The sequence below is a fragment of the Cotesia glomerata genome, linkage group LG6, assembly GCF_020080835.1.
Source record: "Cotesia glomerata isolate CgM1 linkage group LG6, MPM_Cglom_v2.3, whole genome shotgun sequence".
NCBI lineage: Eukaryota > Metazoa > Arthropoda > Insecta > Hymenoptera > Braconidae > Cotesia > Cotesia glomerata.
Window position 1 is genome coordinate 92686 of NC_058163.1, and position 117134 is coordinate 209819.

The 117134-nt window shown below is 25.6% G+C and overlaps 2 protein-coding genes across 13 annotated transcripts in view; one reads left to right on the plus strand and one right to left on the minus strand.

The window, feature by feature from the left end:
* The window catches only part of LOC123267793 (dipeptidyl aminopeptidase-like protein 6), a 20969-nt gene extending 14314 nt beyond the window's left edge, over nucleotides 1-6655 (minus strand). Inside the window, exons 1-6 of the mRNA XM_044732643.1 lie at nucleotides 6599-6655; nucleotides 6442-6529; nucleotides 2879-3040; nucleotides 2663-2815; nucleotides 2461-2588; nucleotides 2165-2376 (exon numbers count right to left, since the gene is read on the minus strand). Coding sequence (XP_044588578.1) covers nucleotides 2165-2376; nucleotides 2461-2588; nucleotides 2663-2815; nucleotides 2879-3040; nucleotides 6442-6474 — 688 coding nt within the window. The 5' untranslated portion in view covers nucleotides 6475-6529; nucleotides 6599-6655. The remainder of the gene's footprint in view (nucleotides 1-2164; nucleotides 2377-2460; nucleotides 2589-2662; nucleotides 2816-2878; nucleotides 3041-6441; nucleotides 6530-6598) is intronic.
* Nucleotides 6656-14841: 8186 nt separating this feature from the next.
* LOC123267792 (bromodomain adjacent to zinc finger domain protein 2B) lies at nucleotides 14842-112666 on the plus strand. Of its 12 annotated transcripts, XM_044732631.1 has the most exons (26): nucleotides 14843-15264; nucleotides 18029-18329; nucleotides 51567-51583; nucleotides 53644-53703; nucleotides 56907-57062; nucleotides 74289-74522; nucleotides 74609-74791; nucleotides 74879-75074; nucleotides 77494-77517; nucleotides 77597-77852; nucleotides 77930-78188; nucleotides 79747-80123; nucleotides 80426-80737; nucleotides 81045-81319; nucleotides 86239-86320; nucleotides 88766-89194; nucleotides 96894-96959; nucleotides 97037-97081; nucleotides 98667-98720; nucleotides 100326-103018; nucleotides 105571-105913; nucleotides 106165-106286; nucleotides 106819-106960; nucleotides 108807-108940; nucleotides 109714-110001; nucleotides 112372-112666. In XM_044732631.1, the coding sequence occupies exons 5-26, from the start codon at nucleotides 56915-56917 to the stop codon at nucleotides 112559-112561; spliced, it is 6852 nt and encodes a 2283-aa protein (XP_044588566.1). In that variant the 5' UTR covers nucleotides 14843-15264; nucleotides 18029-18329; nucleotides 51567-51583; nucleotides 53644-53703; nucleotides 56907-56914; the 3' UTR covers nucleotides 112562-112666. The 12 variants fall into 12 exon arrangements, with proteins under 12 accessions (XP_044588570.1, XP_044588566.1, XP_044588565.1 ...); XM_044732635.1 differs by lacking the exon at nucleotides 51567-51583 and having other exon boundaries at nucleotides 14842-15264; nucleotides 18029-18344; nucleotides 53645-53703; nucleotides 80438-80737; XM_044732630.1 differs by lacking the exon at nucleotides 51567-51583 and having other exon boundaries at nucleotides 18029-18344; nucleotides 53645-53703.
* Nucleotides 112667-117134: the final 4468 nt, after the last annotated feature.

Consider the following 117134-nt stretch of genomic DNA (forward strand, 5'->3'; position numbering starts at 1 on the left):
AATTAAATTAGCCGACATTTAAAAATTTTTAGAAATTTTTTTTGTTGAAAAAAATAGAAAAAAAAAATTTTCATTCATAATAAACTTGAAAAACTATAAATGCAATTTTAAAAAAAAAATTTTTTAGTTTTAATTTAATTAATTAAAAAATATCAAAAATTAAGATTATTACATTTTAAGTATTTCTTCAAAAATATGTAAAAAATCTATAAGAATTAATATGAAATATTTCTTACATAAATAATATAAAAAAAATTATGAAAAATTATAAAAGGCAATAATATAATTAAAAATGAATAAAAATTTTCACATTTATTTTTTTAGAGAGTAGAACCTATTGCAAGTTATATTTTTAGGTTGTAATAACGCTTACTTCATAGAATAGAGGCTGTGAAGAACCCTAAGCAAGTGAAAACAAAAAAAAAAAAAACAAGGAACTCAAGATACGTCAGATCTTTTGAAAAGATGTTCTATTTACTTTCTTGCTCTAATTAATTTTTATGAAATGAGTACTATAAGAATACCTATATCTGTTTACTATAATATCTTGTGATTTATAAGTATGCTTCTAACACTTTTTTGACTATTTATCGCTGTTCTTGAAAAGAAAAAATAGAATTGTTTGTAACTTAAAAAAAATTAATTTTTTAATTTAACTAAATTTTGCTTTATTAAATAATGACTATTGTTAAATTGCACTGTACTTTCTTAAATATTGACATTTTTAAAGATATCAGCTCATCTCGATGCTACACTCATCAAGAGCTTTCATTTGAGTACCCACATGCATTTTTGATATATTTTCCATATATACATATATATAATATATATAAATATATGAAAAATTGATGTGGGTACTCAAATGAAAGGTCTTGATGAGTGTATTGTCGGGGTGAGCTTATATCTTTAAAAATGTCAATAGTTCACAAGATACAAGGTCATTTTTTAATCATTGATATTTGTTAAGATATAAACTCATTTTGATGTTACACTCATCGAAACCTTTCATTTGAGTACATACATGGCATTTTTTATATAATTTATACATATGGTATCTGTGAAATATATAAATATATGAAATATATGACAAATTGATGTCGGTACTCAAATGGAAGGTCTTGACGAGTGTAATGCCGGGATGAGCTTATATCTTTAAAAATGTCAATATTTGACGAGATACAAGGTCATTTCTTAATTATTGACATTTTTAAAGATATAAGCTCATTCCGATGTTACACTCATCAAGACCTTTCATTTAAGTACCCACATGGCATTTTTCATATATTTTATATATATAGTATTTGTGAAATATATAAATATATAAAATATATGAAAAATGCCATGTGGGTACTTAAATGACAGGTCTTGATGAGTATAACATCGGGGTGAGCTTATATCTTTAAAAATGTCAATATTTCACGAGATACAAGGTCATTTCTTAATTATTGACATTTTTTAAGATATAAACTCATTTCGATGTTACACTCATCGAGACCTTTCATTTGAGTACCTATATGGCATTTTTGATATATTTTTCATATATACATATATAATATATCAAATATACGAATAATTGATGTGGGTACTCAAATGAAAGGTCTTGATGAGTGTAACATCGGGATGAGCTTATATCTTAAAAAATGTCAATAGTTCTCAAGATACAATGTCATTTCTTAATTATGTATCTAGAGACAGTATTTTCGAATGCAGCCTAAATATCATCACAAATTGACTATTGGTGGGAATAATATGAAACCTTTAAGAAGTACAACTCCAGATCAAAACCTTTCTAATGATTCCAAATTTAACCATAAAAACCCATTTTATCATCTAAATACACCAGTCACAAAATTTTGCTTAGTCTCTTAATAATATAGATTACAAAATTGGTCAATTTTTATTTCAATTCTAAACAAACTAACTTTTTATGTAAATTAAATGCTTATTTTTTTTTAAATGAATTTTTTCTTTAAACATTGGTTTTATCTTATACAAAAAAAAATTAATTTAACAAAAAGTGACTAATTTTGTAATAAAGAATTAATTTGTTTAAAATTTTTAATAATTTTATTTCTTCAGCTGAAGAAATAAAAAAATTTCTTCTTAAAAATTTTCTAATTTTTTTTTCTCAGCATGTAAAAATGGAAAAATCAACAACAATTACCTTCATAAAGCCAATCCGGTAATCCATTAGATAAAATACCAGGTAGAGCAGTATTAGTCACTCGATATTCCAGATTAGACGTAGGACTTGTTTTGTAATAAATATCATAGTTGTGAACCATTATCAGCCCATGGCCTCGAGGAGTCCATTGTGCGTGTAACAAATAAGGGTGGATGTATTTCTCTGGATTTGGCGTTAGATGAATGACGTCCCTAGACGTGAGTATAAAAAACCAATCATTAATTAAATGAAGAAATCAATCGATGAGGATAAAAGTTAATTAGCGCTTTACTAACCGAGTATTGATGTCGTATATAAGGTACTGTGCAAGGTATGTAAATCTAAAGAGTTTTTCAACATTCTGAGCTAGAAGAATATATCGATGATCTGACGAAAGGGAAAATGTTGTTGGATTTAGTCGACGCTAAAAAATATCCGTAAATTAATTAATTAATTTTGCAATAAAATTTTTAATAAATTAATTAAATAAAAACTCACGAAAGTTTCATTTGGCATGAGACTGCGGGCTGTTGCGTTAGGATTAGATGCATCTAATAATGAAATACCGCCCCATGCATCACGATAGCAGATATGACGATTACTTACCCAGGTGCCATTAAACGGAAGTGGAGATAACTCTCCAGATAGTATCTAAAATAGAACGAATCGATATGTTAAGCATTGAATTTTTCAGGTTGTAATAAATATTCTTACTTCTGATAGGCGTAATCGCGCACCGCGAACACGAGGTCCTTCATCAGGAGGCGTTAATACTACCACTGATGTTACTATTAATGCAAGGACTGCTATTATTACTAGTAATGCAATTAATATCCCTCGCCAATTTCGTTGGTTTGGATTTGTTGACACCAATTCCTATTAATACATTTTTTTTTATTTTTTTCTGCACTGAGAAGAAATTTGTTTTTTAAGAATTTAGCTATTTATTATAATTTTATTTCCTAGCTGAAGAAATAAAATTTTTTTTTTTACAGTAAATTAAATTGTTTAAAATTCTTAATAAATTAATTTTTAACTACAAAATTGCTAATTTTTATTTAATTAAATTTATTTTTTTTTTAAATTAACAATTTTTTATAATTTTATTTCTTAGAAGAAATAAAAATTTTTCTCACAGCAAATTAAATTATTTAAAATTCTTAACAAATTAATTTTTAAATACAAAATTGCTAATTTTTTTAAAAATAATTTATTTTCTTGAAACTTTGGTTTTATCTTACACTGTAAAAATGTATTTAAAAAAAATTAGCAATTTTTTAATTAGAAATTAATTTGTTTAAAATTTTTTATAATTTTATTTCTTAGTTGAAGAAATAAAAATTTTTCTCACAGAAAATTAATTCGTTTAAAATTCTTAATAAATTAATTTTCAATTACAAAATTGCTAATTTTTATTTAATTAAATTTATTTTTTTTTTAAATTAACAATTTTTTATAATTTTATTTCCTAGAAGAAATAAAAATTTTTCTCACAGCAAATTAAATTATTTAAAATTCTTAACAAATTAATTTTTAATTACAAAATTGCTAATTTTTTTAAAAATAATTTATTTTCTTGAAACTTTGGTTTTATCTTACACTGTAAAAATGTATTAAAAAAAAATTAGCAATTTTTTAATTACAAATTAATTTGTTTAAAATTTTTTATAATTTTATTTCTTAGTTGAAGAAATAAAAATTTTACTCACAGAAAATTAATTTGCTTAAAATTCTTAATAAATTAATTTTTAATTAAAAAATTGATCATTTTTTTGAAAATAAATTTTTTCCAGCGTTGGTTTTATCTTAAACAGAAAAGAAATTTATTTCTGAAAAAGTTACTAATTTTTTAATGAAAAATTAATTTGTTTAGAATTTTAAATAATTTTATTTCTTCGGTGAAGATATGAACGGTTTTCTTACATTAACTATCTTGTTGAAAAAAATCTTGATAAATTTGGAAAAAAATAATTTTGAAAATGAATATTCGCAAGTTATTTATCTAGAATTTTTTTTTTTAATGAAAAAAAATTTTTTTCAGCAAAAAAGTTGCTGTGAGAAAAATTTTTATTTCTTTTTTGAAAAAATAAAATTATTTAAAATTCTAAACAAATGAATTTTTAATAAAAAAATTGCTAATTTAAAAAAAAATACATTTCTTCTCTGTGCAAGATACAACAAATGTTTGAAAAAAATTTATTTAAAAAAAAATAAGCAACTTTTTTATATAAAAAATTAATTTGCTTAAAATTTTTAATAATTTTATTTCTTCAGCTGAAAAATAAATTAAAATTTTCAACAAATTAATTTTTTTTAAAAATAACTTTCTTCTTTCAGTGTAACAAAAAAAGTCAATGTTTGATCATATATGGACAGAAATGATTAATTATCACATATGTGATACACATATGACCATATATGATCTTCATTTAATCATGTATAACTTTTAAACATATATAATCCAATTAAAAATATATATGATCATATATAGCTTAAAAATGTTCACATATGATAAAAGAAGATCATGTAAGGTCATATAATAATTTTGGGTAAATTTTAAATAGAGCCATATACGATCACATATGATCATGTGATCATATAAGCCATATATGGCTTAAAAATGGTCGAATATGACAAAAGAAGATCATATAAGGTCATATAATAATTTTGGTTCAATTTAAAATACAGCCATATACGATCATATATAATTATATGATCATATGATGAGCTATATAAGATTATATAGGGCTGACATTTGATCATATATAACTTTTACACATATATGATCCAATTAAAATTATATATGACCATATATGGCATAAAAATAGTCACATATGACAAAAGAAGATCATATAAGGTCATATAATAATTTTGGGTCAATTTTAAATACAGCCATATGCGATCATATTATCATATAAGCCATATATGACGATATATAGCTTAAAAATGATCACAATTACAAAGTAAGACCATATAAGGTCATATAATAATTTTGGTTCAATTTTAAATACAGCCATATACAATTATATATGATCATATAATGAGCCATATAAGATCATATAGGGCTAACATTCGATCATATGTAACTTTTACACATATATGATCCGATTAAAATTATATATGACCATATATGGCTTCAAAATGTTCACATATAATAAAAGAAAATCATATAAGGTCATATATTAATTTTGGGTCAATTTTAAATATTGCCCGATATGATCATATGATCATATATGGTTTAAAATGGTCACATATAATAAAAGAAGATCATATAAAGTCATATAACAATTTTCGGCCAATTTTATAATACAGCCCTATATGATTATATGATCATATGATGAGCCATATATGATCATCTATGGTTAAAAATGGTCACATATATTAAAAGAAGATCATATAAAGTCATATAACAATTTTCGGCCAATTTTAAATATTGCCCGATATAATCATATGATCATATGAAGAGCCATATATGATCATATGATTTTATGATGAGTCATATATGATCATATAATGAGCCATATATGATCATATATAGTTTAAAAAAATTTTCAAAAATTATTGTCTTAAAAATTAAATCATAAATCGACATGTGCACATCAGTATTGAAGTTATTTAAAACGGTCAAACATAAAAAATGAAAAATATAATCTGTGATATTAATAAGCTGTCTTTAAATAGAACAATATGACCTTTCTTACAGTTTATTTAATTTTTTTTCTATATAGCCTTTAAAAAAATCATTATTAATAATCAATAAAAATAGTTTAATTTTTTTCATAATTCTATTCAAAATATCTAAGAAGAAATATAAAAATTCAGGATTTTGCAAGCTTTAAAATCTAGCTTTTAATTAAAATTAAATTGACATTAAATCAGATCAAAAAATGAGCAAATAAAAATATTTAAAAAATTTTTTGCAAGCTTTAGAGTTAATGGCATTTATACAATAGCTATTGCTTCAGTAGCTGTACACTCTCATGCAATCGATAGAGAAAAAATCAGTGGGGTGCTCAGTTAAACTGTGGAACCTTGTTGCTCTATTTATTACCGAGTTCAAACACGCGCTTTTTCGGATCTAAGCGATTTTGCTAATTAAATCACAAAACAATTAAGTAAAATAATTCTAAACTCTGCACATTAATATTCTTTTATATTAAATTTATAATTTTCTTGTGAATTATATGTAATTTAAAATTAAAATGGCTACTCATTGATTTTAATGAGCTTCAGGTAAAATTAAAAATAAAAAATTTTTAAAAATTAAAAACAAATACCTCGTCATCATACATATTGTCATGATCGGCCATCTAGAACAACTTGTTTGCAAATAATTTATTTATTTAAATACTTCACTTCTTCTTCCTGTTACCCCATTCGTAAATTAAAAAATGAAATATTAACAAAGATACTAAAAGTAATAATTAAACTTACAGGAACTCCGCTTTCACTCGAAAGAGTTTTGGTACTGAGTAGAAGGATCCCTAGTGATGCTGTAGAGTCTGCGCGAACTGTTACTTGCGCAGAATTATAGAGTTTTAATAAACAACCGGGGTGAATAATAAATATTTTAAGGAGAATAATATTGTAGTTGTTTAATAATAAACAGAAAATCCTTAGATAGTTCCTGTATTTAATTTTAATAAAGATTTAATACCTCTCAATTGATATTTTTTATATTTAATTTAATTTTAAACTTTTGGAAACTGTTTTCTTCTTTTAGAAGATGATATTTTAGGAAAATTTGTTAATTAAAATTATTTGGCATTACCTGGATAGAAATTTATAGAATTTTATGTCTGTTCAGTAAAATTTATCAAACGGTAGATCAATAAGCAATAAAAATAAATGATTAATTGATTTCTTCTTCACAAAGAATAAAGGATAATTTTAATTCAAGTTTAATTAAGCTCAGAAGAATATAATATTGATAAATTTAGTTTAAAAGAGCTCAATAAGTTTATTTTATAACTCATAATAATAATTCTTTGAGCTCAGGTGTTCCGCTTATGACCTATTTTTTTTTTTAATAAAAAGAATTGAGCTGAAAAAATTAGAATTTCGCTTAAAAAACTAATTTAAAACTTACTGTGTCTTATTGTAACCTTATTATTGGCCTTAAAAGGCTGTTAGGTTTTTATCAATAAAGAAATAAATAAATAAATAAATACTTGATATGAATGCATAAACTTCAACATCACTATTAAGATTATTATGAAAATTAAATTAGCCGACATTAGAAAATTTTTATAATTTTTTCTTATTTAAAAATAATTATTATTAAAAATATATTGTTATTGCACGGAAAAAAGTAAACTGTAATATTCACTCGGATTCCGATTAATTTTTATAGTTTCAAACAGTAAAGCGGACATCGGGGTGCCAAAAATATAAATATTACAGAACAATGTAGAAACTATAAAAGCCACAATTTATAATTTAATATCCAAAATAAGTGATTAGTAGCTGTCACTATAGTGAATAACGACTCTTTCATCTTAAAAAATTACAGTTTCAAACAGTAAAAATTGCCATTTTAATATATAGTCGATATTATGAGGAGAAGGGGAACTCAGATGAAAGAGAAGGAGGTCTCACTCTGGGAGAATTTAACATTTGAAACAGTAAAAATTATACTTTTAAAATATCCGAACAAAAACAGTTTCACTGTAAAAAAAAACCATTCGGCAGCCGAAATGGAAGTAGATTTCTTTTTCATAAAATAAATTTAAGAAAAAATAAAATTTCATTAAAATAGATCCCAAAATAGATGTTTTTTGGCCTAGAAATACATGTAAATATGTAAATTGAAGCTTATTTTTTCAGCAATAAGATGCATTTTACAGAATTCAAATATCTCGACGCGTTTAAAAGTTATTTGAAGAAAAAGCGAGAAAAATATGGAATTTTCGTATTTTTCAAAATTTAAAAATGCTGTAATTTCTAAACTTATTGACCGATTTGGCTCAAATTTGAACTCGACCTTCATAATCGTCTGTAGAATAAGTATGTAGAGTTTCATTGAGATCAATAGAGAATTGTAGACGTTATCATGCTGACAAGCCCCGCGTTATATCGTATATATATATATATATATATACATATATAAATTTTTGAACCATATGTATTTTCTGACTCAGCTCATCGAGTTAGGTCGAAATACACCAAAATTTTTCAAAAGTTGCGTTATGAGGACAATTACAATAGTTAGATTTTTATGAAATCTACTAAAAAATCACGCCAAGTCCACGTTCATAAAACTATTAAGAAAAAAAAATTTTATTTCTTTACAAAAAGATATAAAATAAAAAATTAAAAAATCCAAATAACCGATATGTATATGATTTTCGGAAATTAAAAAAAATTTTGTTACAAATTTAAAAATTAAAAAAAAAGTTTGGAACGTATTTAGTGTGCGCGGTTGCAAAATTAAAAAAAATTGAAATACACAATGACGCACACCAAGTACGTTTCAAAATTTTTTTCAAAAAAAAATCACGCCAAGTCCACGTTCATAAGACTATTAAGAAAAAAAAATTTTATTTCTTTACAAAAAGATATAAAATAAAAAATTAAAAAATCCAAGTAACCGATATGGTTGTATATGATTTTCGGAAATTAAAAAAAATTTTGTTGTAAATTTAAAAATTAAATGGTGTGCGTCATTGTGTACTTCAATTTTTTTTAAAAGTCCTAGTAGATAGATTTTAGGAATTTCATAAAAAGTGAAATTTTTCGTAACCACGCACACTAAATACGTTCCAAAATTGTTTCTTTTAATTTTTAAATTTACAACAAAATTTTTTTTAATTTCCGAAAATCATATACATATCGGTTATTTGGATTTTTTAATTTTTCATTTTATATCTTTTTGTAAAGAAATAAAATTTTTTTTTCTTAATAGTTTTATGAACGTGGACTTGGCGTGATTTTTTTACAGTGAAACTGTTTTTGTTCGGATTTATATATTCTGCGTCTGATTTTACTTAATTATGTACATTATTCTCATTACTTCTTTACTTAACACTGTTTAATATTGTATTTTATGTATTGTTAAACATATATATTTAAATTTGCCATTCGGCTAATTATAGGCCATGGTATAAATAAATGAATCTAATCTAATTTAAAAAATTAAAAAAAAAAATTTGACATGCAGAAAATTTGAAAAATTTAAAGTGCAATTTTTTAAAAATATTTTTTTTTTTTATTTAAAAAATCAAAAATCGTCAAATGTCTGCTAATTTCAGTCATAATCATTAAAATATTTACGAGATTCGCTATTCTGTCCTTGTAATTAAATTGTTTACTTTGATTCGCTTTAGAACTCATATATATATATATATATAAAAAAATTTATTTTGTTGAGGAAATTTTTTATGAAAATTATTTTTATTCTGAGTAATTTTTTTTTTCTGAAATTATAATTATAAATATTATTATTATTATTATTATTATATGTATATATATATAATCCCTTTAAACTCGAGTAAGCTTATTGAGCTTAATTTTTTTTAGAACGTCTTGTTGCAATTTTAGGATCAATCTTACTGCGACTTCAAAGCAAGTCCTGTGATTGTCATTTCTTTTGACAATTTATCTTTAAGCTGCAACAAGTTCCGAAAATTTTAATTAAAGTTCAATCAGGTATTGGCCGCTTTTTCTACAAAAAATAGCTATGGTGCGGAAAATTGATAAGCAAACATTTTAAAATTATTGTGAAGAGTTTTTTTGAACTCCAGATTTGAACAACAAAAATTTACTTTATTCCGGCTACAACAATTTTTTTACTCAAAAACATTTCAAAAATTTTTTTATGATACAATTTTTCAAATATTGTAAATTTATCTTACCGTAATGCGGTTTAAAGGTTTATAAGTTAAAAGATCCTTATTGACACATGATGGTAAAGCAAACTTCAAAATTTTCTAGTAAATTGTCGACTGTTGTTAAGTTACTGATTGTTGTTATTATATTATCTATCAACAATTAAAAAAAAAAAATTGATTTTATCAGAAATTTTAAATAATTATTTTTTTTTTCACCTCTAATTAATTCTCCAATTTTTTTAGATCAAAAATTTATTACTGATTTTTAAACAGTAATAAAATCATTTTGTTTATTAAAAAAAAACTTTTTTTTCAGCAGAAAAAAAATTTCTCTGTTACTTATCATGCTCTAAAATTTTTAACACCTTAAATTATTGCATTAAATTAATAGTCAGAATCACGAAGAATTTTAAATAGCAATTAAAATAAATTTAAATGCCCTCTAACATGTAAGGCAAAAAATAAATATAAAATTTCATATACTGAGATAAAAAAAAAATAAAAAAAAATTTGGTATTTAATAACTTAATTATTTTCTAAAAATATAAGTATTAAATAATATAATAACGTGATGTACATAATAATATGATGTGTATTTTTTTTTTTTTTTTAATGCAATCTGTTTTATATATTTTAATAATACTCCAAAATTTACTGTACTTATTTGAACATTATCTAATTATATACAATTTGTAAATCGAATTAACGCCTTAGCATTGAAACTAAATAAATAAATAATTAAATCAATAAATAAGTTAATTAATTAATTAATTCATAAGTTAATTAATTAATTAATTAATTCATTCATTCATAAGTAAATAAACAAATTAATTAATTAATTAATTAATTAATATATAAATAAATAAATTAATTAATTAATTCATAAGTAAATTAACTAATTAATTCATTCATAAGTAAATAAACAAATTAATTAATTAATAAACAAATTAATTAATTAATAATTAAATTAATTAATTAATTAATTAATTAATTCATAAGTAAATAAATTAATTCATTCATTCATTCATTCATAAGTAAATAAACAAATTAATTAATTAATTCATAAGTAAATAAATAAATTAATTAATTAATTCATAAGTAAATAAATAATTAAATTAATTAATTAATTAATTCATAAGTAAATAAATAATTAAATTAATTAATTAATTAATTAATTAATTAATAAGTAAATAAATAAATAAATTAATTAATTAATTAATCCATAAGTAAATAAATAAATTAATTCATTCATTCATAAGTAAATAAATAAATAAATAAATAAATTAATTAATTCATAAGTAAATAAATAAATTAATTAATTAATTAATTAATTCATAAGTAAATAAATAATTAAATTAATTAATTAATTAATTCATAAGTAAATAAATAATTAAATTAATTAATTATTTAATTAATTAATTAATTAATTAATTAATAAGTAAATAAATAAATAAATAAATTAATTAATTAATCCATAAGTAAATAAATAAATTAATTCATTCATTCATAAGTAAATAAATAAATAAATTAATTAATTAATTAATTCATAAGTAAATAAATAAATAAATTAATTAATTAATAAGTAAATAAATAAATAAAATTATGAAATACTTAAAAAATTGTATCATTTAAAGGTGAGTCAGTTACAACAAATAATTTTATACCTATGAGAATAAAAGAATGAAATCCTATTAAATTTCTCTCAGCCCCGTACTGATGTCATACAGCATACAGCTGGCATGAGTTCTAAACTTTGGGATAACATATAACATATAATAAGTGCATAGCATCTATCAGAGCTTCTCAAACATATCGTACCTACTTTGAGCGACGTATTTTATTTTAGCATACAGATATTCGTCTCTCCTCTCCTCTTATCCAATGGCTACCGAGCAAAACTACAACTATGTTCGCAGTAGGACTCTTTTTTTGTCTGGCTCATTCCTCTCTGCATATTCCTTCACTCCATTATTTTCTATCCTCTTTTATATACTCTTATTCTATCCACGGTGTCGTTCATTGGTCTCGTCATACAACTATTTCTCTCTCTCTTTCTATTATCATTACTTATCTTTATCTTTTCTTCGCGCATGCCTGAATTTTGCAGATTTTTTTCTTCTCTTATTAATACTTTTTTTTCATCAAAAGTATCACTGAAAGAAATTTAGAAATATGGACATTTATTTATTTTTATTCTTTGTTAAAATAATTACTTACGCATTAATTTTTTTAATTATTAAATTACTATTAATTTTTAATTAAAATAAATCAATATTAAAAAAATTGAGAAGAAATTTATGAAATTTTTTTTTAGTTTAATAAATAATTATCAGATTTTTATTTTTGGGGTCATAAAAATTTTATTGGTTGTCTATGGCCAGGAACTAAAATTTTTGTACCTGAAAAGATAACCAAAATAAATCATTAAAATGACAATGAAGTTGACAGACGTTAGAAATTTTTTTAACAAATAAAATAGAGTAAGAAATATTTTTTTTTCAATTTTTAGAGGCTCTAAAAAATTATAAATGTAATCTTTAAGGAAAAATTTGTGATTCTAAAATTAGGCGTTCAACAATTATTCATTTTTTTTTTATAAAATTAAATTACAAGTAAAATAATATTTAGAAAAAAATTGCACTGATAATTTTTCAAATTTTGTAATAATTTTTTTAATAAAATAAATTATAAAAATTTTCAAATGGCTAATTTGATTTTTATAAAAATTTGTTTGTTATTAAAATGAAATTGTCACTTAGCAATTTTATAATTTTTTTTATCGATAAAATTTGTTCCAAGAAATTATTTTTTAAAAAATTGTATTTTTAATTTTTTTTTAATTTTTATGTCAATTTTTTTTTCGATAATTTGTTAAAAAAATTAAAAAAATTATCAAATATCTCCTCATTTAATTTTCATTAAATTTAGCTGTCACTTGACAATTTTTTAATTTTTTATAACAAGAAAATTATTTTTAAAAAATTGTATTTTTAATTTTTTAAAATTTCTACGTCAATTTTTTTCCAAAATTTGTTACAAAAATTTTTTAAATTATTAAATATCTGCTAAATTAATTTGCATTAAATTTAGCTGACAATTTTTTAATTTTTTTTAACAACCAAATTTGTTAAAAAAAAATTATTTTTAAAGAATTGGATTTTTTATGTTTAAAAATTTCTGCATGTTAATTTTTTTTGTCATAATTTGTTACAAAAATTTTTAAAACTATCAAATTTCTTCAAAATTAATTTTCATTAAATTTAGTCACTTGACAATTTTTTCATTTTATTCACCAAATTTGTTCAAAAAAATTATTTAAAAAAAATTGCATTTTTAATTTCTACATGTCAATTATTTTTGCCATAATTTGTTAAAAAAAAATAATCAAATATCTTCAAAATAAATTTATGACATTAAAGTTAGCAGTCACTTAACCATTTTTTAATATTTTTTAACAAATAGATTTTTTCCAAAAAATTATTTTTAAAAAAATTGTATTTTTAATTTTTAAAAATTTTTTAAATTATTAAATATCTGCTAAATTAATTTTCATCAAATTTTAATCACGACAATTTAACAATAAAATTAAAAAAAAAAAATTATTTTTAAAAAATTGTATTTTTAAAATTTCTACATCTATTTTTAGAACTATTTCACGACACTTTTGAAAAAATATTTAAAAAAATATTTAAAAAATATTAAAAAAATGTTCCGAAAATTTCCTAAAATTGTCCTAAAGTTGTCTTAAAATTGTCCCAAAAATGTCCTAAAATTTTTCATCTATTAATTTTAGTACAAATCTATAAGCGTGCAAAAATAAATTATCTTTCTTGAAATCGGTCAAAAGTGTCGTGAAATAGTTCTAAAAATGTTCAAAGTTTGTTGTAGAAACATTACAGAATTGTCCCAAAAATGTCCTAAAGTTGTCCCAAAAATGTCCTCAAGTTGTCCCAAAAATGTCCTCAAGTTGTCCCAAAAATGTCCTAAATTGGTCCCAAAAATGTCCTAAAGTTGTCCCAAAAATGTCCTCAAGTTGTCCCAAAAATGTCCTAAAATTTTTCATCTATTAATTTTAGGACAAATCTACAACCGTGCAAAAATAAATTGTTTTTTTTTTTTTAATTATTTGAAAAACGTTCAAAATTGTCCTAAAAATATTAAAAAAATGTTCCAAAAATGTCCTAAAATTGTCCTAAAATTGTCCCAAAAATGTTCAATAAATGTTTCATCCATTAATTTCTAGACAAATCTACAGCTGTGCAAAAATAAATTATCTTCTTCAAAATCATTTAAAAGCCGTTTAAAATTGTAGTAAAATTGTCATGAAATTGTGAAGTCTTCTGAAAATCTTCAAAAAAATACCTAAAATCGACGAAAAATTACTTAAACGCACTATTTAAAAATTTTTAATTTTTTTTTGAAATGTCCCAAAATTGTCCCAAATTGTGTCACGTTTGGATGTCCCACGCTTGGGACATTTTTGGGACAATTTTTTTTTACACGGGTAAGATAAAAATTATTTACCATCCAATAATGAGTATCCCAGGTACAATATATATACAATACTTTCGAGACATGGAAGCATTAATGCCTGGGATAACAGATTTCAATAAAAAAAAAAAAATGTCTCAGCCGTTTCAGTACAGGCATTACTCCTCTGTACACAGTTATACACACACACACACACACACACAGTGACACATAACAAAAAAAAAAAATCTAACACTGAACACGGGTACGACTGTTGCATGATAGTTTAAACGTACTAGAGATGGCTCTCTATGGCTCGGTCATAAAGAGCAAAGAAAGAAAGATGTAGCAATAATTGTGAGGTCGCTACAAGCATTTCAGTCCGCAGCGTCATTCAGCCATCGGCAACCGCGATGTATAGATGTAATCTTAACTTTTTACCGGTTTAATAATCAATTAATTAAAAATTAACGTTAATATTTGTAATTTGCATTAATTAGTGTGGTTAAGTGTTGTGTTAAAGGTATTATTATTGATATTAAGGTTAAAATAGTGCTCTAAAAAACGTTCCTATGAGCGACAAGGTGCATCAGTTCGGTTTACACCATTTAGATGAGATACTTGCGCATTTCTGCTATTGCAAGAGATAGGTAGCGCCGTTGAAGATAAGTTTTTAAATAAATTACAAAAGGAAAGAAATAATTAGTGTGTTTAATTTATTAATTTATTATTTGTCAAGTTTTTTTTTTTTTTTCGTTTAAAAAACTGAGACAATGATTATAGCTGTTAATTATCGATTAGGTAAGGTTGTTTTGATTAGTTATTAAAATAATAATGATAATAATTATCATAATTATAGTTGTAATAAATGTTAAATCATGTGTTGTGATATTAATGTGGGTGACGGAGTGAGAAGTTACTTTTGTGAATGTAAATGTTTAACATTTACCGTTAACGACCTGAATTTTAACCCCGGTTTTAATTTAAGAAATTTTCTGTCAATTTAAAAAAAAAAATTTTTTTAATTAATCTTGAAGAATTTTTTAATTAAAAAAAAATTTTTATTAAAGAATTAATATAAAAAAAATTTTTATTTGTTAAAAATTTTAAGTGCAATTTTTTAAGTATAATTTAATAAATAAAAAAATAAAAAATGTCGGCTAACTTTGTTATTATTTTTAAAAAAATCCGGGGTTAATTTTTGATGCATTAAAATGGAAGCAATCTATTTTATAAGACAATGGCGATGAGTATAGTTATTTATTAATTTTTATTGTGTTTTTATTATTGAAATTAATAATTGTTTTTTTGTATGTTGGTTTGCAAATGGTGAATGTTGGATTAGTACGAATTAGAGAGAGAGAGACTATCTATCTATCCTGAGGCGCGTTTATTTTATACATGACCAGTTTACGAAGTATACGAGGCAACGGTTTCTTTGTCGGAGAAGCCATAGCTAGACGTATTTTTTTGTTTTGCCGCAAGGGATCGATCGAGATCTCGTACTTCTAACCGAGTGAACTAAGCCTTGCGAAACAAATTCTTCGGGCTGTGTATATTATATAAATTTATAAAATATATATTATGTAGGATTTGATTATGACATTAGTTTGTAAAAAAAAAAACAGCAAGTAGATACTGTTTATTTTTTTTTTAAGACAAATTTAAAAATATTTGATTGTTTTTTTTTTTATTTTTGGACAAATTGAAAAAAAGATTTTTAATTGATTCAAAATATTTTTTAATTGCTTTAAGTAAATTTAAAAATTTTCTAGTTAAAAAAAAAATTTTTTTATAATTATTACACTTAAAAAAATTTTTTAATTTTTTCAAGTGAAACAAATTTTTATTCTATTAATTAAAAAAAATTTTTTTAATTGCTAAAAAATTCTAAAATGAAAAAAAAAAAATTTTTACAATAATTAATTTGTTAAAAAAATTTTTTTGATTGCTTCAAAAAATTCCAGAATTATTTTCAAGTAAAAAAAAAATTTTTTTACGATAATTAACTTGTTTAAAAAAAGTTTTTTAATTATTTACAGTAATTAACTTGTTAAAAAAAAATTTTTAACTACAAAAAATTCTAAAATTTTTTACAATAATTAACTTTTTAAAAATATTTTTAATCACTCCAAAAAATACTAAAATTTCTCTCAAGTGAAAAACAAAATTTTTACAATAATTAACTTGTTAAAATTATTTACAATGATTAACTTGTTAAAAAGTTTTTTAATTACTCCAAAAAATTCTATAATTTTTCTAAAGTAAAAAAAAAATTTTGCAATAATTAACTTTTTAAAAAAATAAAAAAAATTTTTTTTAATTGTTAAAAAAAACTTTTTAACATTTTTCTCAGTGTGAAAAAAAATTTTTTATAATAATTAACTTGTTAACAAAATTGAAATAAATTTATTAATGACTCCAAAAAAACTCTAAAATTTTTTTCAAGTGAAAAAAAATTTTTTCTGCAATTAATTTATTAAAAAAATTAAAAAAATTTTTCACAATAATTAACTTGTTAAAGAAATTTTTTTAATTGCTCCAAAAAATTCTAAAGTGAAAAAAAAAACTTTTTTTGCAATAATTAATTTGTTAAAAAAATTGAAAAAAATTTTTTTACAATAATTAACTTATTAAAAAAATTAAAAACAATTTTTTTAATTGCTCCCAAAAAATTCTAAAATTTTCAAGTAAAAAAAAAAAATTTACAATGATTAAATTGTTAAAAAAATTAAAAATTTCTTTTTATTGGTCCAAAAAGTTCTAAAATTTTTCTAAAGTAAAAAAAAAATTTTTTTTACAACTTAAAAAAATTGAAAAAATTTTTACAATAATTAACTTGTTAAAAAAATAAAAAAAAAAATTTTTTTACAATAATTAAATTGTTAAAAAATTTTTTTTACAATTAATTTATTAAAAAAATGATCAAATATTTAAATTTTATTAGAATAATTATTTTAAAAATTTTTTTTAGTCAGTAAAATGCATTAACATCAATAACAGCCAAGATTTATTTGTTACTTAGTTATTATTCAGCCATTGAATCGTTTTATAATATATAAATATAAATATATATATATATAAAAGCAGTTGGACGGTAGGGCTTGGGCGTCGATAGATATATCGATTATATGTAGCTCGTGAGTCGGCTTGAAAAATACGTCGTTGCGTTTCGTATTCGGGGGGTTAGGTTTGGTTCTATTCCTCGAAATGGCTCGTCGAAGCGTCGCAGTCGTGCTTGGGATTCTCTTTCTCACTCTGTCATTCCCGGGGGGATGAAAAGGGTCTCCATCGTCGGGGGACGAGCCGGTATGCTCCCGAAATAATCGTCGTGCGTATCGATCGTAACCATCGTAACCGTGCCGAGTATAAATTTCTCTCACAACAGAATATAATACAATACAATATATCTACAATAGAGCTCCTTAATATCTTTACATATTTTTACTTTTATTATTACTATAATTATCATTATTATTATTGTTATTGTTATTTTATTTTATTTTATACTGATAACAAACTATTTATCATTACATATTTTAACACGTGATTATGATGTTAACAGGTGACATAAACAATCAAGTGCTAAGCTCTAAGGTCTATTGTCTAACTCCAAATCAAGAAGTATTATTTTAATAATAATAATAATAAATTGGTTAAAAAAAAGTAATTGTGTAAACAATGCGCATTTTTTAAAAATTATTTTGTGCAACGTGGCATTTAACAAGGTGAAAATTTTAAAGTTTATTTTATGCCAAACAAAAAAGTATTTATGTGTATATATATATATATATATATGTACAAACATATACATATATATTGAAAAGTGTAAGTGACTCAAAACAGTGAATTGACTTGACGGCGATTTAAAAGTTACTTAGGTAAATTTTTATTTTTTTTTTCTTTAATAATTTTTGTAGAAGTTGATTTATTTTTATTAAAATAATTTTTAGAATTTTTTTTAACAAATAAATTATGGCAAAAAAAAATAGATATGAAAATTTGAAAGAATAATAAATGCAATTTTTTGATAATAATTTTTTTGAACAAGTTTATTAAAAAAAATTCAAAAATTCTATAATGACTGCTAACTTTAGTGTAATTTATATTTTTAATATTAATCTTATTTATAATTTAATTATATATATTATTGAGAGAATAAGCAAAATTTTGTGATATTTATATGATGGGTTTTTATGGTTAAATTTTTAGTAATTAGAAAAGTCAAATTTGTGCCTTTTCAAGGTTTCATATAATTCTTACAAATAGTCAATTTATGATATTTAGGCAGCATTCGAAAATGCTGTCTCTAGAAACATAAGAAATGAACTTGTATCTTTTGAACTATTGACATTTTTTAAGATATAAGCTCATTTTGATTACACTCATCAAGACCTTTCATTTGAGTACCCACATCAATTTTTCATATATTTATATATATTATATATATGTATATGTGAAAAATATATAAAAGTGCATGTGGGTACTCAAATGAAAGCTCTTGATGAGTGTAACATCGAAATGAGTTTATATCTTAAAAAATGTCAATAATTAAGAAATTACATTGTATCTTGACAACTAATGACATTTTTAAAGATATAAGCTCATCCCGACATTATACTCATCAAGACCATTCATATGAGTACCCACATCATTTTTTCATATATTTTATATATTTATATATTTCGTAAATACCATATATATAAAATATATAAAAATTGCCTTGTGGGTACTCAAATGAAAGGTCTCGATGAGTGTAACATCGAAATGAGTTTATATCTTGAAAAATGTCAATAATTAAGAAATTACATTGTATCTTGACAACTAATGACATTTTTAAAGATATAAGCTCATCCCGGCGTTACACTCATCAAGACTTTTCATTTAAGTACCCACATCAATTTTTCATACATTTATATATATCATATATATGTATATATGAAAAATATATCAAAAATGCATGTGGGTACTCAAATGAAAGCTCTTGATGAGTATAACATTAGAATGAGCTTATATCTTTAAAAATGTCGTTCGTTGACAAAATACAACATAATTTTTTAAATATTGACATTTTTAAAGATATAAGTTCATTCTGATATTGCACTCATCAAGACCTTTCATTTGAATACCCACATCAATTTTTCATATATTTATATATGTTATATATATATATATATATATATATATATATATATATATATATATATATATATATATATATATATATGAAAAATATATCACAAATGCATGTGGGTACTCAAATGAAAGCTCTTGATGATTGTAACATCAATGTGAGTTTATATCTTCAAAAACATCAATATTTAAGAGAGTACAGTGCAATTTAACAAAAGTCGTAATTTAATAAAACAAAATTTTGCTTATTTATAGTTCACAAGTCACCGCAGTCACATAGTGACTGCAAGGTTGCGAGTAAATAATTATTTGCTTTTGATATATGTGAATTTATTTATAAATTTCTTAACCATAATTTTAATTCTTAATATTTATAATTTTTATCAATTAAAAAAAAAACAACTCATCTGTTAAATTAAATAAAAAAATAGTGAATTTTTTTTATATTATAGTTGCTACGTTATTACGTATTAATATTTAATTAATTAATTAATCAATTTTACTATTAATGAAACGCAAAGATAATTAGAAAAAAAAAATTGATAAATTAAAATAATTATAAATATTAATCCATAATAATGTATCATTTGATTGAAAACATATTATAGTTCAGCCGATGATAGTATAGTAACATTGAGGATTATTTCCAATTAGCGATGTCTACAGTGACGTTGTCTTAACGCACTTTGTAGTCGGGAGATCTTCCGTTTTCTCAGTTTCCGCAATTGGAAGTTTAATGGTAACTGCATGTATGTATATAAATGTATATACATACATGAGGGCAATTGGACATTAAGTAGGAGGGGAATTGAGGAGAGAGGAGAGAGTGGGCAAGAAGAGTGAGCTTCTCGTTCACGTTTTGCAGAAGCGGAGGAGAATCGCAGAGCAGAGGATTGGAGAGGAGAGGAAATGAGGTAAAGAGAGAAGAGACGGAAGAGGACGCGATTCACGCTCGGGGGTGCGGTAACCCTGGAAGGGAAAGGAGGAGGCCGAGTGTTACCGTCGCATTTCAAAGAGGACTTTAGCGTTGTGCCATGGGATAGGAGTAGAGTAGAGGTAGAGGTATACTCACCGGATGGCCGAGTAGGAAGCAAGAGGGATATATAGTCGACACGTTTCTCTCAAACAGTGGTGTGGTGTATGCCAGCGGGCTGCCACCCTCTTGCGTCTCTCTCTTTGGCGTTCTCTCGTTTTCTCCTGTTTCAACACACTTCGACCTCGTCTTTCTCACCCGCCACCGGTCCTATTGCTGTCTCGGTTTTTCTCTTCCCCTCACTCTTTCACTCCAAAGCTCGTTCGTTCAATACTTGGTGAGAGAACGCGAGAACTGAGTTGAGAAGAGAAAGAGGAGACCGACGCTTACGTTGCTCAGGTCCATAACGATGAGTCAACCATTCGAAGAAAAGGGCCACTTGCATTTCTGATATTACCTTATAAACTATCATCTAGTTCATCTTCATCGCTTAGTTACAATATTATCTTCACGTTTTTCTCCAAATGTCTAAATAATTTATGTCTACTCATTATTTGGCTGTTTGATTGATTTTACCCAATGGAGATTTAGATTTGTCATTTTTACAATCAAACTTCTATTGAAAGAGTTTGGACGTTAATTCAAGAAAATTTGAGAAAATCAGATGGTTCTTTTAAATATATCCTAGTTATCAATATTAAATACATGTGATTTTATTTTTTGAGCAAGATCTGAATACTTTTGGAAGAATCAAGTTTTAAAAGCTGAATATTTAATGTGTACAGAGTTGGGAACAGTGCATGGAAAAAAGTTAACTATTATAAATAATAGTCGATTTATAATAAGTAATGATAAACTGCTAAAAATTACCATTTCAAACAGTAAAATTGTGATTTTACTATTCACTTTGTAATATTTACCATTTAAACGTTACAATTTACTCTTTACATGGAAAAAAATTCTATTTCAAACTGTAATATTCGCTATGTAAATGTCGAAAATGTTAAAGTATAATAATTAAGAATTCAGACTTTGATATTTATCATTTCGTACCTAAAAAATAATCTTATGATATGTAAAAAGTATAAAATAAAGTTAGTAAATTTCTAATACAAGCAACGTCAATATTTACAAAGTAAAATGGTAAATTTTAAACGCAACGCTAAAAATTAAACTGTAATTATTGACTTGCTTGGACTGGTAAAATGTATATTTTAAAAGTATAATTTTTACTGTTTCAAATGTTAAATTCTCCCAGAGTGAGCTCCCCTTCTCCTCATAATATCGACTATATATTGAAATGGCAATTTTTACTGTTTGAAACTGTAATTTTTTAAGATAAAAGAGTCGTTATTTACTATAGTGACAGCTACTAATTACTTATTTTGGATATTAAATTATAAATTGTGGCTTTTATACTTTTTATATTAAGTTCTGTAATATTTATATTTTTGCCACCCCAATGTCCGCTTTACTGTTTGAAACTATAAAAATTAACCGGAATCCGAGTGAATATTACAGTTTACTGTTTTCCGTGTATTAAATACATGTGATTTTATTTTTTGAGCAAGATCTGACTAGTTTTGGAAGAATCAAGTTTCAAAAGCTGAATATTTAACGTGTACAGAGTTGGGAACAGTTTTTAAAACACACATTTTTCATATTATTTAACCACCACTGCTGTAGATTAAAATCTAGAAAATACTGACGTTTGTATCACTAAATTCATGAAGACTACATAAAAATAAACAATAAAAGTACTCTGACATGTAAATTTGGAGATATTTTAATTGTAATAATAAAAATTAACTAATTTATCTGTCAGGCATGATTAAAAATAAGTTATAAAAATAGGTAGTAATAGTTTGGCAACGTTGAACGAAAAATTACGCGGATTTTTAAATTAAAAGATTTTTAATTTAGTTTATGTAATAAAATTCTATTGCATATAGTTTTTAAAACATACATTGATAATTTGGAGATTTAATAAAGTATTCTTATAATTTTTTTAATGTATTGATCAATAACTCAGGTTCATAATGATGAGCCAACCATTTGAAGAAAAGGGCCACTTGCATTTCTGATATTACCTTATAAACTATCATCTAGTTCATCTTCATCGCTTAGTTACAATATTATCTTCACGTTTTTCTCCCAATGTCTAAATAATTTATCTCTACTCATTATTTGGCTGTTTGATTGATTTTACCCAATGAGGATTTAGATTTGTCCTTTTTACAATCAAACTTCTATTGACAGAGTTTGGACGTTAATTCAAGCAAATTTGAGAAAATCAGATGGATTTTTTAAATATATCCTATTTATCAATATTAAATACATGTGATTTTATTTTTTGAGCAAGATCTGAATAGTTTTGGAAGAATCAAGTTTCAAAAGCTGAATATTTAACGTGTACAGAGTTGGGAACAGTTTTTAAAACACACATTTTTCATATTATTTAACCACCACTGCTGTAGATTAAAATCTAGAAAATACTGACGTTTATATCACTAAATTCATGAAGACTACATAAAAATAAACAATAAAAGTACTCTGACATGTAAATTTGGAGATATTTTAATTGTAATAATAAAAATTAACTAATTTATCTGTCAGGCATGTTTAAAAATAAGTTATAAAAATAGGTAGTAATAGTTTAGCAACGTTGATCGAAAAATTACGCGGACTTTTAAATTAAAAGATTTTTTATTTGGTTTATGCAATAAAATATTATTGTTTTTAATTTTTAAAACATACATTTATAATTTGGACACTTGCATTTCTGATATTACCTTATAAACTATCATCTAGTTCATCTTCATCGCTTAGTTGCAATATTATCTTCACATTTTTCTCCGAATGTCTAAATAATTTATCTCTACTCATTATTTGGCTGTTTGATTGATTTTACCCAATGAGGATTTAGATTTGTCCTTTTTACAATCAAACTTCTATTGACAGAGTTTGGACGTTAATTCAAGCAAATTTGAGAAAATCAGATGGATTTTTTAAATACATCCTATTTATCAATATTAAATACATGTGATTTTATTTTTTGAGCAAGATCTGACTAGTTTTGGAAGAATCAAGTTTCAAAAGCTGAATATTTAACGTGTACAGAGTTGGGAACAGTTTTTAAAACACACATTTTTCATATTATTTAACCACCACTGCTGTAGATTAAAATCTAGAAAATACTGACGTTTATATCACTAAATTCATGAAGACTACATAAAAATAAACAATAAAAGTACTCTGACATGTAAATTTGGAGATATTTTAATTGTAATAATAAAAATTAACTAATTTATCTGTCAGGCATGATTAAAAATAAGTTATAAAAATAGGTAGTAATAGTTTAGCAATGTTGAACGAAAAATTACGCGGATTTTTAAATTAAAAGATTTTTAATTTGGTATATGTAATAAAATATTATTGCATATAATTTTTTTCAATAACAATAATAAATTTTATTTGGTAGAGAAACATAAATTTTATTTAAAATTAAAAGCATAATATAACAGTATAAATTAGTGTAAATAAAAGGTTAATAAATGGACAAGCGGTCCATTTTCTTAAATTTCCTCTGGTTCACTTTCTATTGGATTAATACGAGGGTTATAACCAAATACTGCATAACGACATACACACAGCTGTTAGATGCGCTGTTGCCAGATTTATTTCTTGCAAATAAACTTCCTCGTCTAATTCAATTAGATTTTTTAAAAATTATAATAAAACTAACTCTAGCAAACTTCAAATAGTCTTAAGTAAAATATAAATCAGACTTATTAATTTACAAATTTATTTTTTTATTAAAACATTAATAAATCTGGATTTTATTTCAACTTGACAAAAATTAATCCAATGATTAGGCGCGTGTAATTCAATTAACTGTAATAAAATAACACTGAAAATTTTGATTAAAAATTTTTATGTGCTCGATTTTCGTTAATATATCTATATGCATGCTTCAGGAGAACAAAAAACGATAGAGACGATGCACTCGTTCTTTCACCTTGCTCATTTTCTTTTTTTTTTTTTAACTTGTTCCTCAGGTATTTCGAGACTTTTAACGACTTCAGTCCATCTTGCCTTTTTTCTTTCTTAGAGTACATCCTCTCACGCAAGAAATATTTCGTTTACCTTGAACTTAAATATGAGAGTTGATAAATTCACGAATTAAATAAATAATTTTATTTTTAATGGTAGTTTATCAAATTCTATTATAAATATTACTATTTCAGCGCCGCGTTATTTGTATTACGTGTGCATTAAGTTTATAACAACTGTTCGTTTTTTTTTTTTTTTTTTTTTTACATAGTTTTAAAAGTAAAAAGTCTTGAAAGAAAACATTTTAATGAAATTTCATCTCAACTCTTCAAACATAAAAATAATCACTGCAAGATAAGAACTCTGTTTTATTTATCGGAGAGTGTACTTTAAAAAAGAAAAAAAAAAGTTTTTAATCACTTGAATTGAAACTTTCGATTTAAATTTAAAGATCTCAATAGTATTTAAAATTATATTGTAGTTTAAATAAATAACAATGCTTAGGTATTCATTGGAAATTTATGTTAGAGATTATGATTTAAATTTTAGAGAAAAATATGGGATTTTAAATATAATAACTGAGTTTTCAGATATTTTAAAAAGTATGAAAAATAAGTTTTTTGATTCTTATTTTGACATTTAAAAAAATTCATATTTTTTTTCTTTATTTTAATTTTTTAGACATTAATTTATAAAATACTATTTTTTTTTAAGAAATTAAAAAAAAATTGTTTTTTTTTTTTTAATTTTTTAATTAAAATAAATAGAAAAATTTTTTAATGCATCAATTTAATTTTATTAGCTTTACTCCTTGTACTTTTATTTATTTATTTAATAATTTATTTTATTAATAAATTATCGCTGAGAAAATAAAAAATAAATTATTAATTATTTTTCTTCATTTGAATTTTTTAGACATTAATTTATAAAATACTATTTTTTTTTTTTAGAAAATATTTTTAATAAATTAAAAAAAAAATTTTTTTTCAATATTTTTTAATCAAAATAGATAAAAATTTTTTTTTAATATCAATTCAATTTTACTAGCTTTACTCCTTGTACTTTTATTTATTTATTTAAATATTTGTTTTTATTAGTAAATTATTGCTAAGAAAATAAAAAAATAAATTATTAATTTTTCTTCATTTAAATTTTTTAGACATTAATTTATAAAATATTTTTTTTTTGTAGAAGATATTTTTAATAAATTAAAAAAAAAATTTTTTTTTCAATATTTTTTAATTAAAATAAATAGAAAAAATTTTTAATGCATTAATTTAATTTTATTAGCTTCACCCCTTGTATTTTTAAATATTTATTTATTTTTTTTTTTTTTTAATAAATTGCTCTATTACTAAAAAAATAAAAAAAATACATTAATTAAGCATTTTTAGGTAAACAAATCTAAATAAATTTTTAATTAAATAAAAATTATTACTGTCTTACTTTTAATTACTATTTAAATTAAAAAAATAGTAACTTTTACGAAAAATAAATAAATGAATAAATTTAATTTTTTTTTCTAACTTTATTTTATAAATTAAATCTCCAAAAAAATTTTTAGGGAACTATTTTTATTTAATTAAATGTCTTATTAATTTGTCAATGCAAAATAAATTTTCTAAACTTAAATTTAATACATATTATTGTCATAATTAATTGAACAAATTAAATTGTAATAATAACATATCATTAAGTGACTTTAAAAGAACAATTTTAAAATTGTTCCATAAAAATAATATAAAGCGTGTAAAAAATAGTGTATCTTAAGATATATTTTGTCACAACAGGGCAAAATAGTTTTATTAAAATTGATTATGGAAATTCTTTTTAAAGTTCTAAATATATTCAAATATTTATAGATGATTTAGATTTAAATGTTGAGATTTGTGTAATTATAAATTTTTATTACAAGAGTAATTCTTACGGATGTGCGAGTAAGGTATAAAAGAGGGGATTTGTAGTTATTGCCGTTCGGTAAGGGAGATAGAGAGCTGTCCTGTGATATTGAACGATATATAGAAATCTACATTCGGTGTAAGCTTATAACTGCATAAGTAAAAGTTTTGATAAGTTATAATTTTAGTTTAATTGTAAATTAATATAATCAATAATAATTATTTTAAAATCTTTAATCATCAAGTATTAATTAAATAAACATGGCACTTTGATAGACATATTGAATAATTTCAATTATAAAGATACAAACTAAATATATCTAATTAATAAAGCCAAAGTTTTTGCCTTTGAGAAATTAATGATTCAAATTTTGATACTACAGCGAAAATATTGGTCTTAAAAAAAAATGTATCAAATAAAGTTGTTCAGAATCCACAGATTCGGTAGAATCTGGCGCCAAGTTCCGTTCAAATCTGCTGTAAACGGAGCGCCAGACTACTGACTGTGTTTACTGTAAGCAGAACGGTATTTTGAGGTTGCAAAATTTTATTTTTTGCCCTCCGGGCGGAAAGTGACAACTTTCGTCCCGCTGCGCTAAACTAAGTTGCCGCTTTCTGCCTTCGTCGGACAAAAAAATAGTATACACTCCACGGGAAGTAAATAAGAAAGCCTCAGATCACATGTTTGTTGACCTCGGCTTCGCCTCGGCCGACAATTACATGTGATCTGAGACATTTCTTACTTTACTTCCCTAGGTGTGTAATATACTATTTTGCCCTCCGGGCGGAAAGTGACAACTTTCGTCCCGCTGCGCTAAACTAAGTTGCCGCTTTCCGCCTTCGTCGGACAAAATAGTATATTACACACCTAGGGAAGTAAAGTAAGAAAGCCTCAGATCACATGTTTGTTGACCTCGGCTTCGCCTCGGCTTCGCCACATTACATGTGATCTGAGACATTTCTTACTTTACTTCCCTAGGTGTGTAATATACTATTAATTCTACGGTATTTTTTATTCCTAAATTGTATATTATAACAGTAATTAATACTTTATTTGACTGTTATTAATTAATTATATTCACTTATAACAATTAATCTACTTGAAATTATTAAATTTAATCCGCACAAACTATAGCAACGCAAAAATTTCGATCCTGACTTTTTTTCGATGAGCAAAGTGATCTGCCACAGACTAAATAATTCGAGAATGCATAGTAATCCTTCATTAGATGGGAAACTACAGTTAAAAAAAGATATTTCACAGCTTGCATCTACACCCACCAGGGTGCGCTGGAATTATTTTTACATAAACTGTAGTTTCAAGGGGATAGTTTGCTATAAAAAATGCACCCAACGCGAGATTTTAGTTGGTACCAATTGTAAATTTTTATTATAATTAAAAAAAATAGTAAAATCCGAACAAAAACAGTTTCACTGTAAAAAAATCGCGCCAAGTCCACGTTCATAAGACTATTAAGAAAAAAAAATTTGTTTTTTTCTTTACAAAAATATATAAAATAAAAAAATTAAAAAATCCAAGTAACCGATATTATTGTTTATTATTTTCGGAAATTAAAAAAAATTGTGTTATAAATTTAAAAATTAAGAAAAAAATTTTGGAACGTACTTGGTGTGCGTCATTGTGTATTTCAATTTTTTTAAAGTCCTAGTAAATAGATTTTACGAATTTTATTAAAAGTAAAATATTTTGCAACCGCGCACACTAAATACGTTCCAAATTTTTTTTTTAATTTTTAAATTTGTAACAAAATTTTTTTTAATTTCCGAAAATCATAAACAATCATATCGGTTACTTGGATTTTTTAATTTTTTTATTTTATATATTTTTGTAAAGAAAAAAACATTTTTTTTTCTTAATAGTCTTATGAACGTGGACTTGGCGCGATTTTTTTACAGTGAAACTGTTTTTGTTCGGATTTAATTTTCTACAAAAAAAAAATGTCTCTTATGATTTTTTCATACAATTAATATCAAAAATTTAACACCATTAATTATTAATTGTTATTCTGAAATTAAGGCAAAAATCTTGCATGTTATAATTAATTATGTAAAGTTCAAAAATACGAATAAAATAAAGAGCATTTTTGAACTTACTAAACCTGTTCTTTTAAATAGTATTATTTTACTTAGCTGTTAGTTGATACTATACGAATGTTAATAAGATTTTAAGGTAATTGACGTAGTGCCAGAAAATTATAATCAAATAAATATTTACAAACTTGATGAAAATTTGTTTAAACACTTGAATAAAAAATGATTACAAAAATTTTATTTTGGCCAGAAAAAATAAAATAAATAATAAAACAGTTAAGGTAAAAGCCCCAATTATTGACGCTATAAGAGACAAAGTTATGATTTCATTTTTTTTAAGCAATCAAATATAAATATCGATGAATTTTGTTTGTGGTAATGTCTTCAGTAATGTTTTAACTAATCAATTTCTTTTTTTTAAATCATAATCAGTGATATTTACTAATTAATTTTAAATAATTAAATATATGATCTGGATACACCAATTATTGACGGGTTAAAAAACTGATTGATCTAATTATTGACGCCCCTACTGCACATGCATCGAATCATTTGGTTATATTGTTATTTATCAAAAACTTGATATAAAGTAATCAATATTATTAAAGTTAATTAGTAATAATTTTTATGAATGAATAATTATTATGAAAAATATAACAATTTATTTAAAAACTTATTTAACACTAAAACACGCCGAGTTATTTGACAGTTAAAAGCCTTGAATTTAATCGCATATATAACGTATTTTATACTTAAAAAAAAAGGCGTCATAGCGCTGTCGACTGGCTGTCAATATGGGATTCACCATAAAAATTATGAACTAGTTATTGACTCCCATTATTTAAATATCGTAAAGCATACAATTAATTTCGATTATTTAATTTTATAAATATTTCATATATTGTTAATTAAAAAAAAAAATAGATCATATAATTACATGAAAAAATTAATTTAAACTCGGCAGTTAAAAAAAATGCTTTTCTAACCAAAGTTGTTAAGAAAATAGACGCTCGTAAGCTGATTTGATAAACTGGTGGTAACTTTATTTTTTTTTAATAATTAATATTTAATATTTTGAACTGAATGTGATTTTTTTCAATTTTTTAATTAATTAGAATTTAATAAAAATTTATTTGATCATTATTCTTATTACAGATAATTTAATATATTTAAAAATAATTTAGGGTGTCAATATTTAGACCCCCGTCAATAATTGGGGCTTTTACCTTATAATAAATACAGAATTGTTTTTTGCGATGAAAATTATTAGCTTATTGTATCTTCATTAGAAAGAGATATAGTATTATTTGTTCATGAATTTGTGGAAGGAGAACAATATATTTGTAATTAATTATCTGCCTAAAAAGTTTGGAAATTTCTGACCAAATAATTTTTCTAAATTATCAAAAAAAAAAACTAGTAAAGTGAACAAAAGTAATTATAAGTACAAGCGAGTAAGCAACAGTCTGTGAGGGAGTTAACACTAATGAGAAAAAAAATAAAGCAATAGCATTAGCTAGCACGACACTACCTTAATGAGTTGTTTTGCTAAAAGTTTTCATATTTTATTTTTTTTTTTTAACAAACAAATATGTTATTTCAATGTAAAGAACTTATTCTACAGATATTATCTATATAGGACGCTCCGATCATCTTCTTTTTTTTTTTTTGTAAGTTTTTTATTTATTTAAGGAAGTCCTTTCGCTCCAGTTGAGTCATAACAACTGTAGTAGTAAATTTTCAATAAATTAAAATACAAAACCCATAAAAATTCCTAAAATTAAAAAATAAATAGTATATGAGGCATTAATCGTTGAAATTTTGAAAATTAAAAAAAAAAATAGTTAAATACAAAAATTAATTTGACTGTTGTAAATCAGCTGTTAGTAACCTGTCCGTGATTTGGTAACGCTTTATTTCGGTTGTTTACATTTTTATTTGCACAATATAACCTTAACCGTGTTTAACTTTTTGCAGTCAGTGTAAATAAATAAATTAATTAAAAATGTTTAGTCACAAAACCATAACATTCTAATGTCTCATGGCAGGAATGCTAGTATTTTTTAATTATTGTTTTATTTTTCAATTATCAATTATGAAAATTTGCTAACAATAAATTAACTAATAAGTATGCATGAAAAACATAAGCGCGTTAAAGTTTAGTTTGAATTTATTGAATGGTCTGAAGCTCGCGCGCTCCGCAACGTTGCCAAATCTTTTGACTCCATTTTATAGTAGATAACTTGAGAATTTTTTGTGATTTTTAAATATTAATTTCTCAATAAATATCTCGGTAACTGATATATTTTATTGCAAAAAAAGAAACCTGAATATTTCGAAAATCTGATTTTTAGTTTTTAGATTCCCGCTAAGAAAATCTCAGATTTTAAAAAATCGGGAAGTTATTGTTTTCACCCCGTTTTGCAAAAATCGAGTTTTCATCAGATCTCGACGTTTGAAGGTCACAGGAAGCTTCCCTGACTATCCCCGTGAGGTTGTCACGGTGTCTGTATGTATGTGTGTCTGTGTGTGTGTGAAAGTATGTGAACCGCTTATAACTTTTGAACGGCTTGACCGATTTCATCGTGGTTGGTGCCATTCGAAAGGTCTTGACCAAACTTAGATTTTGAAAACTATTTGGACCGATTCAGATCAATAGATTTTGAGAAATCTTCAAAAAACTGAAAAAAAAATTTTTTTCAAATGTGGTTTTTTTGGAATAACTTTTAAACGGCTTTATGGTTCAATTCCAAAAACTAATCAGCTCTTAACCTCAAAAAACCACATCGATTGCCACCAGTCTGGTCAAAATCGGTTGATTCGTTCGAGAGATATCGTGAACGAAAGAAAACCGAAAAAAGTGTTTTTTCGGAATAACTCCGAAATTTCCAGCGCGATCAATTCAAAATTTAAGATTCTTTGTAAGGCTTGAAAAACTGCGTCGAATGCTGCCAACCGCATGAAAATCGGTTTATTCATTCAAAAGTTATTGCGGTTTAAAAATTCAAAAAATAGTGTCTTATCAAATCTCTATCAGACTTTTGAGCTCGAAGAGCTCAAAAGCATAGGAAAGCAATCTCTTTGAGCTCGGAGAGCTCAAAATAACCCATAAATTTTATTTTTAAGCTCGAAGAGCTCAAATACGTCATTGGTGCAATTTTAAGCGCCTAAGTATGGAATTAGCGGGAAGTTGCAGGGATGGCCTTCAGGGTCAACCGTTTTCCTAATTTTTTTTTACTTCATCTAATCCATAATTGATAGTATAATTCGAGAAATACTGCAAACATCTGATTTTCTCGTAAGCCTCTGAACAAATACTAACATTTAAAAATTTTATTTTTTCAAAAATTTGTCCGGTAAAGTATAATTTAAACTTCACTATAAGATAAACAAGGACCTTAACTATTAGAAAAAAATTAAATTTACTCATAATCTAATATTTTTTATTTTACATTGGCGGCGAAAGGACCACCTTAAAGATTCACGAGAACTCTAAACTATTTTAGAACTGATTTTTATTCATCGAAAGAAACTATGAATTTTTATTAATTCATCCAAATTTAGAGTGAATTTCTCATAAAAGTTTCATTGCGTAAATGTGCTAATTGTTACTAGTACAAAAAATTTAATTTTGATACCTAAGCTCTCTGAGAGCCATATATATTTAAGATACATTAAAAAACAATTTAAAATACAAAAAAATAATTTAAAGTCATTATTAAACATTGCTAATAGAAAATAATATTTTAAATGAAATTTAAATTATAATTGCTCACAGAAAAAACAAACTTTTTGCACCAAGAAAATTTCAAGTTAATTTGGAGCAAGATGAAATTTTCTTGGATCAAGAAACTTTGACTTTATTCAAGAAATTTTCAATCTTGCTTAATATTTTCTTGAGCCAAGAAAATTTACCCTTTAGTCAAGAATTTTTTTTTTTCAGTGCAATTATTAATTATTATGTTGAAAAAGTAATAATAATATAATTAAATTTTTTTTTTATTTTATTAATTAGAGAAGATATAGTTTCTTGTATTTAAAAATTAAAAAATTAAAATTTCATACAAAATTAATTTCCAAGCACAATTTAAAAATTTTTTTCCAAGTTTTTCATTCTAAAAAGCGTGCTTAAAAAAAAAAACATTTCAATTGATTTATTATTTTTTTAGAATAAAATTTATGGGCATTTAAAAAAAAATAAGGAATAATTCTTCCTATCTTCCATTAGATAAATTTTTTAAATAATTATAAAATTTTTAAAATGAAAAAAAAATTATGCTTCTCATCTTACAAAAAAAAGAAAAGGAAAAAATTACAAAATATAATGTAGCGCTTCATATGAAAAATTAAAAATTCTAGTTTTAGATTGTAATTTTAACAGATTTTGTGAAAATTACATCATAAAAAGTAGCGCTTCATATAAAAAATTCCAGTTTCAGATTGTAATTTTAATAGATTTTGTAAAAATTACATTATAGTATGTAAATATTACATTTAAAGTTAGGAAAATTAAAATTTTTTAACTATTATTTTGAACTGCAGTTTTAAATTTGAAGCGACAATTATTAATATTTATAATTGAATTTTTCTCTTTTTTTTTTCTGTGCTTTTAATTAAATCTGTTGGTGATTTTAAAAGTTTTTTTCTAATCGCATTGAATTATTGGGTAATATCTGTATGAACTCTTTGAGACCGAGGGTTAATTCTAGAAAAATAAAATAAAATAATGCGACTGACAAAGTAAATGTTATAAGAAGTAAGTATTAAATGGATTGATATAGTTGCGCGTGAGCAAAAATTAGAGAGAGATAGCTTAACTGATAGGCGGATGGTAGAGAGCGTGAGTTGAGCGGGTTGACCAAGCTTGTACCCACGTTCGGTGTAGTCAAGCTTATAAAGGAGTGCTTTATTGATCTCAGTTGGAGCCCTGCTAGGATACCAATATAGTTTCAACATAACTTTCATATTACTATCCCAAGAATTATGCTCAGAACTATTATTGATTTAATAATACATTTGTTGAATTGTTTTCGATTGTCGCTTATCAACAATCAAAACTACCTTTTTCAAAATCAAATCCTTTATTAATGTCAAGGTTTCGATAATCAGGGTTAAATAACCACTCTACGGATCTAGAGTTTTGTTTTTAACTTTTTGTTATCATAATAAATGATTTTTAAAGATTAAAAAGTTATTTGTTTCATTTTAAGTTTTAAAAATCGAATTTTTAAGTCCTAGGAAGTTATTCTAGCTATTTTTATGAAGATATCCCTTTGTTTAGATTTTTTTTTTTGGGTAAAAAATTATTTTACCTTAATTTTGAAACAACGATTGATTAAAGATGTTAAATTTTTTATATTACGGCGAAAATATTGGTCGTATTAAAAAATTTTTTAAACAAAAGTTCAAAATTTAATTATCTTAAAAAAATGTCTCTTACACGGAAAAAAGTAAACTGTAATATTCACTCGGATTCCGGTTAATTTTTATAGTTTCAAACAGTAAAGCGGACATCGGGGTGGCAAAAATATAAATATTACAGAACTTAATGTAGAAAGTATAAAAACCACAATTTATAATTTAAGGAGGTCTTTTCGCCGCCAATGTAAAATAAAAAATATTAGATTATGAGTAAATTTAATTTTTTTCTAATAGTTAAGGTCCTTATTTATCTTATAGTGAGGTTTAAATTATACTTTACCGGACAAATTTTTGAAAAAATAAAATTTTTAAATGTTAGTATTTGTTCAGAGTCTTACGAGAAAATCAGACGTTTGCAGTATTTCTCGAATTATACTATCAGTCATGGATTAGATGAAGTAAAAAAAAACTAAAAATCAGATTTTCGAAATATTCAGGTTTCTTTTTTTGCAATAAAATATATCAGTTACCGAGATATTTATTGAGAAATTAATATTTAAAAATCACAAAAAATTCTCAAGTTACCTACAATAAAATGGAGTCAAAAGATTTGGCAACGTTGCGTAGCGCGCGAGCTTCAGACCATTCAATAAATTCAAACTAAACTTTAACGCGCTTATGTTTTTCATGCATACTTATTAGTTAATCTATTGTTAGCAAATTTTCATAATTGATAATTGAAAAATAAAACAATAATTAAAAAATACTAGCATTCCTGCCATGAGACATTAGAATGTTATGGTTTTGTGACTAAACATTTTTAATTAATTTATTTATTTACACTGACTGCAAAAAGTTAAACACGGTTAAGGTTATATTGTGTAAATAAAAATGTAAACAACCGAAATAAAGCGTTGCCAAATCACGGACAGGTTACTAACAGCTGATTTACAACAGTCAAATTAATTTTTGTATTTAACTATTTTTTTTTTAATTTTTAAAATTTCAACGATTAATGCCTCATATACTATTTATTTTTTAATTTTAGGAATTTATATGGGTTTTGTATTTTAATTTATTGAAAATTTACTACTACAGTTGTTATGACTCAACTGGAGCGAAAGGACTTCCTTAATGTCCAAAATAAGTGATTAGTAGCTGTCACTATAGTAAATAACGACTCTTTTACCTTAAAAAATTACAGTTTCAAACAGTAAAAATTGCCATTTCAATATATAGTCGATATTATGAGGAGAAGGGGAACTCAGATGAACGAGAAGAGGTTCTCACTCTGGGAGAATTTAACATTTAAAACAATAAAAATTATACTTTTAAAATATACATTTTACCAGTTCAAGCAAGTCAATAATTACAGTTTGATTTTTAGTAGATTTTATAAAAATCTAACTATTGCAGCCGTCCTCATGGCGCAACTTTTGAAAAATTTAGCCATTTTCTGACTTAGTTTGTCGAGCTGAGTCAGAAAATATATATAGTTCAAAAGTTTATATATGTATGTATATATATATATATATATATATATATATATATATATATATATATATATATATATATATATATATATATATATATAGCCGACATGTCTTCGGAAGGTTCTGGGTTCGAATCCCAGTCCGAGCTATCTAATAATTTTTTCTCGCATATTCTATAAACTCACATTAAGATGATCCTCTCTACATTCCTTTCTCAATCCTTTCCTACCGATATCCTGTTACGTGAATGTGGAACGCTTCACGTAATAATTACCGTAACTCTTATTCTTTCCCGCTTCACAGCATTATTTATATTTATAAAAGCCATATTAAAGCAAATTTTAAGGGAGTTGGGAAAGAACGGATAGGGTAAAGGGGGGGACCTACTCAGTGGGAATTCTTCTGTAATTGAAAAAATAATCAGACAGCCCAGACTGGGAATCGAACCCAGATCTCTCGGTTACGCGCCAAGGGCTCTACCAGTTAAGCTATCCGAGACAAGTACTGACTACTTTATTCAGTCACGTATATATATATTTATACGATATAACGTAGCTTGTCAGCACGATAGCGTTTTCAATTTATGACCGATTCTTCTCAAACTCAGCATGCTTTATCTATCGATCAAGACCAAGGTTGTTTGAAGATGAGCTTAATCGGGCGAGTAATTTGGAAATGACAGGATTTTGAAATTTCGAAAATCGTAAAAATTGATGTTTTTACTACTTCAATTTGGTATAATTACTGAACTAGACAAAATATTGATATTCGGTAAAATGCATCGTAAAGCTCTTTTAATAAGCTTCAATTTTCACTACTTAGAAGTGGTAGTAGCCTCAATATTACTCCTTTTAGAGTTCGTTTAATGAAACAGTTTTACTGTTGCAGCCGTTTTAGAATTATTGTCTACATCATAGCTTAATCATGATGTAAATTCAATAATTACGATATTGATCAGTCTTTTGTGTAATGTTTTCGGGTAGGTTATCAGTAAATATGTCACAAATTAGTTCTAACCATTGTTTTCTTCAACTAAAATTTTATCCGGTTGCAAAATTCTGATTAACTTGAAAACTGTTGTTTCTCAGCAGTTACTTAAAATTTGGACATTTATAATTCAAATCTTATAATCTGTGCAATTCTTTGGTAAATATTTGAGAAACTTTTTCTTCACAAGATAATTTTTTTTCCTAAATTCGTTGTAAATAGTTTTAAATTTATTATTGAATTTTGTTTTTAATTCATGAATTAAGTTATACATTATCAGTGTTATTATATTATTTTATTAAAAATCAATTTTTTTTATTTGAAAAATCTACTTCCATTTCGGCTGCCGAATGGCCTTTTTAGCGTTGCGTTTAAAATTTACTTAAGTCAAGAAAATCTTTTTTTGAGAAAATTCAGCCTCGAAGCTCCAAAAAATTTAGTTCTTGATAGAAGTAAATTTTCTTGTCTTGAGAAAACTTCTCTCTTGCTCCAAAAAATTAATTATAAAGATAGAAGTAAATTTTCATTAATATTTTTATTGATTAACATGTCAATTGGGACGATCAAATAATATTTCATCATTTTTTTCATTCAATATGTATAATTGCACGCTAAAATAATATAAAATGGCTATCAACTATTCTTGAGAAAAATTTTCTCAAGGTGAGAAAATTTTTTTCTCAGTTGAAGTAAGTGGCGCTGCTTCTCTAAAGTATCTAAAAATCTTGATCAAATATAAAAATTTATTGTATCAAGTATTTATAATAATTTGAATGAAAAAAAAAATGACTTCCACCAAGAATAGAATTTAAAGAAAAATTTTTACTTCGGCCAACACAACTTCGGTCTTCCTTCAGGCACCCGACAAATTTTCTTGAGCCAAGAATTTTGTTCTCCAGTCAAGGAATTTTTCTTTCCGTGTAATGGAAATTATTAATCAAGTCAATTTTTAAATTGAAATGAATATAGATATATTACAATAATAATCATAAAATAAAAATTCTGGATGTTATTTGTCCGAATGCTTTCTTTTTTCGCTGTTTCTTTTCGCTGCATCTGCACCATCAAGGTAAATGGAGAAAAAAAAAACCCAAGCCCTAGAAAATTGCACTGCGCCGGTCACGAAATCGTCTTAACATCAAAAGAAATCAATTTGTCGGTTTTTTTTTTTTTGTTATACTCATGATTTTCCAATAGTTATTGCAAATATCAATAAATTCTTTAGGTAATATATCAATACGTTACATCAAACTTTATGAGATTTTTTTCATGAAGTTGGTTAATCCGAAGGTATATAAAATCTTAAAACGCACACATGCGCACGCTTATTATTATCAAAATAGATTATCAGTGTAAATATAGTTATTTACTAAAATTATTTTATGTATTCAGAAGAATACCTGATCGGAATTAAATCAAAGGTTTTTGTTTCTAAAATTTCTTGAATGATTGCATTAAAGTTGCAAGCTTGATAAATATTGTATATTATTTTTATTTGAGAGATTTTTAAAATTAATTATTAACTAGCAACCTTGCAGTCACTATGTGACTGGCGTGACTTGTAAACTATAAATAAAGAACATTTTGCTATATTAAATAATGAATATTGTTGAATTGCACTGTACTTTCTTAAGTATTGATGTTTTTGAAGTTATAAGCTCATCCCGATGTCACGCTCATCAAGAGCTTTCATTTGAGTACCCACATGCATTTTCATATATTTTTCATATACACCTATATATGATATATATAAATATATGAAAAATTGATGTGGGTACTCAAATGAAAGGTCTCGATGAATGTAACATCAGGGTGAGTTTATATATTTAAAAATGTCAATAGTTTACAAGATACAAGGTCATTTCTTAATTGTAGACATTTTTTAAGATAATTTGTTTAAAAAAATCTCTTAAATTATTTTCCATTACAGAAAACCATCAATTAAAAAAATGATTAAAATGAACAACCTTGCAGTCACTACGTGACTGCCGTGATTTGTGAACTGTAAATAAATAAAATTTTGCTTTGTTAAATAATTAATTTTGTTAAATTACACTGTACTTTCTTAAGTATTGATGTTTTTAAAGTTATAAGCTCATCCCGATGTCACGCTCATCAAGAGCTTTCATTTGAGTACCCACATGCATTTTCATATATTTTTCATATATATATATATATATATATATATATATATATATATTTATATATATATATATATGAAAAATATATATAATATATATAATATATATATAAAATATATATAATATATATATATAATATATATAATATATATATATATATATATATATATATATATATATATATATATATATATATATATATATATGCTGCATATATATATAATATATATAAATATATGAAAAATTGATGTGGGTACTTAAATGAAAGGTCTTAATGAGTGTAACATCAGAATGAGCTTATATCTTTAAAAATGTCAATAATTCACAAGATACAATGTCATTTCTTAATTATTGACATTTTTTAAGTTATAATCTCATTTCGATGTTAAACTCATCGAGATCTTTCATTTAAATACCCACATGGCATTTTATATATATTTAATATATATGGTATTTGTGAAATATATAAATATATAAAATATATGAAAAATTAATGTGGGTACTCAAATGAAAGGTCTCATTGAGCGTAACATCAAGATGAGTTTATATCTTTAAAAATATCATAAATTCACAAAATACTACATAATTTCTTAAATATTAACATTTTTAAAGATATAAACTCATTTTGATGTTACACTCATCGAAACCTTCCATTCAAGTACCCACATGACATTTTTCATATATTTTATATATATAGTATTTGTGAAATATATAAATATATAAAATATATGAAAAATTGATGTGGGTACTTAAATGAAAGCTCTCGATGAGTGTAACATCAGGATGAGCTCATATCTTTAAAAATGTCAAGAGTTCTCAAGATACAAGATAATTTCTTAATTATGTATCTAGAGATAGGTCATAATAAATTAACTATTGATGAAACTTTCTTATTCTTTTAGAATTTTAGCTCCAAAAATTAATCCAAATATTTTTTCCGATACTTGATATAAGGTTTCAAAATTTCTAAAAAAGAATTCCAAATGTTCTATCAAAAGAAAAGCAAAAATAAAAAGCAATACATGATATGCATTGATATTAATTCACAAAAGTGTAGCAAGAAAAGATGATAGGATGGTGCAAAGCTAAGCGTAACGAACGGCCACGTTCACGAATGGACGAGTGCGTCGTCGAGAGGTATAGTAACGGTGACTACTGCGGGATGTTGGGAGGTAAGGCCGGGGTCGGGGTTTAGAAGGGTTTGGTATACATATATATATATATATATATATATATATATATATATATATATATATATATATATATATATATATATATATATAAGGAAAAAGATAAGTGAGAGAACGCATGCGGCAACGCAACGAGTAGGCGGTTAAGCCTCTATTCGAGAATCGAGAAACAAGAAACGAGAAACTAAACGAGAGAGGCACATTGGTTGTGTTGAGAATTGTGAGTGAGATAAAATGAGGTCGTAGCAAAAGAAGCGAGCTCGATGTGTACTGATGATGGTGTTATGTGAGGCCAATAGAAGCTAAGCTTGGCATCAACAAGGACTGGTGAGCGTACGATGCTGCCAAGTCAACCAGAACCGACACTAAATGTCGTTTTCCAAATTATTTTATTATTACTACATATTTAATTGTTAATAATATTGAGTAATCAATATATTAATCAATATTTATAATATCTCTTGTTTATTAAGTCATTAGTTTTAAATTTTACGGAGGTAAATATGTTTTATTTAAAATCATTATCTTAATCGCAATAGATAATTACCGGTTTAGTTGATGAGTAATTTCGTAAATATGAAGAAAGTTTTTAGTAATAAAAGATTTATTAATATGGTATTATTATTTTTAAGTATACCACCGGCAACACCGCAACAATTGTATTAGTACATGCGTGAAGCGCGACAGACGTTGTTATAGATCTACTATTCTGGTGAATCCACAGTAAATTTAATTGTAATTATTTTATTGTTGAATTTTAAAAACTATACAGTTTGTTTTTTAATATTTTGATTCGGACCTTGCACTTTTCTAGAAATTACATATTTTATATACGATTTTATTTATTTAGTGATTATATAGAGGTGATATACCTCAGTACATAAAGACAGAAGGAATATATGATCTATGTTATTAAGAGAAAAAGAAAAATATTGTTTCCGGGATATTCATATGATAGAATGGGTTTTTTAGTAAAATTTAGTGTAATTGCAAAGGTTTTAACTTGAATTTGTGCCTTTTCAAGGTTTCATTTCATTCTTACTGATAGTCAATTTATTATGATTTAGGCTGCATTCGAAAATGCTGTCTATAGATACATAATTAAGAGATTACCTTGTATCTTGGGAAATATTGACATTTTTAAAGATATAAGCTCATTCTGTTGTTACACTCATCGAGACCTTTCATTTGAGTACCCACATCAATTTTTCATATATTTTATATATTTATATATTTCACAAATACCATATATATAAAATATATAAAAAAATGCCATGTGGGTACTTAAATGAAAGGTCTCGATGAGTATAACATTGAAATGAATTTATATCTTAAAAAATGTCAATGATTAAGAAATGACCTTGTATCTTGGGAAATATTGACATTTTTAAAGATAGAAGCTCATCGTGATGTTACACTAATCGAGACCTTTCATTTAAGTACCCACATCAATTTTTCATATATTTTATATATTTATATATTTCACAAATACCATATATATAAAATATATAAAAAATGCCTTGTAGGTACTTAAATGAAAGGTCTCGATGAGTGTAACATCGAAATGAGTTTATATCATAAAAAATTTCAATAATTAAGAAATTACTTTGTATCTTGTGAAATATTGATATTTTTAAGGATATAAACTCATGCTGTTGTTACACTCATCGAGAGCTTTCATTTGAGTACCCACATCAATTTTTCATATATTTTACATATTTATATATATGAAAATATGAAAAATATATAAAAATGCATGTGGGTAATCAAATGAAAGCTCTTGATGAGTGTAATATCGGAATGAGCTTATATCTTTAAAAATATCAATAATTAAGAAATTACCTTGCATCTTGTGAACTATTGACATTTTTAAAGATATAAGTTCATCCTGATGTTACACTAATCGAGACCTTTCATTTGAGTAGCCACATCAATTTTTCATATATTTTATATATTTATATGTTTCACAAATACCATATATATAAAATAGATAAAAAATGCCATGTGGGTACTTAAATGAAAGGTCTCGATGAATGTAACATTGAAATGAATTTATATCTTAAAAAATGACAATAATTAAGAAATGACCTTGTATTTTGGGAAATATTGACATTTTTAAAGATATAAGCTCATCGTGATGTTACACTCATCGAGACCTTTCATTTGAGTAGCCACATCAATTTTTCATATATTTTATATATTTATATGTTTCACAAATACCATATATATAAAATAGATAAAAAATGCCATGTGGGTACTTAAATGAAAGGTCTCGATGAATGTAACATTGAAATGAATTTATATCTTAAAAAATGACAATAATTAAGAAATGACCTTGTATTTTGGGAAATATTGACATTTTTAAAGATATAAGCTCATCGTGATGTTACACTCATCGAGACTTTTCATTTGAGTAGCCACATCAATTTTTTATATATTTTATATATTTATATATATGTATATATGAAAAATATATCAAAAATGCATGTGGGTACTCAAATGAAAGCTCTTGATAAGTGTAACATCGGGATGAGTTTATACCTTTGAAAATATCATAAATTGACAAAATACAATATAATTTTCTAATAATTGAAATTTTTAAAGATAAAAGCTCATTCTGATGTTACACTCATCGAGACCTTTCATTTAAGTACCTGCATCAATTTTTCATATATTTTATATATTTATATATTTCACAAATACCATATATATAAAATATATAAAAAATGCCATGTGGGTACTCAAATGAAAGCTTTTGATGAGAGTAACATTGGGATGAGCTTATATCTTTAAAAACGTCAATATTTAAGAAAGTATAGTGCAATTTAACAAAAGTCATTATTTAATAAAGCAAAATTTTATTTATTTTTAGTTCACAAGTTACAGCAGTCACATAGTGACTGCAAGGTTGCTAGTTAAACATAATTACATCATATTAATATATAATAATCTATTCTTTAAGTACAAAGTAACAAATACAATTGCTTTATCAAATTTTAATAATTGTAATCATTTAGGTTTCTCAATTATTATATTTCTAAGTCTAGACATTCCTAAATTTTAGCCAGGTCCCAAGTTTTTTACGTAAAATTGATATAGAGCAATTTAACAGTTCCATTTCATTAGGTAGTAAATTGTAATATTTAATTGCTATATAACGAGCATTTTTTGTGCTAATAGATTTATTAATTTTAGTTAGAGGTATAAGTTTTGAATAAACATTTTTTTTTTTTTATTTGTCATTTAGTTTTTTGGATTTTTATCTTAATGTAAAAAATGGAGAATATATGAAAAAAAATAATAAATTGTTCATTTAAATTAAATGAAATATTTTGAGGCTTTATAAATAAATTCCAATAATTTAAAAATTTTTTTTCTGCTTTAATAATTAATTTCATAATCTAATTATACTTAAAGCTTAAAAATTATTATTTGTAAGTGATTAAATATTTTAATAAAATAATATAGTTTACTTCCTTATTTTTAGAATTTTTTCTTACAAATATTAAATTTTAAATTTGATCAAAATTATTTTTGTTACTTCATTCATTAATCTTTAATATTTTAAAAAGATAAGAAAAATAAATAAATGGTAATTGATAATTGTTTTACAATTAATAGTGCATCTTCTATCAGATTATTTTAATTATTTTTTCATAATATATTCTATAAATATATAAAACGGCACCTGCCAATAATTATCTAAATTAAATTTTTGTTTAAAACTAATTTTAAAAAATCGAGGATCAAATCGCCTTTCAAAGTTAAATCATAATTAAATTGCAAGTTAAAGCACTAACTATAAAAGAATCTTTTGTCTTTGTTGACAGTTATTTTCCTTAATATTTATTGCCGGCAATAACTTGAAAAGAGATAAAAACAACTTTGTCTTATCATAAATTTCACCCTCATAACATAAAAAACACATCGAATAAATTTGAGAATCTGAATAAATACATAAATATAAAAAAAAAATAGTTTAGGAAGAAAGTGATTTTGCAATTTTAATTCCGGGTTATGTATTTGCAATAACGTGGCTTTACTCAAATATCGATCAGTATGTAGGTTATTAGGATAACAAATGGAACAAGTTTTAACAGAAATTGCAAATAGTTAGAATAGCTTTTTAAAGAGCTGAAAAATCAATAATACAACAATGAAAACTCCATTTTAAAATCAAACTGAAAATAAAATGTCAATATTTAAAGTTGATTAATTTTATACAAATATCGTCTAAATTTCAATTCTGGAACATTATTTATTAATAAATATAAATAATAATAGTTTAGAAATATCCTATTGATTTTAATTTTAAATTAATTTCATACTTATTATTTATTTATAAATAGTAAATTTAAACTCTGCATTGCTAACTTCTTTTAATTTTATTATAATTTAATTTAAAAAAATCTAAAATAAAAATCTTTTGATTGATTACTAATTTATTTTCAAATTTATTAAAAATAATAAAAAAAAATAAATTTTGAAAATTATTTTTAATTAAAAAAAATTATAGCAAATCAAATAAATTGTAAAATTTATTTTTTAATAACAAAAGAAATTTTATCTAAAATATAAAACTAAATATAAGCGACGGAAAAAAATAGCAATTATTTAATTTTACTTAATTGAACGTAATTACAACGATTTGTGCTGACAAAAAATCGATAAAAATATTCTTATATTTTTAAAAGCACCAATTTATTGGGAGGTTCTGTTAATATTAACACGGGAAATAAATTTACACTCAAGGACAAAGCGCTCCAAGTCGCTAGATGTAATGGAAAATAGAGTGATTTACCAAGTCTGTAATATTAGTCATAATGATTGTCATCATCACATTTTCTTCTGCTTACAGCTGTAACATGAGTCCGATAAATTTGAATCCTTATGCTGCAATGTTGAAAGCGTGATGTCAATTCTTATAAAACAATTCTGAAAAATAAACTATAAATAAATACAGAATATTATCTCTGTTCGTATAAATATTGGATTAAGTTTTATAACATATAAATGACAATAAAAATTTTCTCTGGAACTTTTTTAACTGTTGACATTTTTAAAGATATAAGCTCATCTCGGTGTTATACTCATCAAGAGCTTTCATTTGAGTACCCACATGCATTTTTGATATATTTTTCATGTATACATATATACAATATATATATATATATATAAATATATGAAATATATGAAAAATTGATGTGGGCTCAAATGAAAGGTCTCGATGAGTATAATGTCGGGATGAGCTTATATCTTTAAAAATGTCAATAGTTTACAAGATACAAGGTAATTTTTCAATGATCTTAACTAGCACTGTACTTTCTTAATTATTGAGGTTTTTAAAGATATAAGCTCATCCCGACATTATACTCAACGAGACCTTTCATTTGAGTACCCACATCAATTTTTCATATATTTCATATATTTATATATATTATATATATGTATATATGAAAAATATATCAAAAATGCATGTGGGTACTCAAATGAAAGCTCTTGATGAGTGTAATGTCGGGATGAGCTTATATTTTTAAAAATGTCTATAGTTTACAAAATAAAGGTCATTTCTTAATTATTGATATTTTTAAAGATGTAAACTCATCTCGATGTTACATTCATCAAGAGCTTTCATTTGAGGACCCACATGCATTTTCATATATTTTTCATATATACATATATATAATATATATAAATATATAAAATATATGAAAAATTTATGTGGGTACTCAAATGAAAGGTCTTGATGAGTGTAATGTCGGGATGAGCTTAAATTTTAAAAATGTATATAGTTTACAAAATACAAGGTCATTTCTTAATTATTGATATTTTTAAAGATGTAAACTCATCTCGATGATACACTCATCAAGAGCTTTCATTTGAGTACCCACATGCATTTTTGATATATTTTTCATATATACATATATATAATATATATAAATATATAAAATATATGAAAAATTGATGTGGGTACTCAAATGAAAGGTCTCAAAAAGTATAATGTGGGAGTGAGCTTATATTTAAAAAAATGTCAACAATTTACAAGATATCTGTTAAATTGTACTGTACTTTTCTAACTATTGCCATTTTTAAAGATATAAACTCATCCCGATGTTATATTCATCAAGAGCTTTCTTTTGAGTACCCACATGCATTTTCATATATTTTTTATATCTATATATATATATATATAAAAAATATATATATATATTTTTCCCCACTTTAAGCACTGTATTTAATGTACACTAAATGTTAAAATTATGTAAAATTGATGGTCTTGAGGGAGTCTTGACTCCAAGATCAAATAAAACTTATTTATCTATCTATCTATCTATATATATATATATATATATATATATATATATATATATATATATATATATATATATATATATATATATATATATATATATATGAAAATGCATGTGGGTACTCAAATGAAAGGTCTTGATGAGTGTAATGTCGGGATGAGCTTATATTTTTAAAAATGTCTATAGTTTACAAAATACAAGGTCATTTCTTAAATTAATTATTGATATTTTTAAAGATGTAAACTCATCTCGATGTTACATTCATCAAGAGCTTTCATTTGAGTACCCACATGCATTTTCATATATTTTTCATATATACATATATACATACATATATATATATATATATATATATATATATATATATATATATAGATATAAAAAATATATGAAAAATTTATGTGGGTACTCTAATGAAAGGTCTTGATGAGTGTAATGTCGGGGTGAGCTTATATTTTAAAAATTGTCATTAGTTTACAAGATACAAGGTAATTTTTTAATTATGTAGCCAGAGATCGAACATTTTCGAATTGCAGCCTAAATACTTATCATCAAAAATTGACTATTGGTGAGAATGATATGAAACCTTGAAAAGGCACAAATTCTAGTCAAGATCTTTGCAACGATACCAAATTTAACCATAAAAACTCATTTTATCATCTAAATACACTGGCCATAAAATTTTGCTTATTCTCTTCATAATATAGATGAATCTTATTTTTGTAATTACGGTGAAAAAAAATCATAAAAGATTTTTTTTTAGAAAATTAAATTCTGAACAACTTTAATTTTGTAAAATATTTAAAATTTGACAAAATCCATTTAAAAATTTCGGCTCTGTAGATTTAATGATTAATTTCTCCCAATTAATTTATTTTTTCTCTAATATTCTATCTAACTTTCAAAGAAAAAAAATACATTAATACAGATACCTATCAACGTAAAACTATATTGTAGTATTGAGCAACATAATTATCAATTAAAATTGAATTACGGTAGGGCGTAATTAAAAAATTAATACAAAACGTATAACTTGTAAAAGTATAGCAAATTCCCTAGAGTTTACTACCTAATAACGAATGCATCCACATCGTGTAACTTTAAAGAGTCTGAAGAGATAGAGGACACTAGTGTGTATATTTGAGTATATGAGTAAGAAGTAGTAGTGATATATAAGAAATAAGAAATATTCATCGGGTGCACGCTCTTTCTGAGGCACGTTATTTCGTGGCACGCATTCAAGTCAAGTTTGAAAAGAAAACGCTGATGGTGGTGGAACGGATGAGAACAAGTCACCAGCCGAACGAGTTTGGTAAAAGCAATATACCAAACGCACTAATGTAAACGGGCTTAAATATAAAAAAACTCATCGCTTTTATACATTTAATGCAAGTATAGTATCGAATATTCCAAGATATTTCCTTTTTAAACAATATTATTTTAATACCAAAAAGTTAAATATTCTTTACTTATTTATTAAGTTCATTTCTAGTATTTTAGTTAGATTTATTTAGAAATCTACCTATTGCAAAGGAACTTATCTTGGAATTTACATAAAATTTTGCTATATTTTATTTTGGTGAATACATAATTAAGACATTACCTTGTATCTCGTGAACTAGTGACATTTTTAAAGATATAAGCTCATCCCGATGTTATACTGATCAAGACCTTTCATTTGAGTACCCACATCAATTTTTCATATATTTTATATATTTATATATATTATATATATAAATATATGAAAAATGCATGTAGGTATTCAAATGAAAGCTCTTGATGAGTGTAACATCAGGATGAGTTTATATCTTTAAAAATTTTAATAGTTAAGATAGTACAGTGTAATTTAACATAATTAGGAAATTACCTTGTATCTTGTGAACTATTGACATTTTTAAAGATATAAACTCATCCTGATATTACACTCTTTGAGACCTTTCATTTGAGTACCCACATCAATTTTTCATATATTTTATATATTTATATATTTCACAAATACCATATATGTAAAATATATCAAAAATGCATGTAGGTATTCAAATGAAAGCTCTTGATAAGTGTAACATCGGTATGAGCTTATATCTTTAAAAATGTCAATAGTTAAGAAAGTACAGTATAATTTAACAAATATCTTGTACACTATTGACATTTTTTTAAATATAAGCTCATCCCGACATTACACTCATCGAGACCTTTCATTTGAGTACCCACATCAATTTTTCATATATTTATATATATATCATATATATAAATATATGAAAAATATATCAAAAGTGCATGTAGGTATTCAAATAAAAGCTCTTGATGAGTGTAACATCAGGATGAGTTTATATCTTTAAAAATGTTAATAGTTAAGATAGTACAGTGTAATTTAACATAATTAGGAAATTATCTTGTATTTTGTGAACTATTGACATTTTTAAAGATATAAACTCATCCTGATATTACACTCATCGATACCTTTCATTTGAGTACCCACATTAATTTTTCTTATATTTCTATATATATGTATATATGAAAAATATATCAACAATGCATGTGGGTATTCAAATGAAAGCTCTTGATAAGTGTAACATCGGTATGAGCTTATATCTTTAAAAATGTCAATAGTTAAGAAAGTACAGTACAATTTAACAAATATCTTGTACACTATTGACATTTTTTTAAATATAAGCTCATCCCGACATTACACTCATCGAGACCTTTCATTTGAGTACCCACATCAATTTTTCATATATTTATATATATATCATATATATGTATATATGAAAAATATATCAAAAGTGCATGTAGGTATTTAAATGAAAGCTCTTGATGAGTGTAACATCAGGATGAGTTTATATCTTTAAAAATGTTAATAGTTAAGATAGTACAGTGTAATTTAACATAATTAGAAAATTATCTTGTATTTTGTGAACTATTGACATTTTTAAAGATATAAACTCATCCTGATATTACACTCATCGAGACCTTTCATTTGAGTACCCACATTAATTTTTCATATATTTCTATATATATGTATATATGAAAAATATATCAACAATGCATGTGGGTATTCAAATGAAAGCTCTTGATAAGTGTAACATCGGTATGAGCTTATATCTTCAACAATGTCAATAGTTAAGAAAGTACAGTACAATTTAACAAATATCTTGTACACTATTGACATTTTTTTAAATATAAGCTCATCCCGACATTACACTCATCGAGACCTTTCATTTGAGTACCCACATCAATTTTTCATATATTTCATATATTTATATATATTATATATATGTATATATGAAAAATATATCAAGAATGCATGTGGGTACTCAAATGAAAGCTTTTGATGAGTATAACATCAGGATGAGCTTATATCTTAAAAATATATATTATATATATGTATATATGAAAAATATATCAAAAATGTATGTGGGTACTTAAATGAAAGCTCTTGATGAGTGTAACATCGCGATGAGCTTATCTTTAATACACCACCAATATTACCGCCGCAATATCAAAAATTTAAACCATTTATTTCAAAACTGCAAAAATCTTAGCCTTATTTACAAATTGATAAAATACTTTATTTAATTAATTTTTCTTAAAGTGACACACTTCATCTTTCAATAAAGTAAAATAGACTACCTAAATTTAATTATTAACAATAATAATGTCAATGAAATGTGCAACTCACGCATAATATATTCCTGTCATAAATTGCCCCCTAAAATTCAATAATCTGCTACAATGATCATTTGTCCATGTTCACGTGGAATAATAAGTTACCATATTGATTTTCACACTAAAATACATACACCCAAACGGCATTACTGAGAGCATGCGTCCTAATACCTTATAAAATTTATTATCTTTACTTGCAGATAAAAATAGGAAATTTTCTTTCTATTTAATTTTAGGCTAGCTTAGTGTGTCATTAAGATATTTTATTATGGCCATCAACGACAAGGAAATGAATAATTAAGTGTTAAATAAAGGAAATCTTTCAATTAAGTTTAAATTCTGATCGGTCTGGTACTTAGTTACACTAATTACTAATCACATTATACAAAAGACAGTTAATCAATAGGTCGTTAGAATCGACCACTAATAATTTGCTATGAACCTAATAAAGGACTGGCAAACATGTTTATCAACTTAGATAATACTTTTTAACATTTATTATACATATCTTGTATATGCAAGATTTTTGTCTTCATTTCATAATAACAATTGATAATTAATAGTGTCAAATTTTTAATATTACGGCGAATATATTGGTCGTTGCATAAAAAAATCATAAAAGACATTTTTTTTAGAAAATTAAATTTTCTATCATTTCTTTCTAAGACCATTATTTTTGCCGTAATATCAAAATTTAAACCATTAATTTTAAAAAGGCAAAAACCGCCTTCATGCTCTATATATTCTGAATTATAACTTCCTGAAGCTCAATAAATTTTGATGAGAGTCAATAAAATAATACTCGATTAACTTCTAATCTCTGTTGAATAAACATAGATAAATAATAATTTTCTAAGTAGTCATAAAACTTTACTCGTAGCTATTTAAAAGTTATTATTTAAGGTAAGGATTTGCGGTTAACCGCAGCGGATGTTACCACGGACATATCTGGTTCGCAAATGGAAGCGTTACATGTGTGCATTAGTTGTATCACCCAATGAGAATTGATCAGTACCATCTGCTTCAATTTATTTATTTATTTATCACTCACTTTATATATTAATTACAATAATTATATCAATTTTCATGATTTATCTCATCTTATTTGTGAATGAAATGTTTCTATTTTTTTTAAGGAACTTTTCAAATTATTAGTATTATAAGGTAAAAGCCCCAATTATTGACGCTATAAGAGACAAAGTTATGATTTCATTTTTTTTAAGCAATCAAATATAAATATCGATGAATTTTGTTTGTGGTAATGTCTTCAGTAATGTTTTAACTAATCAATTTCTTTTTTTTAAATGATAATCAGTGATATTTACTAATTAATTTTAAATAATTAAATATATGATCTGGATACACCAATTATTGACGGGTTAAAAAACTGATTGATCTAATTATTGACGTACCGTAACCCCAATTATTGACGCCCCTACTGCACATGCGTCGAATCATTTGGTTATATTGTTATTTATCAAAAACTTGATATCAAGAGACTCGATAGAGTCTGGCGCCAAGTTCCGTTCTCAAGCCAGACTACCGAGTGTGTATATACCGTAAGCAGAACGGTTTTTTGAGGTTACAAATTTTTTTTCAAATTTATTTTGATTTTTTTTTCATATGATATTTTATAATAGTAGTTCATGCTTTTTATTACGCGTATTACTTGATTATTATCAATTATCTTTATAATTTCTATTTAAAATTATTAAAAATAATCAGCACAAACTATAGCGACCCAGATTTTTAGATTTTAACTTTTTTCTTATGTAAAAAGCGGACGGCCAGAGACTAAATAATATAAGGATGCATGCTAATCTTATAATAGATGGGAAACTACAGTGAAAAAAAGATATTTGACAGCTTGCAATTACACACGCCAGGCGGCGCAAGAATAACTTTTACATGAACTATAGCTTAAAGGGGATAGTTTGCCACCGGAAATGTATTAAATTAAAATTGTCAATTTTTATTATAATTACAAAAAATACTGAAATCCATACAAAAACAGTTTCACTGTAAAAAAATCGCGCCAAGTCCACGTTCATAAGACTATTAAGAAAAAAAATTTTTATTTCTTTACAAAAAGATATAAAATAAAAAATTAAAAAATCCAAGTAACCGATATGGTTGTATATGATTTTTGGACATTAAAAAAAATTTTGTTTTAAATTTAAAAATTAAAAGAAACAATTTTGGAACGTACACGGGAAAAAATTTCTGGGAAAATTTACGATACAACTATTGTAAAGCTGGACTATACTTTTATTACTATTAATTGTCAAATATTTTAGAAGAAAAAATACTATTTATTCATGATAAAATACGATATTACTATTGTAAAAAGTAAGAGATGAAAATTTCCAGTGCTGCCTCTGTATCTTTTCAATAGAACTATAGCAAATTTTACAATAGTTGAATTGGAATGTTTCTCAATTAGTTTGAGTGGTGGCCGTGCACAGCGCTAGACTTCGAGTTTATGTAAATGTTAAAGGATATGCTTCTTAGTTCATCTCGGATAGCGTAGAGGGACAGTCTCTGGCTACCAACACAGAGTTCTGGGTTCGATTCCCAGATACCACGAATATGTCGCTTTCTTTTTCGATTACTGTACAGGTACCAATTAGTCCAACCTTCTATCTCTCTCCCTCCTTAATATTTCTTTAAAAAAAACCAACTATAAATTTTTACAATAGTTGAATTGTAAAGTTCACAAACACATATTGTTTAATTTGCTCTATAGTATTCGACTTTTTACGACTCTTGCTAGTCTTATTTGTTGGATAAAATTTACAATAGTAGATCGTAAAAATTACTAAATGAGAAGTATAGTCCACTGTTACTATTTTATTTAGTAAAAATTACAATAGTAAAATAGTAAAAACTCCTTCAATTTTCTTTCCGTGTACTTGGTGTGCGTCATTGTGTACTTCAATTTTTTTTAAAAGTCCTAATAGATAGATTTTAGGAATTTCATAAAAAGTGAAATATTTCGTAACCACGCACACTAAATACGTTCCAAAATTGTTTCTTTTAATTTTTAAATTTACAACAAAATTTTTTTTAATGTCCAAAAATCATATACAACCATATCGGTTACTTGGATTTTTTAATTTTTTATTTTATATCTTTTTGTAAAGAAATAAAAATTTTTTTTCTTAATAGTCTTATGAACGTGGACTTGGCGTGATTTTTTTACAGTGAAACTGTTTTTGTTTGGATAAAGTAATCAATATTATTAAAGTTAATTAATAATAATTTCTATGAATGAATAATTATTATGAAAAATATAACAATTTATTTAAAAACTTATTTAACACTAAAACACGCCGAGTTATTTGACAGTTAAAAGCCTTGAATATAATCGCATATATAACGTATTTTATACTTAAAAAAAAAGGCGTCATAGCGCTGTCGACTGGCTGTCAATATGGGATTCACCATAAAAATTATGAACTAGTTATTGACTCCCATTATTTAAATATCGTAAAGCATACAATTAATTTCGATTATTTAATTTTATAAATATTTCATATATTGTTAATTAAAAAAAAAAAATAGATCATATAATTACATGAAAAATTAATTTAAACTCGGCAGTTAAAAAATGCTTTTCTAACCAAAGTTGTTAAGAAAATAGACGCTCGTAAGCTGATTTGATAAACTGGTGCTAACTTTATTTTTTTTTAATAATTAATATTTAATATTTTGAACTGAATGTGATTTTTTTCAATTTTTTAATTAATTAGAATCTAATAAAAATTTATTTGATCGTTATTCTTATTACAGATAATTTAATATATTTAAAAATAATTTAGGGTGTCAATATTTAGACCCCCGTCAATAATTGGGGCTTTTATCTTATCTATTTAAATCCAGAGTTTTACAAACTAAAAAGAAAAATAAATTTTTTGTTACAGGTAAAAATGGGTTCCTGTGGCGCCGGTATTCATAATGACTCACGAACGAACAACTAACTGTAAGTAATAGTTTATTTAAGTGCAATCTACTCTCTAAAAATATTTATTTATTTAATACACAAACCCCGATTGGCTATTTACATTATTATGATTATTATTATTGCTAATATATAATATTGCTGATGTGAACTTTAAATTAATATACATTAGTTAAATATCAATATTAGTTCAAAAAAATAAGACTTTAAATACAAATTATGAGATAAATAATTGAATTTTTTGTATAATTTACTTTAAAAGATCTATAAACGAATTGTGAAAATTTTCTTTTCTACACTCAGAAAACAATTCATTTAAATGAAATGAGGCTCGTTAACTATAAATAAATCTCTTGTTTAAATATCACCAGAAATATTTATTTGATACAAATAAATTTATTTATTTGAGACAAAGTTGTAGTATATTTGAATGAAATCCAGATTTGTTTATAGTTAATAAATATTTCTTTGGTGCTAACAATCGTATATTTCAACCAAATCAGATTTGTTAACTATAAATGAATGGTACCCGAGTAAAAACAGAATTCCGCCGCAACACCGCTGCACGGCTTTTTAAGCGCCGCACCACCGCTGCACTACAGCCGTGACAATTTTGGTTATTTTAGAAGTGCCGTATCACCGCCGCACCACCGCCGTGACAAATAAAGAATTTATCTATTCGCCGCACTACCGCCGCACCAGCGCCGTGACAAGTAAATAAATTTCTATTCGCCGCACCACCGCCGCACCACAGCTGTGACGCGCCCGGGTAAAAATAAAATTATTAATTTTTACGAAAAAATAATAAATTTCGTTCGACCGCCGCACCACCGCTGCACCACCGCCGCACCATACCACTGTTTGATGGTATATACATTGAAATAATATATTAGTTGATCATTCAAATAGCTTAACTAAATTTTTTAAGTTAAGTATGGCTTGCAGTGCAGTTGGCAATGTTCGAGACTTCCATGCAGACGATCCAGATTCGAATCCCATCACAGTTCAATTTTTAAAATTCTTTCAGAGTATTTCAATAAGCGTACCGCTTCTGTGCAACCCGAGGACGAAATTAAAAATCTACATCAACAATACGACTAAAAAAATCAATAATTTCGCGGTGCTTTGGTCTAATTAAAAAAATTTTTTTTTTTTAATATTAGGCATTCGATTAAAAGGAGGTTGATCAATAGGTCTTACATAAAGATTTCTAGTCGCATTATTTATTAATTAATTATTGCGTGATAAATTAATTATGATACCATTTTTTGTGAAATTGTAGGTATGATTTAGCATTGGTGCGGTGGTGGTGCAGTGGTAGTGCGGCGATGCTAGGGGGAGTAAATTTTTAGCGTGCGGCGTAATAGTCCGCCAAACGGCGGTCGTGCGGCGGTGGTGCGGCGGTCGAACGAAATTTATTATTTTTCCGTAAAAAATAATAATTTCATTTTTACTCGGGTATGTTTGAATATACTCAAAGCAATGATTTTTAGTTTTCGGTTAGGAAAGTTGTAAAAGTGGACATATCGAACGTTTGGGGTAAAATGGGCACTTCTTTTGGAATTATTAATTATACTGAAATTAATAATGACAATCAAGTTAGCCGACATCTAAAAATTTTTAGAATTTTTTTTATTGAAAAAAATTTTACAAGAAAGTTTTTTTTTTAATTTCATTTGTAAAAAATTAGAAAAACGGTAGACCCTGAAGGCCACCCGTGCAACTTCCCGCTAATTTCATACGTAGGTGCATAAAACTCTTCGAGCTCAAAAATACAATTTATGTGTTATTTTGAGCTCTTCGAGCTTAAAAGTCTGATAGACGTATCATAGAACAATATTTTTAAAATTTCCAAACCGCACTAACTTTTAAATGAATCAACCGATTTTCACGCGGTTGGCAGTATTTGACGCAATTTTTTTAGTTTCATGAAGAATCTTCAAGTTTGAATTGATAAAACTAGGAAATTTGGAGTAATTCCAAAAAAACACTTTTTTTGGTTTTCTCTCGTTCATGATATTTCTTGAACGAATTGACCAATTTTGACCGGCTTGACGGTGATCGACGTAATTTTTTCATGCTAATAGCTGATTAGTTTTTGAAATCGATCAGTGCAGCCGTTTAAAAGTTATTCCAAAAAATGTCGGAGTTATGTTAAAAAAACACTTGTTTCCAAATATTTTATCGAGGATATCTCTCGAACCAATCAACCGATTTCCACGTTTTTGGCGGCGATCGACGCGGTTTTTTAAGTTCTGAAATTATTCTACATCATCAAAAACGATCCGAGAAGAAATGACGAAGTTATGTCAAAAAAACACTTTTTTCGGTTTTCTTTCGTTCACGATATCTCTCGAACGAATCAACCGATTTTGACCGGATTAGCGACGATCGGCGTGGTTTTTCAAGCTTAAGGGCGGATTAGTTTTTGAAGTTGATCGATAGAGCCGTTTAAAAGATATTCCAAAAAAACCACTTTCAAAAATGATTTTTTTCTTATTTTTTTTGAGATTTTTCAAAATTTCTCAAAATCTATCGGTCCGAATCGGTTCAAATTCTCAGGAAATCTAAGTTTGAGGGAACTCTTTAGAACGCCGTTTAGTAAGTTCCGATCGGTTCAGTCGTTCAAAAGTTATAAGCGAGTCACATAGTCACACACACACACACATATACATACAGACATAGTGACAACCTCGCGGGGATAGTCAGGGAAGCTTCCTGTGACCCTCAAACGTCGAGATCTGATAAAAACTCGATTTTTGCAAATCGGGGTGAAAACAATAACTTCCCGATTTTTGAAAATCTTCGATTTTCTTAGCGGGAAGTTAAAATAACCTTTTGTGAAAGCTGTAAAGCATCAAATTTTACATAAAACATATTCATTTTTTCGCTAAAATCAAAATTAACCGAGATAGAGTGGCTAGAAGCTAAGGAATGCATGCAATCCAAATTTCTACAATTTTATTCAGTTTTGAGCTATCATAAAAATAAAAACATCTTATTTGTAAAATATGTAACGCTTTTTGAAAAATTCTTCAATATTTTGACTTAAACTCATTTTTTACGTTTATTTCCAACAAAATTGATACTTATTACGTTCATATTACATCATAAGTACGTTATTATCGCAAAAATAGTCAGTTTTTAATGTATAAGCTGTTGAATATCTAAAAATAGTATTTTATCCAGTTTTAACAAAATTTAACTATCAAATTTATTTCCAGAAATTGGTATGGAGAAGGAGAACTCTGCATCGGGCGGAGGCGGAGGTGGAGATACTACTGCAACTGCAACGACAGGTACAGGAACTAATTCTGTGTCTGATAAGCTGCATGCAGATCAGGCGAATCCACTTCTAGATCCTAGTGCCCTTTTTGGCGGTAAGTGTTTTTTTTTTTTTTTTAATAAATAAAGCTTGCATTACATCTATAAAAATTTTTAAAATTAAGAAAATAAGGAAAATTTTCTTGGCATATTTTTATTTTAAAAGACAATTCTTAAATTTAATATCATTGACAAAGTCTTGACCTAAATTTATGCCTATAATTGATTTTTTATGATACTCAATTTTTTAAATCAAGTTTTAAATAGTTTGCTGGTTCTATAAATTTATTTCATTAAATTTTCCATTATTAAATTATTAATAATTAATATTGTCATAATAATTTACTTCAACAGTACCCAAACTGTGTAATATAATTATACGGAAAAATTATAATATATAATGTAAATATGGCCCATCGTGAAGAAAACTAGAAAAATTACAGTTTTAGATTGTAATTATTACATTAAAATAAAATTATTACATTCTACAATGTAATAATTCTTATAAAATTTGTAATAATTACAAACAAACTGTAACTTTTCCGTGTACACTGATAGAAAATTTATGTTGACTCAAGAGATATTTTCTTGATCAGAGAATTTATTTTGGAAGGAAAATGATTATTTTGCTTCAAGAATTTCTTGTCTTGGTTTAGATTTTCTTGGCTTAAGAAATGTATGTCTCCGTTGGATAAGTCTTGTATCTTTACTCAAAACTATAGTATCTTCAATCGATACATTTAAGGAAGTCCTTTCGCTCCAGTTGAGTCATAACAACTGTAGTAGTAAATTTTCAATAAATTAAAATACAAAACCCATAAAAATTCCTAAAATTAAAAAATAAATAGTATATGAGGCATTAATCGTTGAAATTTTGAAAATTAAAAAAAAAAAATAGCTAAATACAAAAATTAATTTGACTGTTGTAAATCAGCTGTTAGTAACCTGTCCGTGATTTGGCAACGCTTTATTTCGGTTGTTTACATTTTTATTTGCACAATATAACCTTAACCGTGTTTAACTTTTTGCAGTCAGTGTAAATAAATAAATTAATTAAAAATGTTTAGTCACAAAACCATAACATTCTAATGTCTCATGGCAGGAATGCTAGTATTTTTTAATTATTGTTTTATTTTTCAATTATCAATTATGAAAATTTGTTAACAATAAATTAACTAATAAGTATGCATGAAAAACATAAGCGCGTTAAAGTTTAGTTTGAATTTATTGAATGGTCTGAAGCTCGCGCGCTACGCAACGTTGCCAAATCTTTTGACTCCATTTTATTGTAGGTAACTTGAGAATTTTTTGTGATTTTTAAATATTAATTTCTCAATAAATATCTCGGTAACTGATATATTTTATTGCAAAAAAGAAACCTGAATATTTCGAAAATCTAATTTTTTTTACTTCATCTAATCCATGACTGATAGTATAATTCGAGAAATACTGCAAACGTCTGATTTTCTCGTAAGACTCTGAACAAATACTAACATTTAAAAATTTTATTTTTTCAAAAATTTGTCCGGTAAAGTATAATTTAAACCTCACTATAAGATAAATAAGGACCTTAACTATTAGAAAAAAATTAAATTTACTCATAATCTAATATTTTTTATTTTACATTAGCGGCGAAAGGACCTCCTTAAGTTTTTCAACCAAAATAACATTATCGTTTAAAAAACTCTAAATTTTTGGTTTAAATAATAATTTATTTATTCAATGTATTATTGAAGTAAATAAAAAAATTTTTTTATAAATTTTCGATTCAACATAGTTGTGAAAATATACACGGAAAAAAGTAAACTGTAATAAATAACAGTCGATTTGTAATAAGTAATGATCAACTGCTAAAAATTACCATTTCAAACAGTAAAATCGTGATTTTACTATTCACTATAATATTTACCATTTAAACGTTACAATTTACTCTTTACATGGAAGAAAATATTATTTCAAACAGTAATATTCGCTATATAAATGTCTAAAATGTTAAAGTATAATAATTAAGAATTCAGACTTTGATATTTATCATTTCGTACCTAAAAAATAATCTTATGATATGTAAAAAGTATAAAATAAAGTTAGTAAATTTCTAATACAAGCAACGTCAATATTTACAAAGTAAAATGGTAAATTTTAAACGCAACGCTTAAAATTAAACTGTAATTATTGACTTGCTTGGACTGGTAAAATGTATATTTTAAAAGTATAATTTTTACTGTTTCAAATGTTAAATTCTCCCAGAGTGAGACCCCCTTCTCTTTCATCTGAGTTCCCCTTCTCCTCATAATATCGACTATATATTGAAATGGCAATTTTTATTGTTTGAAACTGTAATTTTTTAAGATAAAGGAGTCGTTATTTACTATAGTGACAGCTACTAATCACTTATTTTGGATATTAAATTATAAATTGTGGCTTTTATACTTTTTATATTAAGTTCTGTAATATTTATATTTTTGCCACCCCAATGTCCGCTTTACTGTTTGAAACTATAAAAATTAACCGGAATCCGAGTGAATATTACAGTTTACTGTTTTCCGTGTATTAAATACATGTGATTTTATTTTTTGAGCAAGATCTGACTAGTTTTGGAAGAATCAAGTTTCAAAAGCTGAATATTTAACGTGTACAGAGATGGGAACAGTTTTTAAAACACACATTTTTCATATTATTTAACCACCACTGCTGTAGATTAAAATCTAGAAAATACTGACGTTTATATCGCTAAATTCATGAAGACAACTTAAAAATAAAAAATAAAAGTACCTTGTCATGTAAATTTGGAGATATTTTAATTGTAATAATAAAAATTAAGTAATTTATATGTCCGGCATGATTAAAAATAAGTTATAGAAATAGGTAGTAATAGTTTGGCAACGTTGAACGAAAAATTACGCGGATTTTTTAATTAAAAGATTTTTAATTTAGTTTATGTAATAAAATTCTATTGCATATAGTTTTTAAAACATACATTGATAATTTGGAGATTTAATAAGGTATTCTTACAATTTTTTTAATGTATTAATCAATAACTCAGGTTCATAATGATGAGCCAACCATTTGAAGAAAAGGGCCACTTGCATTTCTGATATTACCTTATAAACTATCATCTAGTTCATCTTCATCGCTCAGTTACAATATTATCTTCACGTTTTTCTCCAAATGTCTAAATAATTTATGTCTATTCATTATTTGGCTGTTTGATTGATTTTACCCAATGAGGATTTAGATTTGTCCTTTTTACAATCAAACTTCTATTGAAAGAGTTTGGACGTTAATTCAAGCAAATTTGAGAAAATCAGATGGATTTTTTAAATATATCCTAGTTATCAATATTAAATACATGTGATTTTATTTTTTGAGCAAGATCTGAATAGTTTTGGAAGAATCAAGTTTTAAAAGCTGAATATTTAACGTGTACAGAGTTGGGAACAGTGCACAGAAAAAAGTAAACTGTAATAAATAATAGTCGATTTATAATAAGTAATGATCAACTGCTAAAAATTACCATTTCAAACAGTAAAATCGTGATTTTACTATTAACTTTATAATATTTACCATTTAAACGTTACAATTTACTCTTTACATGGAAGAAAATACTATTTCAAACAGTAATATTCGCTATATAAATGTCTAAAATGTTAAATTTATGTTAAAGTATAATAATTAAGAATTCAGACTTTGATATTTATCATTTCGTACCTAAAAAATGATCGCAATGATATGTAAAAAGTATAAAATAAAGTTAGTAAATTTCTAATACAAGCAACGTCAATATTTACAAAGTAAAATGGTAAATTTTAAACGTAACGCTAAAAATCAAACTGTAATTATTGACTTGCTTGGACTGGTAAAATGTATATTTTAAAAGTATAATTTTTACTGTTTCAAATGTTAAATTCTCCCAGAGTGAGACCCCCTTCTCCTTATAATATGGATTATATATTGAAATGGCAATTTTTACTGTTTGAAACTGTAATTTTTTAAGATGAAAGAGTCGTTATTTACTATAGTGACAGCTACTAATCACTTATTTTGGATATTAAATTATAAAGTGTGGCTTTTATACTTTCTACATTAAGTTCTGTAATATTTATATTTTTGCTACCCCGATGGCCGCTTTACTGTTTGAAACTATAAAAATTAACCGGAAACCGAGTGAATAATACAGTTTACTTTTTTCCGTGTAGTAATATTATAATTAAATGTAATTTACTGTAATTAAATATTATTACATAAATTTATAGAAATGCACATAGTAAATTAATGATTCAAAAAAAAGCCATTCTTAAATCAAGTTAGTAATATCTTGAATTATGTTATCGCCTATCTTGAACCAAGAGACAAAAATTCTTGAATGAAATATATCTACATTTAGTCTCAAGAGTTTATTTCTTGAATTAAGACAGCTAGAAATTTTGAAAAAAAAATCAATTTTTGAAGAAAAGATGTTTCTTGAATCAAGATTTTTTTTCTATCAGTGTAAAAATATCAAATAATTATTAATTTATTTTATTCAAAATTTTCCGCAATCTATACTAGTCATAAATTAATTAAAACTAATGCGCATAAGTTTGCTATGAAACATTTTAAAATTAAATATGTACAATTTAAATTGATAAAATTTGTTATCGATCGCGTTATAATCCAGGAATGCAATGCACCCTAGTAAAATTTAATAGAAAATTTTTACAGTATAGCAACTGCAGATTTCTAGCCAAAGAAAATTTGTGCGTTGAATTGTTTTTTGATTCTTTATTTTTAAACAAGCTAAATATTTACAAAAACTGTCGAATTCTGTACAGATAAACTAAAACTACCCTATGTAAGCTGATCTGTTCTCTCGGACTCTTTCTTTTGATTGGTTCTATATATTATTGATTGCTTGCCACCTCAGCTCATCGTTTCTCTCTTTCTCTCGGACTGCCGCATTCCCCCTTGTCTCCACATCATCCCCAGCCTCTATACTCTCTGTTCACCATTACGTCTGATCCGCATTGCCGCCATCGTGTCTCACTATCGCAGACCAATGTTCAATCTCTGAAAACATTCGAATGTACTGTACCAGACTATACAAATGTCCTTGTATTGTCTCTTCATAGTCCTTTTACATTTTAAAACCATACATTTATGATTTGGAGGTTCAATAAAGTAATCTTATAATTTTTTCAATGTATTATTGATCAATAACTCAGATTCATAATGATGAGCCAACCATTTGAAGAAAAAGGCCACTTGCATTTCTGACATTACGTTATAAACTATCATCTAGTTCATCTTCATCGCTTAGTTGCAATATTATCTTCACATTTTTCTCTGAATGTCTAAATAATTTATGTCTATTCATTATTTGGCTGTTTGATTGATTTTACCCAATGAGGATTTAGATTTGTCCTTTTTACAATCAAACTTCTATTGACAGAGTTTGAACGTTAATTCGAGCAAATTTGAGAAAATCAGATGGATTTTTTAAATATATCCTAGTTATCAATATTAAATACATGTGATTTTATTTTCTAAGCAAGATCTGAATAGTTTTGGAAGAATCAAGTTACAAAAGCTGAATATTTAACGTGTACAGAGTTGGGAACAGTTTTTAAAACACACATTTTTCATATTATTTAACCACCACTGCTGTAGATTAAAATCTAGAAAATACTGACGTTTGTATCACTAAATTCATGAAGACTACATAAAAATAAAAAATAAAAGTACTCTGTCATGTAAATTTGGAGATATTTTGATTGTAATAATAAAAATTAAGTAATTTATCTGTCAGGCATGATTAAAAATAAGTTATAGAAATAGATAGTAATAGTTTGGCAACGTTGAACGAAAAATTACGCGGATTTTTAAATTAAAAGATTTTTTATTTGGTTTATGTAATAAAATTCTATTGCATATAGTTTTTAAAACATACATTTGTAATTTGGAGATTTAATAAGGTATTCTGATAATTTTTTTAATGTATTGATCAATAACTCAGGTTCATAATGATGAGCCAACCATTTGAAGAAAAAGGCCACTTGCATTTCTGACATTACGTTATAAACTATCATCTAGTTCATCTTCATCGCTTAGTTGCAATATTATCTTCACATTTTTCTCCGAATGTCTAAATAATTTATGTCTATTCATTATTTGGCTGTTTGATTGATTTTACCCAATGAGGATTTAGATTTGTCCTTTTTACAATCAAACTTCTATTGAAAGAGTTTGGACGTTAAATCAAGAAAATTTGAGAAAATCAGATGGATTTTTTAAATATATCCTATTTATCAATATTAAATACATGTGATTTTATTTTTCAAGCAAGATCTGAATAGTTTTGGAAGAATCAAGTTACAAAAGCTGAATATTTAACGTGTACAGAGTTGGGAACAGTTTTTAAAACACACATTTTTCATATTATTTAACCACCACTGCTGTAGATTAAAATCTAGAAAATACTGACGTTCGCATCACTAAATTCATGAAGACTACATAAAAATAAAAAATAAAAGTACTCTGACATGTAAATTTGGCGATATTTTGATTGTAATAATAAAAATTAAGTAATTTATCTGTCAGGCATGATTAAAAATAAGTTATAGAAATAGATAGTAATAGTTTGGCAACGTTGAACGAAAAATTACGCGGACTTTTAAATTAAAAGATTTTTTATTTGGTTTATGTAATAAAATTCTATTGCATATAGTTTTTAAAACATACATTTGTAATTTGGAGATTTAATAAGGTATTCTGATAATTTTTTTAATGTATTGATCAATAACTCAGGTTCATAATGATGAGCCAACCATTTGAAGAAAAAGGCCACTTGCATTTCTGACATTACGTTATAAACTATCATCTAGTTCATCTTCATCGCTTAGTTGCAATATTATCTTCACATTTTTCTCCGAATGTCTAAATAATTTATGTCTATTCATTATTTGGCTGTTTGATTGATTTTACCCAATGAGGATTTAGATTTGTCCTTTTTACAATCAAACTTCTATTGACAGAGTTTGAACGTTAATTCGAGCAAATTTGAGAAAATCAGATGCATTTTTTAAATATATCCTAGTTATCAATATTAAATACATGTGATTTTATTTTCTAAGCAAGATCTGAATAGTTTTGGAAGAATCAAGTTACAAAAGCTGAATATTTAACGTGTACAGAGTTGGGAACAGTTTTTAAAACACACATTTTTCATATTATTTAACCACCACTGCTGTAGATTAAAATCTAGAAAATACTGACGTTTGTATCACTAAATTCATGAAGACTACATAAAAATAAAAAATAAAAGTACTCTGTCATGTAAATTTGGAGATATTTTAATTGTAATAATAAAAATTAACTAATTTATCTGTCAGGCATGATTAAAAATAAGTTATAGAAATAGATAGTAATAGTTTGGCAACGTTGAACGAAAAATTACGCGGATTTTTAAATTAAAAGATTTTTAATTTGGTATATGTAATAAAATTCTATTGCATATAGTTTTTAAAACATACATTTGTAATTTGGAGATTTAATAAGGTATTCTGATAATTTTTTTAATGTATTGATCAATAACTCAGGTTCATAATGATGAGCCAACCATTTGAAGAAAAAGGCCACTTGCATTTCTGACATTACGTTATAAACTATCATCTAGTTCATCTTCATCGCTTAGTTGCAATATTATCTTCACATTTTTCTCCGAATGTCTAAATAATTTATGTCTATTCATTATTTGGCTGTTTGATTGATTTTACCCAATGAGGATTTAGATTGGTCCTTTTTACAATCAAACTTCTATTGAAAGAGTTTGGACGTTAATTCAAGCAAATTTGAGAAAATCAGATGGATTTTTTAAATATATCCTAGTTATCAATATTAAATACATGTGATTTTATTTTTCAAGCAAGATCTGAATAGTTTTGGAAGAATCAAGTTACAAAAGCTGAATATTTAACGTGTACAGAGTTGGGAACAGTTTTTAAAACACACATTTTTCATATTATTTAACCACCACTGCTGTAGATTAAAATCTAGAAAATACTGACGTTTATATCACTAAATTCATGAAGACTACATAAAAATAAAAAATAAAAGTACTCTGTCATGTAAATTTGGAGATATTTTGATTGTAATAATAAAAATTAAGTAATTTATCTGTCAGGCATGATTAAAAATAAGTTATAGAAATAGATAGTAATAGTTTGGCAACGTTGAACGAAAAATTACGCGGATTTTTAAATTAAAAGATTTTTTATTTGGTTTATGCAATAAAATATTGCATATAATTTTTTTCAATAACAATAATAAATTTTATTTGGTAGAGAAAGATAAATTTTATTTAAAATCAAAAGCATAATACAACAGTGTAAATTAGTGCAAATAAAATGTTAATGGATGGACAAGCGGTCCATTTTCTTAAATTTCCTCTGGTTCCCTTTCTATTGGATTAATACGAGGGTTATAACCAAATACTACATGACGTCATACACATACACACAACTGTTAGATGCGCTGTTGCCAGATGTATTTCTTGCAAGTAGACTTCCTCATCTAATTCAATTAGATTTTTTAAAAATTATAATAAAACTAACTCTCGCAAACTTCAAATAGTCTTAAGTAAAATATAAATCAGATTTATTAATTTAAAAATTTATTTTTTTATTAAAACATCATTAATAAATCTGGATTTTATTTCGACTCACTAGGTCGTGCGCCAACGTTCAACAATATATAACTAATACAATTTTCTACCCCTCTGCGAAATGGAAAAAATTGTATCCAGAAAAAAAAATGATTCTCGTTAGAGCAAATCCGTAAATGCAATTTATAAAGGTGGCGAGTAATCACTTGGTCTTCGACTTTCTTCACTTTTTTTTCTCCTTTTTTCTTCATACGTATTTTAAATTTTTATTATTTCTGAATTCTATTTTTCTTTTTTTTCTTTATACTTTCTCATACGATCTATAATCGCATAGTATAGTCAGTGTGAACTTACATTCCCCTTTTATATTCCACATTTATTCCATTCTCCGTTGGTCTTCACTGAGCACTGTGTTTGTGTTTGTGTATATGCAGTGCTCAGTATACTAAATATACAACACTCGAGCATTTTTAATTATAATTGCTCAATAAAAAAAAATAATTTAGATTGACTTCTTAAAGGACTAAATTTATGTTTAAATTTGATAAAATATTTTTAAATTACTTTTTATGATGATGCAACAATTATTGTATAATTAATCAACTTCCGTGCACATACTTCAATCAATATATTTTGCACGACTCATGATGCGAAGCATCAGAGAGTGCTTTACGACCGAAAAATTTTTTTCGCCTCATTTTGGCGGCTATTTTTATTATTATAGCCTTGTTAGTTCACGGAATCAAGATATTTTGCATACTATTGTCGAGATAATTTAATGGAGATTATTTTCATACTTTTTAAAAATTGATTTACTGCAATAGAATTGGAAAAGAACACCAAAATAGGTCAAAAAATTTTCCTGTCCGTCATGTGTGAAACCCGGAAACACTGTAACTTGTGAAAAAATCCATTATTTGAGTTAAATTTTTTTTTTTTAAATTCTAATCGACGATTGTAGGTCACTGAATGCGAATGATTAATTAATTCAGTGTCGTTTAATTGCAATTAATAAAAAACGAAAACTACAAGACTGTATATCTATATATATCCATGTAAAATTAACATGGATGGTGACATATCTATAGATATTATGTACATTTATTCCACCAGAGGCGCTTGTGCAGTATCCGGAGACACGATAGTGTCTCGCGCCAAGTACACGTCCAATATTCGCTGGGTGCGTAAGGCATAGTGGGGGACACAAAACTGATGTCAGCGCCCGCTGCGGGACAATACAGAACTAAGGGTGGCTCTTTATTACTAAAAGCTATGAAAATAATACGTGTGTTAGTTTATTTAAATAAATAAAATAAAATGGGTCATCAAAATTGTTGTGTAGTTAATTGTAAAAATACTAGTAGAAATAGTGATTGTAAATTTTATAAGTTTCCGGTTGCCAATTGGAAATTAAATCAGCGAAAAAAATGGATAGCTGCTGCTCAACATCTCTCATATGTTCAGCCAGGATTAAATTTTTACCCTTTATTAAAGTTTGTGGTTGAAAAATAATATTATGGGTAATAGATTGCAAAATTAAATAAAGAATATAAAAATTTAAGATATATTCGTAAATATAAAGTTATGTTAAATAGAGCTATTCGTTATTTTTTATATAATTTCAGATTGTTATATATTTAATATTAATACTGATTTTTCATTTAATATTAATTTAACAATAAACACCTTGACAGATTTTAACACTGATTAACCTAATTCACTTGAGATTTTTTTTAGTTTTTATTATTATTATTTCGATTTTTACTTGTATACCGTTCTTGGTTTTACAAGGCTGGGTAGATGGTAGCTGTCGCATTCCGCGAGTGCGCCACCGTCTTGTGTTTTTTTTTTTATTATTACTGTCCTTGTTTATTCAACGCTTTTGGACCCCAGCACGTCCTCTTTTCACTCCTGTATTTTCACTACATCATAATCAACCTTATTTTTCGCACATTTATATACTCAACTCTTTATTATTATCACTGCGGCTGTGGACCGACTTGTGCTTTCTGTACTGTATTTACCCTATTCCTCACCCCTTTCTATCGGTTGTTGGAATAGTGGCGATGGGGAAACCACAGAGAAAACCCATGCCAGTACGGTTCGGTTACCGGAGCGACCCCGACGGTTGGTGTTGGAATTATTCGAACAACCGTCGGGGCTCGAACCTCGCCTCACGGCATGATGAGCGAGCGAACTAACGGGATAATGACTTAACCCGCTCGGCCATCATGCTGATTTTTTTAGTTATTGTGTTTATTTTCCTTACTATTTTCAACTGACCCAAGAAAAAATTTTTAATTTAATCTACATTCTGTGTAATATGTCACATTTTACATAGAAAACAAATTTTTTTCAAGTTTATTTAATTGTTTAAATAACTATTTGGCATCTAATACATGTAAATTTTCTTAAAAAAGCCACCGTAAGTTGTATCGTCAGGTGGCGGTGGGGTCACGCACCCAGCGAATATGGCGTGAGACAACGTGTCTCTATTCTCTCATCATATGTCAACATAACCTCCTCACATATTTAGCTCTATATTTTTTTATTATTGCTAAGACACTAACACTTGACATCATTGTTAATAAGTTTCTTTTTACCAATTATGCATATATTACAAAAAATTATTGGATCTTAACAATTATTTAATATATCGCCAGTTTGAAAACTTTTGCTTGCGCCTGTTTTCGATTCTACGAGAGATTTTACAAATTTAGGGCGAATTTTCTTATTTCCAAGTTGGCACCACTTAACCCTGTTATTCTACCATCTAAGTAGTTAATATACTAAGTACTGAACTTAGCGCCGATATAAGTAGTTGGTCTTTAGTTTAACATTTCAATATATGACAGTAGGTGGAGCCACAAAATCATTACCGCTATATTTTAGATGTCACATTGGTTAGTCACGCGCGTCATTTAAAGTATTGTAGTAATTTTGTTTGTAATTAAATTATTACAAAAATTCATGCATAAAGAATCAGCTGAATTACTTGAGAAGTACATATTTGGAATTTTAAAATATTTATAAAATATTTGATTATGTCACTTAATATACTCTTTACAAAAAAAAGATATATCCCACAAAAAACAGTTTCACTGTAAACCGCCGCGCCAAGTACACGTCCAACTATTGTTACAAACTATAATAATTCAATTTTTACAAAAAACTATTGAATCGAAAAAAAAAAACGAAGTACAAAAAATTTTTTAGATTAAAAAAACATTAAAGACAGTAAATACTAAGGAAAAAAATTTAGTGTACTTGGTGTGCTATACAATTCACACTACAAGTATCAATTTTAAAAACTGTGGATAATGAAAGTATTCGAATGATGCTCACCAAATACATTAAATTTTTTTCCTTAATATTTACTGTCTTTAATGTTTTTTTAATCTAAAAAATTTTTTGTACTTCGTTTTTTTTTTTCGATTCAATAGTTTTTTGTAAAAATTGAATTATTATAGTTTGTAACAATAGTTGGACGTGTACTTGGCGCGGTGGTTTACAGTGAAACTGTTTTTTGTGGGATACTAATTGTTATATGGGTGATTCTCTGTAAGGATATTTTTCGTTGTCCCAGGCATTTTTTTATTGGAAAAATTATTATTTTGTTACTAAAAAAAATTTATTACGAAAGTAAAAAAACATTTTTATTTGGAGCATTGAAAACTAAAATGAAATAAATTTTGGTTTTTTTGGTATAAATTGGTAAACCACCGAAATAACAGTACCCTGGGCTGTCCCATTCCCAAAATTAAAACTTTAAGATTAAATTTTTACAAATATTTCAAACTGATGTCTCTATTTTTAAAATTAAAATTTTTTGTACTTCGTTTTTTTTTTTTCGATTCAATAATTTTTTGTAAAAATTGAATTATTACAGTTTGTAACAATAGTTGGACGTGTACTTGGCGCGGCGGTTTACAGTGAAACTGTTTTTTGTGGGATATAGATATATCACCATCCATGTTAATTTTACATGGATATATATAGATATACAGTCTTGTAGTTTTCGTCTTCTATTAATTGTAATTAAACGACACTGAATTAATTAACCATTCGCATTCAGTGACCTACAATCGTCGATTAGAATTAAAAAAAAAAAATTTAACTCAAATAATTGATTTTTTCACAAGTTACAGTGTTTCCGGGGTTTCATACATGACGGACAGGAAAATTTTTTGATCTATTTTGATGTTTTTTTCCGTTTCTATTGAAGTAAATCAATTTTTAGAAAGTATGGAATTAATCTCCATTAAATTATCTCGACAATAGTATGCAAAATATCTTGATTCCGTGAACTAACAAGGCTATAATACTAAAAATAGTTGCTAAAATGAGGCGAAAAAAATTTTTCGATCGTAAAGCACTCTCTGATGCTTCGCATAATGAGTCGTGCAATTTTTTTCTGCAGATCTTTGCGTTTCGAGCAATTCTAAAAAGAATGGAAAAAAAAAATTTTATACGCCCTTTTGGCATGGAATCCTATCTAACTGCTGTAATACGCCCTTTTGGCATTAGGCACGCGATATTTTTAAGGGTCTAAACTTTGGAAATATGCAAAAAAAAAAAATTCGAATTTTCCAAATTTCTAGACCAGAATACCCCCTTAAGAGCGATTTATAGTTGATTTTCAAACGTGTTTTTCTCTTCGATAGATAATTAAATTATCTATCGAAGAGCGAAGCGCTTTTTTGGAAAATTTTCATTTTTTGCCCTCCGGGCGGAAAGTGGCAACTTTCGTCCCGCTGCGCTAAACTAAGTTGCCGCTTTCCGCCTTCGTTGGACAAAATAGTATATTACACACCTAGGGAAGTAAAGTAAGAAATGTCTCAGATCACATGTAATTGTTGGCCGAGGCGAAGCCGAGGTCAACAAACATGTGATCTGAGGCTTTCTTACTTCCCGTGGAGTGTATACTATTTTTTGTCCGACGAAGGCGAAAGCGGCAACTTAGTTTAGCGCAGCGGGACGAAAGTTGTCACTTTACACTCCACGGAAAGTAAATAAGAAAGCCTCAGATCACATGTTTGTTGACCTCGGCTTCGCCTCGGCCAACAATTACATGTGATCTGAGACATTTCTTACTTTACTTCCCTAGGTGTGTAATATACTATTATTTATGCATAAAATGCGTTTTAAGATTCCATTTGTTGTACAAGTATGACAGAGATACTTTTGTTTGTCCAATAGAGGGCGAGAGAGAGAAAAAATGTAAACCCTTCTTAACCATATTTCCATATAGTAAATTGTTTTAGGTAATTTTATAGAAATGATTCTCTTTACTTAATTATTTTCAATTTTTTCTTATAAAAAATAGAAAAATTCACATTAATGTTTTTGGATAATTTTTTTTTTAATCTGCCTATTAAAGCTGGGTTTATGTAGCAATTTTATATACATAGAAAAAAATAATTTACTTGAATCAAGTAATTAATTTTGAAGAATTTTATCTTCTTGATTTGAGTAGAAAAATTTTAAACTAAGAAATTAAGTAAATTTTACTTAATTCAATAATTTTTCGTCTTGATTCAAGTCAATTATAAACTCTTCAAAATTATTTTCTTGATTCAAGAATTTTTCATGAATATTAAAGTAGCAGATATTTGATCATTTTTTTTTTAAATGAATTACTGCAAAAAATATTGACATGTAGATATTTAAAAAAATTAAAAATGCAATTTTTTAAAATAATCAATTTTTCTCTTAATCTAAGTTAATTTTTTTTTTGGCATGTCAGCAATATTACGCCGATTTTTTTTCCAAAAAATTTTTTATTTTCTCAATTTTACCAAAATAATTTTTTACCCGTAAAAGATAGCTTAAATTTATCAAATTTATCTTTAATTTAGGAAAATAATCAATTTAAACTATTATTCACTTTTTTTTTTAAATTCAATCCGTGATTTGAATAAAATTTTTCAAAAACTATATTTTTGACTATCATTTTAAAATAATTATCATATTTATTGATAAATTATATTTTTTTCTATAAATTAGCTAAAATTAAATTTTATAAAAATTAAATTTTGACTTTGATAAAAAATTTACAAGTAATTAATTAATTTTTTTAGTAAAATGATACTTAAATTTAATAACTTTATATTAAATTCACAATTATATAAATATAATTTTCTGTGAATGTATATTTTGCACCTTATAGCCTTTAGGGAAAACTTGTTCTAAGTCTAAAAAAAATTAAGAGAAAAATTATTGAATTAAATAAAATTTAATAAAAAAATGAATAAATAAATTTATTAAATTAATTATAAATAAATAAAATTAGTAATAAATATAAATGAATAAAAAATATTAGAAATTGCAAATTTTTTGTGACTAAATTTGACTAGAAATCATTTTTTATAAAAATTCTATAATTTACTAAAGAAAAATCGCTTTTTTTGCATCTTTATAAAACAATAAGAGGTCAAGAAATTTAATCGCTTATTATATATGTAAACTTAACTTATGACATGATAAGAAATTACCATATATTACAAAAGCGGCTAAAAATAAATACAATTATCGGAAAGTGAGATTTTTATTACCGATTAATTGGTTATAAAATTAAATAGCTGATGTTTTTGGTATCAGTAATGCAGCCATTAACTTCTTCAGCGGTATCAGTAATCAAATTTATCCAATAATCGCATGTGATATCATTAAACGTTAAAGTTAAGTGAGATAATTAAATTGTACATTTTCTGGAGGATGATTAGATAGATTAATGTGTTAAAATTGTCTATTAAATATAAAACAATACATAAATTTATATTTATATTTCTTCTTTACTAACAAGTATTTTTTATTTAAAATTCACTTTTTTAGATTAATTAAATATTAGTATGGAAAATTTTGGAAAAATAAAATAGTTACGCTTAAAAATGAATGGCAGATTGGAAATTACAGCGAAGATGTTATTTTATTTTTTAAATTTATTTATTGAAGCAAGTTGACACTAAATTAAAAATTTTATTATAAATTTAGGAAAACTTCAGAATAATAAATAATCAATATTAAAAAAAAAAATATGTATTTTAGTACCGAATACGCAAAAATAAAATTGTTTCAAGTTCAAGGTTCGTCGGCCAGTATAAATTAAAGCAGCGCTCGACAATCTCATTGCCGCGGCCTTGACCAAGGCCACTGCTCATTGCAAACGAACGGGATAGGATATATACACCGACTTTTTTTTTTGTATTTTCTACAAAAAAAATTCGTAATTTTTATCATTTTCAGGGCTATTTTTTTAAACTGTTCAGATCAGAGTGTTTTTACAGATCGCTTATAGACTTTAAAAGAGTTCAATATGCGACAATTAATTTTAAATTTATAAAAAAACACTTGAAAAAATTGAATTTGATTTCTCTGTTATAGTATGCACTCAATTTTAATTTATTGTGATGAGTATTAAGGTTGCATTCGAAAATGCTCTATTTCTAGATACATAATAAAGAAATTACCTTTTATCTTGTGAACTATTGACATTTTTAAAGATATAAGCTCACTTTGATGTTACATTCATCGAGAACTTTCATTTGAGTACCCACATCAATTTTTCATATATTTCATATATATTATATATATGTATGTATGAAAAATATATCAAAATGCATGTAGGTACTCAAATTAAAGCTCTCGATGAGTGTAACATCGGGATGAGTTTATTTCTTTAAAAAAATCAAAAATTAGCAAAATACAATATAATTTCTTAAATATTGACATTTTTAAAGATATAAGCTCATTTTGATGTTACATTCATCGAGAGCTTTCATTTGAGTACCCACATGAATTTTTCATATATTATATATATATATGATATTTCTGATATTCGTGAAATATATAAAATTTATAAAAAATGCTTGTGGGTACTTAAATGAAAGGTTTTGATGAGTGTAACATTAAAATGAGCTTATATCTTTAAAAATATCATAAATTAACAAAATACAATATAATTTTTTAAATATTGGCATAATTGAAGATATAAGCTCATTCTGATGTTACATTCATCGAGACCTTTCATTTAAGTACCCACATCAATTTTTCATATATTTATATATATATATATATATATTTATATATATATATATATATATATATACTATATATATATATATATATATATATATATAAAACATTCATGTGGGTACTCAAATGAAAGCTCTTGATGAGTGTTACATCGGGATGAGTTCATATCTTTAAAAATATCATAAATTGACAAAATACAATATAATTTCTTAAATATTGAAATTTTTAAAGATATAAGCTCATTCTGATGTTACACTCATCAAGACCTTTCATTTGAGTACCCACATCAATTTTTCATATATTTCATATATATTATATATATGTATATATGAAAAATATATCAAAATGCATGTGGGTACTCAAATGAAAGCTCTTGATGATTATAATATCAAAATGAGCTTATATCTTTAAAAATTTCAATATTTAAGAAATTCCATTGCAATTTAACAAAAGTCATTATTTAAAAACCAAAATTTTATTTATTTATACTACACAAATCACGGCAGTCACATAGTAACTTCAAGCTTGCTACTATTATTAAATAAAATTAATATACATTTTTTATATTTTTAATTTAACTAATATTAATTTTTTTTTTATATTTTTCCAGGTTATTGGCCACGAAGTGACAATACAACACCTTCATTATTCGGAGGGATGTCGGGAGGTTACGGACTTGGAGCACATCATTTGCCATCAGCATACGCATTATTAGGACGAGGTGGTGGAGCGCCGGGATTTGGAGGTCATTCAGCGACTTCAGCTCCACCACCTCCACCTCCGTACTCGCACGCCGCAGGTCTAGGTACTTTGGGTGTTGCTGCCAGCCAAGCTGCGAGTTTAGGTACTATTAATTTATAATATATAAAACTTTTTATATATTTTTTCATTTGTTTTATCTGTTTATTCATTTTTTATCTTTTTTTTTAGGTATTAATCCTGCGAGCGCTGCATGGTGGACAATGGCATCGCATTTAGCTGCTCAGGATTATTTAGCAAGGTTACAAGGCGCAGCTGGGCTGTCTAGTTTTCCACCAAGCGCTGAAAGTCTCTTACCACCTTACCCTTCATTACTTAATTCGTCGCCCTTATCATCACACAAATCGAGTAAATGTGGGTTATTAATTTTATTATATTTTTATTATTTAAAATTGTTATTTAATTAAAAAAAAAAATATATATATTTTTTTTTAATTGTAGCTAAGTCAAGCAAGAGTCATAAACCGGCTACGAGCAGCAGCAGCAGTAGTAGTAGTAATATTAATAATACTAGTAATTCGACCACTCCAAGTCATACAAGTTGCTCATCAATAACACAGGCAACTTTTACAACTCATACTAGTAATAGTACTCCATCAACTAGTAATACACCGACGACTCAAACAAATGTTGTTAGGTATTGTAATTTTATTATTTATTAATTAATTTTTAGGTAAATATTTCATTTTTTTAAACAAAATTTCTAATTAATTTTATTGACATAAGGTAAAAGCCCCAATTATTGACACTATTAGCGACAAAGCAATGAAATGACCTTGTATCTTGAGAAATATTGACATTTTTAAAGATATAAGCTCATCTTGATATTACATTCATCGAGACCTTTCATTTGAGTACCCACATCAATTTTTCATATATTTTGTATATTTATATATATTATATATATATATATATATATATATATATATATATATATATATATATATATATATATATATATATAAATATGTGAAAAATATATCAAAATTACATGTGCGTACTCAAATGAAAGCTCTAGATGAATGTAACATCAGGATGAGCTTACATCTTCAAAAATGTCAATAATTAAGATATCACATTGTATCTTGAGAACTATTGACATTTTTAAAGATATAAGCTCATCTTGATATTACATTCATCGAGACCTTTCATTTGAGTACCCACATCAATTTTTCATATATTTTATATATTTATATATATGTATATATGAGAAATATATCAAAAATACATGTGGGTACTCAAATGAAAGCTCTTGATGAGTGTAACATCGGGATGGGTTTATATCTTAAAATATGTCAATAATTAATAGATGACATTGTATCTTGTAAACTATTGACATTTTTAAAGATATAAGCTCATCGTGATATTACACTCATCGAGACCTTTCGTTTGAGTACCCACATCAATTTTTCATATATTTTATATATTTATATATAGTATATACTTTTTACAAGATAGATAACAGTTTGGATGTTTATAAAATAAGTAGTTCTGAATGTTTTTAAAAACTTTGTATGTCAAACATTGTATAAACTGGAGCAAAATATTTACTTTTGATAGTTAATTATATAGTGACTTATCATAATATTAATTTTAAATTAAACACTTTGTATTAAATTGTACGTAACATGGAACCCGATTAATGGCTTTGCTGTAGGGTTCATTGAACTGATAAAAAATAAAAATAAAAAATATATATATATATACATATATCTATATATATATATATATGTATATATATATATATATATATATATATATATATATATATGAAAAATACATGTGGGTACTCAAATGAAAGCTCTTGATGAGTGTAACATCGGGATGAGCTTATATCCTTAAAATATATATAATATATATGTATATATGAAAAATTGATGTGGGTACTTAAATGAAAGCTCTTGATGAGTGTAACATCGGGATGAGCTTATATCTTAAAAAATATCAATAGTTAAGAAAGTCCAGTGCAATTTAACAAAATTAATTATTTAATACAGCAAAATTCTATTTATTCATCAGGTAAAAGCCCCAATTATTGATACTATAAGAGACAAAGTTATGATTTGATTTTTTTTAAGCAATCAAATATCAATATCGTTGAATTTTGTTTGTGGTAATGTCTCAAGTGATGTTTTTACTAATTAATTTCATTTTTCAAAATGATAATCACTGATATTTACTAATTAATTTTAAATAATTAAATAGATTATCCGGATACACCAATTATTGGCAGGTTAAAAAACTGATTGATCTAATTATTGACATACCTTAGCCCCAATTATTGACACCTATACTGCGCATGCCTAGAATCATCTGCTTATTCTTATTTATCGAAACTTATTATTAAGTAATCAATTTTATTAAAGTTTATTAGTAATAATTTCCATGAATGATTGATTACTTTTAAAAATATAAAAATTAATTTAAAAATAATTTATTGAATCAGAAGAGTTCAAACTCTTACAGTTCATTTTTTAGATTAAAGTAAAAAAAAGGCGTCTTAGCGCTGTCGAATGGCTGTCAATATGAGATTCAACTTAAAAATTATCAACTAGTTATTGACACCTATTATTTAAATATTATAAAGGAAACAATTAATTTCGATTATTCAATTTTATAAATTTTTCATATGTTAATTAAAAAAAAAAAAAGATCATATTATTAGACGAAGAAATTAATTTAAACAGCATTTAAAAAAAATGCTTTTCTTATCAAAGTTGTTAAGAAAATAAACTTTCGTAAGGTTTGATATGGTGCTTTTATTTTTTAATAATTAATATTTAATATGTTGAACTAAGTAATTTTTTTCAATTTTTTAATTAATTAGAAATAAAAATTTATATGATAGTTATTCTTATTAAAGGTGATTAAATATATTTAAAAATTATTTAGGGTGTCAATATTTAGACCCCTGTCAATAATTGAGGCTTTTACCTTATTATAATTTTATCAAAATTAACACTTGAATTTTTAAAAAACGAATGAATATTATGCTTCAATATTTTTAAATAATATTATATAAAAATAATGTGTTATTATTTTTAAATGGCATACAGTAATTCACCCTCAAAGGAAGGAAGGTAATAATACATAAAAAAAAAAAGATGAAAATTTTTTTTTTATTATAATAATTTAATATTAATATTATTATTATTTTAGCTCTGATTTTAGTGACCCCAATAGTATATTGGGAGGAGTTAGACTCCCACCCGATACAGAAATAATAAAATACACATCGAGCATCGTAGGGCCAAAAATTCCTGGAACAACGAATCGTGGAAGGAAGAAAACAATATCTTTAGATACTCCAAGTGTCAGCGTTCATCCTCCATCAGTACAAGCACATGGTAATCAGCAAACCAATACGACTTCATCGTTAATAATGGAACCTCGAAAATTCAACCGTCCATCAGCGGTACAATTTTATTTTTAATTTTATAAAAAACAATCTATATAAAATTTTTAATTTTATAAATTATATAATTCATACAGAACGAGTCGAATGAATATCGAGAGCCAGTAGATCGTGTGGAGGTTATTAAACTACCAGTACACTCGACAAATGGATCAGTTCCATCAGCACCTCCTTTGTACACTACCAGCAACATGAACCATTCTAGCGACACTGATGCTCCATTAAACCTCTCTCTAAAACCAGCATCTACTAGCAGCAGCCCACTGATATCGGGTAATCAGCCTCTTAGTCAGTTGAGTAATCTCAGTCAATCGTTACTAGCATCTGATCGCACATGTAAGTGTCATTAAAATTGAAATGAAACACTGTTTCTTTTAAATTTAAATAATTTTTTTTTTCTATTGACTTACATTATCTCTGAACTATAATTATATTTTTGTAAAATTAATTTACAGTTTATAATTGTTGAAATAATATTATTAAGGACGTTCATGCGATATGCTAGAGTCAAATGTTCTTGGAACCTTATATTGTTCCCGGAACCTAGTACTGTTCTTAGAACATAATGGTGTTCCCGGAACCTAGTATTGTTCTATTAGCATAATATTGTTCTTAGAACATTATATTGTTCCTGGAACCTAGTATTGTTCCTGGAACCTAATAATGTTCTTAGAACCTACTTTTATTCCCAGAATCTGATATTGTTCTTAGAATTTACTATTGTTCGTGGAATCTAGTATTGTTCCTGGAACCTAATAATGTTCTTAGTATTTTTCTTAAAACCTGATATTGTTCTTAGGACTTAATATTCTTTGAACCTAATATTGTTCTTAGAACCTACTATTGTTCCCGGAACCTAGTTTTATTCTTAGAACCTGATAGTAGTCTTATAACATAATACTGTTCCTAGAACCTACTATTGTTCCCGGAACCTAGTAGTGTTATTGGAGCCTCTTGATGTTCTTAGAACCTACTATTATTTCCGGAACCTGATGTTGTTCTCAAAACCTACTATTGTTCCTGGAACCTAGTATTTTTCTTAAAACCTAATATTGTTCTTGGAACCTGATATTGTACTTAAAACCTACTATTGTTCCCGGAACCTAGTCTTATTCTTAGAACCTGATATTAGTCTTATAACCTAATATTGTTCCTAGAACCTATTGTTCCCGAAACCTACACTGATAGAAGGATTTGTTTATAGTTAAAAATATTTGTTAGTATTTAACAAATCATTTATTAGAGACCACTTTTTAATCCTTAACAAATATTTTTCAGTACTTAAAAAAATTTATTAATATTTAATAAATTAATATCAGATTTATTAAATGCAAACAAATCATTTTAAATACTAAGAAATATTTGTTTAATACTAAAAAGTGGTCTCTAATAAATCATTTGTTAAATATTAACAAATATTTTTAACTAAACAAATTCTTCTATCAGCGTAGTACTGTTCTTGGAACCTACTATTGTTCCTGGAACCTAATATTGTTCTTGGAACCTGATATTGTTCTTAGAACTTACTATTGTTCCCGGAACCTAGTCTTATTCTTAGAACCTGATATTAGTCTTATAACCTAATATTGTTCCTAGAACTTAATATTGTTCCTGGAACCTAGTAGTGTTCTTGGAACCTAGTAGTTCCTGGAACCTAGTGCTGTTCTTGGAACCTAATATTGTTCTTAGAACCTACTATTGTTCCCGGAACTTGATATTGTTCTTGGAACCTGATACTGTTCTTCGAACCTTTACAAATTATTATAACTTCAAACAAGTTGGAGTTTTAAGAACAATTTTACTTTTTATTTACTTGATGCATTAATGTCCTTAAAATGATCTTACTTTCCTTTTATGATAATTGTAAATAATAAAATTTAATAATCTTTTTTAGCTCGAAGAAAACCCGGGCCAAAACCCCGCAGGGTACCACAAAATTCAGTATCTGTTTCGGCTTCATCGAGCCCATCGTTGGCTCAGATTGTTAATACATCTGATTCACCACAACGGCCAAGTAGCGGAAGTGAAGAAAATGAAAGCACAATTCATCATAAAGACGGAAGACCAAGAAATCTAGGACGTGGGGTTTCAAAACCTAAAAAAAATACAGTAGCATCTCTATTAGCACAAAGCCGAGCACTTGGTATTAAGCCAACACCGGCATTCGACCCCAACATTCCAATATCACATCAAGTATCGCTATTAAGATCTAATATTCTTGCTGCTCAGCTTCATGCATCTGCTGCTTTACAGTGTGATGACAAAAATCAAGTAAGGATTGTTTTTTTTTTTTTTTTTATTTTAATTATTTCTTTCAAGTTCCTAATTGCAGTTTTTCTTTATCAATTTTTAATAAGAACATTTCATTTTAAATAAATTATTTTTAATATTTATTTTTATTTAAATTAAAAAATTTTATTAATTATATTTATTAAAAAGTAATTTTTTTCTATTAAAAAAATTTAGTATTAAAAATTTTAATTTACATATAATTAATTTTTTTAATTCAGAAATTTTTAAGTTATATTTTTTTTAATTATGATTTAATATTACAAAAAATCTTTCCAATATAGCGTTCATTGCAGGAAAAAATGAAAAATAAATTCTTAGAGGTATCAGGGGAAGAAAGTAACATGGATGTTACAAGTGAAAGTGGAAGTAATACGGATGTTCTTACTGATACGGATGATGACAATCCTGAAGGTACTAGCGCAAAAAGACGGAAGTTAAATCCTAGTGATAAAGATCTACAGATTCCTTTGGAACGTGGGTGGAAAAGAGAAACAATAATCAAAGGTCTAGGAAAAACTGGAATTATTAAGGGTGATGTTTTGTACTATAGTCCCTGTGGTAGAAGATTTTTAAACAGTACTGATTTAAACAAAGTAATTATTTATTTTTTGTAAAATAAAAAAACTTTTTTTTTTAATAAAAAAAAAAAATTTTGTCAATGAAAAAAATATTTTTTTAATAAAAAAAATTTTTTTTTTAAATAAAACAAATTTTTTTTAAACAAAAAAAATTTTTTGAAACAAAAAATTTTTTTTTTCAATCAAAAATTTTTTTCAAATAAAAAAAATTTTTGAAATGAAAAATTTTTTTTTAAATAAAAAAAATTTTTTTCAATGAAAAAAAATTATTTTTTAATTTATAATAGATTTATTAATTAATTATTTAAAAATTAAATTCTAGTTTCTCGAGCAGCAAAACTCACTAGAAATAACATCAGCAAATTTTTCATTCTCATCTCGTCCTCTTGTGGGTGAATTTCTCCAACCGACTATGGGCTTAGCAGAAGCTGAATACGTACGATTAGGAGCACAAGAGGTAGCACGAAGATTAGAAGAACTAAAAGCTGCCGGTGGATTTCGAGATTTACGAGTTAATAATCAATATGAACGCGACAAACTTGCCTACGCTAAAAAGCTTGCTAAGGAAGAAGCTCAGCGGCATAAGGAACAAGCAAGGTAGCTAGGATTTTTATTTATTTATTTATTTATTTGAATGCCAATCGGCATTATATGGGTGATTCTCTGTAAGGACGTCTTAAATCTGTACAAAATTGTCCGACCAAATTATTTTTGATTTTATTAGAAAAAAAAATTAACAAGGGCTACAAAATTATCAGCTCACTGATAGAAGGATTTCTTAGCATTTAAGAAGATTTCTTTGTATTTAAGAAATCATTTCTTAAACATCATTTTTTAATATTTAAAAAATATTTATTAAATACAAAGAAATAATTCTTAAATATTAAGAAATATAAATACTAAGAAATATTTTTTTAATGCTAAGAAATTATGTTTAAGAAATGATTTCTTAAATACAAAGAAATCTTCTTAAATGCTAAGAAATCTTTCTATCAGTGCTTAGTTATAATAAATCCGAACAAAAACAGTTTCACTGTAAAAAAGTCGCACCAAGTCCACGTTCATAAGACTATTAGGGAAAAAAATTTTTTTTTTCTTTACAAAAAGATACAAAATAAAAAAATTAAAAAATCCGAGTAACCGATATGATTGTTTATGATTTTCGGAAATTAAAAAAAATTTTTTTGTAAATTTAAAAATTAAAAAAAAAATTTTAGAACGTATTTAGTGTGCGCGGTTGCAAAATATTTTACTTTTAATGAAATTCGTAAAATCTATTTACTAGGACTTTAAAAAAATTGAAATACACAATGACGCACACCAAGTACGTTCTAAAATTTTTTTTTAATTTTTAAATTTACAAAAAAATTTTTTTTAATTTCCGAAAATCATAAACAATCATATCGGTTACTCGGATTTTTAATTTTTATTTTGTATCTTTTTGTAAAGAAAAAATTTTTTTCCTAATAGTCTTATGAACGTGGACTTGGTGCGACTTTTTACAGTGAAACTGTTTTTGTTCGGATTTTAGTATTTTTGTAATTATAATGAAAATTTACAATTGATAACAACTTAAATCTCGTGTTGACTGCACTTTTACTGCAAACTATCCCCTTAAAGCTACAGTTTATGTAGATGTAATTCCAGTGCACCCTGGCGGCCATAGATGCAAGCTATGAATCACTTTTACTGTAGTTGCGTGTCTATAGGAAGGATTACTACACATTTTTATTTTATCTAGTCTGTGGCGCTGATATTCCCCATCGAAAAAAAGTCAGGATCGAAATTTCTGGGCTTACTATAGTTTGTGCTGATAAAATTTAATAATTTTAAGTGAATTAAGTGTTATAATTGATTATAATTAATTAATATCAGTAAAATAAAGTATAAATTACTTTTATAATATATTATTTTGGAAAAAGGAGAACCATATAATTAAATAAAATTTTGCAACCTCGAAATACCGTTCTGCTTACAGTAAACACAGTCGGTAGTCTGGCGCTCCGTTTACAACGGATTTGAACGGAACTTGGCGCCAGATTCTACCGAATCTGTGGATAAACAGTCGAATTAATTTTTGCTTTTTCGATATTTGTGTATTTTTTGCCATATAACATCACAGGAGACTGTTTTTTTAATCAAATTGAGAAAAAGTTTGGAAAATCCAAAACTGCACGACTCATAATGCTCATTTAATTATGAAATATAAAAAAAAAAAAAAAAGAAAAAAAATTAAGTCGTTCAAAATTAATTGCCGAAAAAACAGCTGTAGTAGGAAGGTACTGCACAAGCGCCCCTAATGGAATAAAATGTACATAATATCTATAGATATAGATATATCACCATCCATGTTAATTTTACATGGACATATATAGATATACAGTCTTGTAGTTTTCGTTTTTTATTAATTGTAATTAAACGACACTGAATTAATTAACCATTCGCATTCAGTGACCTACAATCGTCGATTAGAATTAAAAAAAAAAAAAATTTAACTCAAATAATTGATTTTTTCACAAGTTACAGTGTTTCCGGGGTTTCATACATGACGGACAGGAAAATTTTTTGACCTATTTTGATGTTTTTTTCCGTTTCTATTGCAGTAAATCAATTTTTAGAAAGTATGGAATTAATCTCCATTAAATTATCTCGACAATAGTATGCAAAATATCTTGATTCCGTGAACTAACAAGGCTATAATACTAAAAATAGTTGCTAAAATGAGGCGAAAAAAATTTTTCGATCGTAAAGCACTCTCTGATGCTTCACATCATGAGTCGTGCAAAATCAAGCAAACTATTTCAATGCATTCAACTTTTCAAGTTCTCAATGAATGTTTACATTAATTAGAATAATATTAAGACTTATGGATCGAATTTTATAAATAAATTATAAATAAAAATAGTTGCCAGGGGACTGAGTTTTCAAGTGGCCCAGACACATATTTCCAGCACAAACGGTGCTTTGACACTAAATAAAATGCCGATAAAGCGCTAACAGCCCTATGTTTATTAACTCAAGGCTAGTTAGATCCTTATAAACCTTACAAAAGGTAAAATTACACGCTGGATTTTTTTTTTGGCTTTGAACTTCTGGCAGGGGACTGCTTTTAAAATGCCTGGGACAAACTTTGGTTTAATGAATTTAATGAAACAAATTAACTTTCGGTACTTTTTATTGAAGAAGATTTTTAGTTAACTAATTAAGTTTATAAACATTATGGACCAAATTATATATTATGGACGAATAACTTAATTATCGTAACTCCTATTCTTTCCCGCTTCACAGCATTATTTATATTTGTAAAAAATAATAGTTTAAAAAAACTAAAAACACGCTTTTTATAGAAAACCAAACTAAAAAATAGAAAATAAATTTAAATTAAGAATAGTGTTAAAAATTTCAATAAATATAAATTAATAATAGTGTAAATAAAAAAAATGTATTTTATTTTAAAAAAAGCGTGAGGTGCATGGTGTCAATAGTTATAAATATTTTATTGACAGATATGAGTAGAGTGATTATCATTTTGATAATATCTTAAAAACACCCCACGCTTTTTAAAATAAAATACATTTTTTTATTTACACTATTATTAATTTATATTTATTGAAATTTTAACACTATTCTTAATTTAAATTTATTTTCTATTTTTTAGTTTGGTTTTCTATAAAAGCGTGTTTTTAGTTTTAAACTATTATTTATTTTTACTTTTAGTTTGGTTTATTTATAAAAGCGTGATTTTTTAGTTTTTTTAAACTATTATTTGTTGATTATCAAAAATATTCAGGCGCGCAAATTACCCACGGAGAGTTACATACTGACATACTGACATACTGACATACAAGTGAAGCTAATAAAAAATAATTATTTATAAATATTATAAATACGGGGAATCAGAGTTCGATTTCGGAGAGCGAGCCTGAGAAACGGCTACCAGAACCAAGGAAGGCCGCAGGCGCGCAGATTACCCACGGAGAGTTACTGACATACTGACAAACTGACATACAAGTGAAGCTAATATAAAGCGTGTAAAAATGCTTGCCGTAAGATGGACGGTGTGGCTTAATGTATATAGAATAAGCGAAAGGAAATTTAGTATAGACCGGATAGCTCAAATGGTAGAGTAGCCGACATGTATTCGGAAGGTTCTGGGTTCGAATCCCAGTCCGAGCTATCTAATAATTTTTTCTCGCATATTCTATAAACTCACATTAAGATGATCCTCTCCACATTCCTTTCTCAATCCTTCCCTACCAATATCCTGTTACATGAATGTGGAAAGCTTCACGTAATAATTACCGTAACTCCTATTCTTTCCCGCTTCACAGCATTATTTATATTTTTATTTTTATTTATTTCTTTTTGAAAGACCCAACAGCCAATGGCCATTAACAGGGTCACATAAGTGTACAAATGAGATACAAATACATAAATTTATACATTATTATTACAATAAGGAGAGACAGCGGCCAAGGGCATTATATTAATAATTGAAGTAGTCAATCCAAATTGTGATCCATCCAGCACATTAAATAAATAATACCAACATAGCTTTATGAAATAGATAAGATTAATAATAAGTAATATTAAAAATATAGTAAATGCACAAGTAAAAACGTTAGGTGGTTATTAATTCATAATTTGTTCTCTTAGATACTAAAATGGTTGCTAGTACGTTGACTGTCAAAGGCTGATTGAAGCACATTATGTCTAGTACTATTTTATCATTCTCACATATGTAGTTACAGTCAACGCTCTATGTATTTGACTCGCCCGTACAGGACCATTCTCTGTATTTGACTCGTCCTTGTCCATAAGAGCTGTGTAAAATCGTCAAATACAGAGGAAGAATGTGGTCAAATACAGAGAGCGGTCAAATACAGAGAGGTCCAATACAGAGAGCGTCGACTGTACATAGAGACATCAGTTTGAAATATTTGTAAAAATTTAATCTTAAAGTTATAATTTTGGGAATGGGACAGCCCAGGGTACTGTTATTTCGGTGGTTTACCAATTTATACCAAAAAAACCAAAATTTATTTCATTTTAGTTTTCAATGCTCCAAATAAAAATGTTTTTTTACTTTCGTAATAAATTTTTTTTAGTAACAAAATAACAATTTTTCCAATAAAAAAATGCCTGGGACAACGAAAAATATCCTTACAGATAATCACCCATATAACAATTAGTATATTCTTAAAATTATAAATTTTTTAATTCTGAAATTTTTAATTTTAGCTCGAAAATTGCACAAAAATAATTTTATTTGACAATGCCTGAAAAATATTAAAAATTAAAAAATTAACGGTGTTATTAATAATATTGCAAAATATGTTTCTTGAAATTAAAGCGAAAAGCTTGGAAAAATCCACCAAAAAATATTAAAATAAAATAATTTTATTTAAAACTTTATTTTTTTTTTTTCACTTTATTAAATATTCAATAGCCTTGATGTTGATGTGACTTTAAACAAACAAATATTAAATATTTTTTTTTCTCTAATCTTTCCTCAGGTTACTCAAAGAACAAGAAAAGTCTGAGCGACAGGAAGCCGTAAGAAGAGAGCGCGAGATTAGAAATCAACAATTATTAGAGGTAAGTGAAAATCATTAATTTTTTTTTTTTTTTTTTTTTATTATTATAATATATAAAAAACGTGTGAAGTTTTTACAAACGTAACCAATCATTTTCTTCTACTTAGAATACCTGTGTTTTTGTATTTTGTTCACCTGTCATGTGTGTCGCATGTTTATTCTATATTTTACACTTACACATTTATTTATTCATACATTATGAATATGAAAAAAAATCGATATTTTTTTTATTACAATAAAAAAGATTTTTTTAGTAAATGTACAAAATAATATTGACTAACTGTACTTGATAAAGTACTTAGTTTAAATAATTTTAATAATATTTCATTTAATTATTGGATTACATTAAATCCAATTAAATTGCATACATAAATTTTATTTTAATGGATAGTTATTTTTAGCTCGCTAAAAATTAGAGTAAACTTGTCTTTGTTTTTAATTTTTAATTTTTATATTAAAAACTTCAAGTTGAAAAAAATTTTTTTTTAAACCAAGTTTTTTAGGCAATTTTTAAAATTTTATTATTATTGTTATTTATTGTTTTAAGGCAATGAATTTTATGGTTTCCTTTTTTAAAAATCTGAATGTTTAAAAATACATTGCTTGAAAATTTAACTAAAATATTTATAAAAATTTTAGCGGTAGTTAGTGATGATTTTTATTTATTTTTATATTTGTTAATGTGTAACATAATATTATTGAAAATATTTTTACGGACATAACAACTGAACAAATATTATTCAATAATTTTATATTGCGTGATATAGAGAAATAATAATAAATAAAATTTATTAGAAATTTTAATTGATATTGTGATAGTGTTAGCAAATCTAATTTACTCTTTGTGATTTTACTAGGAACCATATGTCCAATTAACAGACAATTATATAACTATGTCTAGTAAAAATACTAGACATAATAATTATGTCTAGAAAAAAAATGACAAGTGGTAAATTCTAAAAAAAATTTTAATGAATTGAAATTGTAAATAAATTTGAATATAATTTTGTAACTTATTTTTTTTTTTTATTGATATTAAAAGTAAATAATCAAATTTTTTTAATTTAATTTAAAAAACAGTAAAAAATAAAAATTTTTAAAAATAATAAATTAATTAGACATTTAGAATATCTATAAAATTTTTTTAATTACTACAATTAATTATTTAAATCGGTAAGTAATAACCTTACATATAATTTAAATAATTTTTTAAAAAATGGAAATCATAAAATTAAAAAAAAAAACCTGAAATAATTCTAATTAATATCAATATTATATTTTTGTTTAAAAAAAAATTCATTTTTATTTTATTAACAAGTTTAAAATAAAATTTTTATATTTATTTAAAAAGAAAAAAAAACACTAAAATTAGTCGACATTCAATAATTTTTTATTTTATTTTTACTAATTAAATTATAACAAAAAAAATATTTAAAAAAAATTGTACAATTTTTAAAATTTTCTACGTGTGAAATTTTTTTTAATAATTTTTTAAAAATAATTTTTCGATAAAATAAATAATAAAAATTTTCATTTGTAAAAAATGATTTTTTAAAAATATTCAATTTAAATGTATATAACACTTAAATGTTATATTATTAATTTTTTTAAATTTAGTTATTTAAATAATTATATTTTTAATAAAAATTAAGTTAGCCCACTTTTAAAAATTTTTATTTATTATTTTATTAAAAAATTATTATAAAAAAAAAAGAAAAAATTTTATTTGTAAAAAACTTGAAAAATTCAATTTTTTAAAAATATTTTTTATTTATAATTTATTAATTAAAAACTTATTTAACATCGTTTAATTTTAGTATTATAAAAAAAAGACTTATTCTCTAATTTTTAAATTAAATTTAAACTTAAATAGTCGTAAAAAGGTTGAGTGACAAACTTCCTCTAATTTTGATAAATCCGTAAATAGAAAAAGATCCTAAGCACGCGAATTAAAAAAAACACAAGACACAGTCTGATACGCTAGCGATAGTGACAGGAGAGCCCAGCATGTTTTAGATCCTTTATTTTATTGAATGTTGATAGTATTAAATTAATTAAATGTTAAACCTAAAACCTATCTATATATAAAAAAAAAAAAAAAAAAAAATAGCGTTGTTAATTGACGGCAACGTGCTAAAAATGCATCTCGCTTTAAAACGTAGAAAAACCTGACCAACTCAATAAAAAAAAATATATACATAGATATACATTTAGTATATGTATGTATATTGCCAGATATGCCGGGAGCTTTAATAGAATCCATTTTTTATTAGACAAAATGGTTTATCCTCTTAATTTAATTTTATTAATAAATTTTTAAATTATGTAATTCCCAAAAAAACAAATTAAAAAAAAAATATAATAGAAGAATAATTATAATAAGCGGATTGTAATTAATAATAAAAGAAGGAATGGAGAAAAAAAAATGGAAAAAAAATGCGTGCAGGGTCGGAAGAGGTTAGCATTCACAATCAAGCAGAAGATGAAGATTATTCAAGAAATAGAGCGTGGAAAAAGCAAGAGCGACGTCGCCAGGGAATTGGGGCTGGCTAGCAGCACAGTGGCAACTATTTGGAAAAATCGTGTGAGCATTGCCGAAAGCTGGAGAAATCGTGATATGTTACAATCGGATGATTCAACAGATGTTATTGGGAAAAAAGCTAATATTAGCAATATTATTATGTCCCAATCAATTGGATCATTGGTGATGCCTACTTCACCAATTACAACTTCTCCAATGATATCACCGTCGACTTTTACAATTACACCTACTTCTAGCTCGGCTTGTAGCTCAGTCTCGACTTCTCCTAAGATTATTGCACAGCATCAGGACACCCAGCAAGCTCAGACCCAAATTAATCAGGAATTGCTGGAGGTAAGGATGACGTTTTACGCTCAAATCTGTCCAAGCAAATTCCCAAATACAAGAATTCTATTTATAAATTCAACAGATATTTTTTTATTATCGAAAATATATTTTTTTAGAGGTTTACTTTTTACTAGCGTCGTCCTACACTATTCCTAAGAGTCACACGCTTGTATTAGAATTTAAAAACTAGTCACGTAGTTTTTTTTTTTTTTTTTTTTTTTTTTTTTTTTTTTTTTTTTTTGAGGTTTAAATACACTGATTTAAAAATATTTTTATTTTAGATAAATAAAATTATTTTGGAAATATTAAATAATTTTGAGGGGATATTATGGTCTAGATTTTTGAAGGAAAAAAAGGGAATATTTTTAATAAGGTAAAAGCCCCAATTATTGACAGGGATCTAAATATTGACACCCTAAATTATTTTTAAATATATTTAATCATCTGTAATAAGAATAACTATCATGTAAATTTTTATTTCTAATTAATTAAAAAATTTAAAAAAATTACTCAGTTCAAAATATTAAATATTAATTATTAAAAAAAAATAAAAGCACCATATCAAACCTTACGAAAGTTTATTTTCTTAACAACTTTGATGAGAAAAGCATTTTTTTTTTAATACTGTTTAAATTAATTTCTTCGTCTAATAATATGATCTTTTTTTTTTTTTAATTAATATATGAAAAATTTATAAAATTGAATAATCGAAATTAATTGTTTCCTTTATAATATTTAAATAATAGGTGTCAATAACTAGTTGATAATTTTTAAGTTGAATCTCATATTGACAGCCATTCGACAGCGCTAAGACGCCTTTTTTTTACTTTAATCGAAAAAATTAACTGTAAGAGTTTGAACTCTTCTGATTCAATAAATTATTTTTAAATTAATTTTTATATTTTTAAAAGTAATCAATCATTAATGAAAATTATTATTAATAAACTTTAAAAAATTGATTACTTAATAATAAGTTTGGATAAATAAGACTAAGCAGATGATTCTAGGCATGCGCAGTATAGGTGTCAATAATTGGGGCTAAGGTATGTCAATAATTAGATCAATCAGTTTTTTAACCTGCCAATAATTGGTGTATTCGGATAATCTATTTAATTATTTAAAATTAATTAGTAAATATCAGTGATTATCATTTTAAAAAATGAAATTGATTAGTAAAAATATTACTTGAGACATTACCACAAACAAAATTCAACGATATTGATGTTTGATTGCTTAAAAAAAAATCTAATCATAACATTGTCTCTTATAGTGTCAATAATTAGAGCTTTTACCTTATAAATAAATAAAATTTTGCTTTATTAAATAATTAATTTTGTTAAATCGCACTGTACTTTCTTAACTATTGACATTTTTAAAGATATAAGCTCATCCCGATGTTACACTCATCAAGAGCTTTCATTTGAGTACCCACATGCATTTTTGATATATTTTCGTTATATACATATTAGGGTGGCCCAAAAAAACTGACTATTTTTTTTTTTGAGTCTCGAGTGAAAAAATGTTAGTTTTTGATGTTTTAAGAGTCCTCACCAAAGGACAGCTCAAAAAAAATTTTTTAAGAGATCACTCAAAATTTTTTAAAATTTCAAAAATCGTCAAAAATCGAATTTTTTTTTTTTTAATTTCTTTTCTCGTTACGGTATAATTTTATAGACCAAAAGAAAATAAGTTTCTGAAAGTTTCAGTTCAAAATTTAAATTTTGAAAGGTTGCTCATAATTTTTTTTTTTTTCTTTAATTAGTCATATCGTCGACTTTAAGTGTTGGGAGTGGTACGTTGGGGTCTTTTTGGTTTGAAAAAATCTTAACCTACGCGGCAAGGTCAAATCTCAACCAAGCTGGTTTCTAAGACCAGCTTGGGATTCGAATCCACGCTTGGAAGTTTATTAATTAAAATTATTAAATTAAAAAAAATTATTTTTTCTGTATTATGCTTGATTTTTAGTTCATCTCGTGATGTATTTTTATCGATTATGGTACTGAATAAAAAAAAAAAAAATGCATGGAATTTTAATTCGAATTGTAAAAGGTCGCTCGAAAAAATCTAAACTAATGCACTAATAAATTGAAAAAAATTATGAGCAACCTTTCAAAATTTAAATTTTGAACTGAAATTTTCAGAAACTTATTTTTTTTTAGTCTATAAAATTATATCGTAACGAGAAAAAAAATTAAAAAAAAAAAAAGTTCGATTTTTGACGATTTTTGAAATTTTAAAAAATTTGGAGTGACCTCTTAAAAATTTTTTTTTGAGCTGTCCTTTGGTGAGGGCTTTTAAAACATCAAAAACTAACATTTTTTCACTCGAGACTCAAAAAAAAAAAATAGTCAGTTTTTTTGGGCCACCCCAATACATATATATATATATATATATATATGTTATATATATAAGTATATGAAATATATGAAAAATTGATGTGTGTACTCAAATGAAAGGTATCGATGAGTGTAATATCAAGATGAGCTTATATCTTTAAAAATGTCAATAGTTCTCAAGATACAATGTCATTTCTTAATTGCTGACATTTTTTAAGATATAAGCTCATCCCGATGTTACACTCATCGAGAGCTTTCATTTGAGTACCCACATGCATTTTTAATATATTTTTCATACATACATAAATATAATATTTATAAATATATGAAATATATGTAAAATTGATGTGGGTACTCAAATGAAAGGTCTCGATGAGTGTAATATCAAGATGAGCTTATATCTTTAAAAATGTCAATAGTTAGCAAGATAAAATTTCATTTCTTACTTATTGACATTTTTTAAGATATAAGCTCATCCTAGTGTTACACTCATCAAGAGCTTTCATTTGAGTACCCACATGCATTTTTAATATATTTTTTATATATACATAAATATAATATTTATAAATATATGAAATATATGAAAAATTGATGTGTGTACTCAAATGAAAGGTATCGATGAGTGTAATATCAAGATGAGCTTATATCTTTAAAAATGTCAATAGTTCTCAAGATACAATGTCATTTCTTAATTGTTGACATTTTTCAAGATATAAGTTCATCCCGATGTTACACTCATCGAGAGCTTTCATTTGAGTACCCACATGCATTTTTAATATATTTTTCATACATACATAAATATAATATTTATAAATATATGAAATATATGTAAAATTGATGTGGGTACTCAAATGAAAGGTCTCGATGAGTGTAATATCAAGATGAGCTTATATCTTTAAAAATGTCAATAGTTAGCAAGATAAAATTTCATTTCTTACTTATTGACATTTTTTAAGATATAAGCTCATCCTAGTGTTACACTCATCAAGAGCTTTTATTTGAGTACCCACATGCATTTTTAATATATTTTTCATACATACATAAATATAATATTTATAAATATATGAAATATATGTAAAATTGATGTGGGTACTCAAATGAAAGGTCTCGATGAGTGTAATATCAAGATGAGCTTATATCTTTAAAAATGTCAATAGTTAGCAAGATAAAATTTCATTTCTTACTTATTGACATTTTTTAAGATATAAGCTCATCCTAGTGTTACACTCATCAAGAGCTTTCATTTGAGTACCCACATGCATTTTTAATATATTTTTCATATATACATAAATATAATATTTATAAATATATGAAATATATGTAAAATTGATGTGGGTACTCAAATGAAAGGTCTCGATGAGTGTAATATCAAGATGAGCTTATATCTTTAAAAATGTCAATAGTTAGCAAGATAAAATTTCATTTCTTACTTATTGACATTTTTTAAGATATAAGCTCATCCTAGTGTTACACTCATCAAGAGCTTTTATTTGAGTACCCACATGCATTTTTAATATATTTTTTATATATACATAAATATAATATTTATAAATATATGAAATATATGAAAAATTGATGTGGGTATTCCAATGAAAAGTCTCAAAGAGTTTAATGTCAGGCTGAGCTTATATCTTTAAAAATTTCAATAGTTCAGAAGATATTTATTAAATTACATTTTACTTCCTTAACTATTGACGTTTTTAAAGATTATAAGATAGAGAGGTCTATAAAGAAGACTTACACTAAATTTCAAATTATTCGGTTCAGTAGAACTCGAAAAATTCTTAGTTGAGTTTTAAAAAAACCAGTTTCAAGAAAAAAATAATTAAAAAATTTGAGTAAAGTTTTTTTCATCTAAAAATTTTTATTTAATAATTAATGATTAATAATTACAACAGATAATGTTATTAAAACTTAATAATTTTCTAGAATAATAATTTTAAAATTATATTTTTAAATTGATATTTAAAAGATCAAAGAAGTAATGTTGATAAATATAATAAATATTAATAAATTAAAAACCAATTAAAATTATTTTATAAAAAATAATACTTTTCATTTTTAATTTATAAATTTAATATTGACACTAATTTCATATTTATAAAAAATTTACCTCTTTTTCTTCTTAAATTTTTATAAGATTGATCTGTTATAATTTTATCAAAATGATTATACTTTATTGGCTATATTAATATATAAGACATATTTTTAAAGAGTTCAGCTTTGAAAATATGGAAAAAAAATTTATTTTTTCTAATTTCTAGACCAGAATACCTTTCTTCCCTTGGTTTTGATGTTCTTGATTTAAAAAATTGTATACCGACAGTTGATAATTATTGAAAAATTATCTTCAATCGGTAAAATAAATACCTTTATTTAAAATTAAATTAATTTAATAATTAATATTTAAAAATTTTGAAAATTCCTAAATAAATTTATTTTTTCATCAGTGTAAAAAAATAAGATATATATAATTTATATCTTTTTTTTTAAACCATTTATTAACAGTAGAAATTATCTATAAAAAAAATAAAATTCACTTGAATTAGTTTACACAATGCACACAAAATTATATAAAAAATACAAATATAAATATTATGTTATATTATTTAATACAATATTATAAAAAATGGGAATGTCGATACGCTATCGTGCAGCTCGAACTTGTTTATTAAAATAAAGAAAAACACAATCAGGATTTTTAGGAAGAAAGGGAAATAAATGTAAATGAGAAAAGAGGAAGTAATAACCATTTACCAAAAAAAAAAAAAAAAAAAAAATTCTTAAAGAAATAAAATCTGCCACAATACTTTCCTTTTGCCTATAACTTCTCCTGTCACTATGTATAACAGCTAGCTAAATAATAAATGATTATCCAGCATGCCTTGATACAAGAGTACTCTCTTGATGAAACAAGCAAAACAAATTATTCGTTTTGAAGTATGTTTCTTGTTCTTTTATATATCTTAAATTTAAGCGTGCTATCGTTTTTTTTTATTTTTATTTTTATGTTTAAAAAAAATCGAAGGGTTTATTGTATTAACTGTCAATATCAATTTTATATCTTTAATTCTCTTTTGATTGCTTTAAATATCGTATCATCGATTTATTAGTTGTGCATTCACAAATTCATTGCTTAGCTATTTCTGCATGATATCTTAATATTTAAATATTTTTTATTCATTCACTTTAAGAGATTTATGTTTCAATGTTCTTGCTCGTTTGGAAAAAAAAAATATATATATATTCAAATTTTCTTTTTTAATTGTTTCTCACTCCTGGCATTAATTTATAAATATTTTTTTTTTTTTTATAATATAATAAAATTTTTTTTTTATTTTATTGTAAATTAAATGTATTTTCATTTTTTGTTAATAAATTAAAAAATTAATTTTTTAAACAAAATTTTAAGTAGTAAATTTAATTTACAAATAAAAATAATTAATTTTTGTAGTTTTTTTTTTAATTTATATTAAAAAAATTTTTTTAACTTTCTTTTAATATTAAAAATCAAATAATTTCAATAAAAATTAAAAATTAATTTTTTTTATAACTTTTAAAAGCTTTTTATTTTAAAAAATCTCAATTTATATTCATAATAACAAAAATAATTGTTAATAAATTAAATATCATATTAATATTGATTTTTATTTAAAATATTTTAATAATTTAATAAATTTTTATTTTAATTAGAAATTTTCCTAATTTTTTAATATAAAATGAAAAAATTAATTTTTTAAATATTATAAAAAAATTTTAGGTAATAAATTAAGTTTATAAATTAAATTTATTAATTTAATAATGAAATAATAAATTTTTGCAGTTTTTTTAACAAGATTCACATTAAAAAAATATTTTTAACTGATTAATTGCTTCTCTTAAAATTCAAAATTAATAAAAATTAAAATTCATTTTTTTTCTTCTTTTAAATAATTTTTTATTTTAATTATTCTATTTAATTACAAATTTTCCTAATTTTTTTATATTAAATAAAAAAATCAATTTTTTAAATATTATAAAAAAATTTCAAGTAATAAATTTCATTTATAAATTAAAATTAAATAAAATAAAGTAATTAAATATTAAAATAAAAAACTTTTGGCGTTTTTTCAACGGAACACATTTAAAAATTTTTTTTAACTGATTTATTTCTTCTCTTAAAATTCAAAATCAAATAATTAAAAAAAAAAATTTTAATCAATTTTTTTTTCTAATTTTTAAAAGCTTAAAACAAAAATAATTGTTAATAAATTAAACATAATAATAATATTGATTTTTATTTTTATAAATTAATCAATTTTTATTTCTAATTATTATATTTAATTTAAATTTTGATAATTTTTTGTTTTAAAATAAAAAAATAAATTTTTTAAATATTAAAAAAAAATTTCAAGTAAAAAAATCGAATTTATAAATTTAAAAAATATAAATTTTTATGATTTTTTAACAAAATTTATATTAAAAAATATTGTTTTAATTATTAATTTATTTTTTCTTTTAAATTCAATTTAAAATTAAATTATTTAATCAATTGTTGTATTTTTTACTTTCAATAAGTTTTTTTTATCAACCAATTTATTTTGAAAAAAATGTCAGGAGTAGAAAAAAAAATAATTTTTTCTCTCAAAAGTAATTTAAATGCATGTTTATATTTTTCTGGGACTATTTACAACTTATAACATTGAATTCATCTTTTATAATCTTCTATTTTAAAATTTTTAAATAAATAATAATTAACTATTGAAGAGGTTTAAGTACTTAAATGTAGCCAAAGATTTTACTTGTCCTAGTATGAGATCCATTGCTTTTCTATGGATTAAACTTACTGGTGATTGCTTAAAAAAATTAAAAATAGAAAAAAAAAAATAATTAATAATTATAAAAAAAAAAAAAAAAAAAAAAAAAAAAAATTAATTTTATAGTAAGGTGTGAGTTAAAAAATTAAAAAAAATATAAATAGCACAAAACGCGATCGAACCGCACGAACTTAGACTTTCGACTTCTCGTAAACGTGAGTTTTCAGCTTTTACAGGCTCACAGCACTATTGAAAAAGAGTAGCTTCAAAATGGCAAGTATAAACCAGGTAAATTATTGAATTAAAAATAACAAGAGCTTGTTAATTTATTATTTAATTGCAGAAATAATTTATTACTTAAAAAAAAAAAAAAAAAAAAATAAATAATTTTTTATAATTAAAATTTTATCATTTAATTTTTCTTGGTTAATATTTGCCATGCTTTTTTTTTTTTTAATTTCATCGTGACTAGTATATATATATATATATTTATTAAAAAAACGGATTAATAATTAATTTTTTAAAATTAAAATTACATCAATATTAGTAAAAAATTGCATCAATATTTTTTAGGCGAGGAAAAAACGCCAAGAAGAAGTTGAAAAAATTCGTTTAGAGGAACAACAACGAAAGCAACAGGTTAATTATTAATTATTACTAAAGTTTGTATTTAAAAAAAATTTTTTTTTAATTATTAATTATTTATTTCTTAATAGGAGCGTGAGCTTAAAAGACAGCAAGCAGTAATGTTGAAGGAGCAGGTATGAATTTTTATTTTAATAATATATAAATTTGTTTTTTGACAGGTTTATATTTAATATTTAGTGTGTGGTAGATAGATGTGCATTTCATTGCTTCTGTCACTAGATTTTTCACGGACTCATTTTTACTCGTGAAAAAATTTATTTTAAATTTATATATTAATATCAGGAGTTTTTTTATTATTAATTACTGCTATCAATTATTGATAGGATGATTCTTTTAATTATACACTAATAAAAGGATTTTTAACGCCGCGAAGAAAATTGAAAGTTAAAAAAAAAATTGGGAAGTTAGGAAATTATGTATCTTGAGAACTACTGACATTTTTAAAGATATAAGCTCATCCCGATATTGCACTTATTAAGAGCTTTCATTTGAGTACCCACATCAATTTATCATATATTTTATATATTTATATATTCCACAAATACCATATATATAAAATATATAAAAAAATGCCATGTGGGTACTTGAATGAAAGGTCTCGATGAGTGTAACATTAAAATGAGTTTATATCTTAAAAAATGTCAATAATTAAGAAATGACATTGTATCTTGTCAACTTATGACCTTTTTGAAGATATAAGATCATCCCGATGTTACACTCATCGAGACCTTTCATTTGAGTACCCACATCAATTCTTCATATATTTATATATATTATATATATGTATATATGAAAAATATATCAAAAATGCATGCGGGTACTCAAATGAAAGGTCTCGATGAGTGTAACATCGGGATGAGCTTATATCTTTAAAAATGTCAATATTTCACAAAATACAATGGAATTTCTTAATTATTGACATTTATTAAGATATAAGCTCATTCTGATGTTATACTTATCGAGACTTTTCATTTGAATACCCACATGCACTTTTCATATATTTTATTTATCATATATATATATGATATTCATGAAATATATAAAATATATGAAAAATTGATGTGGGTACTCAAATGAAAGGTCTTAATGAGTGTAACATCGGGATGAGCTTATATCGTTAAAAACATCATGAGTAAACGAAATACAATAGTTATTCCTTAATTATTAACATTTTTCTAAATATAAGATCATTTTGATGTTACATTCATCGAGACCTTTTATTTGAATACCTACATGAATTTTTTTATATATTTTATATATATATATATATATATATATATATATATATATATATATATATATATATATATATATATATATATATATATATATATATATAAAGATTACTATGCCTACAGAAAACATATTAAATTTTTTTTATTGTACCTAATAATTAAAAATTTTATTTAAAGAAAAATTTTCACTAAAAATTGGTCTTATGTTCGATAAAAAAAATCTTTTTATCAGTGTAATTGAAATGAAATTTATAAATTAATTATTTTTTATGATTAATGTGGATTGAATGTCTCTATAGAGTGTTCTATCTCTTTCTAAGAGTATCTATATCGTCTCTAGAATAATTTAAAAAATTGATTTAGCTATAGTTATAAATTTAAGAAAATGGATAATAGTAAATACAATAAATAAAAGAATCAGGGACTTGTAAGCACTGGTAGAATGGATTGTTTTGTGCTGCAGATGTACATGCAGGAGCTGAGCAAGCAACGAGAGATGCTTTACACCGTCGAGCTGGTATGTTTCATACCTTTCACATTAAAAATCCAAAATAAAAGAATATTTATATGCATTATTTAATAATAAAAACTGCAAAAAATAACAATCTACTAAATTAAGTAATTTAACTAAATTAATCCATTTAATTTTAAAAAATTTAGTTTTAAATATTTAACACCACACGCATTATTCATTTTCAGCTTATTTATTATTTAATAAATTATTTACATAAATTTATTAACGGCGAATAATTTTTATTTTTCACTTTTACTTTATAATTTATTTTTTATAAATTAATGGTGTTGGTTTATTTTCAGTGGTGACTTTTGGTTTGTTTTAATGCACGGTGTTATTTTTTTTTCTCATGGTTTCACGAATGACTCTTAATAATATATAATACTAAAGTTAGCTGACGTTTTTAATTTTTAATTATTGAATTAAAACGAATTTGCACTTATAATTAAAAAATAGGGTTGTATCTTGTCAACTATTAAAATTTTTAAAGATATAGTCTCACCCTGACATTACAGTCGTTGAGACCTTTCATTTGATTACCCACATCAATTTTTCATATATTTCATATATTTATACATAATATATATATGTATATATGAAAAATATATCAAAAATTCATGTGGGTACTCAAATGAAAGCTCTTGATGAGTGTAACGTCAGGATAAGCTTATATTTTTAAAAAGATCAATATTTCAAAAAGTACAGTGTAATTTGATAGATATCTTGAGAACTGTTGAAATTTTCAAAGATGTAAGTTCACCCCGACATTACACTCTTTGAGACCTTTCATTTAAGTACCCACATCAATTTTTCATATATTTATATATATTATATATATATGTATATATGAAAAATATGTCAAAAATACATGTAGGTACTCAAATGAAAGCTCTTGATGAATGTAACATCGGGATGAGTTTACATTTTGAAAAACTTCAATATTTAAGAAAGTACAGTGCAATTTAAGAGATATCTTGTGAACTATTGAAATTTTTAAAGATATAAGCTCATCTTGACATTACACTCTATGAGACCTTTCATTTGAGTACCGACATCAATTTTTCATATATTTATATATATATTATATATATGTATATATAAAAAATATATCAAAAATGCTTGTAGGTAGTCAAATGAAAGCTCTTGATGAATGTAACATCGGGATGAGTTTACATCTTTAAAAACTTTAATATTTAAGAAAGTACAGTGCAATTTAAGAGATATCTTGTGAACTATTGAAATTTTTAAAGATATAAGCTCATCTTGACATTACACTCTTTGAGACCTTTCATTTGAGTACCCACATCAATTTTTCATATATTTCATATATCTATATATATTATATACATGTATATATGAAAAATATATCAAAAATGCATGCGGGTACTCAAATGAAAGCTCTTGATGAGTGTAACATCTTTATGAGCTTATCAATATTAAAGAAAGTACACTACGGCAGTCACGTAGTGACTGCAAGCTTGCTTTTCAAATTTTTTAAAAATAATTTTTTAATGTCGGCTAACTTAATTTTCATTAAAAAAATAATAAATAACAAAATAAAATTTTTATTTAAGAATAATTTTAACGATAAAAAAAATTATTGTTTAGGAACGTGAACGAAGACGTCAACACATGACCCTGATCCGTGCGCTGGAGAACCGCCGTAGGATGGAAGAGCGTGAGAAGAAGCGTTTAGAAGCGCGAGCGGAGCGAATCGCTACCAAAGAAAAGCGCGCTGAGCAAAGAAAAATGGAGTTAGAATTAGTAGAACAAATTCGCAAGCCAGTAGAAGACATGGAACTAACCGATCACCGCCCTCTACCGGAATTAAAGCGAATCCCCGGTTTAAAACTCTCAGGAGAAGCTTTCGCCGAGATAGTAATGGTCTTCGAATTTTTACACAACTTCGGAGAGACCCTAGGCTTCGATATGGAATCCTTGCCCAGCCTAAAAAGCCTCCAATTGGCTCTATTAAACGACGAAGAAGCCGAGGAAGAAATCCTATCGGTAATGACTCATTTGTTGGTCTGCGCAATAGAAGATCCTGGGATTCCCCAACCAGCTCGACACACTACCGGTCTAGGTCAGAGTTTACGACAAGCTGACATAACTCACGCAAATATAAGTGAAGTTTTACGAATTTATCTTTACGCTAACGCGACTGGAGAGGTTAAAGCCCTAACTGGAGTTTGTTTGGAGCGAGAACGCGATAAGAGATTCGCTGATCATCACCAAAATGGCGGTGATTTTCCTTCTACACCTTCCGGTAAAAATGCTCAATTTTACGAGCACCTGCATAATAATGAAACTTGGAAAATGTCTGAAAGACTGAGAGACAAACCATTTTTAGCTTTAAATCCAACTCATAAAGCGCAAATGCTTGGATTTCTTTGTAATGAATTATTGCAGAACAAAGCTGTGATTAAACAAATTGAAGGTAGCTTAGAAACTGTTGCGCAATTGAAAAAAGAAAGGTTTGTTTTGGATACTAAGATAAGAAAATTAAGACAATTGCATAGTCGGAAGGTTAGAATGGAAGCTGTTGGGGTTATTGTTAATAAAACTGGAGATATGATTACTATTGAAAAGAAGGAAGGTAATGATGAAGAAAATAATACTTCTTCTTCTTCTTCTACAGTAACAGCGCCGTCTACAACAGCGCCATCTGTTGGAACTGCGACAACAGCGCCATCTGTTGGAACTGTGACTACAGCGCCATCTGTTGGGGCTGTGACTACGGCGCCATCTGTTGGAACAGCGACCACAGCGCTATCTGTTGGAACGGCGACTACAGCGCCATCTGTTGGAACTGCGACTCCAGCGCCATCTGTTGAGACTTCTGTAGCAACTAATGAAGAAAATCATGAAGATGAGGTAGAAGATATGTCAGAAAATGAAAGTGAAGGAACTCAACCTGAAGAAGAAGAAGATAAAAATTTATCTGGAGAAGAATTAGGGAAGAAATTGGATAAATTATTGAAACAATCTGAAGAACAGTTGCAGAAGTTGAATAGTTCTTCGAAGCAATTAAGGGCTCATGTTTTTGGACAGGATAGATATTGGAGAAGATATTGGGAGTTACCGTGTGCTGGAGGGATTTTTGTTGAAGCTATGGAAAGTGCTGAACCTGAAATTTTGGATTTGCAAGCTGAGTTAGATGAAAAATGGAAGGATAAAGAAGAGGAGAAAAATGATGACAAAATGGAGGTTGATAAAATTGAAGATAAAGATTGTGAAGATAAAAATATTAAGAGTGGAGAAAATGAGGTTAAGAAAGAAGATGATGTTAAAATTGAAGCTATGGAAAATTCTGATGCTGAGGTTAAGAATGAAAAAAGTGAGGTTAAAAATGAAGATGATAAAACAATTGTTAGTGAAGAAATAAAACAAGAAATTGTTGAAGATATTAAAGAAGAAAAAGATAAAATGGAAGATCAAGAAATTTCTAAATTAATTAAACAGGATAAATTAGAAATGCCTAATGGTGACAAATTTAATAATAGTTTATTAAACGGCAAAGATCACAATGGAAGTTTTATAACAGTAGAAAATGGAGAGATGCCTTGGTTCTCAATCTTACCTCGTGAAACTTGTGACAAGCCTGGGCCTAGTACAAAGCAAATTTTTGGAATAGCTGAGCCTACTGAATTAAAAATTCCAATTTTCCCGCCACCAGCTAGCCCGGGTTATGAAAGGTGTGAAAGTCCAGCTCCGTTGATTCTAACTCAAGATGAAGCGGCGCAGTTGGAGTACTTGAAGGTTCATGGACTACCGCAGCCTGGAGAAGCTAAGCCGGTGCTTGAAGATTTGAGATATGGCTGGTGGAGGATTACTGATGTTGATACTTTTCAAGAACTGTTGGAGCATTTGCACTCTCGTGGGGTCCGTGAGAAGGAATTGAAGCGCACTACTTGGGCGACTATGGAATCTTTTCTTGCGGTTACGGGGAAGATTTATGTTGACCCGGGGAATACTTCCGCGACTGATTTGCACACTGAGGGGGAAGATGAGAGTCAGGTGCCTAGGCCTGATGATCCTGGGGAGTGGAGTGAATCCACTGCGTTGAGGGTTGATGCGCAGTTACTGGAACAGGTGGAAGCGCTGGAGGATAAGGTTGCGAATGCTAGTATGCAGGTCAAAGGGTGGAAGTTGCCGCCGAGGTCTGGCAGCGAGGAGGCTGATGAAATTGAAAAACTTAATGAGATGGAGAAGGTTACGGCGGTTGAGCAGGCCAGGCAGAGATTGCTATCGCTTGAAGCTGCTATTGAGAGGCGATATTTGAAACCACCTTTAGGTGTTTGGTAAGTTATTTTTTTTTTTTTTTTTTTAAAAAAAGGTAATTTTCGGGGAATTTTTAGTTATTTTTTTTATGCAACCTAATAGTTCATAGGGTAATAATAAGGGACTCCATAATAGAAGGATTTATTAAATATTAATAATTTAATTTATTTGAAGACAATTATTTAGTTTGTTGAATTTTAAAGAATATTTATTTGGGAGGAAAGTAAGTTTATTAATAGTTAATAACGAGAATAAAAATTTGTGTCTAGGATAGTTTAAATCGGGTTTTTTTTAGTGAAATTACCTTGTATCTTGAGAACTATTGGCATTTTTGAAGATATAAGCTTATTTTGATGTTACACTCGTTAAGAGCTTTCATTTGAGTACCCACATCAATTTTTCATATATTTTATATATTTATATATATTATATATATGTATTTATGAAAAAATATATAAAAAGATGTAAGTGGGTACTCAAATGAAAGGTCTTGATGAGTGTAACATCGAAATGAGTTTATATCTTGAAAAAATGTCAATATTTAAGAAATGACATTATATCTTGTGAACTATTGACATTTTAAAGATATAAGCTCATTTTGATGTTACACTCGTTAAGACTTTCATTTGAGTACCCACATCAATTTTTTCATATATTTTATATATTTATATATATATATATATGTATTTATGAAAAATATATAAAAGATGTAAGTGGGTACTCAAATAAAAGGTCTTGATGAGTGTAACATCGAAATGAGTTTATATCTTGAAAAATGTCAATATTTAAGAAATGACATTATATCTTGTGAACTATTGACATTTTTAAAGATATAAGCTCATTTTGATGTTACACTCGTTAAGAGCTTTCATTTGAGTACCCACATCAATTTTTCATATATTTATATATATTATATATATGCATATATATTAAAAATATATCAAAAATGCATGTGGGTACTCAAATGAAAGGTCTTGATGAGTGTAACTTTAAAATGAGTTTATAACTTAGAAAATGTCAATAATTAAGAAATGACATTGTATCTTGAGAACTATTGATGTTTTTAAAGATATAAACTCATCCTGATGTTACACTCATTGAGACCTTTCATTTGAGTACCCACATCAATTTTTCATATATTTTATATATTTATATATTTCTCAAATACCATATATATAAAATATATAAAAAATGCCATGTGGGTACTTAAATGAAAGGTCTCAATAAGTATAACATCAAGATGAGTTTATATCTTAAATAATGTCAGTAATTAAGAAATGACATTGTATCTTGTAAACTATTGACATTTTTAACGATATAAACTCACCCCGACATTACACTCTTTAAAACCTTTCATTTGAATACCCACATCAATTTTTCATATATTTATATATATCATATATATGTATATATGAAAAATACATCAAAAGTACATGTGGGTACTCAAATGAAAGCTCTTGATGAGTGTAACATCGGGATGAGCTTATATGTTTAAAAACGTCAATAGTTAAGAAAGTACAGTGCAATTTAACAAAATTAATTATTTTATAAAGCAAAATTTTATTTATTTCTAAGATAAAAGCCCCAATTACTGACACTATAAGAGACAAAGTTATGATTTGATTTTTTTTAAGCAATCAAATATCAATATCGTTGAATTTTGTTTGTGGTAATGTCTCAAGTAATGTTTTTACTAATCAATTTCTTTTTTTAAAATGATAATCACTGATATTTACTCATTAATTTTAAATAATTAAATAGAGTATCCGAATACACCAATTATTGGCAGGTTAAAAAGCTGATTGATCTAATTATTGACATACCTTAGCCCCAATTATTGACACCCATACTGCGCATGCCTAGAATCATCTGCTTATTCTTATTTATCGAAACTTATTATTAAGTAATCAATTTTATTAAAGTTTATTAATAATAATTTCCCTAAATGATTAATTACTTTTAAAAATATAAAAATTAATTTATAAATAATTTATTGAATCAGAAGAGTTCAAACTCTTACAGTAAATTTTTTAGATTAAAGTAAAAAAAGGCGTCTTAGCGCTGTCGAATGGCTGTCAATATGAGATTCAACTTAAAAATTATCAACTAGTTATTGACACCCATTATTTAAATATTACTAAGGAAACAATTAATTTCGATTATTCAATTTTATAAATTTTTCATATATTGTTAATTAAAAAAAAAAAAAAAGATCATATTATTAGACGAAGAAATTAATTTATACAGCATTTAAAAAAATGCTTTTCTTATCAAAGTTGATAAGGAAATAAACATTTATAAGGTTTGATCTGGTGCTTTTATTTTTTAATAATTAATATTTAATATTTTGAACTGAGTAATTTTTTTCAATTTTTTAATTAATTAGAAATAAAAATTTATATGATAGTTATTCTTATCACAGATAATTAAATATATTTAAAAATAATTTAGGGTGTCAATAATTGGGTCTTTTACCATATTGAAAAAAATAAACATAATTAATTTCTTCGAAATCTACCTTCAATCTCAATTAAATTTTTTTTGTAAATATATAATTTTAATTATTGTTCAGCACCGGTGACCCAAATCTAGCGGCCCTAAAAGCAGAGCAAGCAGCAGCTGCGAATGCAAATTCAAATTCAGCGGACAATGCGTCATCTCATCCACCCCCGGAAGAAACAACACCTCGAGGATTGAATAATTGGCGCGAGGCAACAGCACGAGCTCATACATCTGCTCAATTGGCAATGGCACTCTACATGCTTGAAGCCAGCATCGCTTGGGACAAAAGCATCATGAAGGCTGTGAGTTTAACACCAGCTAGAAACTCTGTCTCCATAAAACTACGAAATCGCTCCGTCTCACTCAAAGCTACAAATCAATACAATCAACTATTGACCACTTCTCAAAGCTCTGTGGGTATTCGTACTAACTTAACTAACAGATCCGTATCATTTTCCTTTAAATACACCCTTTATAACTAAACACTAACAAAGCTAACACACAACATATCCTTTTATATAAATATCTCAATATATCATCTACCTATTCCATTTGCTTTAAATTTTCTATGAGTGAGAAGTCGAACAGCGATCTGAGTTTTAATAAATAATTTATGTAATTTTTTACTTTTTTTTTCTGTCCACTAAGAATTTTATTGTTACAGAATTGTCAATTTTGTCATAGTGGTGATAATGAAGATCAATTGTTGCTTTGTGATGGGTGTGATCGCGGCTATCATACTTACTGCTTCCGTCCGAAAATGGAAAATATTCCTGATGGTGATTGGTTAGTAAAAAAATTATTTTTTATTGATTAATATCGCCAAGATTTTTGCAAAAAAAAAAAAAAAAAAAAAAAATTTAATATTAAGGCAAAAATATTGATCCTAAAAAAAATTTTTGAAACAGAAGTTCAGAATTTAATTTTCTAAAAAAAAATATCTCCAAAAATAAAATTCATAAAGATTATATAGCGATAAATTCAAAATAATTTATATTAAATAATTCGAATTTTTTATATTATAAAAAAAATGTCTCTTATAATTTAAAAAAAAAAAATCAATATTTTTGCTGTAATTCCAAAATTAAAATTTATCATCAAAAGTTCAAATTTTTTTATAATAAAAAATTTTACTTTTGAAAAATACATAAAGAAGATTTATATAGAAAAATTTTGAATGATTTTTATTTCATAAATTTTTTGATGGGACTAATATTTTTGTCGTAATATTAAAAATTTGAAGGATTTATTTTAAAATTGCAAAAATTGTTAATTGTTTAATTATTTTTAATTATTAATTGTTATTTCTTTTCATAAGGTATTGTCACGAGTGTATGAATAAAGCAACCGGTGAAAGAAATTGCTTAGTATGTGGTAAAAGAATTGGAAAAAATTTAGTTCTCTGTGAACTTTGTCCAAGGGCTTATCATACTGACTGTCATAATCCTGTGATGCCGAAGGTAAGTACTATTTAATTAAATTAAATTTTAATATTCAAGGGGTTATTTTACTTTACACTTTCTTAATTTATTTTTTTTTTGCATTTTTTAAAAGTGAGTATATTCAAAAATATTGTAAAAAAATTTAAAAAAGGTATTTTATTTTTGAGAATAGTTTAATTGACATTTTTGTAGTTAAAAAGTGTTTAAAGACCATTTTGTTTTGTAGTTTAAAAGTCTTTTTAGTAAGCTGAAAATTTTCACCAAAAATTGCACTGTACTTTCTTAATTATTGACATTTTTTAAGATATAAGCTCATCCTGATGTTACAATTATCAAGAGCTTATATTTGAGTACCCACATGCATTTTTGATATATTTTTCATTAATACATATACATATATAATATATATAAATATATGAAAAATTGATGTGGGTACTCAAATGAAAGATCTCAGAGAGCGTAATGTCGTGGTGAGCTTATATCTCTAAAAATGTCAATAGTTTACAAGATATTCGTTAAAATGTCCTGTACTTTCCTAACTATTGATATTTTTTAAGATATAAGCTCATCCCGATGCTACACTCATCAAGAGCTTTCATTTGAGTATCCACATGTATTTTTGATATATTTTTAATATATATATATATATATATATATATATATATATATATATATATATATATATATATATATATATATATATGCTGCTATATATATATATATATATATATAATATATATATATAATATATATATATAAATATATAAAATGTATGAAAAATTGATGTGGGTACTCAAATGAAAGGTCTTAACGAGAGTAACATCAGAATGAGCTTATATCTTCAAAAATGTCAATATTTCACAAGATACAAGGTCATTTTTAATGATGTTAAATTGCACTGTACTTCCTTAACTATTGACATTTTTAAAGATATAAGCTCATCTCAATGTTACACTCATCAAGACCTTTCATTTGAGTACCCACATGCATTTTTGATATATTTTTAATATATTTATATATATAATATATGTAAATATATAAAAAATTGATGTGGGTACTCAAATGAAAGGTCTTGATAAGTGTAACATTGGGATGAACTTATATTTTTAAAAATGTCAATAGTTCATAAGATATAAAGTCATATCTTAATTATCGTAAATTGCACTGTACCTTCTTAACTATTGACATTTTTAAAGATATAAGCTCATCCCAATGTAACACTCATTAAGAACTTTAGTTTGAGTACCTACATGCATTTTTGATATATTTTTAATATATTTACATATATAATATATATAAATATATGAAATATATGAAAAATTGATGTTGGTACTCAAATGAAAGGTCTTAATGAGAGTAACATCAGAATGAGCTTATATCTTCAAAAATATCAATATTTCAGAAGATACAAGGTGATTTCTTAATTATGTTAAACTGCACTGTTCCTCCCTAACTATTTACATTTTTAACGATATAAGCTCATCCCGATGTTACATTCATGAAGACTTTTCATTTGAGTACCCACATGCATATTTGATATATTTTTCATATATACATATATATGTATATATATATATATATATATATATATATATATATATATATATATATATATATATATAATACATAAATATATAAAAAAATGATGTGGGTACTCAAATGAAAGGTCTCAATAAGTATAAATAACATCGGGATGAGCTTATATCTTTAAAAATGTCAATAGTTCTCAAGATACAAGGTCATTTCTCAATTCTGCAACTAGCGGCTTTCTAATTGTTTATAAAAAATTTTTGACCCCCAAAATAACCCCTTAATAAAACTAATAAAAACAATAAATATTTAAAACCCACAATATTTACAATAGATGCCAAGAGGAAAGTGGTATTGTTCAAATTGTCACAGTAAGCAACCTAAAAAGCGAAACAGCAGTCGTAGGAGTCATACCAAAGGAGGAGGCACCGTCAAAGACAGTGAAAGTTCTGATCATCCACCCGCTAGGTGATTAACGTTTAAAAAAAAAACAAGTTTGTCAGCTCGTTAATTAAAAAAGTTTTATAAGAAAAAAGAAGCTTCAAAAGCTACTTAAGAATTTTTATAAAACAATAATAATAATAATAATAATAATAATAATCATAACAATAAAAATAATAATCACATTAATATTAAAAATAATAATCATAACAAATTAATAATTATTTAACGAGCGCAATGGATAAGAAGCTTAAAAAAAAATTTGAATAAATAAATTTTTCAAAAATAAGAAACTTGTTCAACACTTCTGCATCTATTGTGCTATTATATAACTTCTAAAAATATATAATGACAACTTCGGAAAGTGATAATAATAATACTTATCGTCGAACAAGTGCCTATTTTCTTCACCAACAAGAAAATATTAACTAGCAGGGCGTATCTTCTACATTGATGCTAAAAATGCAATTAATCATCTAATGCTTTTTGCATTTTTATTGAGATGAAAAAATAAAAAAATAATACAAAAAAATGAATTTATCGGTAAAATGTAATAATATTTTAATTTGTTAATCGAATTATTTATTTACGATAAATTAAAATTTTTAATTAATTAATTGTTGACATAAACAAGTAATTACTTGATCTCAGGCATCTCCGGACTGTATTAATTTAAGATAAATTTTTAAAAATAAAATAACGTACCTAAGGAAGGTCTCGAAGCTTTTTTAAGCCAGTACACACCTTGCCAGGCGCAAGATTTGTGCAATAACTGTTGTCTGTATTGTTTTGCGTCGTAGTCCAACGCCTTCGACAGCGTCAAACACGAACGTAGAGGATGCCAAAGAGGAAGCACCAACTTCAGCAGCTTCGTCGCCACGTAAGGAGACCGGTAACAACAGGCATCTGACTAAGAAGCAGCAACGCGAGCTAGCGCCTTGTAAAATTTTGCTTGAACAGTTGGAGCAACAGGACGAGGCTTGGCCGTTTCTACTACCTGTCAACACCAAACAATTTCCAACTTATAAAAAAATCATCAAGACTCCTATGGACTTGAGTACTATTAAGAAGAAACTTCAGGACTCTAAGTAAGTTTTAGATTATTTGATTAACATTTATTGTTTAGGGTGAAGGATCCAAATATTGATTAACTTTTGTTAAATTGCACTGTACTTTCTTGAATATTGAGATTTTCAAAAATATAAGCTCATCCCGATGTTACAATTATCAAGAGCTTTCATTTGAGTACCCACATGCATTTTTGATATATTTTTCATATTTACATATATATATAGTATATATTTTAAAGATATAAGCTCATCATGATGTTACAATTATCGAGAGCTTTCATTTGAGTACCCACATGCATTTTTAATATATTTTTCATATATACATATATATAATATATATAAATATATAAAATATATGAAAAATTGATGTGGGTACTCAAAGGAAAGGTCTTGAAGAGTGTAATGTCGGAGTGAGCTTATATCTTTAAAAATGTCAATAGTTCACAAGATTCAAGGTAATTTCTTACATGTTGACATTTTTTAAGATATAAACTCATTTTGATGTTACGCTCATCGAGACCTTTCATTTGAGTACCCACATGCATTTTTGATATATTTTTATATATACATATATATAATATACATAAATATATAAAATATATGAAAAATTGATGTGGGTACTCAAAGGAAAGGTCTTGAAGAGTGTAATGTCGGAGTGAGCTTATATCTTTAAAAATGTCAATAGTTCACAAGATTCAAGGTAATTTCTTACATGTTGACATTTTTTAAGATATAAACTCATTTTGATGTTACGCTCATCGAGACCTTTCATTTGAGTACCCACATGCATTTTTGATATATTTTTATATATACATATATATAATATACATAAATATATAAAATATATGAAAATTTGATGTGGGTATTCAAATGAAGGGTCTCGATGAGTCCTATAATAAAATTGAAATGAAATGTATGTGAAACCAATTTATTCGTGTTGTGATTGGTCGAAAATAAATATTCTCATTCTGATTGGTTGAAAGTGAATATAATATACATAAACGACACATAAATATATCATGACAATAAATATTAGGCGCGCGCAAATTAAATTCTAGTGTAACATAATAATGAGCTTATATCTTTAAAAATGTCCATAGTTTACAAGATCATTTCTTATTTATTGACATTTTTTTAAGATATAAGCTCACTTTCATGTTACACTCATCGAGACCTTTCATTTGAGTACCCACATACATTTTTGATATATTTTTATATATACATATATATAATATACATAAATATATAAAATATATGAAAAATTGATGTGGGTATTCGAATGAAGGGTCTCGATGAGTGTAACATAAAAATGAGCTTATATCTTTAAAAATGTCAATAGTTTACAAGATACAAGATCATTTCTTAATTATTGACATTTTTCAAAATATAAACTCATTTTGATGTTACACTCATCAAGAGCTTTCATTTGAGTACCCGGACGCATTTTTTATATATTTTTCATATATACATATATATAATATATATAAATATATAAAATATAAGAAATATTGATGTGGGTACTCAAATGAAAGGTCTTAAAGAGTGTAACACCGGGATGAGCTTACAACTTTAAAAATGTCAATGGTTTACAAAATACAATGTCATTTCTTAATTATTCACATTTTTTAAGAAATAAACTCATTTTGATGTTACCCTCATCGAGACCTTTCATTTAAGTAATCACATGGAATTTTATATATATTTATATATATATATATATATATTTATATATATATATATATATATATATATATATGGTATTTGTGGAATATATAAATATATAAAATATATAAAAAATTGATGTGGGTACTCAAATGAAAGGTCTCGATGAGTGTAGTCTCGGAGTGAGCTTATATCTTTAAAAATGTCAATAGTTAACAAGATACAAGGTCATTTCTTAATTATGTATCCTGGAAAAAAAAATTTTTTTCATTTTCTTAATAATATAGATAATTAAATGAATAAATATAGAATTAAATCCAAAGTTTTGCTAAAAATTTTGCTGAAAAATTCAATATTGAATAAATTTTTCAAATTTATTCTAAAAAAATTTTTTGACTAATTCTGAAAAATTATAAATTTTATCTAATATTTTGTTAATATTTGGTTTCTTCTTCCTATCTAAAATTCAACCCAAAAATTTGATGACTTTTTCTTCAAAAACTTAGTGTTAATCTTTTCAATCTTAGTTTCTTCTAAGGAAAATTTTATCAGTTAAAAAACTAAAATTTCCATTATTAAAAAAAAAAAATAACTCTAAAAGCGCATTAAAAATTCAATTACAATTAATTAAGATCAATATTTGACTTCTTAACCCAATATTAAAAAAATAAAATTTATTTTATACGTTACTTTTTTTATTTTTTTCTTCAAAATTTTTTTTTATAGTTATAAATCTCGCGATGAATTCTGCGCTGATGTTAGACAAATGTTTACTAATTGCGAAGTATTCAATGAAGATGATAGTCCAGTGGGAAAAGCCGGGCACGGTATGCGAACTTTCTTTGAGAGTAGATGGATGGAAATTACAGGTACACCTCCACCAGCACCAGTAGCATCATCGCAAACGCACAGCTGAGGAACGGGGAGATCGCGTAACACGTGTAACAGTTTTGCGCATTTTTATTATTAATCACTTTTTTTTATTTTATACTCTAAAACTTTTTTTTTATGTCACGTTTTAGTGACTGAATTTAATTTTATTTATAAATAAATAAAATAAATAATTAAATAATTCGATTTAAAATAATTTCATTAAAATTTTCAAAATTAATAAATGCCAAATGATCTTAAAGATCTTACGGGATATATTTATAAGATATTTAAAATGGTATTTGTACTTATGAAAAAAAAAAAAAATTTTTTTAATTTTTTAATTTGTCAATTTAAAAATTTATTTAAAAAAAATGTATTGTACTAATTAATTTTTAAATAATATTATTTGAAATAAATATTTTGCAAAATAAATTTGTAAAAATTTTAAAAATATATATGTAAATATGACGAATTCTAAATAGTATAATTGAATGAAAGTGCATATAATTAATTAAAATATAAATGAGTAAAGTTAAAAATAATTACTCCATAGTTAAGATTAATTAATGGTCTGAAAATTTAAATTATTTTCTTTTAGAATTTTTTTTTAATTTTCAATTTAAAAAATAATTTTTTAGTAAATTTAGAACAAATTTTAACATTAAGGAGATTCAAGTATCCTTATAGTATAAAAAATATTTATAAAAAAATGATACGTAATAATACTTTTGTTAAACATCTTAAAATTTTCAGGAAGATTTAAAAATTTCAGGCACTTTTAAATTTGCCGCGCTTGGTATTTCAAACTGCCATTTTGTGGCGCTGGAATTACAGCCGCCATTTTGTCGAATACTATTGACAATCTCTTTTTTTTTATTATTTCTGATGAATTAGCCTTTTATATAACAATTTTATGCAATAAAAACTTGAATAATTATTTTTTAAGTCGATTTTAATAAACCAGTAATAAAAAATGTTTTTTTTCTGAACGAAAATTTAAATTGATAATTCCACTAGATTTAAAAATTTGACTACTTTGCGTGGATCCCCTTCTGTCACTTTTTGAAATATATTCTCTAAAATTCACTTTTAAATTTGCCGCGCTTAGTATTACAAGCCGCCATTTTGTGGCGCGAGAATTTCAGCCGCCATTTTGTTGAGTACCCTTGAAAATCTCTTTTTTTATGATTTCTAATGAATTAGCTTCTATAGAACAATTTTGTGCAATAAAAAATTGCATAATTATTAAGGGGAAAATTTAAATTTATAATTTCACTACTTTCAAAAATTTGACTACTTTGCGTGGATCTCCTTAAATATTAATTAAAAAAAATTTTTACGATCTCAAAAATTTTTTAAATTTCATTTTAATTAATTTTTTTTCATAAAATGTGTTCATAATTAAAAAATAATTTTTTTTACTCAAATATTTTCAATTTTTCATAATTATGTTAAAAATATATAAAAAAAAAAATAAAACAGTGAATAATTATGTAAATCTTGTATATACATAAATAACTGTAAAATATAATTGAAAAATTGAACGTGTATGCATTTTTTTTCTGTTTTAAAATTAATAATGTAAATTATTAACAGAAAAAAAATTAGTGAGAATATTAACATAGATATTATTAATATCAACATTTTAAAAATTTGTAGTGAATATAATATTTAACTATAAAGAATAAATATCAAATGTGGATATAGATGCAAGCGATTTGCTGCAGGGTGCTTTAAAAATCAATTTTTATTAAAAAAAAAATTTTTTTTTTTGATTAAGTTGATAAAGTTTGAAAAATTTTTTCAACATTAAAAAAAAATTTAAGTTCAATTTTTATTAAAAAAAAATTTTTTTTTTTTTTGCTTAAAATGTACAAGATATTTAAGAAGAAATGTAACGACTGTATATCAACCGTCATCAATATAAATATATATATGTGTATATATATACTTATATTAAAAAACGTAAATTCCATTGAATTTATGTAAAATTTTTTAGTTTAAAAATAGAAAATTTATAAGTGAAACTTAATGCTTTTTATACGAATTTTTAGTTGTTAAATACTGATAATATTTAATAAGTTAAGTGGAAAAAAAATAATTAGATTAATCAATAGATTAAAAATAATATTAGTAACATTTTACTAATAACGTAAAACAATAAATATAAATTAAAAAAAAAATGGGTGGTCAAGAGATTAAATAATAATGTTAGTACGTAAAAACGAAACGATTATTATTTATAATTTAAATGTGAGCTTTACAGTTTAGTTTTACTCAACGCTATTTAACAAACTTAATTAATGTATTAAAACTAATTAATAAAGTTCATGTGAAGCGTGGAAATTTTAATTCTTTTAATATTTTTATTTTTAAAAAATTTTTCCATATCCTTTTATTACATAATTCAAATAATATCGCGTGACTAATGCAAAAAGGGCGCATAGCTACAGGTTAGTAGGGATCCATGCTAAAAGGGCGCATAAAAAAATACTTCTTGAAATCAATCGAAACACAAAGATCTGTAAAAAAAAAAAAATTCAAGTATAAATAAAGCTAAAAGGACGTAACTCGACATGCGCCCTTTTAGCTTTTAGAAAAGTAGTGCCTAAAGCTAAGAGGGCACAAAAAAAATTTAAGTTTTTATAAAAAATTTTGATAAATAGCTTCACAAGACATAAAATAAAAAAGTTTAATGAATAAAAAAAAAATTTCTCAACAGCCGGTCCCTACACGGAAAGAACAAGATGACACTGGGTATCATCCCAGATTATACTCGGTGATATCTGTGGTGAAAAAAAATTTCAGATAGTAGCTAGAAAAATCCAGATTATACTGCATGATATCTGGATTATACTCATTGTAATCTGGATTATACTAACTACTATCTGAAATTTTTTTTTACTCAGTATAATCCGAGATGATATCCAGTGTCATCTTGTTCTTTTCGCGTACGATTGCAGCTTCATATTTCTCTTCTAGACAAAGAAGAATTTTGAAAAAAACGCTCTGCTACGTAATAGATTTTTTAATTATCTATTTCGTATAGCAGGGTGTTTTTTTTCAAAATTGTCCTTTATTTAAAAGAAAAACATAAAACTTCAATAGCTTTATAATCATGAATGCACCGAGGATAGTACCGTTTCTTGCAGTGAGTGCGACGCGAGAAAAAAAGGGGATCGGCTGTTTTTAAGTATTTAAACAATATTGAAAAAATAATAATTTTTGACTATTTTTATACAAGCAATGGATAATAAATAAATTCATACAATTACGCATATTTTGCAATTTTTTAAAAATATTTTTAATTGTAATTTTAAAAGAGTGTATGTTGAGTTAGAATATGCCTCTCTCGTGTGACTCTACCTTTTTTTTTTAGTTTTTAGGCTAAAAATGAGCATTTTAATGAATTATTTAGAAAAAAAATTTATAAGCCTTTTTAGCTTTAGGTCATAAAAATTTAAAATTCCTAAAGCTAAAAGGGCGCATAATTAGAGACATACGCCCTTTTAGCTTTAGGAAATCAATGCTTGATTTTTCGACGAAGAATATGTCAACTAGTCAATTGGTGATAAAATAAAAAAATCATGCGTCCTTTTTGCATTAGTCACGCGATATAATCCTCGTTGCAGCCTTGAAACAGTTACAAAAAACTCTAGAGAATTCGTTGAAATATTCTCTGATCATATAAAAAATTTATTACCGCATGATTTTGTTGCTAAAGAACAATCGGCTTTTTTTTCAACAAACAAAACAATCATTGCAAGATCATGAGTTCATAGCTATTTGCGATTTTGCAGAAAATTATGCTTTTGTGATACAAGATGCAGTGCCAGGGTTTCATTGGAACAATAATCAAGCAACGCATTTTTTCTGTTGTAATCTATTTGAAGCATAACGGCGAACTTATTCACCGAAGTTTAGTCATCATATATGATAGCAATAATCATGACACAGTCGCCGTTCATGTGTTTCTGAAGATTGTTACCGATTTTATAAAAGAATTAGACCCTAATGCAGCTAAAGATTTTTACTTTTCGGATGGAGCTCCACAACAATTTAAGAACTTTAAGAATTTTTTAAATATTTATTACCACAAAGAAGACTAACTTAGATCCTTAGATCATAAAATTTTTAAATTCCTAAAGCTAAAAAGGCGCATATTAGAGACATACGCCCTTTCAGCTTTAGGAAATCAATGCTTGATTTTTCGACGAAGAATATGTCAACTAGTCAATTGGTGATAAAAAAAAGAAAAATAACAAATATAAATAATGCTGTGAAGCGGGAAAGAATAGGAGTTACGGTAATTATTACGTGAAGCGTTCCACATTCACGTAACAGGATATTGGTATGAAAGGATTGAGAAAGGAATGTGGAGAGGGTCATCTTAATGTGAGTTTATAGAGTATGCGAGAAAAAATTATTAGATAGCTCGGACTGGGATTCGAACCCAGAACCTTCCGAAGACATGTCGGCTACTCTACCATTTGAGCTATCCGGTCTATACTAAATTTCCTTTCGCTTATTCTATATACATTAAGCCACACCGTCCATCTTACGGCAAGCATTTTTACAAATATAAATAATGCAGTGAAGCGGGAAAAAATAGGAGT

Bases quoted from the DNA above. Each gene is read 5' to 3' on its own strand.
- LOC123267792 (XM_044732630.1), top strand. From the start codon at position 56,915: ATGGAGAAGGAGAACTCTGCATCGGGCGGAGGCGGAGGTGGAGATACT. The intron at 74,792-74,878 runs GTGGGTTATTAA...TTTTAATTGTAG, and splicing joins ATCACACAAATCGAGTAAAT to CTAAGTCAAGCAAGAGTCAT. The intron at 106,961-108,806 runs GTAAGTACTATT...TATTTACAATAG, and splicing joins ATAATCCTGTGATGCCGAAG to ATGCCAAGAGGAAAGTGGTA.